Genomic DNA, 144179 nt, shown 5'->3' with positions numbered 1-144179 from the left:
TTCCAGTCCACCGCCCTGAATTTTCATTCCGACGTGAAATACATAACATATTCCTGTCTCAATTTTCGCAGCCGCTGCGAATTCATGCTCTTTTGTGATAAATAAAATGCTCTTATCCTTGAACAATCATAACAATAATGTCAGCTTTATCACCGAAGTAAACCGACTAGATCTGAATCATGAATTAATTTAAAGACGGTTACCTAGTGGTGTATAATTCATACAATAAGTAGTAGAATTCGTTCATGCTTGCTGATGTTAGAGAGAAGAAACCCACACATGGATGGACTGATCCCTTTGCCTGAAATTACCCAAGACTTTCCAAACTGAAATTTCCCATTTTACTCTGGCATCATTCGAGATCGTTAGCAGTCAGAACATCTATCGTCAATATTCACCTATATAGTGAGAATCTGTTCGCCAAACGTTCATTAATAACATAGAGGCTTTACCAGAAAACACTACCTTTTACACGTTGTAAAATGGTAAGACATGCCAGGGTATCTCCAACAGCACCATCTCTCTCTCTATAAATGCTGTCATCCATGTGCTGTATGCTATGAAGGCAGTGTGTTTAGCTGCACATTCAAGACTGACTAAGTTTGGTTTTACGCCGCTTTTAGCAATATTCCAGCAACATCACGGCGGGGGACACCAGAAATAGGCTTCACACATTGTAGCCATGTGGGGATTCGAACCCGGGTCTCCGGCGTGACAAGCCAACGCTTTAACCACTAGGCTACTCCACCGACCCACATTCAAGAAGTGATATGTACACTAAACATATATACCACTAAAAAAAAGTAGGTGATATTCCATTTTCGAGCATACCACTAGCCAATGCCAATGCATATGAGAAAAAGTAACATACATGTATATCCATACAGATGAAACATTTCCAAAGGAATGGAATCAATTGTCACATTTTCCCTTAATTTCTCTTCATCATCCGTTTCCTCCTTGGCTTCATCATTTGCATTTTATCAACTTCAACTTCGACACAATACGTATTTCTCCTTTATTTTTCCCTGCTGTTTCCATGGACTCGAGATAGCCATACTTCATTTTTCATGATCTAGTCTGGGTTTGTTTTGATAAAGTACATATGTTCCATAGGACATTCATACAGATGGCATTCATGGTTCCGTGGTGACAACACCGACTTCGTACATCACCGCACGAGATTAATCAACGCCATCTGTATTCAAGTCACGTGTTGCACGTTAATCTCACTTGCCGCAAAATAGTACATTTACATTCTGCGTTGGGTTGTCATGTTGGGTTCAACTTATTCAGGTGAATGGCGCTGAGATGTTGTCCGTTGAATAGTAAACGTGTCAAATGTCCTATTCACAAACATTTTGGGAAGTATATTCAATGGCCAGAATGGACGTGGGGTTTATTTGTTAGGAATATTGTTCTGTAAAGTCTGTTGGGTGCGAGCAAACCGTTATATCCTTGTCACCAGTATGAATGGCCAGTCCCTCACAGGTAATTGATTATTCAAATCATAGGTGATAGAGTAGAAACACTTCAACAACTTTAAACATTTCGTCACGCTCAAGACCCGCGTTCAATTCCTGGTGTCCCCCGCCGTGCTGTTGCTGGAATATTACTAAAAGCGGCGTAAAACCATACTCACTCACACAGAACAAACTAGACTTGTCAGATCATTCTACCCTTGAGATGGATTCACAGCATGGAGGAGGGTCTGACGTGATACAACTGCAGGTATTCCCTTTTTGATATATTCTCTAGAGCCTGGGAGACAGGCTTGTGAGCAAGGTGCGTGACGACAACGACGAGAACGCAAGTCTGTTATTAGACCCGAAAACAAATGTATTCAAGAAAGCCCATGCAAGTCTAGAATATGTTGAACGTCTGGGTTACCACAGTTTCAGGAAATGAAGAAAGTCTCTGGGCCCCTTTTCATTATCTTTTATGAATATTATATAGGAACCAGGTTTTTTTTTGTTTTGTTTTTGTTTTGTTTTTTTTATGTTTTTTTGTTTTGTTTTGGGGTTGTTGTTTTTTGGTGTGTGTGGTTATTTTTGTTTGTTGTTTTGTTTGGTTTTTTTTGGGTTTTTTGTTGTTGTTTTTTTTGGGGGGGGTCAAATATGTTCATTTCAGAGACTAGACTGACTGACTGAGTTACGACAAGCATGGGTGAAGACCGACTCTAACCTGGATATTCACGGTTGATTACCACGGGAGATATTCCGTAGAGTCTACGTATTCAGTGAGTGAGTGAGTTTAGTTTAGTTTTACGTCGCTTTCAGCAATATTCCAGCAATATCACGGGGCACCAGGAATGGGCTTCACACATTGTACCCATGTCGGGAATCGAACCCGGGTCTTGAGCGTGACGAGCGAACAGTTTAACCGTCAGGCTATCCCACCGCCTTTCAGAGACTAGATGATAGTCAACGAGAACCCATGAATGGCCCAATCTGTCTCACGCAACCTAACTAAGTCACTAGACTAACTGACTTCCGACACCGCCCGAAATATGTCCCAACGTCCGGTGTGCGTGACTTGAGAACTCATGGACATGGGCTGTGTTACATAAACGTGAAGATTCACATTTCACACTTGGTCGAGAGTTGACCCGCCTCTCCAAGTCATCCCTTGAAAACAACCGCCAATTTCCTTCTCTGGACATACACACAGGGTGAACACGTGCACTCGGTCCATCACTCTTGAGATCTGGAAAAAAACGGTGCCTAAAATATGAACATTATATTACAGATATATTTCACCAAGGATCTGATTATCACATTTGAATTGAATTGTTTTCACAAGAGGCCACATTATACGAGCCAAATATTGAACATATCTTTAAACCCCGAACAAAATAAAAATACTAGCTAGTATAGAATCTATACTTTACTGAGAAATTGTTACCCAAATATAATATATGTTGCTAATTTAAGACAGAAAAGGGTAGGTTTTGAACCAATATCTTAATGTTCTACGAATAGCAACTTTACAATTGAACAATAAGTAACTAAACATTGGTTGTAACGGGCTCTTGTCTCACCTCCATCTTTAAATAGGCTCCAAGTGTGGTTTAATCTGAAATCTAAACAACTGATATTCAAGTCACATAATTGCCTGGCAGCTAAACGAAGTTATAATTATGTATACACATGGACAAAAGTATCGCAACACCTATTATTTAGTATGGCAACACGAAGATTTTAGCACCCACCAAGCAATTTATATTCATATGTAAAATATATTTGTTTGAATAATTATTTTGACCAGTCGGGCGCACCATGTTTTGATCTTATAAGTCCACGTGTTGCGATCAAAGGCGATTGGCCAGTTGGCGATTTGGCAGTGTTTGGCAGCTTGATTCCTAAGAGTGAGTGGGTGAGTTAAGCATTACGCCGCTTTTCGCAATATTTCAGCAATATCACGGCGGGGGACACATGAAATGGGCTTCACACATTTTACCGATGTGGGGAATCGAACCCGGGTCTTCGGCTTGACGAACGAATGCTTAACCACTAGACTACCCCACCGCCCCTTGACTCCTAAGAGTTTCTAGGACTTGAGTCCTGCCCCACAACGAAGTGAGTTTGTTCAAAATTGCCTCTGTTCACCCAGCAGAAAATGGGTACCCGGTGGGATAAGTCATGTAACCATTAACCTTCTAGCGCTTCACAGGCAGCTGGGGCTATCTGGGCTGATAATCGGGCGCTTCGAACACGCATTGTGCATGGAGAAATACGCATGATAAATGGAGTATTATTTATTAGTAGTAGTAGTAGTAAATTAACACGTGTTTACGTACTCAACAATACATTCCCAAACTGTAGCACATATTTGGCTGACTTACTGCCATCTAATGAAGTTTTCCCACAACGTGCCCAGCACTATCAATATATTCACACTATATCACACGGTAATGAAGTATTGCTGTGTCAGCAAAAACGCTCATGTCGTTTTGAAGCATGGTTGACTGACGGTATGGCAAGGTCATAATCGGAGCTGAAATTTGTTGATTTAGGAATATTCAAAATATGGATTAATTAAACAAAAAGTGAATTTCAGCTGTCGCGTGTATTTTTTTCTAATAAATTGTCAACATCACCTACACGTGAATATTCAGACTGTAGTTTTATCAAAACTTGACGTCATCATGAATGTTTTGATTTGGGTTGATGTGTTGGGAGCGAGTGTCCAGGTTGAGAGAATGTCCGCTACGTGAAATAGTGTGTTACAGTATTGGGATCTGATGATCTGCCATAGTAGGTTGTACAGTTAGAATATACTGAAGTTTAAGTTTAAGAAACCAACGTAAATGCTGGTTAACTTTGCCAGGGATCCCTGTGACCTTTGGAAAATTGACAAACTTGAAGGCAGTACATTGATCAAGTACTCGCAGTAAAAGGGCTTAAGACTAGACGCCACTGATGAAGACGAGCACAAAGCAAGGGAAGTAACCCTTTCATATGTAAAGAGGTGGGCAACAGCGTTTTAAGAGACAGGAGAGACCTGAAGACGACCTCCTTCAAGGGGGCTTGTCACCATAGCAACGCCAGAAACAATTCATACAATCCACCATATAATGATGACCAACCAGCGGATGAATTGAATATCAGTCGACATTTCCTAGGAGAGAGTACATTCCATTATCTATGGCACATCAGCATTTAAGACACTGCCAGGTCGTGATTATATAGCTCTGTTGGAAGCTGATCCAGAAAGATTTTTGACTATGGACGAAACTTGCCACATCCAGTCTTCATTACAAACAACTATGAAAACAGTGGAAGACTGATGGCCAAAGTGCCCCATAAGCTGGAAAGGTCATCATGGATATCGTGTTCTGTGCCACCTAGGACGTCATCGTGGATAACAATCTTCGAAAACGCCAGACATTAACGCAGCACAATATGTTGCACTTTTCAGGCATGTGTGGGAAGAACGTAAAACTAAGGGACTGTGCAAGTTGAGGCAAACCAGTCATTGTCTTGACTACAACCCACCAGAATGGCTGTGAACGCCTTATTCTCCTGATGTGGCGCTGTCACATTTCCTTCTGTACACCCCAAAACGTAAACGTTTCAGGTGGAACCCATCTTGAGTGTCATAGGGCCTCGTCATTGGCAAGTGTATCTGTGTGAAAGGGAAACGTCATCTTATTCTTTTAGGTCAAGTACTTCGGATATGGTTAATATTAATGAAAATATCTTTCAACATATGCATAAATACATTGTATGAAGTAAGCGCTTCGATTAATATATAATACTAGTATGTCTTAATATTATTATGTCCATTCATTATTGTTCATGTTTCTGATGGGAGCGGGCGGTAATAAGTTACATAACGTGTGACCACTCCATTTCAACACTGAATAAAATATGTTTAATATATGGTTCAGAAACCTATAAGTCAACCCTCGTAGAAAAGTATGCGTAAACGCAAACTTTTGTGTGAAGACAATGAACTCAGGCGTTTTAGTGTATTTGAGGCTGTTATTGTAGACAGGCGCACAGTCGCTGGTCGACATTTCCCTACGCACACCACTAGCTTCGCGATGGACCTTAACTGACATTATCTGGCTGTCAAGGTTATAATAGAAACATGGGTTACTGGATTGACCCCGATGTTTCCAGTAATTAAATTGGTGTGTTTCGATGAAAATGAGACTATATAAAATATTGTGGTCATAAGACTGTCGGAAGAGGGTTTGGTTTTCCTAAAAATCGAACGTATGTTTTAATTTGTAAACGCCTGGTGATCAAAATGTAGCATCGTCTTGTAAAACACCGTTCATGGGTCCATTTTGTGATATTACTCCTTTGGAACATGATATTATGATATTGCGAGTGTAATAAACGCGGCATAAACCTATACTCACTCGAAATGTTGATTAAGAAATATTTTCTTTTGTTGAGAAATTACTCGTCAAATCCAACACCAGAATATTAGATGGAGTACATGCTCAAGGCGACAAGGACAGACTGACAAGGTGTACATATTAACCTGGGTCAAATGAAAAGTGTTGTTGTTTTACAGATTATAGGCACAGATTATGACCATGCTAAATTTATACCGTTTACTTAACTACACCTTTGGCGATAACAGCGGCGGTTGTAACACCTGTCGTGAATAATATCACGTGACGACAGGTGAAGTGAGTGTAAATAAATAACTCAATTTTAAACTTTTATAACGTGTCATACATAAAATATATAATTATTCATTGCTACACACATCATGTTGCTTATTTTAGACTATATATGGTTGTTTACGTATCAGTCCTAAAACGTGTGGGAACACATAGTCTACTCATTTGGGGAGTCGAACTCGGGACTCTGGAGTAACGGGCAAACGATTGAACCACCGGGCTATCCCATCTCATTCGAAACCGGGGACCGAGAATGGAGGAATCTGATAGATCCGCGTTGACCCACTTATTGACGTCATTCTTCCGTTGATGGATCCGCATTGACACACTCATTGACGTAATTCTTCAGTTGGTGGATCCGCATTGACACACTCATTGACGTCATTCGTCAGTTGGTGGATCCGCATTGACACTCATTGACGTCATTCATTGACGACACACTCATTCGTCATTTTTCAGTTGATCGATCCGCATTGACACACTCATTCACGTCATTTTTCAGTTGATGGATCCGCATTGACCCACTAATTTACGTCATTCTTCAGTTGGTGGGTCCGCATTGACACACTCAGTGACGTCATTCGTCAGTTGATGAATCCGAGATGGCCCACTGATTTACATCATACGTCCGTTGACCACAGTAGCCGTATAACTACTGAAATCCTGGTCTAGTTAGCAGCCTCCAATTGCTTCACCGTTAATGATTCATTCATGAATAAAAACATGCTTATGTTTAGAATTAACTATAAATATTCTCAAAGTCTGGCTTTCATCAGGCACACGCTTCTGGTTCGTTGCATTATTCGAGATGCTTTCCTTCCAGTATCTAAATACCGCTATCACGCCATTACCCACTGTGACGTCATAACCACTACCCATCGCGTATATTTCTGCATATATTTGAATTTCCCTAAACGAACGCAAGAGAGTCCCTGGGTACTTACACGGTACGCGCATTCATATATGTGAGTGAGTGAGTTTTAGCTTTACGCCTCTTTTAGAAACATTCCAGCAATATCACAGCGGGGGACACCAGAAATGGGCTTCACACATTGTACCCATGTGGGAAATCGAACCCGGGTCATTGGCGTGACGGGCGAACGCCTTAACCACTAGGCTACCCCACCGCCCTTCGTATATGTGTGAGGGATATTTAATGTTGAGGAGCTGACATAAACACTGAATCGTGTGGATTCTGCGCCTGTTGTGTGTTCCACGTGTATTTTATTACTCATGTAGTTCTACAAGGAAAGATACTATAGCAATAAAACATCTGATAATGCTTTTTCTATCACGGTAATTGTTTACCATGAAGCATGTCTCCCCCTGAAGCCATTTCATGTCCTGTCACGTTATGTTCTGGAGATCTATTTCACGTTCTATTGTCATTTATCATGATCAACACCGGTTAACTCTGGTTAAATCTAATCATCCCTGGTTGCTAGAAGTGCGGTGATCTCAGATGAAATAGGTCACTCAGATTTCAATAATCAAAGGCATGTAGTAACGGTGCGGCAAAAGCTTCAAACAACCGTTATATTTCAGGGATGGGGTGCTGGAAGGGGTTTTCTGTTTTACGTGTCTGTTTTCACTCATTTTCAAGGAAACTACAAATATATGTGCCCATTTTCCCTAACTTCTGAAATCTTCTGACTTCGAATATGACCATCATGAAGAGAATGCGTGATCGAGTTTTAGTTTTACGCCGCTTTTAGTAATACTCCAGCAATATCACGGCGGGGGACACCAGAAATCGGCTTCAAACATTGCACCCATCATGAAGAGAAGACTGTCGTCGAAGTATTCGAAGAGTACAGCGCGCACACACAAACACACAAAAATCGTTCAAACACCTGTTTAACTTCTCAGTGAAGTTTTACTATGTTACGCATTTAATGTTCCAGATAAATCAAGATAAATAAAGATAAGAGAACAGTCTAAAATTCAAACTATGTACACGGACGTTTGAAGATAACAGCGTTCATAGTACCTGCCGAAAACAATGTATATAAACTTCCCACATAATTACATAAAGTGTGTTAACATATGAACACTTTTTAACATGCATTTACTATTATTGTGCATAAGGCCAGACGTAAAAAACTATCAGTCTGGGTTTCTAACATCATCAGACAGAAGTCACACCGTCCACTGCAACATCTGTTATGTAGATCACGTGACGACATGTGCTCTGGGCGTGACCTGACGTGACGTGACAGGTGGTCTGTCAATAACTCACGCTTAATAATGTAAAGCATTTAACGGTAAAGATTAATTCTACTTAAACAGACAAAATGTTACACTAACAGGTACATGGGTATACAATCATTCAGAAATCACGAGAAAGGATTAAATTTGATGAGTGAATTCCCAAAAGGGAAACATTTCTAATTTACATGACTAATTGGATTAAGGGATGCTGACATTAGTCAAAACAATTTCATTAAACTCTGAAACCGTATTATCTGTTCGAATAGAGCTAACTCTAAGTACTCATTGGAGCGATGCTGTTTCTTTTCGTTTCCGAGAAAAACATGGTGTTGAGAAAGCGATAGTCTGCGTCGTCACTTGATTAATCATTAAAAAAGTACACGTTTATTTATTTTTCAGTATGAATGGCAGTATTATGTGTTTACGATTGTTAGATATGTTTGTCGATATGACTCAATTGTACACAGTTGCTCAATCGCTCGCTCGCCTCTTATTAAAGGGTCTCAGATGTTCACCCATATTGTACTAGAGATAGTACGTTTTTACTTACATTACTGCATCACAGAGTAACCTCTCATGCTGAAGATATGTGGTACAGTGAAGTGGTCATTACATTGTCCTTGTTATGTACCTGGTGCTAGATATAAAGCAATACATCATACCATATCATCATACTGAGTGAGTGGGTGACTTTAGTTTTACGCCGCACTCAGCAATATTCCAGCTATATGGCGGCGGTCTTTAAATAATCGAGTCTGGACCAGACAATCCAGTGATCAACAGCATGAGTATCGATCTGCGCAATTGGGATACAATGACATGTGTCAACCAAGTCAGTGAGCCTGACCACCCGAGCCCCGTTAGTCGCCTCTCACGACAGGCATGGGTTACTGAAGATCAATATTCTATCCCGGACCTTCACGTGTCATCGTCAAACTGTATTCAACGTGAAAACAGAAATGTGCACCCACTTATTTTTACATCTACATAGCGTTTGTGGGTGGGGTCACATTTTTAAATATGAGTAAACCTTCAAAATCTGTGATATGTAATCTGCAATATGTTTTATAAACTATGTTTATTGAAGTTATGCAACAGAACGAAGGACGACCTCACCAACAAAACTAATCAACAAGGTAATAGAAGGGCCCATTTCTATACAACATTCTCAATGTGGATTTGTTCTTGTGGACACTTATTTGAAAAACTGAGTGAATCTACACTTACCTTTCAGAAATTGCAAATGAAAAGAAGTTTCAATTTAAGAAAACAAGAACGCATTCTGAAGATTAAACTAACAAATTTTATTCTTTCAAATTAAGCAAAACAAAAGCGTTTCAACATATTACTTTATCGTAACGTGTATGGCATAGAGCTGATGTCTCCTCACCTGTTACATCAGTAGCAATTTAACAATGACCTCCTGTATTTCATGCTTTGGTTAAAATCACTTATAAATTATGTCGTCAGTGATCACAGAAGTATTTTTATTATTGAAATACTGTTTCGTTTTATCTTTTACATCTGATTTCACTTGTCAAACGTCATTATTATAATAGGAGCGTATTGTTATGGGAACTGTATTGACATGGGGAAAAAAAAATATCTAGGAATCATGTCGTTAGGTGCACCAGAAGTATTTAAAAATGACTATCTGATATGTTGTCAGTGATCACATGCGGTCAGCACAAGCTTGACCATATACCTTTGTCAATTTATATAAGTTGAAAGGACGGCAATTTGAAAACAGCAAACAACGAGTCTTTACGCTGCTATTGTTATCTCTGTAATTGAGCTTGAGTGAGTGAGTGGGTTGGGTATTACACCGCTTTTAGCAATATTCCAGCAATATCACGGCGGGGGACACCAGAAATGGGTTTCACACATTGTACCCATGTGGGGAATCGAACCCGGGTCTTCGTGACGAGCGATCGCTTTAACCACTAGGCTACCCCACCGCCCCTTGAGCTTGAGATACTGATGGACACATAATCCTATTTCACACTGAAACTGACAAGACTCTTCACACACACTTACATTAACGCAACATCCTCTATACCCTTCCATGTTACATATTAATGAAGTGGGAATCACGCAACACCGCTCTCCGAAGTAGAAATTTGGCAGACGCCATAAAGAGATCAGGGTCCCGTTCATCAAAGCGTGCGTAGCACTACGGCTGTCGTAAGTCTATGTTAAAGTATGGGAGTTACGATCATCTTAGCGCTACGACTGTCGTAAGTCTATGTTAAAGTATGGGAGTTACGATCATCTTAGCACTACGACTGTCGTAAGTCTATGTTAAAGTATGGGAATGACGATTATCTTAGCGCTACGACTGTCGTAAGTCTATGTTAAAGTATGGGAGTTACGATCATCTTAGCACTACGACTGTCGTAAGTCTATGTTAAAGTATGGGAGTTACGATCATCTTAGCACTACGACTGTCGTAAGTCTATGTTAAAGTATGGGAGTTACGATCATCTTAGCACTACGACTGTCGTAAGTCTATGTTAAAGTATGGGAGTTACGATCATCTTAGCGCTACGACTGTCGTAAGTCTATGTTAAAGTATGGGAGTTACGATCATCTTAGCACTACGACTGTCGTAAGTCTATGTTAAAGTATGGGAGTTACGATGAACTTAGCGCTACAATCGATCTGTGGCACGGGGTCCAAACCACTAACAATGATGTCAGGTGAACCGGAACTGGCTCTTGGGCGAAGGGACCGTACATGAAGCAACACATCACTAAACTTAATGCAATATTTATTTTGAAGATTATGTGGCAGCAGTGCTCTTTCCAAAACAGCATGGCCACCATCCAACCCCAAAGAAAAGTTGAACGGTACTTTCAAGTTCACGCGGCCCATTTCTTTTTTAAACTGGAGACCAGAATATTTCAGATGACACAAATACACATTGGTACACCTCCGGTAGCCCTGTTCCAATTTTTGACACCAGAATAAGTCACATGTCTGTAGGTTTCCTCCGCCGCAAATAGCTACAGAATCGCAGATGCGGCGTTCAAGCAATATCAATTCACTCAATCCATAGGTTTCCCTATCGTCCCGTGTTAATATTATTTGGGTTTGGCTTTGCATTTTACTAGTTTGAGTCAGAAGTAACACGTTTATGCCAGAACCCATGTCAATTTCATTGTTATCAGTATGTGCAACCACGTGTCTCTTTTCTGGAATAGATTTCAGATAATCTGACAAGGTGAAGGTCAAGGCCGTCCAAAATACGCCATTCATTGTCAATATGCTCTTGGTGACATGATCTGACATGAAAAGCGGGAAATGATAACATGTAGGAAACATGCGATTCTACATGTTTATGACATAGTGGTTTGAAGTTTGAAGTATGTGTGGACAGTCCAGATGAGGTAGGCATGATCTGTGATACTTAACGATGCCCAAGCTCCTCACACCGATCGCCCACAGTAGTGTCTTTCAAAACTCATCACTCAAGCTCCGGCACAACGCCATCGGGTGGCGTTCACACAATCACTAACCGGCATAAACTGGCTCCTCTGCTCGTTTGCGCAACAAAAGTAACGCTTTTAGAGATTAGGTGACGGCAACAATATGTTGCACAAATTTTCGTTAGAGTCAACAAGCTGTTATATGGCTTCAACAATAGATCCTAAAAAATAAACAAAGCAAACAACAATATAACTGTCTTCAAAACGTTTTATAGTAAGTTACTAAAAACCCGGTGTGATTCCGGGTACAAAAATAGGTCTCCGGCTATATAGGCTTGTCGTAAGAGGCTAAAGTGAGTGGGGAATCGAACCTGAGTCTTCTACGTGACGAGCAAACGCTTTAACCACAAGCTGCTACCCGAATGCCCCGTAGGAGGCTAAATAAATCATGGTTGATATATAGCATGTCAACGATTCCTAATTACGTGTTGAGTTGTAATGATGTCAGTCACTGGATTGTCTGGTCGTGACTCGATTATATACAACTGTCGTCATATAGTGATATATAGTGCATCAATAGATGGAAAACAAGATGGTCTCTGGTCCATGTTATTTGACTGCCAGAATGTTTTCATAGTTTTGTTTGTTTGTTGTTTAACGCCGAAATCAGCAACCAGACTATCCTGTGACTGATATTATCAACATCGTTCTGTGCCACCCAAGTCAGCGAGCTTGACAAGCCAATCCTGTTAGTCGCCTCTTACGACAAGCATGGGGTGCTGAAGACTTCTAACCCGGACCTTGACGGTTCTTAAGCATCGCATCTGGATACGATGACATGTGTCAACCAAGTCAGCGAGCCTGACCACCCGATCCCGCTAGTTGCCTCTTACGACAAGCATGGGTTGCTGAAAGTTGTCAGTTACCTATATCCATTGTTGCTGTCAATCCCTTCCATACATACCCATTGTATTTTTTGTTAATCCCTAATAATATATACGTGAATGAGTTTAGTTTTACGCCGCACTCAGCAATATCCCAGCTTTATGGGGGCGATCTGTAAATAATCAAGTCTGGACCAGACAATCCAGTGATCAACAGCATGAGCATCGATCTACGCAATTGGAATACAATTACATGTGTCAACCAAGTCAGCAAGCCTGACCACCCGATCCCGTTAGTCGCCTCTTACAAGCATGGGTTACTGAAGATCAATTCTAACCCGGATCTTCACGGGTCAATATTATACATGTGCCCTTGAGGCTGACAAATCTCCATCTTAACGCCAGCAGATCCACGTGTGTGACCACACTGGTGGCACTGCCAGTGACCACTGCCCAACAGACAGTCCTAACAGTAGGTTTCGATTACTACAATTTGTGTGACCTCAGTCAACAGAGGATCTCACACCTACGACAACCGGGATTGATAAGCAGCCGAAATAGAACGTATAAAATGTAATCTTATATATGGCTCTTTGAATGGTAAACATAACAACCATGTCATATAACACAAATGGGAGAGGTCAACATGTGTTTTCCATTGTCTGACAAAGCTGCCATTGTTTCTTTTATTTTTAATACACATGAAAGGACAAAACAGTTAAAAATGATTATACCATTAAACTATCCTTTTACACAAGTTGGGGATATTAACATGGTCTTCATTGTTCATTGTTTGCCCAAACTGCCATTTTACCTTTTCTGAATGCATAGAAATTTGCAGGGACCAAAGAATAGTGTTACTTATCTGATATGTTTAGTTAAGCTGTCTTTACTTAGCCACATTCTATGTTCACGCAACCATAACTATTGCCGGGAGAGCCACATCAGTTTTGGCTATCTGTTTCGGAAATGTGGCTCTTCCGGCCTGTAACCGGTTTCCACTGCATGTATAAACAATAAGCTCTAGGCTTATAACATCAAGCGATATGCAAAACTATCAACATAGTAGCATTATTAACACTACTGACTGACTGAGTTTTGTTTTACGCCGCTTTAAGCAATATTCCAGCAATATCACGGCGGGGGACACCAGAAATGGGCTTCACACATTGTGCCCATGTGGGGAATCGAACCTGGGTCTTCGGCGTGTCGAGCCAACGCTTTAACCACTATGCTTGCCCACCGCCCATGTTATTAACACTTAGTATTTTTTAACATTCATCAACATGCCCCTGCTGCACATCAGAATACCCACGCACTATACATACATACAGTGTTAATTATATCCACTCAACTGTTTTATTCATGACTTAATCACAAAAACCTACATTACCGACGCCGTTGTTGTTAGGCGGGAGGTTGGGCAGGTTGGCGGTTGAAGCTTTCGTTGTCAAGCCGAAGACCCGGGTTCGTGTCCCCATAGAAGTCCAATTTGTGAACCCATTTCTGGTGTCCCTTGCTGTAATTTGGTTGGAATAATGATACAAGCGACGTTAGAACATACTCAGTCCACTCTGTAGGCTGTTGGTCAGACTACCGTGGTCGTAGTCGGTAGACGGAGGCAACTGAGGCGGGGCAAGTCCACAATGAAGAGAGGTCCAGCATTCCATCTGCACGGAACTGACGAAACACCAGATTACTCCACCTATCATTTCTAATTAATCTTGTCACCGTTGTATATTTTGTACCCATTCTGTACAACTGGCTTCCTCCTCCAACATCAATCCCTCCCAGCCTTTGCAGGGGCGGCGGGGTAGCCTAGTGGTTAAAGCGTTCGCTCGTCACGCCGAAGACCAGGGTTCAGTTCCCCAACATGGGTACAATTTATGAAGCCCATTTCCCGCTGTGATATTGCTAGAACATTTCTAAAAGCGGCGTAAAACCCAACTCACTCACTCCACTTACGGTACAGCGATCTCTACCGAACTGTCATATCTTAATAGAATATAGATGTTGTTATCAATAAGGGCATCTTACCTTATCACATGAAAGGGCAAAACAGTTAAACGATCCTATAACACAAAACTGCCATTACGTACTATAAATACGTTTTTGTATTAGTTCCTAAGATTACGATTGTATATACATGTATACACATACAGATGTACAGGTATTTAATCAACAGCATAATAATAAACATTAATAAAAGAGAAAGATGATATCAGGTATATATAGATACATTGGAAAGTCATCTAAGTACTGCAGCCTTTTGATGTTTTTACTTAATGGATCTGGCAGTGGTTAACATTCGGTTTATGTTGACAGTAATTTTGAGTATTTTTCCAATAGTCAGTTAATACATGCAGTAAATATATATCATCTAAAAACGCATCTTTGATGCCATATTTTTCTTTTAAAAATTCTATTGATAATAATCTAGTTTCATCACAAATATTTATGATCTCTTTGTCTGCCCAGTTCTTTATGTAGTTTGATTAATTTTTTAAATTGTGATTAAACCATAATGGTTTGGATAGAATTTTTCATTGATGTTATTTGGGTCAATATAATGGGTTTTTTTGTGAAATGGTTGCTCTACTTTTAGCACATCATGCCAAAAAGGATTTTCAACATCCACTGTTGGTGTCAATGCCTTCCATCCTTTGCAGGTTTTGTAATCCCTTGTATAGTCTCTCTGCAGTGAAAACGTACCGATGAATTTCACTTTAAAAAAAAATGTAAATCAAATAAAGTGAAATTAAGATTGCGAATCTTCATAACTTTACCTTGCCAATTGAACATTACAATCTGAGAATGTTATTCAACTTAGGATAAAAGCTGTTAAACAAACGATCATAGTTTCAAATCGCTATTATTGGTTTTTCATTACAATCGGGTATGCACATTAAATGAAACCCCGAGAACAAGACGGGAAGTCTAAGTTAACGGTCATCACGCACCGCACGTGCATTTGTTTCACTGTTCCAGCTACTGCGCTTACCCCCTTGTAATACAAACCAATAATAGCGATTGTCCACCAGTATGGTGCAATCGCACATATGCTACATGTAGTAAGTTCTCAGTTTCACATAGAAGGGATTGTCAACTATTGAAACCCCTTATTGTGGGCATTGATATATGTTTAAAAAATTATACTTCTCCAACACCCAACTCATTCTCCTGCACTGCCCCCTCAGACTTCTATCTGATCCTCAGAACTAAGACAGCTTCAGTCGAAAACCGACTCGTGGAGATCCGGCTTAGAATTCATCTTCAGTAACCCATGCTTGTCGTAAGAGGCGATTGACGGGATCGGGTGGTCAGGCTCATTGGCTTGGTTGACACATGTCAGGGTATCCCAATTGCGTAGATCGATGCTCATGCTGTTGATCGCTGGATTGTCTGGTCCATATTCGATTATCTACAGACTGCCCCCATATAGCTTGAATATTGCTGAGTGTGGTGTAAAACTAAACTCACTCACTCACCCACTCAGTCGGAAGCCTTTATGTACTGTACGTCATAGCATCTGTTGAGTATAGGAAAAGGACGGTTTATGTTGAAAATTAAACTCTTTAAAGGTGAAGAGTTGTGAACGCTTCCATCAACCCTCACAGATCGTGATCAAATGTGCGGATGAACGTTTAAGTCAAGACAGACAAACGATCTAAGAAAATTCGGCCACAGGCCGTTAATGTAGACTGGTACAAAGTCGATGACCAACATTTACACATACACGCGATGGCTTTAATTCAAATTATCTGACAGTGAAGCTTACAAACAAACAAGGGTTACGGCCTTGACCTCCATATCTCCCAGTAAGTTGTTTTTGTTTGGTTGAAAATGAAACTATCGGACAAACACTGAGGTCATTATGATGTTAGGAGAACCACTGTCTGTATGTGCCTGGAATCTCCAACCTACGTCTCATTGGCATAAAATGATACAGCCGACTAATATACTCTCAAAAAAAAGAAACGCATCATGAAAATAGCAATTTCATGTAGCAATGAATTAAAACGTGATTCATTTTACAAAAGGTTTTGCTCTGTTTATGAGTCCTATGGTGTTTATGTTTTGAAACATCACAACAAACGCACCATCCGTAAAATACCCGTATTTAACAGCATGATTTTCAATTTCGGCGTGTAGTGTCACAGAATACACAATTCACATGCAATGCACGTGAAAGTTGGGGATCAGATAGTCTCAATGATGGGTATAAAAGGTTGATCGCTGTCTGTAGATTATTCACTGTATTTGGAATATTGTTGACGAACGCAAAATGCCACATCTATACCAGGCACGTAAAGCCAACCGTCATATCGCCATTGGTTTGCTTGAAGCTGGCCAGTCTCAACGTGCAGTTGCCCCCGACGCATGAATGTTCACCAAAGCACCATTTCACGGCTCTGGAGAGATATCGCCGGCAGAATGCGGTAGCAGATGCCCCTCGTAGTGGGCGACCACGAGCGACCACTGCGGCGCAGGATCGCTACATCCGGGTACATCACCTGCGTCATCGAACAGCTACGGCAACCAGTACCGCTCGACAAATACCCGGATTGAGGAGGCTTTCTGCACAGACCGTCAGGAACAGGTTGAGAGAGGCTGGTTTACGTGCCAGAAGACCTTATTTTGGCCCTGTGCTTCGACAACAACATCGTCGACATCGAGTTCAATGGTGCACCAACGTTCAGGCCTGGGAACCTACCGAATTGGCGTAGAATCTGGTTCAGTGATGAATCACGATTTCTATTGGAACGACGCGATGGAAGAATGCGGGTGTTCAGACGTCGACGTGAACGTTTCACCGACGCTTGCGTTCCCCAGGTGGACAGATTCGGCTGGGCAAGTGTTATGATGTGGGGGGCCATCACCTGTCGTAGGGAAAGTGCTTTGGTGATGATCCAGGGCAACTGACAGCTCAACGGTACTGTGACGAAATCCTCCCACCAGAGGGAGTTGTTTCATCAGGACAATGCCAGGCCCCACACAGCACGTCACACTAGAGACTTCCTCCAGAACCACAACATCAATGTGCTCCCCTGGCCCTCAAGATCACCGGACTTAAACCCGATCGAACATCTGTGTGATGCCCTGGACAGACGGGTGCGACGCCGTAACCCTCAGCCCCATACACTTCAGCAACTCGCACAGGCACTACAGGCAGAGTGGGCTGCGATTGGGCAACACGAGATTCTGAGACTTATTCGTTCGATGCCTAGGCGATGCCGTGCAGTTCTGGATGCCCACGGTGGTCACACGAGGTATTGACGTCAGCGCCACCACACGTCTCCATGTGACACTCAAACTGGCTTTCCTCGAGTTGGTGCCAAAGACGGATAAGTCTGCATTCCCAGTGTGCAATTTCGCTATATTTCATTGACTCACAAAGCCTACAAGATAAACATAAAAATACAGTTGAAATTCCTAAATGCGTTTCTTTTTTGGGAGAGTATATTTGAAACTGATAACGCAATCCACAAATCACACACACAACATACCAGAGACATCGCACACACACCAGAGAGCGCGCACACGCACACGCACGCACACGGATGTCTTAATTTCAGCGGTGGTAACAATGGGACATTCACATGCCGGTATGGAGCATTGACAGTACCCAGGCGTCTGCGAGGACAGTTGGTATGTAGTGTATCTGTGTCCTGTCCCCGTGAAACTACTGCATGGTATCTGTCTCACTGTGCTAGAATTTGAAAACTTGGACACCCCAGAACCACACACACACACGCCACCCACGCTCTTCAACCCTCTCCCCACTACCCCTAGACTAAGGCTTAGTCTCTGAATATATATAATTTTGATAGTAACAAACAAGCCAATTTATATTGAAAAGGGAGACCAGAGATTCAGAACCTGAGGAAATCTAGACTTGCTTTATTTAGGGCTTTAGCACCGCAGAGAGGGCTTGGCAGTAGGGAAAATAATGTGGTTCAGGGACTGTGAGACAGACTACACTACCCCCAGCTCTACCAGTCCAGTACCAAATACACTATATGATACGTGTTGACAGAGGTACGGTATGTGAATATGCATGAATATTGGATATTCTTTCAGAAATCTGCATAAACCGATAATATTTCATTATTAGTATGATCATGAATATCATCTTTCTTCTCGACTCTTGGAGCAGCCTAGTTTACGTGGAAACTATTTCAGTTTCTCATAAGCAATGTGTGATATTTTTCGACAAATCCCCAGTTTATTTGAAGTAAGATTTACGATCATAATATCGTTTTGTGGAACGAAGTTCTGTTTCATTTTTTTGCAATGGGATGGGAGATATCAGTTTGCACTTATTGTCCATTTTGCACCTGTTGTATATGTTATACCTATTATACATTTTCAAATTGATATTGAAAACCATCGCACTATTTCACGAACCTATCAGCTAGTTCGGCGATGCAGCAAGCCGGGGAACGGTCTTGTGTTTCATGTAGGCCATCAATCACTGGCGGCGTCGGTGTAGTTACTGTAACAGGAACTCTGTCATGTACCATCTAACCCTGGCCTCATCACGAGATGTTTGTTGTTTAACGCCGCACTCAGCAATATTCCAGATGTATCGTGTCGGTCTGTGTAAATAAACGAGTCTGGACCAGACAATCCAGTGATCAACAGAATGACCATCGATCTACTCAATTGAGATAAGATGTGTTTATTACTGATTAAGTGTTTAAATTAGGTGTTATGTTTGTTTGGTGTTTAACGCCGCTCTAAGTATTCCAGCTATATGTCGGCGGTCTGTAAATAATCAAGTCTGGACCAGACAATCCAGTGATCAGCGATCTACTTAACTGGGATACAATGACATGTGTCAACCAAGTCAGCGAACCTGACCCCCCGATCCCGTTAGTCGCCTGTTACGGCAAGCAAAATTAATTTTAACCTGGATCTTCACGGGTCGAAGATTTCAATGAGGATACTGAAGACCTATTATACCCCGGTTCTGAACGTATGTACATCTGTATTTATAACTACGACATTGAAGTGATGTGTTGTTGCTGCCTTTTGTTAAACGCCGCACTCAGCAATATTGCAGCTTTACACGTGAGCGTTAATCAAGGATCACTGAAATCTAATGACATGTTTTAATATTCTGGTGCTAACAGGTGATCACATCCCAGCACTCATGGTGAGTAGTGAGTATGGCTTTACGTCACTTTTAGCAATATTCCAGCAATATCATGGCAAGGGACACTAGAAATGGGCTTCACACATTGCACCCTCGTGGGGAATAGAACTAAGGTTATTATTGACATGGTCCCCTGAGTTAACCTGCTTTAACATGAATACCCCACTCAGACAAAGTATACCGACTCCAAGCCGATCAATCCTATTGTATCCCCTGGTAACCAGCGCCAAGCAGGGTGACAACAAGTTACATTTTTAAGAGGCGTGTCATTGAAACACACAGTTCTAGTATTTAACAAGGCCTTACAAATGTACACATTTTTGGGGGGGGCCGTGCCCCGTTTCACAAAGCTATATTAGCGCTAAGGTTGTCCTGTCTCCCATATTAACCATAGGATTACGATACTCGTAGAACTAAGATCGCTTTGGCAATGGGACACAGTCCAGACATAATGTTCAAATGTGATCCTATACTACCCATCAAAAGTTTAGACTCACCTAAAGCACTCACTATATGTTATGCATAATATATGGTTACATCGAAGATGAATTTCGCCACTAAATTGGGGGGAACCAACTGCAAGCTTTATGCAGATGAATTGTATGAGGATCGTGCACCAAATTGCTAAAAGGCATCTGCAAATATCGTTCATGTGAACAGCTGCGTTTTGATGTAAAGTTTTGTTAAGAATTCGCCAATTTTCACTGATTTTCATCATGCACTGAACTCATGACAATAATCTTTTCAACGTTACGAATTTGTTTTACAATACATTAGTTCATGTGTAAACAGTACCCTTAAACTGAATGGCATAGTTTGCAAAATCAAGTTAAGATCAGTTGACTGAAGTAAGTGGCTACATTTACACTAGTGAGTCTGATGGGTAGTATATATACTCATGCCAATAATGGTTGTCACCCCCTTCAATTTCTTTAATTGGAGAGGGGTGTGGGTGTGGGGTGGTGGGGTGTGAGTGTGTGTGGGGTTGGGGTGGGGAGGGGGTGACAACCATTATTGGCATGAGTATATTTAGCTTCATTTACAACTTTCGACAAATTCTAACTATGGTGTTAGCTAAAGTCGCTTTGTGAAACGGACCATGGTCATTTATCAAGCTTCCTTTTCGTTGTGCAGCCAGCGTAACTTTGAACTAATTTAACCTTAATTCTAACCTTACAGGTTGAGGTAATACAACCCTTAGCTAAAGTCGACACGTGGTCTAGTTGGTGACATATTTGTCCGTACGACATCGTGCCCTGCGAGCGTGGGACGCTACTTATTATATATGTTTATTGAAAGCCAGCAGAGCATCATGCATCAAATGAAGAAGTATTTTGTTATGGAAATATGATTTAGTGTTTTTGAAAATTGTGTATGTAACACCTGTTATCAAATGACAATCTCTGTTGAAACGTTCAGTTACTGATTCTCGTCAATGGTAGGCATGGCAAGAATTTAAAGGGCGGGGAAATAATTATAGGTGAGGTGATATTTCGCTCAGATGACGAAGTGCTTATGCGTGTGTATGTATGGCTGCGTGTGCTAGCCCAGACTTAAGCTAGTTTTATAGTGATAGCTCACTGAGATACCATGCCGCAGTTAGGCATGAATACCCCACTCAGACACATTATACTGACTCAGAGCCGACCAGTCCTTGTTGTACCCATTAATGCCGAGCGCCAGACAGGGAACAACAGGTACCATATTTTAACGTCGTTTGGTATGACGCGGCCAGGGATCGAACCTGCGACCTTCAGCTCAGCGGACGCTCTAACCACTACAGACCCGTGAAGATCCGGGTTAGAATGAGCCTTCAGTAACTCATGCTTGTCGTAAGAGGCGACTAACGGGATCGGGTGGTCAGACTCGCTGACTTGGTTGACACATGCCATCGGTTTCCAATTGCGCAGATCGATGCTCATGCTGTTGACCACTGGATTGTCTGGTACAGACTTGATTATTTACAGACCCCTGCCATATAGCTGGAATATTGCAGAGTGCAGCCGAAAACTAAACTCACTCACTCACTCTAACCACTACACCACGGAGGTGGTCGGAAATATTATGTTGGTCATTAGTCACAATATCAGCTGTACCTACTAACTTCCATTTTAGTGAGTGAGTTTAGTTTTACACCGCTTTTGGCAATATTACAGCAATATCACGGCGGGGGACACCAGAAATGGGCTTCACACATTGCACCAATTTGGGGAATCGAACATGGGTCTTCGGCGTGTCGAGCGAACGCTTTAACCACTAAGCTTCCCCACCACGATTCTAAGCTTCGTAGTTCCAAAAGACGCTATGTGGTGCCACTTCTTGTTTCCCTGCCTGGTGTTAGGCATTGAGGGGATAGAAGAACTAGTCGACTCGGAGTGTCTGGACAGCATATATATGGCAAAATGGCATGGTATCTCAGTAGGATAACGATATAAGTCTAGTATAAACTGCCTAACGAACGAACCCACGCACGCACGCGCACGCACGCACGCACGCACGCACGCACGCACGCACACACACACACACACACACACACACACACGGGCACACCAACACACGTGTCCAGAAGTATAATAATTAAGAACGAGACGGGGGCGGTGGGGTAGCCGAGTGGTTAAAGCGTTCGCCCATCACGCCGAAAACCCGGGTTCGATTCCCCACATGGGAGCAATGTGTGAGGCCCATGCTGGGGTCCATAATGGGACATATGTTATCAATTTACCATAAAGGCCTAAGTCTTATAAATTTTGTAGGACTGTATAATGACATTCTAGTCAAGGGTCTTAGTTATTGGAGGTCACATGAGATTATAAGCACAAGTAGACCGCCTAAATCATGTTTCTGTTTCATTTTGCAATAGTTCATGTTAACACATGTTTATATTGGAGTTGAATATGAATGAACTACTGACAAACAGTAACAATGACTACATACTGCATTGAAGTGCATTCTGTTGAAGCAAACAACACTGACCATGGAAATCATGCCATACTATTACCTTTCTCATTATGTTCGCAAAACTTTGTTTCAACACTCGTTACGACAGTCGTGTTAAGACAACCGTAACCCCATACTTTAACACTGAATTACGACAGTCGTTGTGTTAAGACAATCCTAGCTCCCATACCTTAACATTGAATTACGACAGCTGGTGTGTTAAGACGATCCTAGCTCCCATACCTTAACATTGAATTACGACAGCAAGTGTGTTAAGACGATCCTAGCTCCCATACCTTAACATTGAATTACGACAGCTGGTGTGTTAAGACGATCCTAGCTCCCATACTTTAACATTGAATTACGGCAGCTGGTGTGTTAAGACGATCCTAGCTCCCATACCTTAACATTGAATTACGACAGCTGGTGTGTTAAGACGATCCTAGCTCCCATACCTTAACATTGAATTACGACAGCAAGTGTGTTAAGACGATCCTAGCTCCCATAAGTTAACATTGAATTACGACAGCTGGTGTGTTAAGACGATCCTAGCTCCCATACTTTAACATTGAATTACGGCAGCTGGTGTGTTAAGACGATCCTAGCTCCCATACCTTAACATTGAATTACGGCAGCTGGTGTGTTAAGACGATCCTAGCCCCCATACTTTAACATTGAATTACGACAGCTGGTGTGTTAAGACGATCCTAGCTCCCATACCTTAACATTGAATTACGGCAGCTGGTGTGTTAAGACGATCCTAGCCGCCATACTTTAACATTGAATTACGGCAGCTGGTGTGTTAAGACGATCCTAGCTCCCATACCTTAACATTGAATTACGACAGCCGGTGTGTTAAGACGATCCTAGCTCCCATACCGTAACATTGAATTACGACAGCTGGTGTGTTAAGACGATTGTAGCCCCCATACTTTAACATTGCTTTACGACAGTCGTTGTGTTAAGACGATCGCAACCCCCATACTTTAACATTGCATTACGACAGTCGGTGTGATAAGACTACCGTAACCCCCATACTTTTACACTGAATTACGACATCCATTGTGTGAAGACGATCGTTGCCCCAATACTTTAACATAGTATTACGATAGTCATAGAACTAAGACGATTCAACTCATATACTGTGTTGACTTAAGGTTGTCGCAATCCTAAGACCATCGTAACTCCTATTATTAAAATCGACTGCGACAGTCGGAGGCTAAGATTATCTTTCCGCCCGTACTTTAACAGACTTGCGGTCCTCAAAGCGAGAAGATCCCATCGTAAAATAGGGGTGAACAATCATGGAGTGTTTAAGCAGTCTTAAGTTCAACAACATTGTAAGAAATATAGTAAGACCAGAAATTATTGAGAATTTTAGGAATGTGTTTAATTGGATTTCTAGTATAAAAAACCTTGACCAGATATCAAGTGCTTGGTTTTATTCAAGAGAGACAACTCCGTTAATCCTTTTTCATTAGTTTGTGAAGAGTTATCCCTCTTTGTTTACTTGCTAGCAGACGACATTTTCAGTGATCCTCAGTATGGATGATTTAGAGAAGAGGAAGTTGATCTTAGAGTATTAAAACAAGGACATCAGATCAGCTAAAGTGATTTCAAGTAGAACAGGCATCCCTTTGTCCACTGTTTATCCTGTTTTGAAAAATATTGCAAATGGATATGGCATTGAGCACCAGGGAGGCGCAGGTAGGCCCAGAAAATTGACTGTCGGTGACAGGAGGCGGCTTGGTATTCTTGTTTCTAAAAGCAAACGAAGGAGTTTAGAAACTTAAGGCTGGATATGATTGATAGAGGAACTGTGGCTGTCTGTAAGGAGACAATTAGAACTGAGCTGCATGCAATGGGTTGGCAGAAAAGTCGAGGAATTCCACCACCGATCATGAAACCTGAACAAAAGGAGCGAAGGTTGAACTGGTGCTTACAGCATAGAAATTTTAACTGGGACAATGTGATTTTCTCAGATGAAAGTTCTGTATGCCTGTTTCCTGATACACTGAAATTCTGGACCAAACAAACTGAAAAATATTTGTATCAGCGCCCAAAGTACAGTCAGAAATTTAACGTGTGGGGTGGCACATCTGTGTTAGGGGCACGCCCCTCTGTGTATTTGAAGGGTATATGAACAGTGAGCGGTACACAGATATTCTCGAGGGACATTTACTTCCATCCGCGCACGTGTTCTATGGAAATGTTTGGATTTTCCAGCAGAACAACGACCCAAAACATCGTTCAAAGCATTCACAGGCCTGGTTTCGGACCCAAAATATGACATTATTAGATTGGCCAAGCTATAGCCCTGACCTAAATCCAATAGAAAATGTTTGGGGACTTATGAAGGAAAGTGTCAATAAGGAAAATCTGACAAATATTGCTGAAATGAAAGAAGAGGTGGTCCGATATTGGGACAGCATGGACCACGACTTTCTAACTTCTTTGATCAGTAGTATGCCCCGCCGCATTGAAGCCTGCATTGCTGCCCATGGTGACTTGACAAAATACTAACTGTTCACCTGTCTTTGAATCTGTAGTTATGTTCTGCTAATATTCACATTTAATACGTGAGTAATGAGTGAAATTTAAAAAAAAAAATACAATCTTAAATTCTCAATAATTTCTGGTTGTACTGTACCACAAGTTACTGTTAAAGCTAATAAATTGTCTGCGATGTTCAAAACAATTTCGTACTGAAAGTACTGAAGAAAGATTTTAAAGATTTTACAATTGACATAACCGTTCACAATGGCCGCCATTGACAGGTTGGATATGACAGATAGTAACTTTCATGGAGCATATGGCGGTGTTTGACATTAACAAAGGGACTGCAAAATAATTATTGTCCATACACTCTTATATTCATATTTATCCATGGTTACACAAACACTGTATTTACCAGCGTTTCATCAAGCTCACTTCGTCACTCATGCACACGAAATGTAAATGACAGCATCACTGTGTGACTCACTAAACACCCACCTACAGAATGGCTTCATTAACACTGCGGGCATACATATCCTTGGTTAAGCAGTTGTATCAAGCGTTCATGAAGCGTCAGTTTTAATATTGGTAAGAAGCCAAATATTTAGGTGTGGTCGATTATAACATTTACCTGATTTTTAAACAGTTCTTAAAAATGTTAAGAGGTAGGAACATTAAATTTAAGGAAGAATGTGGATAGAAATAACAACACATGTCTGGGCTGAAATGGCCGATTAATGTTACCTACCTACCTACCTACCTACCCAAACCTACCTACCTACCTTCCCAAACCTACCCAAACATACCTACCTACCTACTTACCTACCTACCCAAACATACCTACCTACCTACCTACCTACCCAAACATACCTACTGACCTATATTAACGCACGCCCGCACACCCACATTCAAGCCCACACCCTCATATCCACACACACACACCCTCCCTCCCTACACACACCCCCCAACACACACACACATACACTCACCCAAACCACACACACACCCTACCTCGAGCTCCCCCACAACACTCACCCAAACTACACACACACACCCTCCTCCCCCCACTCACCCAAACTACACACACACACACACACACACACACACACACACACACACACACACACACACACACACAAACTACACACAAACACACTCCATCTCCCTCTCTCCCCCAACCCCACACACCCACACACTCACCCAAACTACACACTCACAAACGCACGCACGCACGTGCTGACAAGTGTATTAGGGTCGGGCCGAACTGGTATGGAAACGGGCACAACACAACCTCCGCTATACCCAGCCACAACCCTAGTTTGATTCTAAACATGTAGCGACAAGCGGACATGACGTGTATGTCGAGTGGTGTATACATTACAGGTTGAAAACCAGCCGCGCCATTCGACATCATGATGTTTGTAAGCATTACACCACGTGCTTCATGCATGCTAGATAAACACACTGAATGAGTCACTGTCACTGGGATTCTGATCAACAAAGACCTGGGTGACGAGACAAAGAGTATTATAGCCATGGTGTGAATGAAGCGAGGGCACTAGTGTCACTGTGACACTGTTGTGTAAGTGTGGATCACAATAGTGTGACACTGTTATATATAGGTGGTTTAGACAATAGTGTGACAATGTTGTATACGTGGTGCAGACAATAGTGTGACACTGTTGTATACGTGGTGCAGGCACTAGTGTGACACTGTTGTATACGTGGTGCAGGCACTAGTGTGACACTGTTGTATACGTGGTGCAGGCACTAGTGTGACACTGTTGTATACGTGGTGCAGACACTAGTGTGACACTGTTGTATACGTGGTGCAGACACTAGTGTGACACTGTTGTATAAGTGGTGCAGGCACTAGTGTGACACTGTTGTATACGTGGTGCAGGCACTAGTGTGACACTGTTGTATACGTGGTGCAGGCACTAGTGTGACACTGTTGTATACGTGGTGCAGACACTAGTGTGACACTGTTGTATACGTGGTGCAGACACTAGTGTGACACTGTTGTATAAGTGGTGCAGGCACTAGTGTGACACTGTTGTATACGTGGTGCAGACACTAGTGTGACACTGTTGTATACGTGGTGCAGACACTAGTGTGACACTGTTGTATAAGTGGTGCAGACACTAGTGTGACACTGTTGTATACGTGGTGCAGACATTGGCGTGACACTGTTGTATAAGTGGTGCAGACACTAGTGTGACACTGTTGTATACGTGGTGCAGACACTAGTGTGACACTGTTGTATAAGTGGTGCAGACACTAGTGTGACACTGTTGTATACGTGGTGCAGACATTGGCGTGACACTGTTGTATACGTGGTGCAGACACTAGTGTGACACTGTTGTATACGTGGTGCAGACACTAGTGTGACACTGTTGTATACGTGGTGCAGACACTAGTGTGACACTGTTGTATACGTGGTGCAGACAATAGTGTGACACTGTTGTATAAGTGGTGCAGACACTAGTGTGACACTGTTGTATACGTGGTGCAGACATTGGCGTGACACTGTTGTATACGTGGTGCAGACACTAGTGTGACACTGTTGTATACGTGGTGCAGACACTAGTGTGACACTGTTGTATAAGTGGTGCAGACACTAGTGTGACACTGTTGTATACGTGGTACAGACACTAGTGTGACACTGTTGTATACGTGGTGCAGGCAATAGTGTGACACTGTTGTATAAGTGGTGCAGACAATAGTGTGACACTGTTGTATAAGTGGTGCAGACACTAGTGTGACACTGTTGTATAAGTGGTGCAGACATTGGCGTGACACTGTTGTATAAGTGGTGCAGACATTGGCGTGACAATGTTGTATACGTGGTGCAGACAATAGTGTGACACTGTTGTATACATGGTGCAGACACTAGTGTGACACTGTTGTATACGTGGTGCAGACATTGGCGTGACACTGTTGTATAAGTGGTGCAGACATTGGCGTGACACTGTTGTATACGTGGTGCAGACATTGGCGTGACACTGTTGTATAAGTGGTGCAGACATTGGCGTGACACTGTTGTATAAGTGGTGCAGGCAATAGTGTGACACTGTTGTATAAGTGGTGCAGGCAATAGTGTGACACTGTTGTATACGTGGTGCAGGCAATAGTGTGACACTGTTGTATACGTGGTGCAGACAGTGGCGTGACACTGTTGTATAAGTGGTGCAGATTATAGTGTGACACTATTGTATAAGTGGTGCAGGCAATAGTGTGACACTGTTGTATAAGTGGTGCAGACAGTGGCGTGACACTGTTGTATAAGTGGTGCAGATAATAGTGTGACACTGTTGTATACGTGGTGCAGGCAATAGTGTGACACTGTTGTATACGTGGTGCAGACATTGGCGTGACACTGTTGTATACGTGGTGCAGACATTGGCGTGACACTGTTGTATAAGTGGTGCAGACAGTGGCGTGACACTGTTGTATAAGTGGTGCAGATAATAGTGTGACACTGTTGTATACGTGGTGCAGACACTAGTGTGACACTGTTGTATAAGTGGTGCAGGCAATAGTGTGACACTGTTGTATACGTGGTGCAGACATTGGCGTGACACTGTTGTATACGTGGTGCAGGCAATAGTGTGACACTGTTGTATACGTGGTGCAGACATTGGCGTGACACTGTTGTATACGTGGTGCAGGCAATAGTGTGACACTGTTGTATACGTGGTGCAAACACTAGTGTGACACTGTTGTATAAGTGGTGCAGGCAATAGTGTGACACTGTTGTATACGTGGTGCAGACATTGGCGTGACACTGTTGTATACGTGGTGCAGGCAATAGTGTGACACTGTTGTATACGTGGTGCAGGCATTGGCGTGACACTGTTGTATAAGTGGTGCAGACATTGGCGTGACACTGTTGTATAAGTGGTGCAGACAATAGTGTGACACTGTTGTAAACGTGGTGCAGACATTGGCGTGACACTGTTGTATAAGTGGTGCAGACATTGGCGTGACACTGTTGTATACGTGGTGCAGGCAATAGTGTGACACTGTTGTATACGTGGTGCAGGCATTGGCGTGACACTGTTGTATAAGTGGTGCAGACATTGGCGTGACACTGTTGTATAAGTGGTGCAGGCAATAGTGTGACACTGTTGTAAACGTGGTGCAGACATTGGCGTGACACTGTTGTATAAGTGGTGCAGACATTGGCGTGACACTGTTGTATAAGTGGTGCAGGCAATAGTGTGACACTGTTGTATAAGTGGTGCAGACAGTGGCGTGACACTGTTGTATAAGTGGTGCAGACAGTGGCGTGACACTGTTGTATAAGTGGTGCAGACAGTGGCGTGACACTGTTGTATAAGTGGTGCAGATAATAGTGTGACACTACTGTACATATGTGTGGGCAGACAATAGGGTGGCGCCGTATATGTGTATACACCAGTTTGACGGTGTGTGCTTTGTGCTTTTCAAAGTGTTTGCCATTTGTCTTAGGCCAGTTTTCAAATACCATAGTGAAACAAGATGCAGGGTGTCGAGAATGCACAATTTGAAGCAGAAAAACCTTGGCATTTTTGTCACTCGTTAACTCTGGTTACAGTACTGACTCAACATCATGACATATCTTTCTCCTTGAATTCAAAGCAACTCATTCACATAGGTCAAGTATCAAGACATAAAAAGTGGGAGCTAAAACACAAACACGTGAAAAGACACAAACACGTCAATAAATCAGCTGTTTGAGTATCTTACTGTGAAACAAAGACGTGTTGAGAAGCACTCCAGATCCGCTTATACATCTTTACACACTGTCAAAATGTTTAGAATGTCAATACAGATATGTTCAGATCTAAACACGTTCAGTAATGTGTACATCGGATCGGAATGTACATTTGACGTGTATCTTCTAAACACGTTCAGTAATATGCACATCGGGACGCACACTTGACGTACACCTTCTAAACACGTTCAGTAATATGTACATCGGGACGCACATTTGACGTGCACCTTCTAAACTCGTTCAGTAATATGTACATCGGGACGCACATTTGACGTGCACCTTCTAAACTCGTTCAGTATTATGTACATCGGAATGCACATTTGACGTGCACCTTCTAAACTCGTTCAGTATTATGTACATCGGGACGCACATTTGACGTGCACCTTCTAAACTCGTTCAGTAATGTGTACATCGGGACGCACATTTGACGTGCACCTTCTAAACTCGTTCAGTAGTGTGTACATCGGGACGCACATTTGACGTGCACCTTCTAAACTCGTTCAGTATTATGTACATCGGGACGCACATTTGACGTGCACCTTCTAAACTCGTTCAGTAATGTGTACATCGGGACGCACATTTGACGTGCACCTTCTAAACTCGTTCAGTAGTGTGTACATCGGGACGCACATTTGACGTGCACCTTCTAAACTCGTTCAGTATTATGTACATCGGGACGCACATTTGGCGTGCACCTTCTAAACTCGTTCAGTAATGTGTACATCGGGACGCACATTTGACGTGCACCTTCTAAACTCGTTCAGTATTATGTACATCGGGACGCACATTTGACGTGCACCTTCTAAACTCGTTCAGTAATGTGTACATCGGGACGCACATTTGACGTGCACCTTCTAAACTCGTTCAGTAATGTGTACATCGGGACGCACATTTGACGTGCACCTTCTAAACTCGTTCAGTAATGTCCAGGCCTGAGGGGGCGTGTGGGGAATTGAACCCGTAACGAAAACCAAACCAACCCCAAAACCATAAAAACATAAGGAAATATTCTTGATAGGCGGTGGGGTAGCCTAGTGGTTACAACGTTCGCTCGTCACGCCGAAACTACGGGTTCGGTTCCCCACATGGTACAATGGTTGAAACCCATTCCTGGCGTCCCTCGTCGTGATACTGCTGGAATATTGCTAAAGGCGGCGTAAAACTTAACTCACTCACTTACTTACTCAAAGCTCTAGAATAACATAAACAAATTCCACGGGACAAAAAAGCAACAACATATAACAGTGGAAATTATACATATGACCACCGACTTGAAGCGATGACACCAGGTGTTCCCGCACCCGCCACTTACACAATTTGCATAAAAACCTTGTGCTGCCAGTCCAGTCATGTGATCTGAGGTCATACATACGAATCGCTTGCTCACGTGATCTCTAAGACATTCCATCAGTTTCCCTGACACCCTGAATCAAAACGCAATTGTTTATCTGACAGATTTACAGGTAATTGCATCACAGGTGTTCCAGAAAGTTTTTAAAATGGGTTTCTGCTAAAGCAACGACACACTGTTGAGTGTGCGTAAATTTGTTTATGTGAATTTGAACTAATTTGAGGATGATTGTGGAAGACATGTCTCAAAGGTTAAATTGACTGACTATAATTTGCTTTCACGTTTAGTTCTTTTTTCAAGCTGTAGTGAGTGAGTGAGTTTGGTTTTACGCCGCTTCTAGCAATATTCCAGCAACATCACGGCGGGGGACACCAGAAATGAGCTTCACACATTGTACCCATGTGGGGAATTGAATCCAGGTCTTCGGCGTGACGAGCGAACGCTTTAACCACTAGGCTACCCCACCGCCCCTTTTTAACCGTAAGTAGAGATGTGTGCATCATGGAAGAATGTTGATGGTGATGTTTGTTTTTTTGTTGTTTAACGATGCACTCAGCAATATTTCAGTTATCTGTAAATCTTCGAGTCTAGCTCGGCAATCCAGTGACTGACACCATGAGCATCAATTTACGCAACTGGGAACCGATGACATGTGTCAACCAAGTCAGCGGGCCTGATCAACCCAATCATGTTAGTAGCCTCTTAGGACAAGCATGAGTTACTGAAGATCAATTCTACCCCGGGTCTGAACGGTGATGGTTATTCCAACGTATACCGGGCTAGCACTGAGCAGCTGGTATTTATCCCACATAGATACAGTAGTTCTCCGTATGACTGACAGAGCTGGTCAGATAACACGTATATCGTCCAGTTTCATCACTACTGGACCCGGGAGGGTCCGGGTTAGAATATTGATCTTCAGTAACCCATGCTTTAGGGCTGGGACGGGTCCAAACTTCCTACCCGGGTACCTGTTATAACACTAATTGCGAGTTATTCCCCTTCAATAAAAGCAGTTATGGCCGAGATTAAGAGTGGCGTCTGGAAATATTTTGAATACGTCGCATCAGGCACAAAGACAAAATTCACTTTGTGCACAGCGCAGCTAAGTCAGAAAGCAGGGAGTACGTAATCGATGGGGAAACATCTGAACAACAAACATCCCCCGTAACAAACCAGGAGCTACAAACAAATGCCGTTCCAATTTACAGGCAAAGGTGTATTTTTATATATAAAAATTATATAAATAAGTTTTACATTTCATGTTAATATTTTGTATATATTTGAAGGTGTAAATAAAAGTGTATACCATTAAACTAACAAGTATACCGTTGAGATTGACATCCGGTGATCGAGGGAAAAACAAAGCGCCTTTGAGCAGCTCAGCTGAGCTGGATATCGGCGCTATACAAATGTTAGTTTGTATGTATGTATGTATGAAAGTAAACAATGTAATGTAAACATAAAGTTTTCAAAGTAAATACCTCTCTCCCTCTCCCGTATACTCATAATCCAATCACAATAGTCAGACAGACAGATTGCTTATTTACCTCTCACCATATGTACATTAAAATAAATAATAATACATATAAAATATACAGTAAATATTATAAATGGAGTTATGAGAGACGGTTGATATTTAAATATCACAGAGCAATATATGAAAGCATATGAGTAGATAAAATGACAATTGAACTTGACCAAATATATACAAAAATATTAACATGAACTGTTAAACTTATTTATATAAAATTTGGCAGCGTCTTAAAAGGGTTTTAAAGCAGTTTTTGGCACGTACGTTTATAAGATTTTGAGAGCTACATGCTTAGTTGTCGACAGTTGATATCTTGTGCTAGTTTAGTCCACAATCTCAAACATAAGACAACAATCTCGTTGTAGATATATATAATAATTATAAACACATTCAATTAAGTTTTCATTTATTAGTCACGTGTTCAAAGCGGGTCCGGGTAACGTGACGGGTACCCGGGTCCAACTCACTACCCACCCGTCCCGGGTACCCGGGTTACCCGTCCCAGCCCTACCATGCTTGTCGTAAGAGGCGACTTACGGGATCGGGTGGCTCGCTGGCTTGGTTGACACATGTCATCGGTTCCCACTTGCGCAGATCGATGCTCATGCAGTTGATCACTGGATTTTCTGGTCCAGACTCGATTATTTACAGACCGCCGCCATATAGCTGGAATATTGCTGAGTGCGGCGTAAAACTAAACTCACTTACTCACTCATCACTACTGCCATCAGTGATGTTCAGTGTCCACAGTCAGAAAATTATCACCATTAAGTTATCTTTTAGGTCATGTGGAGACTGTTTCGTCATTTATTCGAAAATATACTGTGTCACCGACTTTGGACAGATCCTAGAAATTAACTCCCATTGGTGAAACAACATGTCATCATCAGTGATAATTTATAGTTTTTAATGACATGGTTAGCAATGTTGATAGAAATAGACACAGGCGGGGAAATGTACGGTGGCCCATAAGGGCCAATCCCATGCTTTAGCCATGTTGATTTATCACCGCGTATTATCTGTTTCCTACACGTTGTTTTCCAGATTTTTAAGTGGTGCGTTATAAATATATTACATGAATAGTGAAACATGTATAACATCCGTAGAGTAAAATATTAGCAGCATTTTACCGACACCGCTGAACACTGATAACATCTCTTGAAAACAAAACACAAAAAACGGTTGTTTTGGATTACACCTTCTCAGTAAAGTACAGATTCGAGTACTTTTTTTTAGGTTGAGTCCCATCAAGGATTTGAACCCACACTCTCAGAGTCAGGCACCTAATCGCCAGGACACAAAGTTAGCTATCTAACCCACTCAGCCACCACGGCTTCCACAAAAATGGAGGTCAGACCTCGGTAGATCACAGGAGGATTCGTTTTCCCGTCGTATCGGACGTAGAGGGTAATGTCCTCGTAACTCTCCATTCCTTAAAAATAATGGAGCCGAGGCCCCGGAGGAATGGAGAGTTATGAGGATATTACCCTACTTAAATTACATTCGAAGTATTGGGAATATTGCTGTTATCAAAAATAAATGTCAAAATGACAAAATGAAGGTTTTATTTTTAAACTGGTACACATCGCTCCATTCCTGAAAAGTAATGGAGCGAACAGACAATGGAATGACGTCACAAATGTAATTTAATAACACGTATATACCCGAACCCGCAGGCCTCGTGTTCTTGTGTTTTCTGAGTGAAACTCTGGTCGGTTTTCGGGGTGTCGAACTGGTAGTCTAGACCATGGACTTTGTGTACCCCTCTGACAAGTGACTTTGTGTGCAAGGGAAAAGGTTTAGAAACTAGATGAAGGTTTGGAGTCTACCAATAGTAACCTGCAATGATGGAGTTCTTTAGTTCTTTTTTTAACAGCTCCATACAGTTGTTCTAACGATGCTGGAGAGCCTGTATATACCACTCTTAAAGGCGTCCTCCGGATGACGTCATCATTTGCACAGTGCTTGCTTGACTTTTACTCCCAGAAATACAGTTTATAATTTGTAAGATATATGTCTACAAAATAATATACGACACCCTGAAGGAGCCCAGAACAATTCTTAATGTCATGTTTGGAGATAGTTCTTTCTTCAAGTTGTCTTTGCTCATCACATCAGCCACTGGACCTGCTTCTCCATTTTCACTATTTGAAGCCACCCATACACAGCTGGATGTTTGTCCACTGCAGCCTTAAACAACAAACTGAACGTACCTTCAGTCACTGCAAATAAATGAGTTTAATAGAAATACATATCTGTGTTTAAACTAAAAGGGTTTCACAGTCAAAAGGGATCTGTACCTCAGGAAAATCTAGACTTTTTCATTTAAGGTAGACTAACGCTTAGTCTCTACATATCTATAATTTTGACAGAAACAAATATTTCCTTTTAAACTGAAAAGGAGCCCTAAGTGGCAAGGGGGATTCAGAACCTGGGGAGATCTAGATTTGCTATATTTTGAGCTTTAGCATTGAAGAATGGGTAGGGAGAAGGGAAGTAACCTGGTTCAGGGACACCGAGACAAACTTCATTCAGGGTTTTTGCATTAGAGATGGGGGGAGAGGATCCAGTACGGTTCAGGGACAGTGAGACAGTCTAACCCAGACGGTTCAACAGCATTCCTTACCACGTATAATGTGATCAGTCAGTCAGAAATCATCGATCGGAAGAGATGTCCAATTATTACCAACACATAAGTGGCGGAGAAGCCTGACGTCCACAATAAGCGTCGGACATCTGGACACTGGGGTGAATCTGTATTAACAGAAATGTGTTCGAGAATTCCGACATAGCCTTGCTTCAAGTCTCTTGAAGATAAGTGAGTGCGTGAGTTTAGCTTTATGCCGCTCTCCGCAATATTCCAGCTATATGGCGACGGTCTTTAAATAATCGAGTCTGGACCAGACAATCCAGTGATCAACAGCATGAGCATCGATCTGCGCAATTGGGAACCGATGACATGTGTCAACCAAGTCAGCGAGCCTGACCACCCGATCCCGTTAGTCGCCTCTTACGACAAGCATGGGTTACTGAAGGTTCATTCTAACCCGGACCTTCACGGGTCTTGAAGATGAGTACATGTCTGTACAGGTATTCTGTACATATAATCAGAAATTCTAGATGAGCAGATGGTGGTCTCCTTGAAGAGAGTGAGTATGGTTTTAGCAATATTCCAGCAATATTGCATCGGGGGACACCAGAAATGGGCTTCACACATTGTGCCCATGTGAGAAATTGAACCGGGGTCTTCGACGTAACGAGCGGACGCTTTAACCACTAGGCTACCCCGGCCACCGCCGCTCATCTCCGTGGAGACTTGTGCAAGTCTAGTTCCATAACCAAGACATGAGACGTGAGATTAAGGTGCTATTAATAGTCCACTGGTCAATGGTATCTGGCTGTTCTTCTCGTACCTCGCGGCTATATATATCTAGATGAAGGTGTAGCCTTGGAATGGTGCTGAGTAATGGTGTATCTGATAAGTCTCACAGTTCCTTAACTATATAACATGTTCCCTTTCGTTCACTCTGTCCGTAGTCTAGATTTTAAAAAGATTAAGGTTAGTATGTCCAAGTCTAAATTTTAAAAGATTAAGGTTAGTATCTCCTAATTCCCTGGAGCTCATTTTTTAATTAAAATGGAGTTATTTGTTTTCATAAAAATATACATACGTTTAGAGTGAGTGAGCGAACGAGTGAGTTTAGTTTTACGCCGCACTCAGCAATATTCCAGCTATATGGCGGCGGTCTGTAAATAACCAGACGATCCAGTGATCAACAGCATGAGCATCGATCTGCGCAATTGGGAACCGATGACATGTGTCAACCAAGTCAGCGAGCCTGACCACCCGATCCCGTTAGTTGCCTCTTACGACAAGCATGGGTTACTGAAGATCAATATTCTAACCCGGATGTTCACGGGTCCATACTTTTAGAGACCGATCGTAATGCACAATGACTGTGGAATATGTTAAACTCGTTCAGTAGTGTGTACATCGGGACGCACATTTGACGTGCACCTTCTAAACTCGTTCAGTATTATGTACATCGGGACGCACATTTGGCGTGCACCTTCTAAACTCGTTCAGTAATGTGTACATCGGGACGCACATTTGACGTGCACCTTCTAAACTCGTTCAGTATTATGTACATCGGGACGCACATTTGACGTGCACCTTCTAAACTCGTTCAGTAATGTGTACATCGGGACGCACATTTGACGTGCACCTTCTAAACTCGTTCAGTAATGTGTACATCGGGACGCACATTTGACGTGCACCTTCTAAACTCGTTCAGTAATGTCCAGGCCTGAGGGGGCGTGTGGGGAATTGAACCCGTAACGAAAACCAAACCAACCCCAAAACCATAAAAACATAAGGAAATATTCTTGATAGGCGGTGGGGTAGCCTAGTGGTTACAACGTTCGCTCGTCACGCCGAAACTACGGGTTCGGTTCCCCACATGGTACAATGGTTGAAACCCATTCCTGGCGTCCCTCGTCGTGATACTGCTGGAATATTGCTAAAGGCGGCGTAAAACTTAACTCACTCCTTACTTACTCAAAGCTCTAGAATAACATAAACAAATTCCACGGGACAAAAAGCAACAACATATAACAGTGGAAATTATACATATGACCACCGACTTGAAGCGATGACACCAGGTGTTCCCGCACCCGCCACTTACACAATTTGCATAAAACCTTGTGCTGCCAGTCCAGTCATGTGATCTGAGGTCATACATACGAATCGCTTGCTCACGTGATCTCTAAGACATTCCATCAGTTTCCCTGACACCCTGAATCAAAACGCAATTGTTTATCTGACAGATTTACAGGTAATTGCATCACAGGTGTTCCAGAAAGTTTTTAAAATGGGTTTCTGCTAAAGCAACGACACACTGTTGAGTGTGCGTAAATTTGTTTATGTGAATTTGAACTAATTTGAGGATGATTGTGGAAGACATGTCTCAAAGGTTAAATTGACTGACTATAATTTGCTTTCACGTTTAGTTCTTTTTTCAAGCTGTAGTGAGTGAGTGAGTTTGGTTTTACGCCGCTTCTAGCAATATTCCAGCAACATCACGGCGGGGGACACCAGAAATGAGCTTCACACATTGTACCCATGTGGGGAATTGAATCCAGGTCTTCGGCGTGACGAGCGAACGCTTTAACCACTAGGCTACCCCACCGCCCCTTTTTTAACCGTAAGTAGAGATGTGTGCATCATGGAAGAATGTTGATGGTGATGTTTGTTTTTTTGTTGTTTAACGATGCACTCAGCAATATTTCAGTTATCTGTAAATCTTCGAGTCTAGCTCGGCAATCCAGTGACTGACACCATGAGCATCAATTTACGCAACTGGGAACCGATGACATGTGTCAACCAAGTCAGCGGGCCTGATCAACCCAATCATGTTAGTAGCCTCTTAGGACAAGCATGAGTTACTGAAGATCAATTCTACCCCGGGTCTGAACGGTGATGGTTATTCCAACGTATACCGGGCTAGCACTGAGCAGCTGGTATTTATCCCACATAGATACAGTAGTTCTCCGTATGACTGACAGAGCTGGTCAGATAACACGTATATCGTCCAGTTTCATCACTACTGGACCCGGGAGGGTCCGGGTTAGAATATTGATCTTCAGTAACCCATGCTTTAGGGCTGGGACGGGTCCAAACTTCCTACCCGGGTACCTGTTATAACACTAATTGCGAGTTATTCCCCTTCAATAAAAGCAGTTATGGCCGAGATTAAGAGTGGCGTCTGGAAATATTTTGAATACGTCGCATCAGGCACAAAGACAAAATTCACTTTGTGCACAGCGCAGCTAAGTCAGAAAGCAGGGAGTACGTAATCGATGGGGAAACATCTGAACAACAAACATCCCCCGTAACAAACCAGGAGCTACAAACAAATGCCGTTCCAATTTACAGGCAAAAGGTGTATTTTTATATATAAAAAATTATATAAATAAGTTTTACATTTCATGTTAATATTTTTGTATATATTTGAAGGTGTAAATAAAAAGTGTATACCATTAAACTAACAAGTATACCGTTGAGATTGACATCCGGTGATCGAGGGAAAAACAAAGCGCCTTTGAGCAGCTCAGCTGAGCTGGATATCGGCGCTATACAAATGTTAGTTTGTATGTATGTATGTATGAAAGTAAACAATGTAATGTAAACATAAAGTTTTCAAAGTAAATACCTCTCTCCCTCTCCCGTATACTCATAATCCAATCACAATAGTCAGACAGACAGATTGCTTATTTACCTCTCACCATATGTACATTAAAATAAATAATAATACATATAAAATATACAGTAAATATTATAAATGGAGTTATGAGAGACGGTTGATATTTAAATATCACAGAGCAATATATGAAAGCATATGAGTAGATAAAATGACAATTGAACTTGACCAAATATATACAAAAATATTAACATGAACTGTTAAACTTATTTATATAAAATTTGGCAGCGTCTTAAAAGGGTTTTAAAGCAGTTTTTTGGCACGTACGTTTATAAGATTTTGAGAGCTACATGCTTAGTTGTCGACAGTTGATATCTTGTGCTAGTTTAGTCCACAATCTCAAACATAAGACAACAATCTCGTTGTAGATATATATAATAATTATAAACACATTCAATTAAGTTTTCATTTATTAGTCACGTGTTCAAAGCGGGTCCGGGTAACGTGACGGGTACCCGGGTCCAACTCACTACCCACCCGTCCCGGGTACCCGGGTTACCCGTCCCAGCCCTACCATGCTTGTCGTAAGAGGCGACTTACGGGATCGGGTGGCTCGCTGGCTTGGTTGACACATGTCATCGGTTCCCACTTGCGCAGATCGATGCTCATGCAGTTGATCACTGGATTTTCTGGTCCAGACTCGATTATTTACAGACCGCCGCCATATAGCTGGAATATTGCTGAGTGCGGCGTAAAACTAAACTCACTTACTCACTCATCACTACTGCCATCAGTGATGTTCAGTGTCCACAGTCAGAAAATTATCACCATTAAGTTATCTTTTAGGTCATGTGGAGACTGTTTCGTCATTTATTCGAAAATATACTGTGTCACCGACTTTTGGACAGATCCTAGAAATTAACTCCCATTGGTGAAACAACATGTCATCATCAGTGATAATTTATAGTTTTTAATGACATGGTTAGCAATGTTGATAGAAATAGACACAGGCGGGGAAATGTACGGTGGCCCATAAGGGCCAATCCCATGCTTTAGCCATGTTGATTTATCACCGCGTATTATCTGTTTCCTACACGTTGTTTTCCAGATTTTTAAGTGGTGCGTTATAAATATATTACATGAATAGTGAAACATGTATAACATCCGTAGAGTAAAATATTAGCAGCATTTTACCGACACCGCTGAACACTGATAACATCTCTTGAAAACAAAACACAAAAAAACGGTTGTTTTGGATTACACCTTCTCAGTAAAGTACAGATTCGAGTACTTTTTTTTAGGTTGAGTCCCATCAAGGATTTGAACCCACACTCTCAGAGTCAGGCACCTAATCGCCAGGACACAAAGTTAGCTATCTAACCCACTCAGCCACCACGGCTTCCACAAAAATGGAGGTCAGACCTCGGTAGATCACAGGAGGATTCGTTTTCCCGTCGTATCGGACGTAGAGGGTAATGTCCTCGTAACTCTCCATTCCTTAAAAATAATGGAGCCGAGGCCCCGGAGGAATGGAGAGTTATGAGGATATTACCCTACTTAAATTACATTCGAAGTATTGGGAATATTGCTGTTATCAAAATTAAATGTCAAAATGACAAAATGAAGGTTTTATTTTTAAACTGGTACACATCGCTCCATTCCTGAAAAGTAATGGAGCGAACAGACAATGGAATGACGTCACAAATGTAATTTAATAACACGTATATACCCGAACCCGCAGGCCTCGTGTTCTTGTGTTTTCTGAGTGAAACTCTGGTCGGTTTTCGGGGTGTCGAACTGGTAGTCTAGACCATGGACTTTGTGTACCCCTCTGACAAGTGACTTTGTGTGCAACGGAAAAGGTTTAGAAACTAGATGAAGGTTTGGAGTCTACCAATAGTAACCTGCAATGATGGAGTTCTTTAGTTCTTTTTTTAACAGCTCCATACAGTTGTTCTAACGATGCTGGAGAGCCTGTATATACCACTCTTAAAGGCGTCCTCCGGATGACGTCATCATTTGCACAGTGCTTGCTTGACTTTTACTCCCAGAAATACAGTTTATAATTTGTAAGATATATGTCTACAAAATAATATACGACACCCTGAAGGAGCCCAGAACAATTCTTAATGTCATGTTTGGAGATAGTTCTTTCTTCAAGTTGTCTTTGCTCATCACATCAGCCACTGGACCTGCTTCTCCATTTTCACTATTTGAAGCCACCCATACACAGCTGGATGTTTGTCCACTGCAGCCTTAAACAACAAACTGAACGTACCTTCAGTCACTGCAAATAAATGAGTTTAATAGAAATACATATCTGTGTTTAAACTAAAAGGGTTTCACAGTCAAAAGGGATCTGTACCTCAGGAAAATCTAGACTTTTTCATTTAAGGTAGACTAACGCTTAGTCTCTACATATCTATAATTTTGACAGAAACAAATATTTCCTTTTAAACTGAAAAGGAGCCCTAAGTGGCAAGGGGGATTCAGAACCTGGGGAGATCTAGATTTGCTATATTTTGAGCTTTAGCATTGAAGAATGGGTAGGGAGAAGGGAAGTAACCTGGTTCAGGGACACCGAGACAAACTTCATTCAGGGTTTTTGCATTAGAGATGGGGGGGGAGAGGATCCAGTACGGTTCAGGGACAGTGAGACAGTCTAACCCAGACGGTTCAACAGCATTCCTTACCACGTATAATGTGATCAGTCAGTCAGAAATCATCGATCGGAAGAGATGTCCAATTATTACCAACACATAAGTGGCGGAGAAGCCTGACGTCCACAATAAGCGTCGGACATCTGGACACTGGGGTGAATCTGTATTAACAGAAATGTGTTCGAGAATTCCGACATAGCCTTGCTTCAAGTCTCTTGAAGATAAGTGAGTGCGTGAGTTTAGCTTTATGCCGCTCTCCGCAATATTCCAGCTATATGGCGACGGTCTTTAAATAATCGAGTCTGGACCAGACAATCCAGTGATCAACAGCATGAGCATCGATCTGCGCAATTGGGAACCGATGACATGTGTCAACCAAGTCAGCGAGCCTGACCACCCGATCCCGTTAGTCGCCTCTTACGACAAGCATGGGTTACTGAAGGTTCATTCTAACCCGGACCTTCACGGGTCTTGAAGATGAGTACATGTCTGTACAGGTATTCTGTACATATAATCAGAAATTCTAGATGAGCAGATGGTGGTCTCCCTTGAAGAGTGAGTATGGTTTTAGCAATATTCCAGCAATATTGCATCGGGGGACACCAGAAATGGGCTTCACACATTGTGCCCATGTGAGAAATTGAACCGGGGTCTTCGACGTAACGAGCGGACGCTTTAACCACTAGGCTACCCCGGCCACCGCCGCTCATCTCCGTGGAGACTTGTGCAAGTCTAGTTCCATAACCAAGACATGAGACGTGAGATTAAGGTGCTATTAATAGTCCACTGGTCAATGGTATCTGGCTGTTCTTCTCGTACCTCGCGGCTATATATATCTAGATGAAGGTGTAGCCTTGGAATGGTGCTGAGTAATGGTGTATCTGATAAGTCTCACAGTTCCTTAACTATATAACATGTTCCCTTTCGTTCACTCTGTCCGTAGTCTAGATTTTAAAAAGATTAAGGTTAGTATGTCCAAGTCTAAATTTTAAAAAGATTAAGGTTAGTATCTCCTAATTCCCTGGAGCTCATTTTTAATTAAAATGGAGTTATTTGTTTTCATAAAAATATACATACGTTTAGAGTGAGTGAGCGAACGAGTGAGTTTAGTTTTACGCCGCACTCAGCAATATTCCAGCTATATGGCGGCGGTCTGTAAATAACCAGACGATCCAGTGATCAACAGCATGAGCATCGATCTGCGCAATTGGGAACCGATGACATGTGTCAACCAAGTCAGCGAGCCTGACCACCCGATCCCGTTAGTTGCCTCTTACGACAAGCATGGGTTACTGAAGATCAATATTCTAACCCGGATGTTCACGGGTCCATACTTTTAGAGACCGATCGTAATGCACAATGACTGTGGAATATGTTACGCAAACTCTAAAGAGTGACCATTCTCGATTATCTATCCACCGATTCCACTTGACGTGATAGGTAAAATAGAGTTGAAACCTTCATGAATGGATAACTGGAAATCAGTGATGACTCCATGTGTTCGCGATTTAAAACCGATACGTACATGATAAAATAGGTTGATCTAGCGAGCTGTATTCTTAGAATATGACTCGTCACACCACTAGTATTCTACGGAACGTCCTTCTTGCCATCGTAAAATATATAAGGCCTTCCTTCAAGTTTAAGAGTGTTACTTGCAAGGTCAGGATGATATGCTGAGTGTATTCATTGTATCCTTGTATTGATGTTTCATATAGTTTCATATGTATACCTAAATGTAATAAAGATGCATAATTTCCTAGAAAGTTTTGAAACATTTGTCCATACGTTCGATGTGATCTAGTAATACAAAGGGCATGAATTCAAGTTTACAATTATTCTTCCTTCAATGTCAATGAAAACTGACAGACTGCCATAATAAAAACGGTCAAATGTCTACAATACTAAAAAAGCAATCTGCAACTTAAACCAATCAAAACGCAAAAGAAAGAAAACGAAACAAGAAAGTAAATCTGTAAGGTTGCCGAAAAAATGGAAACACCCCATTTGTCACCACTCTCCCCTTTCCGTAACCTTCACTATTCGGCTTGTCCCGGACAAAAACATACATGTTGGTGACTAATGTCTATCTTCAAGCACGTGGATCGTCAGTTTAGAAACATGACGGGTTTTGTTTTCAGTCTGTCAGTTTCATTAACAGGCACGGATATTGTATTAGCAGATGTGCAGTGTGTTTTGTATTCTGTCAGATCGGAATATCATATTCAGCAGAGATATATTTTATGACAAACATTTATTATAACAAACATCGAAAAAATAGCACACGGGGCAGAATTGTTGTTCCAGCTGTGAGTAGATGTTTGGCTGGACACACCCATTTTGGTATTACTGCTATTTCTTGGATTGGTATGAGCAACATCATTAATTTGTTCAATGTTATATCAATATGTTTAATTGTGCTCATTGCAGTTCTTGCATACTGATTAGCTACACCGGTCAGGTACCATTGGATTCGTTTCCCAAACGAACATATAAATGAAGCCACGCCCACCAAAGCGGACTCCTTTCATCGCAAGGGAATGGCAGGGAATCCTAAAACCAGTCGAGGGAAATCTTTTTCTGCACCTTTTGTATTATCAATCAGAAGACTCTACATCGAAATTCAGAATTTTAATCGTCCAAACCACAATTCGTCCATGAGGTCAGGAAGCACGACGACATGCCGACTCAGTGTGTCACCTTCCCGTCTGTCGAGCCATTTCTGTAATACAGAACCTCTCAATGAATCAAGTCTAGATTTCCCCCACATTCATGGTCTGTTATCATGTGTAACCAAGGTGAGAGGTTGAATCTCCTTAACTGGTTCTCTCAAAATTATGTGTTTTCAGAGACAAACGGTCAGGCTCACTCGCCTGTTTTCCCTATTTGCCCGCCCCATTCTGTAAATCGTAAGAAGATATCGATGAAAGTTATGCACGAAACTACGACAAACCAACCGGCCAAGGAATCCCCCTTTAAGCACTTCGGCCAAGGAATCCCTCAAGAGTAAATATTAATTTTACAAAACTCTTGTATCGACAATTAATACCAGGGTACAGTTACTTGTGATCAATCAGTTGTATGAACTTCATTTAAATGGGTTTCAAATAGCATTTGGCTTGTTCCGGGTTAACACAAGTTGGTCACTATTTTGTCTTTTATTAGGCCAGCGTTCCACAACAAATTCCTTCTGAGTTCATTTCAACCCCCATATTTCCGACTTTGTCTTCCCATTCCCGGGGAACTGGTGTTTGACCAGGAGACAGACCACATTATTGCAACACTATTATTTCAGAGATATGTCAAGCTAAACTCAGCTAATAAGATGTCCGTGAGAATTGCCGACCTCAACAGATTGTTAGTTGTCCAGCAAGCCGGCAGACAGCGGGAAGAGCGCGGACTGACTGACCAGCAGTCAGGACGAACACTGACCAGCCAATCCAGCCCATCTGCTGCCAAAGTGTCGGGTTGACATCGCCACCTACCCTGGTATCGGAGTCTGTGTAAACTGTTCGCCCTACTTCACAGTACGGCTATAACATGTATAGATGCACCCATTGTTTAAGAGTACAAGAGGTGTTAAATTGTTCAATAAGCCACAGAGGCGTGTCTCGCATAGAAAGACATAGGTGTATGGACCCTACCCTATTACTATATAATCATTTTATATATACCACTCACAGTTTGCTAAGGATCACAAAAAATCACAAATTTACTTAAACGTAGATTCATAATTTTGAAATTGTATCCATTTAAAACTGGATAAATAATAATATGTTAACCCCTCTTTAAGCAAACAGCCCTTTTGCAAATCATGGAGCGAGTCAGTGACAAGTACACAACACCTAGGGCCTGTCAACAGCAGGTATGGGATCCACAAGATGAAATGTTACACTGAAACCTACACTGATGTACACTGATCCATGCTTACAATAAGCTTAGATATTTAAATCCAATTTGACTCCCACATTATAGTTTTCTGTTGAATCCATGATTTGATCCTTAACAAAGTGTGAATAGTATAGTAATAGGGTAGAGTCCATACAGCTATATGTCTTTCTAACGCCGTTTTTAAGCGAGACATGCCACCGTCTCGATCATTTGTTCTGTTTCGTTACAAACTGTATTGATACAAATTAGTATAATTAGATAAAGATTAATTAATATCCGGGTCTTTTGGTGTCCTTCGTGACAACACGAAACTATTAGAAACTGACTACTTCAGTAAACCACACTCAGCTGATTCACGTCACGGCTCTGGACTACGTCTGACATGTTTATCAGTCACTTTGTCAGCTTAAATACATGTAGCTGCAAGTGAAGAACAATTGTAGATAATACGCTTCTGTTGTTGAATTTAATTTGCAAAGATTGACTTAATTTTTAAGGTTAATTGGAGCATGAATCGATAAAAGCGAATCCATTGTTTGCACATCGTTTTGCTTTCGTACGTTAATGAACCTAAAAAGTACAGCCAATCTTTCAATGAAATACACGTAATTATTTGTCTCTGAACAGGTTCTGTGCACGTTTCTGTCACGACATAGAGACATTCGCTATATCCTCGCCTTGCATACTGGTTAGTTCGATACTGTTGACAATTATGTAATTTATTCGGTTAAGGAAATGAATTATGCTTGATCTGGGTATGACATAAAGATAGTACGTCTTTTACAAATTCTCTGTATGTTGAAATACGTTTTATGTGTTATGATACTGGTAATTACTGCCAGTACTATTTTTCTAATACTTATATTATTTAAAAAGAAATGTATATTAAAACAAGAATCAACACGCTAAATTTAATATCGAGTGATTGTAGTACCATAAACCATTGTTTGTACCATAAACCACTGTGTGTGCTTAGTCATACATTGAAATTATATTGATCTGATGCGTCATCAATTAAATAATTATTTATAACTTAATTAGACTTTATTATATATCATTACCTTTCCACGTTTATTAAAGGTTTTTAGTTAATCTGTGTATTATCTCACTAATACGAATATGTCTGGCCTACTATCGAATTACCGTAATAACCATTCTAAACAAACTATTTTGTCACTGTTCAGAAATAACTTTCATTCCACTCTTTCAAATATTCGAGTAATTCAATATTATTCTGATATACTTTTTCCTTCTTTCTAACCTTGAATGAATGAATGAATTTGAATGGGGCAGTTAATTCAATACAAGGTCCCGTCTTCTCTTACAACTCCTGAAATATTGAAAGATTGGTTCTATAAGATGCCATGTGAATTACACTAGAAGATTTTGCGCTGACAATTTTATTAGAGCCAATTCATTTTAAAGTGGCGAAGAAATTTTTTGTTAAGTTCAAAAGGTTATACTTCAAAAACTTTCTCTAAAACTTACCAGAATTCGAAAACTTCTCCCTGCTTGAGATTCTTGAGAAGCATTAAGAAGTTGGTGAATATATGGTTTAAGAGTCGTTTTCTTGTAAACTCCATGAATGTCCTTTTTCCTCCTCTCTAACCGGCAGATGGTTATAATCCGCCTTCTTACTTTTTACCGTTCTTTACAACAATTACTGTTCGTGACTTCCCCCTTCATGACAAATGATCTGAGTTCACATAGTGCATGTATGTTTCTAAATGTTATATTTTGTATTCAGAATGTAATTGATTGTTACCGCTTTTGCAGACGTGACTTAATTCATATTTCGTGGTCAGTTTATACCAGCTCTAGTTTGTATCCCCACCATTGTTGCCATTCATTTGATCTCATAACGACCGATAATGCCAGTTAACATTTCTCAATACAGGCAATCGGTGGGTTTGTTCTCTCTAAAATACTGTTCTGAAAAACACATCTATTAAACGTTCGAAGGTTTGTAGTAATGATGACGTGCCTTTACGATGCTAGATTATCACTACTCCTAACCTTATTGCTATTACTTTGTGGTGATATTCATCCCAACCCAGGACCAACGTGTTATACTGATCTTAAAATTATCCATTTAAATGCTTGTAGTTTCAAAGATAAAATTGAACTCATAGGTCTAGAACTGAACGAATATGACGTTATCTGTTTGACAGAAACCTGGCTCCATGAAGGTATTTTAGATAGTAATACTCTTATTCCCGGCTTTCAGTGTCCCTTTAGAAAAGATAGACCTACACGGGGTGGTGGGGTCGCTGTCTACGTCAAGAACACATTCAACGCCAAACCAGTAGAAACTTTAGATAAGATTGGTCTGGAAGCGTTATGGATAGAGCTCCGCTACAAAAGCAGGAAGTATCTAGTGGGTGTATTTTATAGAGCAGACAAAAGTGAGCAGCATTGGAACCTGTTAGACCAATCGATTGGAGATGCAATGGATATGGATTTAGATACAATCATTGTTGGAGATTTCAACATTGATATTTACAGCAAATTAGACGCTAAAATAAACAATCTTATGGTGGCTTACGGTTTGCATCAACTTTTAAACTCACCAACCAGAGTCACCCAAAACAGTAGAACCCTTATTGATTTGATATTTGTTTCTCGTCTCGATATGGTAAAAGAGTCAAATGTTTTAGAACCTTTTTTGTAGCGATCATTGTCCAGTATCCGTAACAATAAAAGAATGTATGAAGTCAACGAAAAAATATCTGAGAAAAGTTTATGATTACACATTGGTAAACAAAGACGATATCTGCTTCCACGTTGATAATACTGATTGGGAAAACGTACTGTCATCACCTGACATAAATGTGAGCACAGGTGCATTTGTGAAAACCTTATCTCATACCTGCGATTCCAATATACCAAACAAAATTGTTACAATAAGATGTAAAGATACTCCCTGGATGAATAATAACATTCGCAAACTCATGCGGAAACGAAATCGACAACATAAAATAGCGAAACAAAAAAATGGTGAAAATGACTGGGCTACTTTTAGATCACTAAGAAATCAAGTGACTTCGGCAGTTAGAAAAGCCAAGAAAGATTATACAACAAAATTAGACACTCAAATAAACAATAATCATAGCACTAAACTATGGTGGCGTTTAGTTAAAAACTATATGAACAGAAAATCTGAAAGTACCTCCTTTCCTCCTATTACCCACAATAACGAAGTCTATCAAGAACCAGAATCAATAGCAAACGTTTTAAATAATTACTTTATTGACCAGGCAACAATCGCTGACCCTAATGAGGATCTTCCAAATATGACCTTAAACAATAATAGTAAATATATGAGGAATTTATATCTTACAAAGCAGGATGTTGAAGATGTTCTATCATCGTTAAACATTACCAAAGCGAGTGGACCAGATGGTATTGGAAACCGCTTCCTACGTTTGGTATCCCCCTCCTTGTCACTAGCATTAACTAACCTCTTTAACAAGTCACTTCAAACATCAGTTTTCCCAGACATATGGAAAGAATCATCAGTCATACCAATCCACAAGAAAGGTAATATTAACGACTGTTCGAACTATAGACCCGTTGCCTTAACATCTTGTTTATCCAAGGTCTTTGAAAAATGTATATTTAAATATGTCTTTAACTTCATGAGAGATAACAATTGCCTCTCAAATTTACAATCTGGATTCATGCCAGGAGATTCAACAGCTTACCAACTCACGCATTTGTATAATTTTATTGCTAAAGCTATAGACAACGGAAAAGAAGTAAGAGCTGTATTCTGCGATATAAGCAAGGCATTTGGTAAAGTTGGCACAAAGGGATTATCCATAAACTAAAATCATGTGGGATAGATGGGAAGTTATTGAATTGGTTTGGAAGTTATTTGCAAAATAGAATGCAAAGAGTAGTTATTCAAGGTTAATTAAAACCGATAATAGCCCCAAGGATCAGTCCTTGGACCTCTTTTATTCTTAATATACATAAACGACATAGTTGATGGAATCGAAAGCAATATACGCCTTTTCGCAGACGACACATCACTCTATGTAATAATCGACGATCCCCATACGAGTGCATTTATTCTTAACTCAGATTTAGACAGAATATCTAAATGGGCGGAAACCTGGCAAGTAAAATTTAATCCAAATAAAACTGAAACTGTCAAATTTTCACACAAAAACAAACCTTCTATGAAACCTCCCCCTCCCGATGAATGGTACCCCTATAAATGAAGTGCAGATCCATAAACACTTAGGCATTATTTTTCAGGAAAACCTCCTTTGGCATTCCCACATTAATGGAATGATAAGGAAAATTAGCCCTATGATTGATTGCCTTCCTAGTTTTAAATATAGACTATCACGCAAAACTCTCGAAACAATGTCTTACCTCTATTTGACTATTGCTGTCATCTCTGGGACAACTGTACAAACGAACAGTCCTTGTCACTAGAACACCTTCACTTGATGCCTTACGCACAATATGCGGTGCAGTTAGAGGTACGAGCCATTCGAAACTATATCATGAGACAAACCTGACTTCATTAGCGAGACGGAGAAAAACTTCTAAATTAACATTATTTTACAAAATTGTAAACCAAATGGATACTGACTATCTTTGTGATCTTGCTCCAGGGAATGTTTCTGATAACAGTAACTACAATCTTAGGAATAATGAAAATTATCAGACTATAAGATGCAAATCTACTAATTATGCCAAATCGTCTTTGCCCGATACAATTAAACTGTGGAATGACCTACCTACAAATGCTACAAACGCTTCCTCTGTTGGACAGTTTAAGAATCTAATCACACCACAAGTTAATACCAACACAATGTTCGATCTAAATTTTGGTAGTCGATTTTGTCAAATAATACACTGCCGCCTTAGATTGGGATGCAGTGACTTACTCGGGGGGGGACGACTCTCCCGATTTGTTCCACATTTCAAATATTTTATTAAGTCAAAGTGTCTAATCACTTGAGTAGGTTGTCATTTTGATCGTTATTGAAGGCATATTGCATGTTGTATATGTGAGCACACTCTTGTACCAATACCCGAGAAGGTCCGGGTTAGAATATTGATCTTCAGCAACCCATGCTTGTCGTAAGAGGCGACTAACGGGATCGGGTGGTCAGGCTCGCTGACTTGGTTGACACATGTCATCGGTTCCGAATTGCAAAGATCGATGCTCATGCTGTTGATCACTGGATTGCTGGTCCAGACTCGATTATTTACAGACCGCCGCCATATAGCTGGAATATTGCTGAGTGCGGCGTAAAACTAAACTCACTCACTCTTGTACCACCATCGCTGGTTTTATGAGAACATACTGAACTGAACTATTAACGAAAAACGCTAACGCATGATTACTCCTCGAATATTTTCCACTATTTGAAGATAGGTCTTCTAGGAATCTTGTTGATTTTGAAACTGAAAATATATTAAAATCGGAGGCAAAATGAACAATATGTAAGAGAGAAGGAACAAGATTGAAACACCCCCTGGGTGCACGCTAGAAGACACATAACACAAATAAATGACAAAGTCTGTTTATGTTATTCTCGAGCTTTGAGTGAGTGAGGGGGTTTAGTTTTACGCCGCTTTTAGAAATATTCCAGCGGGGGACACCAAAACTGACAAAGGAAAGTTTAATATTGTTTTAATACCAACCATGTAGGCGTAACGTATTAAAACTGTGATAAATAAATGAGGCCAATAAATATCCCCAGTTTTGACCACATACTATACATAAGTCCTATAGATATATTGACAGGGCTCAGTCTCCAAAGAAGAATTTTTGTTAATTCAAACTTGACTGTCTTCAGAAAAAGATACTGCGAGAAATGTATCATCAACAGAGTTGCAGTGTAAGTTGAGTAGGTGCTATGATACGTTTAAATGGTTTAAAGTAAAAAACATGGAAGAGGTATCATAAACACTTCATGTGACCTTTCTCAGCCATTCAGAACACAGATTGGATGATAGCCTTTATATCACAAGCATTGCATAGGTAAATATATGCCTTTGTTTGGTCCTATTTGTCCGAAAAAAGTCAGAAAATTGAGACAATTTGTTAGAATTAAATAGACAATATTTTTACGCCAACATAACGTCAGTGACCGCCATCTTGGTTGGCGATCAACTCTGTGACAAGGGAAATTTACAAAACGATCAGTTTCATTTATCAACTGGTATTGTCCTTGTGTGTTACAAAGTGTCCGAGAAGATTAAACACAATGGACAAATGAAATATGTGTCAATATCTGATAATATAATAATAAGGGCAAGCATATGTTCAGACCGAGCGACTGGGAAGACAGTTTGACAGACCCCAAACGTACCCTATGAGAACTGACAATTTTAGTTGTCCTATGTCCTAATTCGGGCAGTAGCATGCTACCTGCTAAATACTTGACAATTGCTAACAGAGGTGACGGACAGACAGTTTGTCAAATAGTGCCTTGAATTTTCTTCAATGAATGTCAAACACAGAACGACTGTCATATTGCAGGTGCAAAACGAAAGAAGCTACATATTGTCTTCTATGAGTCATTCATTTCTATAATAGAATGCAGATCATGAAACGGGCATACCGTATAGTCACTATGCATAATGTAAACACTATTGACATGACCTCGGAACCTTAGAAATGTCAAACAGTTCAAAATAGTTATTCAGTGCGAACAAGTCATTAATATCCAAAATGGATTATAATTTTAAACACCTCGAATTAAGAAACTGTTTGAAAAATCTTCAATAACTAGTGTAATAGGTCATTGTTTACCCAGGTCAGAAGTCAGACTTACTTTCTATAAATAGCTAAGATGCAGACGTTTACACAAGAAATAGTCCCTGAGAACCATCGTTGTTGAGGCGGCCTTCAAATAAGCTGCTTAGAGCTTGTTGGCCAATCCATTCATGACTTGAATATTTTTGTGAATAAGACATCGTTATTGTCACTGAAAATGCACAATGAATCCAGGCAGTGAATAAATATCACCTGGTGACATGAAATACATATACCTGTACAGTAACAGTGCTGACTGACATCTCAGAGCATTCATGGGCGTAAACGGTGTAGTCACACAGAGTGGTAGTTAGGTCATGTCTGAAGGGGGTAGACTAACAACTAGTCTTTGGAATGAACATATTTTACTGAAAAAAGTTCAAAGTAAAAAAATATATAATATAATGAAAAGGAGACCTGAGACTTTCTTCATTTTCATTTTCCTGAAGCTGAGGAAATCTAGACTTGCCACATTTTCTAGACTTGCGTGGGCTTTCTTGGATATATTTGCTTCAGGGTCTGTACGACAGACTATGAAGGGGGCTGCTAGCGCGTTCTTTGACTGGTTGATTCATCAGGGAAGATGCTCCCGCGAAGACGAAGATCAGAACCAGATAATAGTGAGTAAGTGAGTTTAGTTTTACGCCGCACTCAGCAATATTCCAGCTATGTGGCGGCGGTCTGTAAATAATCGAGTCTGGACCAGACAATCCAGTAATCAACAGCATGAGCATCGATCTTTGCAATTGGGAACCGATGACATGTGTCTACCAAGTCAGCGAGCCTGACCACCCGATCCCGTTAGTCGCCTCTTACGACAAGCATAGTCGCCTTTTGTGGCAAGCATGGGTTGCTGAAGATCTATTCTACCCCGGATCTTCACGGGTCAGAACCAGACCATAATAAACGATACGAACATATTATTATTTACTATGATGTTAATTCATGGATCGACAATTGAGGACAAATCGGACATATTTTGAGGAAATAGGGGACTTTTATGACTGAAAATGTTTACTGTATATTCTGATTACTTTTGCTGCTTACAATGAACTTCTGTTTCACTTCTCCCGCAGAAATCACAAATACTCCTGTATATTTCACTCAGGCTTCAAGGCGGAGTGGCACATCACCCAACTGTTGCAGAAAAGGGTCAAGGTCTGTATCTGTCAAGGTGGGTAGAGTGGTCAACATGCCCCCTAGCATGGCATCTGTTGGGGGCAGGTCAGTACTGGTACAGTCTCATCTTGTGCACCTCAGTCCACTCCACCTATGCATCACATGTACCAGGAAATTCAACTTATCTAGCAAATCTCTTCTGCTTATGCTAGGGAGACATACCTGTCCCTTTTCATCAAGCTTTAGAGCAACAAACTCCCAAAGCTGGTTTTATGACTAGCCATCCCTTTGGAGGCTAGGGGATTGATGTTCTGCCACACGAGGGGAACTTCTGTGCCAGGTCCACTCTCCTTGCAGAGGGAATCTGAAGCATGGCTCCTGTCTTAAGAAGATGTTGCGCTTTCTTCATAATGCTTTGCTGGGTCTTGAAGTCAGCTTATAGGATGCTGAAGATGATGATGAAGGTGGTGATGAAGAGGTGATGGACTGCTTCTTGTTGATGGGGGTACCATTCCCTCCCTGAGAATGAGGGGCGTACCCGTATATTAAAGGAAGGTGATGGCGTTGAGAGCGGCTGTTGTACATCGGATTCACAAATCCCAGGCCTAGCTGCTGGCTACTGCCTTCCAAACTCTTCGGAAGGTGGACGAGATCTTTGATGGCCGTACAGGGGCTTTCTTGAAAGCAGCTGGAACAGACTTGTTACCAGAATCTTTACCACTGCCGTGTCCTGTAGGACGGAGGGAGTCAAGTCGAGTTGGGTCCAGCTTCATACGGTGCTTATGATTTCAAAGTCTATCGTGATGCACACTTTGCCCTCTAGACGAGACTGGAGGACATTCTCTGAAGTTTATAAGTCTCAAGATTACTAGTCTCATATGAAAGTGACTTGGGATGTCATCATTTAAGGACGGCACTTCGGGAGAAGTTCCACCAAAACTCCCAATCCCTCTTCATGCGGTGTATGAGACTGTCTCTGTTCCCATAGTTCAGCCACTACAGGACAGACTCGCTTGACTTCTACTTCAAGCTTAGATGGAGGGCAGTCTAATATGTGGCAATAGTCCCGAACCATGTAACCATTTATTAGTAGAGATGAATCTGTGCCTTCATCCTGGTGCTCAGCTTGGACATGCATCTTCAGGTCACCCCATCACACACGGGCAGGACTCATGCTGATCCAGGGGCCTCCAGTCCTTGAGCCCTCTCCCTGAAGTCCAGAGAGTATCACACATCAACATGTTTTATTTTACCATGGCTGGAAAGTATTAGCAGCTGAATGTGGTTGATACAACCATCATCTACAATGTTCATAGGGACAAGGGCCCTGTCAAGGGTGTTCAATTTGACCTCTTTAAGTTCCAAAGTAATCCATAAGCTCAATAGCTGTAACATGCAGAAGCTCCCAAAGCTAGCCTATGTCAGAATTTTAGTAATCTTACTGATATACAAAAAACTGCTTTTATCCTGTCCAATAGCAATATCTGTTTTATAGCTGCCAAAACCTGCCATGTTATTTTAAAAAGGAGAAAACCCGTATTATATAACTTTTAAATATTGTTATTCATAATACATGTACATGCAATTTTTAAAGAATTTTAGTCTCTCATAATTCCGTATGGAATGGCCCTTATGTAAATATATGTTTAATTAGTTTGTATATATGTATAACAGGGGTGAGACTTTAATAAATAATCTGTCTGTCTCTCTGCCCAAATACAATACGGGTATCCATTCTTATCACTCAGGGGCGTCGGGGGTCGGGGGATTGTGGTTAAAGCGTCCAAAGTGGCTTAAAAACGACCTTGAATAGAACCAGACAACCTGTCGGACGTCCCTGTAAGCCCAGTGCATAAGACAGTCCGACAGCTTGGTGTCAAGCTCGACTTTAATGCCAAATGCACAGCAGATGCGCAAGACCCGGTTTGCAGGGATCTATTGATGGTGAGGGAGTGCCTCTCACATGGTTGTAAACTTGACCTGGTAGAGATCACTCAGAATATATAGGTACGTCTCTGACATCCTAGACAGGATTTGTTGTAGCACATCTCGATGCTTATCACCTGAACACAAGATCAGTCTTCATAGCCGACAATGTTGGGCAACACCGTCCACGTGCCGTTGGTTATGTATCACGTCAAATGCGGCAGCAACTCTACCTTAGCCCGGGTCCAGATCTCAATCCCATCAGTGGCGGATCCAGAGAGGGGGTTCAAACACACACACACCCCACACACCCATCCCCCTTGGAAATGACTAAAGACCACATTGAAGTTAATGTTTTGCAATGGCGGAGCCAAGGTGGGGTTCAGGGGGTTCGAACCCCTGAAGACACACCCCTTGAAAATTTCTTGATCCGCCTATGCCCATAAAGCATGTTTGGAACATTATGGGTGGCAGAATACGTCAGAGAGATCCTCCAGTGTAAAATATTAAGGTACTAGAACAAGCCATCCATTAAGAATGGAATGCAACTTTAATGCAACGACGTCAACTTTAACGTCTAATATAGCCCGTCAGGAAAAGGGTCAGGGATGTTGTTGCAGTTGGAGGAGATATATTGACATTGTGCTCGGCTCTTGATACATATTTGATTTCTTGAAGATAGTATGTATGCCAGAATTTTACAAAAATGGCCCTACTGTTAACGTCATGTGACCATAGTTATCAGCACTGCAACATGAGTCAGTGTTTTGCCATGTATGCTTCTCTGAATAAAATATTTACATTTTTCAAGTACTCTTGCGTTTACATTGAGCTCTAACTGTTAAATTGTTTATACAGTCAAATCAATACAAAGTACAGTGTGTTGTGATATTCAAGTCAGTTGTGAAACATGGGTAATCCTTCAAATTAATGTTGGATGTGTTTCACAATTGATCCCCAATGGCCAGTCAACCTACTAAACGTGAGCGTTATGCAGTGACAGCCAAGGAAACGAAAGAAATCTGTCTTTACAAAGGAAAAATTCCCAAAGAATACTTAGATAACTTTAGCAAACATTTTGGACAGTTTTGATGATCATGAACATTTTGGATTTTCCTTGTGGTGCACGAAAACGAAAAATCCGGATATTCAGTTATCCGGACGATTTACGCAAAAACGAATGTGTCCGGGTATCCGAGGTCTCACTGTATTTGATATTCCTTAAGGGTCAATTTATCCAGAGAGTAAGTCAAATTGAGGTTTTTGATAACTTCCTTTGCTATGGTTAATGGTGACATATTGTACTATGAACAAATATGGGGATGGTGCAAAACTTTCTTCCATGTGTATATTTAAATTCTAATGACCCTGATCAAAATTGAACGAGGCATTTGCGCCATTTCAAATTGACTATTTCAAAAAGATTGATCATCCAAACTATTATCAGCAGAAGGTTTCAGTTGCCTTTAATGGGATTATGATTTAATATAAACTAAAAAGTCAGGCGGTGATGGTTATGGCTCAGATTAATAGGCAAAATATAAATTTAATACGTGTTTGAAGACCACCAAGTGCTGTGGTGCAGACACATCAAATGGCCCTTAAACTTTATGTCTGCATAACATTATGTGATCGACTATGGTTTTCCATTTTTAGTAAGACCAACAGTGCATTATCACGTGTGGCTGCAATGCACATGACGTCATTACATGCACCCAATGTTTGTATGATCTGGCGACGCATGAATAAGTAAATGCGTTATGAAAGATGATGTCGGTTTTAAATGCAAATGTGTATTATCATATAATGGGCAGGTTTCCCGCCAAGACAAAGCCAACGAATAAAAACTGAGTTCGTTGGTGTCATATGCCGATAGAGATGAAAATTACAATTACTCTGGGCCATGTGGTCGAATTACTGAATAAACATATCTATCTATCGATCTGTCTGTCTGTCTATCTAAGACACACATATGAAAGGTAGGTACTACTTTACAAACAAACATGGCGCCTCCCTTGTCAGCTGACCAACCGGAACGTCGAGAAACTACTTGGATACTTGTTATCATTAACAAACAAAATACTGAAAATCTGCTTCTTTCCAGGACGTAGCTATGACATATTACGACTTTGGGCAGCTTAATAAATATCATCGCGAAACAATTTTAAAGCAAGGGTCAGCCCTGCCGAGCATGGGGTGTTTCCATATTTCTGTACACCTCCGCGCTTTGAAATATACTGAAAGGCAAAAGAAACGTCGTAATATTGGAAATGACATTTAAGTATCAATGGAGTATTTGAACCTTTTTTTTAAATATACACCAGAAGTCAAGTTTGAGGAAAACATTAATCGTGGTCGTATAGCCTGTTTTGCCCAATAAAGTATTGTTTGAGATTGAGTTTAGAAATATTTTTGATTATAAAATGCACAATGCCACCACCACCAAAAGGCCATCATGAGACTGACAAGAGGTAAGGTGAGCTGGGTTTCTACATTGTGTTTAATATCAATGTACTGCGTGCATGCATGCATGTGGCATATTTTGTTACTGACGGGATTGTGCAAGTTCATAGTGCTATCCAAAAAAGATACAATACCTCAATTTTACATGTATACCACACTAGACACAGTATTTACTCGAAGCCGACCTGTCCATTTTTATGCCCGTAATGTCGACAGGCAGGCTGGGTAACAAAAAGCACCATCTTTTAACGACTTTTGGTATGACGCGGCTGGGGTCGAACCACCGACCTTCAGCTCTCTGGGCAGATTCAGTTCCATTAAGCCACGGAGGCGCTTATATGGCGTGAAATTCATTGTTCTGCAGCTGTGATAATGTTTGCATTTCAGCTCGTGCTCACACACAATCTATCACAGACTGTCTGAAACGTGACATTGGAACAGATGCAGTTAGAAGAGTGTGACTGGTTTTGTTTTCTCAAAGGGTGGTGTGGTAGGCCAGTGGTTAAAGCGTTCGCTCTTGACACCGAAGACCCCGGTTCGATTCCCAACATGGATACAATGTGTGAAGCCCATGCCTGTGTGCCCCGCAAGGTATTGCTGGGATATTGCTGAAAGCGGCGTAAAACTAAACTCACTCACATGTTATATAAACAATAAATCCCTGCTCAACTTCCTTACTGACAATATGTTACAGCGGTAGGTGTCATGTGGCACGTAGTACAAACCGGTTCATGCAGGCAACAGCCGGATATATCAATTGGCAAATTACTGTCACTACCTTCTTCTCGCCCATACAGTCCCCGTACTTCGCGATATCTCGTTACAAAATGGAAATTGTGCAGTCGCCATATACACGTTCCACGACTGTTTCAATATATCGGTGTGAACGATCTACATTGAGATAATTTACCTGATAGAGAGCTATCGGTTTTTTGGTTACAACACAGATGAGTCGAGCTGCAAACCCCAGCAACCGCCCACGCTGGCCTGTGCCTTCACAAATCCTACAATTGATTTTGACGATAAACACAGCCCAATAGCGTTCCATTATTGAATTGCATTCGTCCTTACCGATCGCGGAAACAGTAGCAATAAATTAGGTTAAGGAAGTAGATTCACGATCACGCGGTTAGGTCTTTACCAGAAGGCTTAGTTTGAGGCCAAGGTTCTGCTTGTCGTCTGTTTGTCTATCAAGGTCAGTAACGAAAGGTCATTTGAAGGAGTTGCTTACGATATGAGGGAGCCCATGTGTGTGACTGATTAAATGTTGCTTCTGCGAAGTATGGGAATAGTCATGTCTGTGTATATTGGCAAACCGGGGGTTGATAGCATGAACAACCTGAGCAACCATCAACGTCGACGGTGGTGCAGTCACCTTCTTAACTAAAGTGTTTTGTTTGTTGTTTAACGCCGCCCTCGTTATATGACGGTCATCCGTAAATAATCGAGTTTGGATTAGACAATCCTGTGATCAACAGCATGTGACAACCAGGTCAGCGAGCCTGACCACCCGACCCCGTTTGTCGCCTCTTACGACAAGCTTGGGTTTGCTGAAGATCAATTCTAACACGGATCTTCACAGGGAGACAAGCATGGATTGCTAAAGACCAATTCTAACCCGGATCTTCACGGGGAGACAAGCATGGATTTCTGAAGACCAATTCTAACCCGGATCTTCACGGGGAGACAAGCATGGATTTGCTGAAGACCAATTCTAACCCGGATCTTCACGGGGAGACAAGCATGGATTTGCTAAAGACCAATTCTAACCCTGATCTTCACGGGGAGACAAGCATGGATTGCTAAAGACCAATCCTAACCCTGCTAAAGCATGGATTGCTAAAGACCAATTCTAACCCGGATCTTCACGGGGAGACAAGCAAGGATTGCTAAAGACCAATTCTAACCCTGATCTTCACGGGGAGGCAAGGATGGATTTCTGAAGACCAATTCTAACCCTGATCTTCACGGGGAGACAAGCATGGATTGCTAAAGACCAATTCTAACCCTGATCTTCACGGGGAGACAAGCATGGATTGCTAGAGATCAATTCTAACCCTGATCTTCACAGGGAGACAAGCATGGATTGCTAAAGACCAATTCTAACCCGGATCTTCACGGGGAGACAAGCATGGATTGCTAAAGACCAATTCTAACCCTGACCTTCACAGGGAGACAAGCATGGATTGCTTAAGACTAATTCTAACCCTGATCTTCACTGGGAGACAACAAGCATGGATTGCTAAAGACCAATTCTAACCCTGATCTTCACTGGGAGACAAGCATGGATTGCTAAAGACCAATTCTAACCCTGATCTTCACGGGGAGACAAGCATGGATTGCTAGAGATCAATTCTAACCCTGATCTTCACAGGGAGACAAGCATGGATTGCTAAAGACTAATTCTAACCCTGATCTTCACTGGGGGACGACAACAAGCATGGATTGCTAAAGACCAATTCTAACCCTGATCTTCACTGGGAGACAACAAGCATGGATTGCTAAAGACCAATTCTAACCCTGATCATAACGACTCCTAAATTAAGTGATTGGGCAATATGATTGTACGCTAAATTTAGCAATGTTTGGTTTAAATAATTTCATTTTGGGCAAATCTGAATCAGAAGACAAGCCGTGTATGAAAGTAAACTGCTGGTCTAAAGAAAGTGTACGCTTGAAAATAGTTTTACAAAATACAAAACGTCAAAGGGTTTCTTGGCTGAAAACACTGCAAAAAAATGATAACAGCATCAAATGTGTCCACGCCGAGTTGTCATTTCTGCCTTGGTTTATTTATTGCCAGTTTCAGAATTAGGAGAAGACTTTCCTTTGCTCGTCACGGACTAAAGTGAGTTTAACCGTTTGGCACAATGACGTACACCAATTTAGTCTATTCTTCATCGAATTATCTCAAGTTAATTTGTCATAAACGGAGAACATCTTATGTCTTGTTCAATCAAGGTAGGGGTAGCCTAGAGGTTAAAGTGTTCGTTCGTCACTTCGAAGACCCGAGTTCGATCCCTCACATGGATACGATATGTGAAGCCCATTTCAGTTTCCCCTGCCCTGATATTGCTCAAAGCTGAGCAAAACCGTTCTCACTCCCTCAAACCATTGATTGTGAAATATTGCTGAATTTCTGAATGAAATTTCCAAGAACGACGTCGATAATAAGGGTAGAACCTGATATCACAGTGATCCACGAGTCTGGGACTTCACTATATCGTTTTAAATAGAGCCATTTCGTTGCGTCTTCCGAGTGAGGGACTAGCATATAACCCGTTGATCTGGTAATGGTGATGCGTACATTCCCTTTTTTATGAAACGGAATAAAGCTCCCCAGTAGAATCCCATTGTTTTTAGTTCGAGGATATGACGATCCTGATCCATGATAGGGGTAGGTCAGGATGATGATCCAGTTCAATTCGACGATGACTTCGCGACGTTGGTACACGTTGTTTTGTAAGTGCAGGACGTACAAGGCGTTTTCCGTACCGGGTTCGTCGAATCCTCGCGTGTCCCCGAGATCGGAGAAAGCGATGGTGGCTTGCGGAGTCACGTTTGCAATGACACTCATGATATATATTAGAGAAATTTTAATTGGTTTTCGGATAAATTTTCGGCCGTGCATTTCAAACCCATCAGATGTATGGTATCGTGTAAGAAAAGTTTTCGTGAGCGATATCGTGTTTTCCACGGTGACGTTGACTCCCTGCTGACTGGTGAAGGCATCCACGTCCACCCGTACGTAAACGGAGCAAACGTGGTATTGGTGTTGTTGGGTCCACTGGAGTTTGATGCCTTTGACGATTTCGACGTTACCAACCCCTGGTTCGCCGAGGTAGATGATCAGCGTGGATTGCGGAGGCAGATTTTGCAGGATGTCGACAACGCTGTCGAATTCCGACACTAACTGCAACGTCGCGTTTGACGTCCCGGGTTTACTCGATAGGATGTGAGCTATGGGTTGCGACAGCGTGCTCACGACGACGCTGCGTCGGGAAGTAAGCCACGATCAGCGTTCCATTGTTCACCACTTTTGTGAGGTGGTGGTCTTTGTTTTCCGTGAACAGGTGGGGAGAGTCTAGCGCGATGTTGAGATTCCAGTCGATTCGAGAGGGTACGAACACCCATCGGTTGTTGTTGGTAAAGACGGGCGTGTACGGCGTGAGGTACTTGTACCAGCCGGGCGAATACAAGGGAGACAGCAGAAAACGCGCCACCGACCCGATATGGTCCATGAAAACGTACATCGACAGAGTCGACATCGAAGACAGCGAACCGAACTTGTACTACTTGAAAGACGGGTCGCCGAGACCATTCGTCAGAGAGGAGTTGATGATCGTACCTCACGACACGGTCCCTCACATAGCTTTCTATATAGACAAAGATTTGTCTATGTCTCATTATCAGCATGTGGAGATTGATCGAGGAACGGTTGTTCAGACGTGTCGGGGTGGACGTCCATAAACTCGATATTTACTCAGCCCTGCGTCGAGTCATAAGTCGAGTGAAATTCACCACTCTGTACGATAGTTTAGGTTTCGTGGGCACCGAACGGTTACAACGTCTCATGGATACGTTAGTCGATTATAGCCTGACAACCAGGGAACGCACCGCCCCGTACTCCACCTACTCCGTAGCTTACTTGGACGAGTTTATGGTAGACCCCATCCACAAAGTTGTCACTCAATATTACGGATACCTTGCGTGAACCCCTGGATTACGAGTCAAACGCTCTAACCATCACACTGGCAAGCCGGCTGATAACTCTCGCTATTTTTTTAAGGGGGCTGGGAGGCTAAGTTCCCACAAATAAGCCTCTTAGCCGCATCTGCGGCAGTACCATCATGGTAATACTACTTGTGGAGTACTGCAGCTTTGCGGATCGTTTACCTTTCAACTCCTGGGTAGAGGCCGCCATACAGCTTGAATACAGCTGGAATTATTGCGTCGTTAAATAAGAAACCAACCAATCTGGGAGGGGGACCGGTGTAAAAGATCTCACTAAATATATCTTCCCTTGATGTTCAGCTTCAAACTTTGGTTGGTTGTTGTTTAACGCCGCACTCAGCAATATTCCAACTATATGGCGGTGGTCTGTAAATAATTGAGTCTGGACCAGACAATCCAGTGATCAACAGCATGAGCATCGACCTGCGCAATTAGGAACCGATGGCATGTGTCAACCACATCGTTGTGGTGAGAAAACATATTTTTGGTGGCCTTTCAGTCTGTACAAACATGGCCAACAGTTTGGTTGAGTGGGGACTGCCGCATGAGGTACAAGATGATTTCAGGAATACTGAAAGGTTTAATCTTTTGTTTTTGAAAACGATTTACTCATTACAAAAACAACCAGTAACGAGTATTCAAGGTGTTTTTACACAATAACCAAAAATATATATGAAAATCAGACTTAGGGGGAAACATGAAATTCTTCAAAGTTATTCATCAGAGAAGATGTATATTCAAACTGATGGGTAGATGATGTTTACAGACATTTACAGACGAGTGGAAATGTGCCAGGTCCAGAGCTAATTTGCTTCCCTCAGTGTGGTCTGTCTCCTGTGATAAATAGCAAACAGGTTCATGGTTTCAACAAGTTCTTTAATGCTTCTGATAAATAATGCCAAGATCTTTTGACAGACTTCAATGCACATCTGTAACTTGACACATTTTGACATACAATGTACCTAATTACACTTATGGCTTGAACAAACTCTAGTTACTTTTGTAAACAGCACCTTAGTTGCATTAAGAAAGTAGTATGGTGATATCACTTGATCTCACAAAAACGATATTTCCTCTGGAGCCAGTCTTGACTGATACTTTCATATCAATGAGCCTTTTAGCAGAGCTCTCTATATTATTGACCGCCTCCGTGGTGTAGTGGTTAGAGCGTCCGCCCGGAGAGCGGAAGGTCGCGGGTTCGATCCCCGACCGCGTCATACCAAAAGACGTTCAAATATGGTACTTGTTGGTCCGTGCCTGGCGCTCGGCATTAATGGGTACAACAAGGACTGGTCGGCTCGGAGTCAGTATAATGTGTCTGAGTGGGGTATTCATGCTTCACTGCGGCATGGTATCTCAGTGGGCTAGCACTATAAAACCAGCTTAAGTCTGGGCTAGTACAAGCAGCCACACATACACATACACACGCATGCACGTCGTCATATAAGCGAAATATTCTCAAGCACGACGTAAAACCCAATTTCACCTCACCTCACCTCTATATTATTGCAAGAACTGCAGTGTGATGAAGGTGCCACACACTCGCTAAAAGCATCCACGACCCAGCCCAAGGGAGACAATTCTGCTGTCACCCTCCTGCTCCAAAAACTACCATGCTAAATGTAAATGATCACAATAATATCCAGTTTGTTTTAACTGATAATTCTAATAAATCACCACACAAAATAAAAATAACTACTCAAATTGTACCAAAACCACATTTATCAATATATATAAGATTCTGACGCCACGCTTGTCATAAGAGGCGACTAAGGGGATCGGGTGGTCAGGCTTGCTGACTTGGTCATCGTATCCCAAATGTTTATATGCTCATACTGCTGATCACTGGAATGTCTGGTCCAGACTCAATTATTTACACAGAGTTGGAATATTGCTGAGTGCAGCGTTAAACTAAACTCACTCATGCAGTCCAAAACAAATGAAACATACAAGATGCATGGGCTTGATGTACAGCACTATAGAAGCAGTGTTTTGCTATGAGCTAAATATTAATTTCTGGACTAGAAAACCTGTGACTGAAGGCATGAGCAACTATACATTCCCTCAGGTCATGGTGACCTGCAATCGGTAAGTCTGATCACCTAGTTCCCACTTTAACCACCTCCTACTATGTATTTGGGACTTACAACTGACCTGGGTGCCGTTGTACAAAGCAATCTTAGAGCTAAGGTAACTGTAAGTCCCATACCTTAACATAGACTTACGATAGTCTTAGAGCTAAGGTAACTGTAAGTCCCATACCTTAACATAGACTTACGATAGTCTTAGCGTTAAGGTAACTGTAAGTCCCATACCTTAACATAGACTTACGATAGTCTTAGCGCTAAGGTAACTGTAAGTCCCATACCTTAACATAGACTTACGATAGTCTTAGCGTTAAGGTAACTGTAAGTCCCATACCTTAACATAGACTTACGATAGTCTTAGTGCTAAGGTTGTTTTGTACAACGGCACCCTGAGCTTCTTTTCACAAAGCACTAAGGTGATCGTAAGTCACTAAGGTAACCTTAGTGCAATGTTAAAGAATGGGGGTTGACCTTAGTAAAGGTTGCTTCGTGAAAGGAGCCCCTGGCCTCATTCAACAAAGGATATCAGTTCCATGATTATCAAGCTTGGTGGAACTTACAATCATCTTAGCACTAAGATCCTTATGTAGAACACCTGTGAAGATCCGGGTTAGAATTGGTCTTCAGTAACCCATGCTTGTCGTAAGAGGCTACTAATGGAATCGGGTGGTCAGACTCGGTTTGTACAACAGAGTCTGGACCAGACAATCCAGTGATCAACAGAATGAGCATCAATCTACACAACTGGGATATGATGACATGTTTCAACCATGTCAGCAAACCTGACCACCCGATCCCATCAGTCGCCATTTAGGACAAGCATGGGTTGCTGAAGACCAATTCTAACCCGGATCTTCATGGGTTGATCTTCATGGGTTTTTAACGTTGGAACGATACGCCTTCGGCAGGATGCAGGATACATATGGACCTGTATTGCAAAACATGATACAAACTTGCTTTTCACTTGCTTAACAAAAAACAATCCCTCTGTAGCTTTCCTGCCCAGTTTTCACTTCAGCCTGGCTTGTTACACAAAAACTAAACATGGCAGATTCCCTGATACATGTTGTAATGGACATGAAGAATGAACAGGGAAGATACAATTTGTTGCCACTCTTCTGGTACATTGTGATACATATTGTATCATTGCCTGTCAGTCTTGATACGTATAGTATCCTTTTGTACTGTAGCACCTCTACATGTTTTTGGGAAAGTCAATGTCAGGTTGAAGGTCAAGGTCAGGTCTTGACCTTTGGTGAGAAAAAGCTTGAGATGCTCTTCATTCCAGTCTTGTCGACCTTGCTGAGCTTCTTCTGGGCCACGGTTAGCTTCGTCTCCTGAAACCACACACAATGCTGGTTATACGTTCAGTATTTCATAGTCGGATTGCAAGTTTGATATAAACACCAAGATGACCATGAATCAACCAGCTCTCATTAATGGAAACTGGAATTACCATATTTGCCATGTAGGCATCCAGGCATCTTGAAACTTGGACACAGGAATATGTTTGAATGTAAGAAATTGATTTTAGCTTGGATGCCACTTACTTTGGAGTTTTGTTTTTGGAGGCCATTGGTTTTGCTGTAGTCTTCACTTGGGGCAATGTCTTCTAACTTAACCCTCTGAAACAAATACTTGAGAAATGAGTGTGTGAGTGAGTTGTGTTATAATTGCTTTTAGCAGTATTAATAACACGGGGACAACAGAAATGGGCCTTATAAAGGCAGGGAAGCACAACACTACCACCTCCCCACTTCATTATGACTCCTTTAGGATTCCTTTAGTAAAGTTAATTTGGTGTCTAATCTAATATTGAATACACAAAGTGGTAAATACGATTGATATCACAAATGAAGTATATAGTGGCGGTCTGTAAATAATCGAGTCTGGACCAGACAATCCAGTGATCAACAGCATGAGCATCATACTACACAAGTGGGATACGATGTCATGTGTCAACCAAGTCAGCGAGCCTGACCACCCGATCCCTTTAGTCGCCTCTTAGATCGCTGTCAACCAAACTGGAGCAGCTAATCCTACTTAGTTGATATTGTATATTTCGACTTTGACCAAACCATCCATACCTTGGCTGGTGGTTCCTCTGATGGGCTCTTGACTGGCTCGGGAATGTCTGCAACCCTGCAATGAAAGGAATTATGCATTACAACACTCCTTCCCAACTGAAACTAAGGACTATTTACAAAGTATAAGCACTGAAATGTTTATGTGCTGACAGATTCAACAAGAGTTATGTCCCTTGGTCAACCAATGTACAATAAGATCAATACAATATGGGACATATATTCCTATATGATAACTGTGGTGAAGGAGAGCAGATTAACTAATGATTCTCAATATTGTGAGTATGGTTTAAGTCGCTTTCAGCAATATTCCAGCAATGTCACAGCATGGCAACACCAGAAAAGGGCTTCACGCATTGTACCGATGTGGGGATTGAACCTGGGCCTTTGGTGTGCCGAGCGAACACTTAAACCATTACACTACCACCTGCATTCTGAGTGGACCTATTACACAAATACTGAATGTGATATATTGGTATATGTGTATACATATTTCCTTGTTGTGAGATTAGTTTTACACTGCACTCAGCAGTATATCAGCTATATGTCGGCGGTCTGTAAATAATCGAGTCTGGACCAGACAATCCAGTGATCAACAGCATGAGCATCGATCTGCACAATTGGGAACCGATGGCATGTGTCAACCAAGTCAGCGGGCCTGATCCCGTTAGCCGCCTCTTACGACAAGCATGGGTTACTGAAGATCAATATTCCACCCCGGACCTTCAGGGGTACCTTGTTGTGTAACACAGCAATAAGCAATATTGGGGGTTGTAAATAAATGATCTAGACAATCCAGTGACTAATTTTATGTGTGAGGGAACAATAACACACAATGAACACTGAGTCGGACAATTTAACATGTCTAATTGCATGGGAATCTGTTGTGACCAAGGTAACCCCAAGGAATATCAATACAGTTTCATCTTGGTTCAAGACTTTAAATGTAAGCCCTTTTACAGTCCATTTTCAGGTTGTTTCAATATTTCAGAGCAATCACATAGTAAGTAACAGTTAAAAAAGGAATAGAAATAAACACTGAACTACAAAAAATGTATCTATCCACAATTCCTAATTATAAACATACTGAGATAAACAAATTAAGGATCACAGGAAAATTGAAGCGTTCCTTAGTATTTTCCAGTTTTCATCAGCATAGTGCTATTCAAAGCTGGTGATGAAAACTGGAAAATATTAAAGGAACGCTTCAATTTTTCTGTGATCCCTTATTTGTTTCTCTCAGTATATAACAAGCTTGTATTATTTAAATTGAAAACTTTATTGACGTTACATAGCAAATGTCTGAATTCCAGATTAAATTCCAGATGTTAATTAGCATCATTAATGATCTTCTCTGTCTTGGAACTCAATTACACTCCGGTATGGATGCACTAGGTACAAGATGGCTACCCGCTGACTGGAGTTACTCCCCTTAGTAGTTCTACTCACCTGGGCACTTATCAACATTTAAACCAAGGGACACAGCTTTTTTCTCACACAATACAAGTTATGAGACAATTACAAACCCCCTTAACACTGGTGTATTCTGTATATGCTGGAAAACATAACTATAGTTTACACAATAATATACATCCAGTCGTAAATGTTCGTTTTCATAGGGGTGCCTACAATAATTACCTACAGATTACACTTCTAGCTCTACTTACCCCAGGTAGTCTCTGAGATCATCAGCTATCTGTGGTGGGAGATAGTCGGACACCATGCCGCATGCATACTTGATGTACTGTTCTAAAAGAAGAATTGCCAGAACATACAGGAGTTGACATCAAACAAAATGTCCATAAAGACAGGAACTACTTGCATGCACAGCAGCGTGCTGATCACGGTTCATACACGGTTCATACACGGTTCGTGGGGGCGCGGTGATCGAACTGGCTAAAGCGCCAGGCTAGTGATCCAGCGAGCTGGAGGTGATGGGATCGAGCCCACCTGTGACCGGGTGTAAAAACCTTGGAGTCAACTTTGTGTGCAGACTCTTTCAGTGTTGTCACAACCCCTAGTGTACGGTACACAACCCTGTGCACTTAAAAGAACCCACGAATCCGTTGGTATATGACCAGATGGTGGCCACATGAATACGTGCAAACACCCAGTTGCGGGTACAGCAACGTGCAGTAAACATGGACAAAGTACTGTGACTATGTGTCCCAGTCCACCCAGCTGTAAATGGGTACCTCGTAAGGATGGGAATGCCACAATAACTCGGTGCGCCTAGTGGCTGCAAGAGTTGTATGCTCCCCAGGGAGTTGAGATTCACAATACGACGTGCCGTTGAGATTGACATCCAGTGAACGAGGGAAAAACAAAGCGCCTTTGAGCAGCTGAGCTGGATATCGGCGCTATACAAATGTTAGTATGTATGTATGTAGGTATGTTCGTATAGGTAATACTCTGTTCATTCATGAATGTTGTTCATACTTGGTTTACATTCTCAAATTTGAGTATGAACAAAATAAACCTCCACAAAACATCAACTTCAACACTACACCGTTTAGAATATAGACACTAGGGATGAATATTGGTCAAAAAAACCTCATCAGACCATGATGGAGAAAGATGGAGAATTCAGGGCATGATGGAACATTTCTCAATACAAACGTGTGTGGTTAATGTTTTAACCCCTTTCTACACCTAGCAGTATCATGGAGAATGTTTCATGAACGGACAAACAAATGGATGAATGTTCCATGAATGAATGAATGCATAACAAAAGGGCATGTTCTCTCTCCTACCTTTATCGACGGCTTCCTCCTTCTTGCTGCGGATGAACATAGAGCTGTGGGCGCCTGAGGAGCTGACACTTACATCCTTCTGCTGGAGAACATCAGCCACAATCTCCGTCTGTAACCATGGTAACAGAAAGCAGAATATTACAATCTGATTCATCTTGTGTCTATAGGTCTACATGACAAAGTTCTTGGGCAGCTGCTGACATGATAAGAAGTACAAGGCTCATGCCAGTCTGATTAGTGGCTGCTCTGCAATTGTGAGCGAGTGAGTTGGGTTTTACACCGCTTTTAGCAATATTCCAGCAATATCACGGCAGGGGACATCAGAAATGGGCTTCACACATTGTACCCATGTGGGGAATTGAACCCGGGCCTTCGGCATGACGAACGAACGCTTTAACAACTAGGCTACCCCACCGCCCCTTCTGCAATTGAGACACAACAGTTAGGCCTACTTTCTGTACCAGATGAGTGAGAGACTGAGTTTAGTTTTATGCTGCACTCAGCAATATTCCAGCTATATGGCGCGGCGGTCTGTAAATAATCAAGTCTGGACCAGACAATCCAGTGATCAACAGCATGAGCATCGATCTGCGCAACCGATGACGTGTCAAACAAGCCAGCGAGCCTGACCACCTAATCCCGTTAGTCGCCTCTTACGACAAGTATGGGTTACTGAAGGTTCATTCTAACCCGGACCTTCACGGGTTGTACCAAATGGCCTCTGGTAATGTTAAGGCCAATTTTAATAACTTGCATTTCTCTAACAGATGTCAGTTTCACACAAACATTGGGTGCTGGAAATCTGATTATACAGAAGGTAAAATGATGAGAGGCATACAAAATGAAAAAAACAAAACAAATTCTAACCTTGAGCTTCAACCATGACAAAGTTTTGTCCTTGTCAAACCTGTAGGCTCTGAAGTCATCATCCCCTGTAAACATGTGTTACATATGTCACATAGTTAAAGAGTATATTGTCATGGTGATTTATCATGGACTTGACAAAGTATTGTTGCCATGGCTACAAAAAAAATTAAGAAAACATCTGGCTTTTCTGGTCACATATATCTTCATGAACTTAACCATGATGACAAGTCAATCTCAGTGACTGATATTTTCACTTACAGTACAAAGGCTCGGTGCCTCAGCAAGAAAAAGCCAACAGATAAAACAACATCCATTGGGGTCATTAAGAGAACTGTACAAACGAGGAGTCACCTTTGTCTATAGGTTAGAGTAAAAAATAATCATTCGGGACATTGACAAAATACTGGAACAAATTGTTCTTATGATAGATTTAGAAAATTCAAGCGAAACGAGGGCAACATGTAAATAATCTGACTCTGAGGGTGTGGGTTTGAATCCCGGATGGGACTCAACCCAACAAAAGTACTAGAATCTGTACTTTACTGAGTTGAGTTGAGTTGAGTTGAGTTGAGCTTTACGTCACATCAGCATTATTCCAGCCATATAGTGACGAGAACAAGTTTGCATTAATAAACATTGTAGGTACAGAGTCAAAATGAGTTTTATTTCAAAAACATATATTCATTACATTGTCATTTAATAACAGAAAAAGTCATAGCACTAAATTTAAAGGCAGGCAATTAGTTAGTCACATTACACAGCTACAATTTATGATACAGATCAACTTCCCTCAGGTATTTCACTATCAGATGAGCACTCACGTGGGAGAACAGATTTTTCAGATTTGTTGCATCATAGTGTGAGTCCCTTGCACACGATAAGTCCACACAGTCAAGCAGAATATGCTTGATGGTGAAAGCCTCATCGCAGAGACACACATGGGGGGTCCATCCCCATCTGTTTTCAGCAGATAGTCATGTGTAAACCGACTGTGGCCAATACGACATCGTCGTAAAATTACCTCATCACGTCTTGACTGACAACCCAAGTAGGTATAACCAATTGTTGGCTTCAGTTCATACAGTTTATTTCTTCCTACTTGAGTGTCCCACCTCTTTTGCATGAGGTCCCGAGTATAGCTTTTGATAGTGGGTTTCAAATCACTGTACGGGATCAGTAGTGGAGATAAGATAAGGGCTTGTCAAGAGCTGCTTTAGCTGCAGCATCGGCTTTGTGTTACCTGCTATGCCGACGTGACCCGGCAACCAGCAGAGGACGATGTCACATTGGCCAGTAGAGAGGTCGTTGCAAAGTTCTAAAATTTCCAGAATGATTGGGTGACTTGAAGTAACATTTCGAAGGCAAGATAATGAATCTGTAAGGGTGACCATCTGCCAAGGTTGCGAAGACAGGAGTCGGTAAGGTGCTATGATATTGAATGTAGCTGCAGATATGTGTGGTTGAATTCTGATTCCAAGTGGTGGAACCAGGCTTGGCAGTTTGGGAAACAGGTATTCATAGAGAGGGTTGAAAACACAATTGTATGCTGGATTGGACTCATTTGAACGTAATTTAGTGAGATACTGCAGTGAAGGTTTAATGCGGCGTTGTTCAAGGGAAGGTTCGTTTATCGTTAGCCTCTGCATATAGACTGTCTACCGGAGAGGTCCTAAAAGCTCCAAGGCAGAGCCTTAGGCCTTGGTGGTGGATAGAATCTATATTGTGACAAATCTGCTGTGTAAGATAAAAGTAATTAATCAATCAGCGTGTTATCCGTTAATCCTTTGATCGATGTTTATAATGTTGTGTATTTACTCCAGACACAAGGAATGCCAAATGTGAACTTTTGTTGGGTAATCTAAGTGGTGTTACCACTAATTATACCTGTTATAAATTCATTAACTGACCATCAAGTGAATGATGACAAATAACATGTGTAGGTTTATACCACCTAACACGGGTGCTGTATTGCATGCAATTTTAATTGCATGTGAAAACTTATGGGCCGACACTGTTTTGAGAATACATGTACAAACAGAACTTCATTGTTGCATAAGAAATACATATAAGCATTTGCTGTGTGCTAAAACTGTATGTACCTATTTACCTAAGTAAATTTTTAGATTCTTCTAGCAATGGCAAAGTAGGGTTGTTTAGTTTACGGATTCAAATAAATCAAATGTCAATTTTTTAATATCATACGTAATAGACGTCATATTTTTATATGACATGATTAAATATTGAGGTAAAAAAACACAGAAATGGGATCAACTTGGATCAGTCATTATACCATCCCGGCATTAGAAGACCTGAAAAAGCCCACACTGCTTTGATACTTTATTACAATCAGACATGAACTACCGGGGATATTTTCAAACAACTGCATCTGATGGGCATCCACCCTTCTTAATGTCGCACTGTTTAGGTTGAAGAAATTAACCGTAACCGTGATGAGCGAGGCTGATCATCGTTTTCGCTACCACTAGCGTCTGGCCCAAACAAATAAGGCCTAGCGATACCAAGCAATTTTGACAGAATCATCTATGAAAACAAGTTGTAACTCGGAAACTAGGCAAAGCAGGAGACAAAATTAAATGACAGTAGATTGTGAGAACATATAGCTTTCATTTTTCACAACAGTTGTCACGATTTCAGGTTTATACAAACCTGTAAACAAGATAATTTACCCCCTGAAATGTACATGAATTCTGCATATGACGTCACAGAGATGCCCCGCTCTGATTGGTTGAAATTTCGTTCGGGTTAGAATTGTGCACTGTTGTAAAAAAGGTCGATTTAAGTTAATTAAAGATCGAAATGAGTAGTTTTAATGACAGTGTTTCATTTATAAAGATACCAATTAGTGATTTATGTATTTGTACGCCCCTAGAGTTTATGTGATCTTTAATCCCATTTTGTTGTTTAGTATATTTCTCCTGTTTGCATATCAGTCCATGCAAAAAGCAAGCGTATAAGGGCATTCACAAAGTATAAAAAATAAATGAAGCCATGATCTTAAAAGATAGAGTTATGGGGAGAAATACCTTTGACCTCTGTGATCTGATGCAGTTCACTTAATCCTGAGCATTCATGCAGTCTGTTGCATTCTGGGTAATCCTCATCAATCACAATCTGATCTAACGTCATAAACTTTCCTGACTGAAACAAGGAAAAGCACATTACAGCTAACTTGTTAACACTTCGAGTTACCACTCGAATTTGAGATATTTTTTCAATTTTTCATTATCCAAGAAACTACATCGAAAAGAGAGAAAATAAGTAATCATTCTACATTTACACTTCTCAGGTCTAGTGGTCTACTTGCATCCGAACCTGACGATGTGCCACCCACCTGTCCCTCCTTCACCAGGTATGGCATCACCAAGAACAGCGGATCCACTGTCGTCAACATCAGCATTCCTCCGTCTGAAACACCACCAACACCTCTTGTTTTGTTGTAAAATCCCAGTCAGCGATATTCCAATACTTTCTGCAAGTGACAGTTATTACATATGATGCTAAATGACACTCAGCTATATTCAAGTTATATGACTGGAACTAATCATCTGCACCACACAATCAAGTGATTGATATTGAAAGCAAGTGTATGAAAGGTATTTCAGTTATACAACCACCCAGCAGCTTGATGTGGGATGAAACACATTTACCACCGAACTTTGGTATGGCCAAATCTTGGATGTATACCAAACACCACAGGGTTCTGGTACACCTAAGGGAGGCAACTCCGCACAACCATAAAAAGTGTCTCAGATGATGAGGCCACGAATATGCATTGAATCTATCTCGGTTTTGATGTCTCACCATGCTGAATTGTATCTCCAATAAACCAAGATCTGAATTCCTCTTTATATTGTATGGCTTCATATACATCTCGACCTCCATTGGCAAACAGGAACAAACAGCCAGAATCTGTGATAAAATGGACATAAAAAATGATGAAATACATGCATGACTAAGAGAAAAAGAAAACAAGAAGATCGTGTCATCCATATGCTCCACCAAATGTCCTTATACTCATGGATTGTTAGAAGATATAAGTTGCCCTGATTGGGATTCTTATGAAATGTCAAATGAGCCCCCTCCAAAAATCATGATCAATCTTGATACACCTGTGAATGTATGGAAGTGCTTGTAACTGCATTATTTTAAAAACACCTACCAGATTTGGGATGTCTCAGTTTGCACATAAACGGCCTACTTTCTTCACTGCCATCATCCTCCAACACACAATCTGCAAGTAGATCAATTATGGTTACATTGTCTGGAACATTTACTACAAAGCATTAATAAAGTTAAACTTAAACAATTTATTAATGGCATACTTCCATCATAACAATATTCATCATGCTCATACCATGCCAACATATCATGTGTGCATGCATGTGTGTGCTTGTACTATCCCAGGCCAATGCGAGAGTTTTATATATATTGTGCTAGCCCACTGAGAAGCCACAGTTTAAACATGTTAAACTTAAAGTATGTATACCCCAGGCAGACATTGTGACATATATTGTCATACATGATACTGAGTCGACCAGTCCTTGTTTTAATGCTGAGTGCAATGCAGGGAAACAACAAATACCATCGTTTATGTGTTATGGTACAATGAACCAACAGCCGTCCACTCTCTTGTAAGACACTCTATTCACTAAACAATGGAGCGACTGGGCCTTCTTCAACTGGTACTAGCAGAAGTGTTCAGATATGCTGTTCAAGAATGAGACTATTTTCTTTTCTTCAGTATCAGTGTGTTCATGCTGGATTGGGGGACTCCATGTATGTCTACTTTTGACTTTCAGGTAAACGACATAGCATATACATGTTACTTCTTTGCTTACGTTCAGTGACGGGATCTTGTGGACAAAATTGGAACAGTGACGATAAGTGAATAATACTGAAAGTAAATCAGTACACTAATATCCCCTTGATGCACTAACAATTCCAATCCATAAAATAAATATGTCGTGATATCTTCAAAAGTAACTTCTAACAGACTGTGTCATATACGTCATACCGGACCCGTCAGTCGTATTGAACATCTGTTGCATGTACACACCTTCAACCATCATAACCCATTGTGATTGTGCATCGTTAAGCTTCTTCGATTGAGTTGATGATGATTTGTCTATGCTCGGCTGTTTCGAGGATCGTCTGCTTGGCGGCATGTTTACGTTGTTTCAACCATCAACAATCTCTTCTTCGCAGGATGGCGGGAAAATCTCACGGGTTAAAAATCGGAAGCGATTCAAAACATTAGAGTGACCTCCCCTTCAAAATGGCTGCGCCCATGCTTTCCAAGGGTGAAGCAAAATCAACTTTAGGAGAGACGGTGAAACAGAAGCAAAAGAAAGAAATAAAGAAGCAGAAGAATGTCTTGTTTAATCCCTTTACATACAAATGGCATGTCATCTTCATGTCTTCTTTCAAAATGGTCTTGGATTACTACTTCGTTTCATTTTCAAAAAGTGTAACACGGAGATAGCTTGCTGTTTTAGACAGCAGCTTGTTTTGGACTTTTGGTTTATCATGTGTCTATTTCCAGGGCTAGAATGTAGTTTACCGGGCGCAGCACCGGCCAGCGCCGCGGAGCAATTATCTCACTAAAGCCAGGGAGACTCTGTTGTAGAGTATCCCTGCTATAGCGCTCCCGCTGTCTCGCTTATTGCCTCATGCTCCACTGATCTCTTCTTTAGAGGCAAACAACCCTTTACGATCCTTAGGGTTAGGGTTTGGCACCCTTTACGATACCTAGGGTTTGGGGTTAGGGTTAGGCACCCTTTACGATCCTTAGGGTTAGGGTTAGGCACCCTTTACGATCCTTAGGGTTAGGGTTAGGCACCCTTTACGATACCTAGGGTTTGGGGTTAGGATTAGGCACCCTTTAAAGTGCAGTACTCCCAGTCCCAGAAACACCATGGTCTCACCAGTACAGTCCCAGAAAAAAATGAAAAATGAATGGGAAGGGTGTGGAGCGTCCGCCAATTATGTCACTAATTAACGAAGTCACTAATCCGGCGAAGCGCGTTCGAGCCCCAGCAGCGCTAATTAATCTGAAAAAGTGCGCCCGGTAAAGTGCAGTACTCCCTATTCCAGTTGTAATATTCCAGTTATATGATAGTCTGTGTTTTTCTATTGTATTTAAATGTTTGTTACAGTCCAGTACTCATTTACACGAGAGTGAAATGTTTATGAAACGATATGCAGACAGGGTGCAGTGTCCATTTCATTTCAACATGCAGATTTTCCACATACCTCCTACCTGTTCAATATTACATCATATGTATTTGTTTTTTCAGGCCAGTGATAGACAAATATTTTGAAGGGAGAATCCTGGATGAGCTGCAGAGGTAAAGTGCTGCAATAATTCAGTCAATCAGGGAGATTTGACACGATGTTGTTAAACATAGGATCCGGAGTCATGATGATACCTCAATCGTCTGTAAAGCATTGTGATGCAGTTTTGAAATAGTAAAATCCTACCCAGGCAATATCTGTTTCGAAGATAAAATTGTTTACCTGCCATCAGAGACCATATAATAAAATAATAGAATATTATATGGTCTCTGCTGCCATCGTGACATAGGTGAAACAGTGTTCAACAGCATTGAGTACTAAAAATCTCTTCTCATGCACAGCATTAGGTACAAGGTTTCTGAGCTTGGACCCCGAGAAGGTTTTGTACAGTAGCGCAAAAAATTGTTAGGCGAAAGATGCTGAAGGTCTTCAGCCCGTGAAGATCCGGGTTAGAACTGGTCTTCAGCATTCCATGCTTGTCGTAACAGGCGACTAATGGGATCGGGTGGTCAGACTCACTGACTTGGTTGACACATGTCATCATATCCCAATTGCGTAGATTAATGCTGATACTGGTGATCACCGGATTGTCTGATCCAGACACAATTATTTACAGACCACCATATTGCTCAATGTGGCGTTAAACATGAAACAAACAACACAAATTGAAGGGTTTGATCATCCAGGAGACTTGAAGGCCTGTTAGTATGTCAGATTTCAAAATTCCTGTTGTGGAGTTCACTAAACAGTTTTGTGACTTTATCACTGTTTCAGTGTGCTGAAGTCAATCCCTATCAAAGTTCCCAGAAGACCTGCATCATACTTTAAAGGAAAAAAGCAAACAGAGAATGAACAGCAGCTGTCAGAGGAAAAGAAGAATGCTGAAAACAAGAGACGGAAACTCAGGTACACAGCTGCATGTATTTATTCATCCACTCATCAGGATTCTGTTTAGAACTGGTCCCCAGCAAGAGGTGACTTAATGATTTGCAAGATCAGCCTTAGTGACTTAGTTGAGTGCATGTCATTGTTTGTGTGAATGGTTGGTCATAATATCAATCACTGGATTGCCTGATCCAGGTGTGATTATTTATAAGCTGCAGTCACATATCCTGAATATTGCAGAGTGCAGTGTTAATATATATTCAAACACTTGTTATATCAATGGCATTTTCCTCCTGTGATTTGACAGGAAATAGTGTTGTTAGTTGTAAAGGGAACAAATGTATATTCCGAATTCTGGCACAGATTAAAAAAATTCAGTGTTTTTACTTTTGAGGTAGACAGGTACACAAAATTCTTTGTCTATCCAGTTACTTGTCTGACAAGGTAGAGTACAGAGAACATGGCAAATCCTGAAGCTTGCAGATTTCCTGGAGGATGCACCTTTGTTTTTGTTTAGATTCGGATGAAACACTGAAATAAAAGTTTGTCAAATATTTTCATGGTGTAAAGAGATTTTTGTGTTTTGATCATGTTACTGGAGTGACATTTTTTATACATGTAATTTGTCAGTGTGTCATCAGCAGGGCTGTATTTACTTGTTCTGCTCTTGTTCTTGTTCTGTTGACTCTTAACAATAAGGGGCGGTGGTGTAGCCTAGTAGTGAAGGCATTTGCTTGTCACGTCGATGATCCAGATTCGATTCCCCACATGGGTACAATGTGTGAAGCCCATTTCTGGTGTCTGCCACGATATTGCTTTAATATTGCTAAAAGCGGCGTAAAACCAAACTTACTCACCCTTAACAATAGATGACCCTTGTAATCTTGATCAAATGATTTCAGAAAGTTTATTTCATTAATACTGTCAGCCATGCTGTTTCAACAGATCTCAGATTGTGTGTGGTGTCAGGGAGGTCACACGAGGGTTGGAAAAGGATGACCTTGACCTTATTATAGTTTGCCGATCTACACAACCATCAATCATCACAAAACACCTGATCCCATTGGCTGCCAACCGAGGATGTCCAGCCCTCTGTATCCCAGAATTCAATCCCAAGATTTCTCCGCTGCTTGGGATGACCAGTTTGGTTGCTATGGGGTTTAAGGTGAGACTTGACTGTTAAAAGTGAGGACAAAATTACATTGTACCAGTCTCCATGACACAGGACTGCTTGAATTGTTGTCTGAATTTGTTCAGGAGATTAAAAGGACATACTGGCCATCAGGGTGATGTAAGGGAACAAACCTCGACCTATTTCACTAGCAGAAGAAATATCTAAGCAATTCAGAGTCACACTTTTGAATCTGCAATATATTATATTGATAGGTGTTTCTATGTGTGAGTGGTATTTGGTATGGTAGCTTGAACAGAGTGAGCTCCCTTTGTTTCTGTCTTCTGATGTGGACCATTGATGGGCTCATGGAACAACTCCTTTTTGGGAGATACACATGAAGCTTAGTGTCCATTCAAGAAAGCAACACAACATAACGAGATCTTATCTGATTTTTTTAAAGTTTCATTTTGACAAGGGACAAAAGGTTTTGAGAAAATAACCACTGTTAACTACGCAGAAAGAAAGGATTCTAAGCAATCGTCATTAGTAAGGATCTAGGGAGGGGAGGTCGGGTCCATTGTGTCTAAATGAGATTTGGCCAACCTCCCACCTACACCTCCCTCTCATCTTCATACATTTTAATTTGTTTAAGACAGAATTGACTCACCCTGTTTTCCATCCATGTTTTGCAGAAGGTTACAGCAGGCAGCAAGTCTGAGTTCACTGAGTTCGTCACATACAGCAAGAGTCAGGCTCCTCCCCTCGATAAACCCTGGTTAAACAGATCCCTGGAAGTGAGCTCCAGTGATGATCCGACAACGTTGCTGGAGTCTTCTACAGAAGGTGGAGCTGGTGATGCCTCAACCGTCACAGATGATGTGGCTACAAAAGGAAACAGTGGAGAGAGTCCACAGCACAAAACAGGCCTTGGTTCCCTTCCAGAAGACAGCAGTTTCTCCACTCCTGGGACGTCCAGTGGTCTTGTTTCGCATGGGATGGATTCTGACTCAAGGCTGTTGGAAGATTCAAAGAATGAGACCCAAACTAAACACTCTGCTGATAATAAAACTGGTTTCTTATCTTTGACATTAGACTCCAGCAATGATCAACTTGGACCCCAAACTAAAAACACTGCAGAAAATGTCCAGACTGTTCTTTTGTCTTTGACGCCAGACTCCGACAAAGATCCAGATAAAGATGGAGGTCCATCACAATCTCAGCTTTCAATCTCATCAGAAAAGGATGGGAAATCCATAACTGTAAACACTGCTGATGAAAAGGCAGGGAAAGGTGTACGTCTTGTCTTTCCCGTCAACGGACCTCCACCGTTTGTTCCAAAGAAGGACTATTCACATCTATATGTGTATAAGGGTGGCGAATCCTTTGGTGATAGCTTTATCCCACTTTCAGGCTCGAAGGGCCATAAACGTGTCCTCTCACCACAACGCTCAACGTCCGAGTCCGAGTCTGCGGAGGAGGATGTAGTTGGTGTTCTGGGACTGGAACCGCCAGTTGCAAAGAGACCAAAACATTCCTCAAATATCCACCAATCAGCATCCTATCGACCTGCAGTAGTTCGTACAATGATTCCAAATAAGAATAAGAAAATTAAAAGGAAGAAATAGTTTATAGATATGCTGTACAAAGAATAAAGGTTAATAACCTGCTTGTTGCTATTTATGCAATATGATTTACTGATCAATGAATAAAATCAAATACGAGAATGAATGTGGATGACACAACACACCACTGACTTTGTGTGCTGGTGATTAGGTGCCTGACTCTGAGTGTGTGGGTTCGATTTCGGGATGGGACTCAACCAAAAATGTAGTACAAAGTGTCCTTTCCAGAGAAAGTAATCCCAAATATATCATATATCATTTGACCTTCCTATGTGGCATTGTGTATTCATCGTACAAACATATTTGTAACGCAAGCTTCACGAACAGTAGTTATCAAACCAATATTCTGAATGTGATGCATGTATTGATATTGTAATATACTGAAATATCAGGATGAATTACGGGAAATGTGACGAGGGAATGCTTTAACCACTTGGCTACCATAGCCCGTTAAATAGTTGAAGAATGTTGTGTATGTATTGTGTTTGATAATGAGGATGCTCTGGTCCCTATGTTGGGTGAGGTGAAATTGTGTTAAACAACACGTTTAAGTTCAGTTCACTTGAGACATGCATATGTGTGATTGCGTGGACAAATCTCAACTAATAGCTTCTTTGAGTGGCAAGTTGGAGGTCAGATAGAACAAGTATATATGGATGACAACTTCTTTTATTCTGGAACACGACGTTTCGATACAGGTTCTTTCTTTTTTTCTTTTTTTTTTATTCATGACATATAATATACATTGCTGGTTATGAAAAAAACATATAAACAAAATTATAAGCGTACAATCGCAAATCAAAAGTGCAATATTTTGTACTTTTTTTTTCAGACGGGAGGAGTTTGAAAAGAGAAGGATAGCGGTATAGACACAGGGTGCAGAAAGGTTTTACTCACAAGGGAACAAAGGATTCCATTTCATATGAAATTTTTCATTCATTTCTCCGAAAATATGTTCTTCTAGTTTGAAATGGTATTTTATGAAATATATAAGTTGGTTGATATTTAATTCCGTAAAGTCATATCTTGTTTTGTTAATATATTTCTTGATAATGATAAACAGATGGTTAATAAGGACAGGTGCCTCCGGGTCTCCCAGCAGGAAATGTTCAACATTTATACTTATATTACAGCTAGTTTTGTATCGATACCACTCAACAAATGTTGAGAGAAGGTGTTTTGTTTTTTCACAGAAATAAAATAAATGTTCTAATGTTTCTATTTCTTTGTTGCAGAGGGTACAGGCATTATCATCACTGATACCTATCTTAAACAAAAATGACTTAGTTGTAACTATTCGATGAATCAGTTTTTCCGAAAATTCCTGGCTTTATTTTCTATGGTAATTTTATTTATCAGTGCAAAACAGTCACAAAGATAGTCGTCTGCTAGAGTAATATTAAGTTTGGTTTCCCATTTCCGCTGAAGATTATAGAGAGAGCTTTCTTGACTTTCACATAGCTGAGTATATATCAATTTACAGTCAGCTGAGTTGAGTATTTGTGTGAGAGTATTACACTGAGTGTTTACTGATTCTATCTTTTGATTTGTGTCTCTGATGGCTTTGATCCAGTGTTTGGGTATATATTTAAAAAATCTGAAATAAAGGAGATATGTTTCTTTAAGGTACAATTCTTCTTTAAGCGTATCATAGGACTTGAACTCACCGTTGTTCGAGACAATGTCTTTCATATTTTTCATGCCTTTTTTTATCCATGAGACGAACAACCCAATATCGGAAACAGGTACAAAATTAAGAAGTGGCAAGCACATAAAATCTTCAACACTTTCACTAATTTTAGAATGGATACATGCATAGCATGAAACAACATCTTTCCAAAAATAGTTTTTAATATTTTTAGAGTAGGATTGTATTTTTTCCACTTGAAAGCTGAATAGATTAATGTCACCAAAAGGTGATAATGTCTCAAATGCTAGGTGCTGCCACAACCCCTTTGATGTCAGTAATCTCCTTATCCATTTGATTTTCATGTACTTGCAGAATGATATAACATCGATCATTTTTTAAGCCACCCTTACAGTAGTCGTTTATCAACATTTTCCTTTGGATTTTATCACGCTTCCCACCCCAAATAAACGTAAAAAGTATAGTATTCAAACGTTTGAAAAAGAGTTTAGATGGATTAGGGAGGGCGGTAAACAAGTGTGTAAAAAGGGGGATAATTTGAGTTTTAATTATCGTTATTCTGCCTATCAAAGTTAATGATCTATTTGACCAGGAGAATAATATTTTTCTAATTTTTGAAAACTGCGGTTCGAAATTTAATGTAATCATTTCTTCTAAATTGGTTGAAAAAATTATTCCCAGGATTTTAAATGGTTCTTTGGACCAGCGAAGAGGTATATATGGGCAGAGTTGTTCATTTGTGTCTCGTTTGGACCCTATCCAGACAGCTATAGTTTTATCACAGTTTAAATTTAGACCAGATACTATTGCAAATGTTTTAATAATATGAATTAGCTCTGACAGTCCTTGTTCAGATCCATCTAAAGTGAAATTCATATCGCTCATGAGTGGAAGATGAGATATTCTATATCTTGTATAGTAATACCATTGATATGCTTATTAGATTTAATTGCAATAGCCAATAGTTCGACACATGTTACAAAGAGATATGGCGCTACTGGGTCTCCTTGACGACATCCGCGTCCTAAGGAAAAGAAGTTTGACAACAAACCCGATAAAATTGAGGCACTACAGCTATTACGCTGAAAGAGTTGAATCCAATTTCTAAATAACGGGCCAAAATTAAATACTTCCAGTACCTTGTCAATAAAGTCCCATTCGATAGTATCGAATGCCTTCTCAAAATCTATTGCAACTAAAAGACCAGGTAGTTTATATCCTTCACAATAATTCATTAAGTCATATAATATTCGAGTATTTTCTCCTAGAAATTTATTTTTTAAGAAGCCTGTTTGAGTTTCACTTATTATCTCAGGAAGGACTTCTTTCAGTCGTGAAGCTATGGCCCCAGATGCAATTTTGTAATCTACATTTAGAAGAGTTATAGGTCGCCAATTTTTTAAGTATCGCCTATCACGAGAGTCTTTAGGCAAACACGTTATGATACCTTGTCGTTGAAAGTCTGACAACATTCCAGATTCGTATGCATATGTAATAGATCGCCAGAGAAATACACCTATGTCTTTCCAGAAAATTTTATAAAACTCTGCTGTGAAACCATCCGATCCTTGACTCTTTCGATTCTTCATACTATTTTAGGCTCGTGTACATTCATCTAGCGTAAGTGTATTTTCACAAAATTCGCGTTTATCATTTGATAATTTCTGGTCATAATTTTTCGTATATACATCTAGGTAATCTAGCCAATCTTTTGCGTGTTTACTTGTGTATAAATTGCAATAATATTCTGAACATTCTCTCAATATGTCTTCCTTTTCCGTCAGAATTTCATTTTCTGTTATTATTTATATAGTTTCTCTTTTCTAAGTTCATAAAATATTCAGTATTCTTCTCTCCCTCTTCATACCATTTGGCCTTGCTCCTAAATATGATTCCTTTTATTTTTGCTGTCCTAATAGTTTCGAGTCTTTCTTTTTTTAAACACAATTTTGTATGATCATCACTACTTAATATTTGGGATGAAAAAAAACCCGATACAAGAACCTGTATCAAAACGTCATGCTCCAGAATAAAAGAAGTTGTCATCCATATATACTTGTTCTATAATAATAATGGCCATTAATAGAGCGCCTGTTTCCACACATTTGTGCATGCTGAAAGCACTAATGCATTATTACCCAGGATAACCCAAGCTGCCTGTGAGGTGCTAGAAGTCATATGACTGTTCCCACTGGGTACCCATTCACTGCTGGGTGAACAGAGGCAATTCATGAGCAAACTCACTTGCCTAAGGTGAGACCACATGTGTCATGAGTGATTCGTTGTGGGGCAGGACTGACTCCAGTCATTGTTTAATCTCCATGGTGTGTGCCAGACTGGGTGCCAGACTGGGTGCTTCTGGTTAGCACCAGTTCTACCCGGCTCAGGTGTGGTGAGCAAGAGCTCCCCAAAGGTCAGTCTTATTTGAAAGAAAACAAAAGCATATTTTACTTTTAGATTTATTCACTTGTAAAACTGACAATTTCATTGTCAACATGTTTTAATTCAACACAGCTTTTGATCAAAATGGACACTGTGATAGTCAAACACAAACATTCACTTGGATCATCCAAGCATTTGCCCAAACATAAACTCATGTGAAATAACTAACTTGTTCCAACGACATTACGGCTGCCTTGCTGCCAACGTACATACTCACAAAGCTCCACACATTTACAAACAATTACGATGGGTTCTGCAATGATGACTTTCACATAAAACAGAGAAACAGCTGCCATCACACCTGACTTGATATTTTGCAATGTGAAAGATGCACCAACACATCAGTTCTCAGAAGGTATTAACAGTCAAGATTTGATTTTTTATGACTTCAAACAACCTCAATTATCCAGTGTGTTATATCTTTGTTCTCCGCTGAACCAAAAATGTTATAAACAATGAACAGTTTGGGGGAGACTTAAGACTGCGATAATTGATCACATACTTACATTCATCTATGTGCCACGACTTCTTGTAAAACAAGGCCCAGTAAACACAGTGAGTTTAGTTATACGCCACTTTTAGCAATATTCCAGCAATAGCACGGCCAGTTTTGTTTATTTTTATTTTTTGTCTGTTTATGGCATATTCATCATTAACTATATATTGTACATAAATTTACACTTGCCCTCTCAGTTTTGTATATCATGGAAAGATAAAATCCCTATGTAAAGTATATATATCATGAATGTAAGCCGGTCCACTTTCAACAGAGAATGAATCCTTACATATTGTAAATCAGTAAACCATATTTTATATTTCTTTAACTTAAACATAGTTTGGAAGTATATCAAATACACTGAGCTCATTCAGATAACATCTGTATGTCTAAGGTGAGACTGATACCCACGAGAATACCATGCACCTCTCATGAAAACTGTACCACTATTGGGTAGTGCTGAATAACAGCATATTAGCAAAGCGGTCCAATCATTACCACCATAAGGCCATAGGTGCTGGTTTCTTTATTTCAATATAAACCTTTTAGACAAAAATACTTGATTTTGTCAGAAATTAAAAAATACCTTCCAAAGTGAAACCGTATTGATGAGAAGAGAGTCTTAATCACTAATGTCACAGAGGTGTAACAAAATTGTCAAGTTGTTTTCCTTATTTCATTATGACACGTAATACACAAAACAAATAAATTTATCAGGAATTAAATAAATACCATTAAAAGTGCGTAGGTATGGTTTTAAGCTTGTATTAGCAATATTGTGATAATTACATGAGAAATAGTTAGTTGGGTTTTACGCCGCTTTTAGCAATATTCCATAATATCATGGCGAGGGGCACCAGGCATGGGCATCACACATTGTGCCCATGTTGGGAATCGAACTCAGGTCTTCAGCACGACGTGCGAACACTTCAACCACTAGGCTACCCCACCGCCCCCAAGAAATAGGCTTCATATGCTTTACCCACATGGGTTATCAAACCTAGACCTATTTTATATACATTAATAACAAAAAGCAAAGGTTTTGGACCATGGATATTTTGGGGAAGTGTTCACCCAATTATATATCCCCATATAGGACCATGTTACTTTCTATAGGTGTATACTCATCTTTTCATTTATGTCTTAATGTCAATGTTGAATGTATGCATTAAAGCAACATGCCGAGTTGTCAGAGAAACCCATCACAAAAACGCCTGTTACCATGGTATTAAACAATTTTTAACTCCGCGACTTCCTACCATATCAGAATATCATCAGTGCTTGGATTTTTTTTCACCTGCAAATTGTCCGAATTTTGGCAACCAGCAACCACAACAACAGGAATGGTTAGCTCTTTTCACGCACAAGTATTAACAAACACGCACTGTCACAAAAAACCCAACTACGAATGTGATCGTAAATTTGAAAATCAGATTGGGAAGACTTGTTGTCTGAGTGAGTGAGGGAGTTGGGTTTAATGCCACTTTGAACAGTATTTCTGTAATGAAAGGCCATGGCAAAAAGACTGTATAGCCCATGGCGACAGCTCTTCAGTGACTGTGATGGGTTTATTCTTTACATGAAAGATGAGAGATGATCCCTGGTGAGTTCAGATGTCAGTGAGTGAGTGAACTGGGTTTAAAACCGCTTTATATTCAGTATGCATTGGGAGAAAGTTCAAACTGATGAGCTGTACAACTGGACGTCAGTGGTGAAACTCACACCTTAAATATGGTGCAGGCAAACCATAAAATTCTACTAAATATGGGATTCAAACACGTGACTAAAGGAAACTGATAGAAAATGTCATAAAATCTGACCTTGTTAACACCTAGCACTGACCTTAATGTTCATGCCCACTCAACATCAATTTTCCAGCTTTATCACATCACCCTGTCACTGTACAGGTGGGATACTGGGTTCGAAAGATGACTGGCCCCAACAGAAAACTACTAGCCACGGGACAGCATGCCGGCAGTTATTTCAAATGCTGTATGAGACCACATGAAAGGAATGTCATGAGACTTGCTATCATTCACACTCCTCTTGAAGCACCTCTCTCATCATAACAGCTCTCAAAGCACCCCTTTATTCACATACAGCTCTTTAAGCACCTTCTTCAGTCATACAGTTACTGAAGAACATCTATCTCACACCTCTTGAAGCACCTCTCTCATAACAGCTCTCAAAGCACCCCTTTATTCACATACAGCTCTTTAAGCACCTTCTTCAGTTATACAGTTAATGAAGAACATCTATCTCACACCTCTTGAAGCACCTCTCTCATCATAACAGCTCTCAAAGCACCCCTTTATTCACATACAGCTCTTTAAGCACCTTCTTCAGTCACAGTTACTGAAGAACATCTTTCTATCTCATACACCTCTTAAAAGTACCTCTCTCAGCATAACACAGCTCTTGAAGCACCTCTTTCAGTCACACATAGCTCCTGAAGCACCTCTTTCAGTCACACAGAGCTCTTGAAGCACCTCACATAAGTTTATCACACTTCAGATAGGTAGGGGTGGTACATACTCTGAAACCCTCAAGTTTTGTAATTTGAGATAATTCAGACTGAAACAGTAATTTAAAACAAATCATCATTAGCAATATTAACTGTATCATCTGGATAAAGGTAATCATCTGTTTGTCATGGTGGGATTTGAACCAGGAATTTTGATCTGAGTATGGCACCTTGTCCATATGACCAATATCCATAAATTCTAATTGCAGCGAACAATCGCCAGTTAACAATCCGCAACTCTCGTCACCTCTAGTTACAGTCAACGTAGACAAACATCAGCTGTTTCCCACTTAGTGTCAAAAGTGAGAAACAAGGATCTGCCCAGTTACCAATACTTCACGTTTTCTTTCTAGCCAGTTTTGTAATATTTTTGTTTTCTGTATATATATTGGAAAAACAGTATAAAAATACATGCACAAGTTTGTTAACATTTATATTATCTAACCTAAAATCTACACAAAATATTCACAAAGTTTCCCTTAAAAATGACAGGAAACACTGAAGTGACTGTTCTCTCACATTGTTATCTCCCCTGTATCCATGACTACAAAATGGGAACGTCTGACCATGCTAAGGAATATTTACTTTAGTATATTGAAATAGGATCTGCATGTACAGTAAGTGTCAATGAGTGTCAAACACGTTAGCACCCAATACCTCGCCACAATTGTTCAGCCAATACACAGCCATAATTGAAATGACATTACATGTATCCTAGTTTCAACACGAGCTGGAAGATATTTCAAATAAGAGGACTCGTTGAGAATACTGGATTTATGAGCAAGATCAAGTGATCAGATATAACAAGATATTTCCTTGTTGGACCGACCATCAATGATATCCTGTCTGAAAATACAACCTCTGAATTGGGTCTAGAATGATTTTATTTCTGTACGATTACATTCATTTCACAATAATTACATATGAATTTTATGGCATTACAAGCACTAGCTTGTCAGTCCAAGACCTGACAATATCTGGACTAACTGTTTTTCCTAAAACCTGGCTGTGTTACTGAACCACTAGTAAAGAAAGTGCTGTGACTAACCAGATAGTGTCTACCTGTCCATATAATCCATACAGGTATATTTCACAGGGATAAACTTAGGCAACATTGACAGAATGACTTATATGGCAGTTTAAATGGATTGCTCTGATACTGGCCATAGTGGTGGGACTCGACTGTCTTCAGTGCTATCTGGAGGAACAAGTTCATTCACATCAGGTCGTTAATCTGATTTGATTTGATCAGATACCCCTTTTGATTAGGATTTGATACCCCTCCTCATCAGGATTTTATACCCTCTTCATCATGATTCAATACCCCAAGTTATCATGATTTGATACAACTCCTTATCTGGATTGGATACCCTCTTCATCGGGATTTGATACCTCTAGTTATCAGGATTTGATTCCCCTAGTCATCGGGATTTGATACCCCTCCTTATCAAGATCTGACAAACTATCCATATAGGTAAACCCAGAGCAAAACTGATTGTCCAATCAAAATGAAAGATTTATGTTTTAGTTAGATGTCAAGTTCCATAAAAATTTGTCTTCATTGCCATATTGGCCGCCCTGACAGTGGTAATTGTGATCCATTTGGAAAGATTGTCAATCATTTAGAAAGCTTATGAATTGGAGTAAATGATCAGGGCCCCTATTCTCGAAAGTGTCCCAGCTAAGACAGATCCTAAGTAGTTAAGACAGGAGTTAGGACATCCTACCGTTAGGATAAGCCCCATTCTCGAAACGATCCTATCCCTGTCTTAACTTGTGCTACCTATCCTTGCTAGGATAGCGAGCTCTTCAGTAGGTGAGATAGAAAAACCTTCATTAAGTTGGGGATTCCCCTAAATATTACCCATGATTCGTTCCGTAGATCTAGAAGAAACTTCTTTGATATTTTCATCACATTATAGTAGTTTTAAAGTTTTTGAAAATTCATATTTTGACAAGGCGATAACAATTTATTCAGAATTTTAAAGTCTGCCAAAAAGCAATAAGGATATTAAAGATATGTGCAAACAATATTTTCATTGTATTTGTTTTTTATGAAAATCATGACTTGAACTCTCATTATGCGTCATCTCACAAACTGAAAAAATTACCTAGGAAATAAACAGGAGTTACTTCCCTATCAGGTTGGCCTTTACATTGACATTTCACGCGAATGTGACTGAAAAGAGCAATGTTGTGATCAAAAAGGCCGAGAATAGGTAAGAATTGAACAAATCTCTTTGTAGATCTAAAGAATACGTGCATTGCTTATTGGGAGATTTGTTACTATATCAAGTGTGTCTATTCATTACCGATAAATTGATAATATAAACTAAAAAACTCTTCGTAACTCATCAAAAGCGTGTGCTGTTGTAAATTCAAATGTAATTTTGGCGAGTTATTTTGTTTGACGTCAAAATTGGTGAACAAACAAGAACCACACTATGTTGACTTCCACTAAGATAGACTAAGTTAGGATATCCTAGAGCTAGGATCCTTTCGAGAATAAGGTAGGACACCGATCCTAGACCCTAGGATCAAAGTTAGGATATCCTAGGGCTAGGATCCTTTCGAGAATAGGGGCCCAGGTGCATGACTCATAATACACCTGATAATGTAACAAACTTGAAACTGACTATCATTGTAAACTTAATGATCGCCCACCATTGTAAACTTAATGATCGCCCACCATTGTAAACATAATGATCAAGCCCTTTTGCCATGTGGACATCTGGGACATGGAACTATTTTAATGTCGGGACTGAACCAAAGGTTCAAAGATTGACAAACAAACAGCCTACCGACTGCAAGCACTTGTTTTCCATCTGACCATCTATGTTGCATGTTTCAGTAGGGCTAGCTATCGATACCGATTACTAAATGTCGATAGATATCTTGATAAAATGCCAAAACAATCTGAAAGAAATCAACATATTTCACATCAGCTGTGAAACAGCCCATGTATATAGACCTAACTGTGTATTATGTGAGTAAATTCAAACTTCTTCATCTCAAAAGTTTGTTCTATCCTTATCCTTGCCTCAATTTTCAAATCAATAATTATTACCGGAAAATAAAATTCCCATCAATGATATTTCCGATCATAAATCTCTTTAGCCAACCCTATGTTTCCCTACTTCATACTTCCTGGGTCGCTGATCCGGAAGCAAAACAAATAATCAGTCTTTCTGGCTCATTAATTCATACATGCAAATGTAGCTCTATTATCTAGTTCTGTATTGCTTTGTTATATTTCTCTATCATTACTTTCATAGTATTCCAGTCATATCATGGCATGTCAGCTTGCTGTGAAGTGAAGCAGGTAAGAAGTATTATCAGCACACATCTGGATTCAAACCCTGATCTTAGGATTAACCTAGGACCGCTGTGCCCCCAGTGTCCCCTTAATTCATTATGAGGGGCGTGCAGTTGTAACACAATATGTAGCACAAAACTTCTTCAAACAGAAATCCCTGGTCAAGCATGATTGAAACATATGTCACATATGTGCAGATGTTTGATTGTTTTGGATAGTGAAGACTGGGTTTTCACAGTTCTGGTTTAGCTTAACACAGTTCTGGTTTAATACCAGAAGCTAACAGCCGTTGCATTGAATGTCATGAATTAATCTGTATACAAGTTTTGAGATGGATGAATTGTCATTCTTGTTTATGAAGGAACAACTGGACATGTAATGTTGTTAAGGAGGTGTTTGTTTTGTACACATCACACAGGAAGTGCAGGTCTGAGAACTGAAATAAGTACCAACAGGAATCACAGACAATTTGCAAGACAACTGCAAATCAGAAAAAAATTGCAAACATCTGCAAATCATAGAAAAATGAGCATGACAACTGCAAATAAATGTTCATTTGCAGTTTTTACTTTTACTTGCACATTTTCTTGTCAAAACCAAATGGAGGAGCATGAGATTTCCAAAGTTTTGCTCTCTGGTTGAAAACAACTCAAATATTTTACTGGCTGTTGTCTTGGAAACCAGTATACTTGTCCAAACCTGGGCATCCCTGAATCTAGCAAATTGTCCTCTTGTGAAGTGTTCAGTCTCCTTGCAAAGCATTCAGTTCTCTTGTGAAGCATTCAGTTCTCCTGCGATGCATTCAGTCCTCTTGTAAAGCATTCAGTTTTCTTGCAATGCATTTAGTCCTCTTGTGAAGCATTCAGTTTTCTTGTGAAGCATTCAGTTCTCCTGCGATGCATTCAGTCCTTTTGTGAAGCATTCAGTTCTCCTGTGAAGCATTCAGTTCTCCTGCGATGCATTCAGTCCTTTAGTGAAGCATTCAGTCCTTTTGTGAAGCATTCAGTTCTCCTGCGATGCATTCAGTCCTTTTGTGAAGCATTCAATTCTCCTGTGAAGCATTCAGTCCTTTTGTGAAGCATTCAGTTCTCCTGTGAAGCATTCAGTTCTCCTGCGATGCATTCAGTCCTTTTGTGAAGCATTCAGTCCTTTTGTGAAGCATTCAGTTCTGCGATGCATTCAGTCCTTTTGTGAAGCATTCAGTTCTCCTGCGATACATTCAGTCCTTTTGTGAAGCATTCAGTTCTCCTGTGAAGCATTCAGTCCTATTGTGAAGCATTCAGTCCTCTAACAATGGATTCAGTCCTATTGTGAAGCATTCAGTTCTCCTGTGAAGCATTCAGTCCTCTTGTGAAGCATTCAGTTTTCTTGCGTAGCATTCAGCACTGATTATGATGAAAATGGCAAACAACACAAAAACATTCGATCACATAAATCACATGAGATCCATCCACGAAAGTAAAGAATTCCGAGACTTGCATGTCTTTGCTAAAATATCACAGGTAAATGTTGCTATGGCAACCACAGAATCTGTCACCTTGCATGAGGTACAGTCAAAGAGTTTGATCTGTCTCTCCGTGGTTCCCCTTGCACCATGGTGTCCACAAACTGTTCCAGCATCTTGATTAGCACTTTCTTCTTAAATCTTGCAGCTTCATGTATGACGTCCCTGACCAGCGAGCACCGAGTATCCAAACCTCCCTGCACTGTGTTCAGCAGAGAAAATATACCATCGTAATCTGAAACACAATACAAAATGCCTAAATGAATACTAAGATCATCAAGATCATCATCGATGCTGTACGTTAAAAAATGAGAGCTATTTGTCCATGAGAACACACATCTTTGTAAAGGGATTTGTAAGGGAGTGGTAGGGTAGCCTAGTGGTTAAAGCATTCACTTGTCACACCAGAGACCCTGGTTTGATTCACCACATGGGTGCAATGTGTGAAGCCCAGTTCTAGTGGCCATTGCCATTATGTTGCTGGAATATTGCTAAGACCAGCATGAAAACTCACTCACTTTTTTAAACGAGGGAATGAATAATTTGGAAATGTGCACTGACCAACCATCACAGTTTCTGTACTGTCTACCAAACACCAGATCAAAAGACCTTTTCATAAAACAACAAAATGCTCATATTGGTGGGATGAGGTATTATCATGGTCATAAAGTTGTGTTCTGTTTTTAATGCTGCATTCAACAACATGACAGCGGCCTGGTAAATGATTTTGGGTTTGGATCAGATAATCCAGTGATGTATATTGTGAGCAACCATCATACTGTTGGGGTACAATGATATGCAATCAACCAAGTCACAATCATAGGATCCTGCAATACCCAGGGGATGCAACTCTGCACAGTCAGTCCCAGGACCATTAAGGTCACCTGTGGCCAATGATCAATATCGTTTAAAAATATATAGAGGATATTATATGAGTGCCCATGTCATACTACGTTTACGACACAAGTGCCTAAATGTTGGTATTTCCTGAGCGAGAGCGATGGATATACGATTTTTTAGGCACGAGTGTCGTAAACATAGTATGATATGGGCACAAACATAATGTTCGATTTAATACCGAAGAGGAAATGGAGGAAAATAAACCCAAATATACTTTCAATCATGGGCTGGCTATCCACCGTCACTGTATGTAGAATGCAACATCATAGAGGAAATATAACATCATACCATTGTTCATGACAAAGTGATATTTTGCCCTAGGGCATTGTATATATGAACCCCGATCATATATATGAACCCCGATATTTTCGCCCTCATAGGTAATAAAACCTTTGTACTTGAATCTTTTACCTGTATGTACTCAGACAGCAGTAAGGATATTAAAGGATGCATTAATGTCAAATACAAATGATGATGTCATATACAATAGATGACATCATAGACAATGGATGACATCACAAACAGTGGACGATGTCAGACAGTGGACAATACAATGAATGCCACATGCTTTGAGTAACAGTAACAAGCACTGATTTTTACAAATCTGTAAAACCTTTAACAGCAAAGAAAGAACTATCAATTCACAGCAGGACTGGACCAAGACTCTAACATATGCACATATGATTACAGAAATGTCCAAAACTTACTTTTCCCTGGTCGTTTGACCTCCTTCACCAAGGACATTCGTAGCTTGGAGTTATGGCTGCACACAGCGGCCTCTCGCCGAGAATTACCTATCTTGTTTCCATGGTCAATATTGTTCGTCAGTCTAGCGTCCACATTGTTTGAATGATTGTGGTTCTCGTTCACATGATTGTTTGTTTTTTCAGGACTTGTGACTTTTTCTGGAGAACTGTCATCACTGTCTAGCACTATCTGTAGGGGGCCGTCCTCTGCACATAAAATAACCACATCAATATTCAAACCAACAAAGCTGTTTCAGCAATCACTCCAGTTATGCTGCTATTTATGCACTATAGTCTTCAAAACCCTGTGTTCACAATACCAACCTTTAAACCTAAAAATCTAAACCATAGGTTTTTGGTTTTTTTTGTTGCTGTTGACAATACACTTAATGCTATAACTTTATCTTATGTATTGATGTGCATTAGGTTTCAATCACATGAAAATGGCAACATTTTAGAGTTACTTCCCTTGAATGTTTGTGTTTTAAACCCATCATGGAAATTGCATGGAATGAGGCTACAAAATTGTTTCATCAATCTCTACAAACTCAAAAAAAAGTTATCCATTAATTAATACTTAATCATCATAATACATATGAAAAAAAGAGAACACCTTAATAGAATTCAAATCAACAGAAAAAAATTTATAATAAATTTTGTGCAGTTGATTACAATGTTCATGAGGAGCTCCAGGTAATGAAACTAGCACTGTACTTAGAGACCTCTAACTGTTGCCTAGTAACACAGACACACAAATACTTAAATGGCGGAACAGCTGGTCTACAGTTTAAACATAGTATGCAACAGAACTCTTCCACACATATCTATGAAAGAAGTGCACATATCCATAACACGGAGCAACATTCCAACTAAATGCGGCGGTCTGTAAATAATCGAGTCTGGACCAGACAATCCTGCAATCAGAATCATGGGTATCGATCTACATAATTGGGATACGATAACATGTGTCAACCAAGTCAGTGAGCCTGACCACCTGATCCTGTTGTCGCCTCTTACGACAAGCATGGGTTACTGAAGATCAATATTCTAACCCGGACCTTCATGGGTCTGTATTTTTTAGTTACAAGTGATAGGAGGAACTGGATATGACAGTATCCATGGCCATGGCAACAGCAACGTCAATAGCAAGGTCAACATCAACAATGCGCATATTTATGAAATACATGTCCTGAAACCTTCTGAAAGTTCTACATTATTACCCCAGTTCATGGATCAGAGTGCTATCGATTTTCAGGCTGCTTATAAGCCACAGGAATGTTGACCGTTTTAGCGCCATATCATTCTACCGGGGTACCCATTGCCCACTGGGCAGATAGAGGCATGTTTCAAACAGTCAATTCCATATGGAGACTCCCCATGCACACTGTGGGCCGGACCCAAGTTCCAGAAACTGAGGAGTCAAGCTGCCAGTCATCCATCCAACTACTCTCAACAGCAACCGTTGCTTTACTGCACCTGATTTGCAACTTTAGTTCTGTGTATAAAGTGAAATATTGACGATTCCACTCCAAAATTACTCCAACACTTACCCAGGACATGCTCCTGTGTATCCTCAGAGTCCATCTCCTCTTCTTTCGGACTCTCCGGGACTGGTGATGGGGGTGGTGTAATGAGTTGCCGGACTGACAGTTCCCGTGGCAATGGGCCTGCCTTTCTCTTCTTGGGCCCGGGTGACGGAGGTGGACTTTCTGATGACCGCTTGTTTCGTGTCTGTGTTCCGAACATAGCTTCTTCTGCTTCATCCACCATGAAAGTGTTCTGGTTCTGAAAGAACAAATGAAAAGGTTTTGCTTACTTGTTTTCAAGGTTGAATTCAGCAATATTCCGGGTATATGATGGCAGTCCATTTATTGACATCATTAGCATTGTTCTACATAACATACAGTATAATACGTCTATAACAAACACGCGTTGTTGTTTTTTAACAAATGGATTAACAAATCTCAAAATACATAATACATAAAGGTTAATACCAGCAGTTGAAACTCACTGATTTATTGACTTTAAATGGATTTCCAAACATGTGTAATCTGACTGGCGAACTCTCCAACTCTCGAAGGGCGGGAGGCTGTTTCTTGAGATACTCCTGATAGTTTCCCATCTGGCCCACTGGCACACTGTGCAGATTGTCTGAAGCAGAAACGACAGGCTATTAGCAATACTAATGATTTCATCCAAGAAAAGCAGTCTTGTAAGTTGCTTTATCACTCAAGGCTGGACTACTGCAATTCAGTGTTCTTTGGTCTCCCTCTTGACGAGATCACTCGTCTCAAGTTAGTACAGCATGGTGCAGCTCGTCTTGTGATGAAGAGACGGAAGTACAATCATGTGACTCCCATGCTGCAGCATCTACATTGGCTGCCTATCACGCTCTGGTGCAAATACAAGATTGCAACACTTGTGTTTCGCCATGTTGATGGTTCACTACCACCATACCTGTCCAGAGAGCTCTCTACTTACAAGGCTCCACGAACTCTCCGCTCTTCCAGTGAGAAACTGTTAAAAATCCCAAAGTTCAACTTAAAGTCAGCAGGACAGCGCTCTTTCAAATACAGTGCGCCCTCAGTTTGGAATGCTCTCCCAAATGAACTCTGCAATTCCCCTTCTCTAAGTTCATTCAAGATCGGTTTAAAAACATTCATATTTAAACAAGCTTTCCTTTAATGTGTACTTTTCAGTCCCATTTTTGTAAGAGAAATGCGCAAAGAGCCCTTTCCGAGATTAGCGCTATATAAATGCTATCCATCATCATCATCATCATCTTCATTCACAAATGTTTAATGATAAATCTCTCGTCAACAAATCAGTGGATTTTCATTAAATTCTCTGCTCAGGTACAAGAATTTGTTTCACGTTACCATAACATCCTTCCAGGTACCCATTTCTTGACAAAAGGGCAAAGAGATGCAAATTTTGAGGTGACTGTATTTTAACAATATGAACGATGTGTGTTTGTGTGGGACAACTCACCTTCATCACAGAGTTTTGTGTTGATGTAGGAAGACTGAAGGAAATTTGTTCTCATCCGCGTCACCTGGTCAAGCAGACTTTTCCTTGGAACATCATATGGGTTCCTGAAACACAAAATACAAACTTTTTTACAATCTGGAGGTTATTAATTTTTTTTGTTTATATGACTGCAGGGCTTTTGAGAATGTTAAATGTGTGAGCTCTGCGTGAGTGGGGTGATAGAAGTGGGTGAGGTTTTGAGTGGAGGTGAGGTGGTTGAGGTAGTGAGGTAAAGTGATGAGAGCGAGGTATTGATTGAGGTGAGGTGGTCGAGGCAGTGAGGTGAGGTATCATGTAATGTTGCGACAGCTCTCAGGAATATTCCATGCATATCATGATAGGAGGGCATGAACAATGTGCTTCCAACATTGCGCTTATGTGTGGAAATCGCACCCAGCAACTACGAGGCCTGATCAACCAGGTTGCTATAGTTACCACTCACCTATAGTACTGAGGTTTGATGCCCCAGTCGGGCACGGCAATGCTGAATGTGGTGTATTCCTGCAGGTCTTGTTTCAGCCAGGTTGCTATAGTTACCACTCACCTATAGTACTGAGGTTTGATGCCCCGGTCGGGCACGGCGATGCTGAATGTGGTGTATTCCTGCAGGTCTTGTTTCAGCCAGGTTGCTATAGTTACCACTCACCTATAGTACTGAGGTTTGATGCCCCGGTCGGGAACGGCGATGCTGAATGTGGTGTATTCCTGCAGGTCTTGTTTCAGCCAGGTTGCTATAGTTACCACTCACCCATAGTACTGGCGGTTTGATGCCCCGGTCGTAATACGGCGATGCTGAATGTGGTGTATTCCTGCAGGTCTTGTTTCAGCCAGGTTGCTATAGTTACCACTCACCTATAGTACTGAGGTTTGATGCCCCGGTCGGGCACGGCGATGCTGAATGTGGTGTATTCCTGCAGGTCTTGTTTCAGCCAGGTTGCTATAGTTACCACTCACCTATAGTACTGAGGTTTGATGCCCCGGTCGGGCACGGCGATGCTGAATGTGGTGTATTCCTGCAGGTCCTGTTTCAGCCAGGTTGCTATAGTTACCACTCACCTATAGTACTGAGGTTTGATGCCCCGGTCGGGCACGGCGATGCTGAATGTGGTGTATTCCTGCAGGTCTTGTTTCAGCCAGGTTGCTATAGTTACCACTCACCTATAGTACTGAGGTTTGATGCCCGGTCGGGCACGGCGATGCTGAATGTGGTGTATTCCTGCAGGTCCCGTTTCACCCAGGTTGCTATAGTTACCACTCACCTATAGTGCTGAGGTTTGATGCCCCGGTCGGGCACGGCGATGCTGAATGTGGTGTATTCCTGCAAGTCTTGTTTCAGCCAGGTTGCTATAGTTACCACTCACCTATAGTACTGAGGTTTGATGCCCCAGTCGGGCACGGCAATGCTGAATGTGGTGTATTCCTGCAGGTCTTGTTTCAGCCAGGTTGCTATAGTTACCACTCACCTATAGTACTGAGGTTTGATGCCCCAGTCGGGCACGGCAATGCTGAATGTGGTGTATTCCTGCAGGTCTTGTTTCAGCCAGGTTGCTATAGTTACCACTCACCTATAGTACTGCGGTTTGATGCCCCGGTCGGGTACGGCGATGCTGAATGTGGTGTATTCCTGCAGGTCCTGTTTCAGCCAGGCCATGTTGCCACCCAGGTTCTGCATCAACTGGTTGAAGTCTTTCCTTTGTAGCACTGACGTCTGACTCCTGTAACAGTAGCATCAACATGACCCAATGTCATCTCAATCTCAGCAGAAACTTTTACTTTTTAGGCTTTTATTTCTGGGAAAACTTTCTCAGCTCTCAATCTCCAAAAGCTATGTTTTACAACTCCACCCATGAGAGAGTTCGTTAGTTTGGTTTAATGTTGCTGTCAACAGTATTACAGTTATATTTAGGCACATCAGCTTAATTTGGGAGGTGAGCTCAAGATCTATATCATGCTGACAAACCATGGGTCATGCAACCACACAATAAGCGGATCCTCCAACATCCAAGGGACATAAGTCAAAGATAAAGAAAATATTATTTGTTTTACAATTCAAATTTTAAACTAAAGTTTTCAAGCTGATTGTCAAGAAAGGTTTGTAATCCTACATATAATCATCTGAGCTTGACAAAATATTCAGTTTCCTTTCTTACTTCTCCACAATTAATAATAATAATGAGTCAATTTGTAATGCACTAAAATGCAGAAGGTATGCTCATAGTGCTATAAAATGCGCACCATCAGACTCAGTTAATATGGTTTGGATATTTGTTTCGTGAACACTTCTTGCGGTAAACACATCACCTCGAGCAGACTTTGATTCCTTCATTGTGTTGTGGCTTCTGTCCCACTGACGCAATCAGTCGGTCCATTTCTATCTTGGCCTGTTCGGAGAAAAGACATCCAAGCATAATAACAATGTGTATGTTTATAATGAGCCAAAACTGAAACCTAAAGCATGCAGAAAGTGCTATATTACCCAGTCAATGGATTAGGGTTAATTTGATATTCATTCTCAGCTCCCTTTGAAGTATACAACCAAATCACCCTGTGAGGTGCCAGGTCTCACGACCACTCATCCTACAAGGCAGACACTGATGGATTTCTTTTGTTTGTTAGTTTGTTGTTTAATGCTGCACTCTGCAATATTCCAGTTAAATGGCGGCGGTCTGTAAATATTCCAGTATGGACCAGCCAATCCAGTGATCAACAGCATGAACATCAATCTACACAACTGGGATACAATGAGTCAACCATGTCTGCGAGTCGGACCACCCGATCCTGTCAGTCGCCTCTATTGACAAGCATGGGCTGCTGAAGACCAATTCTAATCCGGATCTCCCATGTCAAAGCAGGTGATGTTTTTTTATTCTTCTTAATATTTCTAGCTTTTAGGCTGTTTACAAGGTCTCTGTTTGACAATGTGATTGTGATTTTTATTTGTCAGAAATGTACAAGTTGTGTGAGATGTACCTGGTTTTTAAGTTTCTTGAGGTAGGTGATGACACTGTAGCTGAGGCAGTTGTCCATGTTGTCAGGGACGAGGTTCGCTGCACCCATTCTGGCCATCGCCCGTCGCAACGGCTACAGAGGAGAACATACATCAGTTACACTCTAGAGTAGTTACGCTGTGATTCAGTCAGGACAGAATCGAAAAAAGACACTTAGACAGCAAAGAAAACAACCAGACACTCAAACACTTGCTTACAATCATTCAATCATGGCCGACTGTCAGTCTGTTTGACGCTATCATGGTCATTTTCGTTTTACTTTAGGTCAGACCAATTTTATTTCTTGTTTTACGGCTTTTTGTCCTCAGAAAACAGAAATAGCCATGATAAAGTTAAACAGACACTCAGCCATGATAAAGTTACACAGACACTCAGCCATGATAAAGTTACACAGACACTCAGCCATGATAAAGTTAGACAGACACTCAGCCATGATAAAGTTAGACAGACACTCAGCCATGATAAAGTAAAACAGACACTCAGCCATGATAAAGTTAAACAGACACTCAGCCATGATAAAGTTAGACAGAAATAACCATGATAAAGTTACACAGACACTCAGCCATGATAAAGTTACACAGACACTCAGCCATGATAAAGTTAAACAGAAATAGCCATGATAAAGTTACACAGACACTCAGCCATGATAAAGTTAGACAGACACTCAGCCATGATAAAGTAAAACAGACACTCAGCCATGATAAAGTTAAACAGACACTCAGCCATGATAAAGTTAGACAGAAATAACCATGATAAAGTTACACAGACACTCAGCCATGATAAAGTTACACAGACACTCAGCCATGATAAAGTTAAACAGAAATAGCCATGATAAAGTTACACAGACACTCAGCCATGATAAAGTTAAACAGAAATAGCCATGATAAAGTTAATAGCCATGATAAAGTAAAACACAGCCATGATAAAGTAAAACAGAAATAGCCATGATAAAGTTAATAGCCATGATAAAGTAAAACACAGCCATGATAAAGTAAAACAGAAATAGCCATGATAAAGTTAATAGCCATGATAAAGTAAAACACAGCCATGATAAAGTAAAACAGAAATAGCCATGATAAAGTTACACAGACACTCAGCCATGATAAAGTTAAACAGAAATAGCCATGATAAAGTTAATAGCCATGATAAAGTAAAACACAGCCATGATAAAGTAAAACAGAAATAGCCATGATAAAGTTAATAGCCATGATAAAGTAAAACACAGCCATGATAAAGTAAAACAGAAATAGCCATGATAAAGTTACACAGAAATAGCCATGATAAAGTTAGACAGACACTCAGCCATGATAAAGTTAAACAGAAATAGCCATGATAAAGTTAATAGCCATGATAAAGTAAAACACAGCCATGATAAAGTAAAACAGAAATAGCCATGATAAAGTTAGACAGACACTCAGCCATGATAAAGTTAAACAGAAATAGCCATGATAAAGTTAATAGCCATGATAAAGTAAAACACAGCCATGATAAAGTAAAACAGAAATAGCCATGATAAAGTTACACAGAAATAGCCATGATAAAGTTAAACAGACACTCAGCCATGATAAAGTAAAACACAACAAGTGTTTGCCACTGATATGGCAATGTCCCCCGCTGCTAAAGAATAGAATATCTATATTTACTACTTTTTATTTTTTGGTCACATTCAAGATGCCTGAAATGACTGGTGTCTGCATAATCACCCAATGTAGGCTGTCAACATACTTGAAAACATTGGGTGCAATGTTTTATGAGATATCACGTTTAAATAAGTTTGAAATGCGGTCATAGTGTCATGGTGACCTTGAAGATAAGATAAAGTTCACCCAAATAAAGTGGTGTCTGCGTAATCCCCCAATGTAGGCTGTCACCGAACTTGAAGACATTGGGTACAACAGTCCATGAGATATCACGTTAACAAGAGTATGAAAAGTGGTCAAAGTGCCGTGGTGACCTTGAAAATAAGGTCAAGGTCACCCAAATCAACTGGTGTCTGCGTAATCACCCAATGTAGGCTGTCACCAAATTTGAAGACATTGGGTACAACAGTTCATGAGATATCGCGTTAACAAGAATCGGGACGTACATACGGACGCCGCTGAATACATAGTCCCCCGTTCCGCATTGCGGCCGGGGACAAATAGCCATGGTAAAGTTAAACAGACACTCAGCCATGATAAAGTTAAACAGAAATACCCATGACAAAGTGAAACAAAAATACCCATGATAAAGTAAAACAAAAATACACATGATAAAGTAAAACAGAAATAGCCCTGATAAAGTTAAACAGACACTCAGCCATGATAAAGTTAAACACAAATAGCCATGATGAAGTAAAACAGACTCTCAGTCATGACGAAGCAATACAGACTCTCAGTCATGATAGAGTAAAACAGACACTCAACCATCATGAAGTAAAACAGACTATCAGCCATGATAAAGCAAAATAGACACTCAACCATGATTAAGTAAAACAGACACTCAACCATCATGAAGTAAAACAGAGGCTCAACCATGACAAATCAAAACAGACACTCAGCCATGATGAAGTAAAACACACTCTCAGCCATGATGAAGCATAACAGACACACTCAGCCATGTGAGACTAAAACAAGCAGACATATCCTTGACTTCTTTAAGAGGCATTCAGAAGTTGATATGACGAAGAGAAGCACTTCTGATGGACAGACAACTTCCTTAGTGCAACTGATGCAACAGTGTTAGCCTCTACAGCGAAACTTCAAATCTATTGCAATAATGAAGATGTCTATCCATAAAAAGTGTTCCTCTTCTAGACACAGCCATGACAGAGTAAAACAGACACTGATCTGGCATTACGTAAAACAAACATTGGCTCTGCATACAGCACAGAGCAAGTACAAGTCAGTAACACTCACCCCTGCATAGTAACCGGGCATAGTCTTGAGGTAGTTCTCAAACTGTTGCCTCCATTTGGGTGTTGGTTTTAACTTGTGGACTTTAAACAGCTCCTCTGTTGATGAAAACACACAACTATTGAAGTATGAACAATTCTGTCTAACACCAGTAACATAGGCGCAGCACAAATATCTGAAATAACAAAGTGAAAACATATCTGGAAAGCACTATTTTGTAAATTTTCAGAAAACAAACACAAAATGTTTATCACTAAAACACTGAGTTAACAGCAAGAGTGAGTGAGTTTAGTTTTACGCCACACTCAGCAATATTCCAGCTATGTAAATAATCGAAACTGGACCAGAAAATCCAGTGATCAACCGCATGATCATCGATGGCATGTCAGCCAAGTCTGCAAGTCTGACCATCCATTTCATTAGTCACTTCTTACGACAAGCTTGGGTTACTGAAGATCAATTCTGACCCGGATCTTCACGGGTCTTGAGAGCAGGGTTTCCTGAACACTACCAAGACTGCTACATTTGTCATGGATTCATAAATACACCCACAAACTGTTATCACTGAAAACAGGATTTCCTGTTCTGTGCACTGGCATTGAAAATGGCCACGCCCATGTTAAGCTGTGAGATTGAGAGTGCCACCAATAAACAGTTTGATGGGTGCAAATATAGGTTTTGAATCATTTCAGTTGGTAAAATTTATCACATTGTCCATTAAATGTTGTGTATTAAATTTAATTTGAATATTTACCATGCCATGGCAGGCAACTGAAGTGCTCTTTCAATTCCTGCATAAGAATTAAGAGACAAAATGATTTTCACGGAGACAAGTACAAACCATCCACTGCAAAATAATGTAAAGATAAACTGCAAACAAGCAGCTGAGAGTGTGAACTGACCCAGTAGAGGCAGCAAGATGGGGTAGTTGTATGGCATGACGAACAGATTGACACAGCTCAGGACACTACTGGCCTTCAGGTAGCCGAACGGATGACAGATATCGCTGTACTTAGCACTGTTACCGATAAACACCTGAAACAAACAACAAACAATTAATTGATATTATTTAAAAGTACTTCATAAATACTAGTTTAGGATTTGGTCCAATTGTACAATGAGCTCTACTTTTAGCAGAGATTTCTAATAAGAAAGTCTCATAAGCTGACTGACTGAGTTTGGGTTTACATCGCTTGTAGCAATATTCGAGCAATATCACGACGGGGACCCAAGAAATGGTCTTCACTCACTGTACTCATGTGGGGAATTGAACCCAGGTCTTCGGCATGAAGAGCGAACACTTTAGCCACAAGGCTACCCCACCGACCAAATCTCAAAATACTATGACTGGTGACTTCGGTGACCAACAAGGGCTAATGGTTACAGAGACCAGACTGGGTGACTGTTTATGGAGATGGACCAGGGTGACAGAGATGACAGAGATTACCCAACTAGGAAGATTGACCAGGTTGTCAAACCAGAGAAACAACCGGGTTGATCAGCCAGGTTGATCAAACAAGAAGACAGCATGGTTCATCAACCAGGAAGACTGACCAGGTTGATCAAACAGGGAGAATGGCCAGGTTGATCAAACAGGGAAAATGACCATGTTGATCAATCAGGGAGACTGACCAGGTTGATCAAACAGGGAGCTGACCAGGTTGATCAACCAGGAAGACTGACCAGGTTGATCAAACAGGGAGAATGGCCAGGTTGATCAAACAGGGAAAATGACCATGTTGATCAATCAGGGAGACTGACCAGGTTGATCAATCAGGGAGACTGACCAGGTTGATCAATCAGGGAAACTGACCAGGTTGATCAAGCAGGGAGACTGACCAGGTTGATCAATCAGGAAGACTGACCAGGTTGATCAATCAGGGAGACTGACCAGGTTGATCAAGCAGGGAGACTGACCAGGTTTATCAATCAGGGAGACTGACCAGGTTGATCAAACGGCAGACTGACCAGGTAGATCAATCAGGGAGTTGACCAGGTTGATCAAACTGGGAGACTGACCAGGTTGATCAAACAGGGAGCTGACCAGGTTGATCAAACAGGGAGCTGACCAGGTTGATCAAACAGGGAGACTGACCAGGTTCATCAACCAGGCAGACTGACCAGGTTGATCAAACAGGGAGACTGACCAGGTTGATCAAACAGGCAGACTGACCAGGTTTATCAATCAGGGAGACTGACCAGGTTGATCGAACAGGGAGACTGACCAAGTTGATCAATCAGGGAGACTGACCAGGTTGATCGAACAGGGAGACTGACCAGGTTGATCAATCAGGAAGACTGACCAGGTTGATCAACCAGGAAGACTGACCAGGTTGATCAATCAGGGAGACTGACCAGGTTGATCAAACAGGGAGAATGGCCAGGTTGATCAAACAGGGAAAATGACCATGTTGATCAATCAGGGAGACTGACCAGGTTGATCAAACAGGGAGCTGACCAGGTTGATCAACCAGGAAGACTGACCAGGTTGATCAAACAGGGAGAATGGCCAGGTTGATCAAACAGGGAAAATGACCAGGTTGATCAATCAGGGAGACTGACCAGGTTGATCAATCAGGGAGACTGACCAGGTTGATCAATCAGGGAAACTGACCAGGTTCATCAAACAGGGAGACTGACCAGGTTGATCAAACAGGCAGACTGACCAGGTTGATCAATCAGGGAGACTGACCAGGTTGATCAAGCAGGGAGACTGACCTGGTTGATCAATCAGGAAGACTGACCAGGTTGATCAATCAGGGAGACTGACCAGGTTGATCAAGCAGGGAGACTGACCAGGTTGATCAAACAAGAAGACTGACCAGGTAGATCAATCAGGGAGTTGACCAGGTTGATCAAACTGGGAGACTGACCAGGTTGATCAAACAGGGAGCTGACCAGGTTGATCAAACAGGGAGCTGACCAGGTTGATCAAACAGGGAGACTGACCAGGTTCATCAACCAGGCAGACTGACCAGGTTCATCAAACAGGGAGACTGACCAGGTTGATCAAACAGGGAGACTGACCAGGTTGATCAAACAGGCAGACTGACCAGGTTGATCAAGCAGGGAGACTGACCAGGTTGAATGACCGGAGAGAACGATCGGGTTGACTGACCGGTGAGAACGATCGGGTTGACTGACCTGCCAGCAGGAGTTTGGCTGCCGTCTCTCCAGGATGTACTGAGTGAGAGGTGATGGTTCCAGCTCATACTTGTCAAAGGGGAGGTTTTCAATGACCATGGGATCACACGGCGAGCAGGAGAAGCGTAACACGGGATGGGCTGACCGGGGAGGCTGTGGAGACAAAACATACACATTCATACATTGTGTCAAATATGAATTGACTTGAATATATATGTGTTATGGACATATAACATTAAAATATTAATAAACAAAGTTCATATCCATGAAACAGATTCACTTAACACGTGCACGGCATTTTTTAAGTTACTATTTCCATAAAAGCAAATACATATTGATGTCAATACGTATAAATAAACATGTTAACAGAGAGGGTATTTAATCATTAACTCATAAAATACTTAGACTGCAAAAGTTCAATAAGGCAGCACAATTTCTACCCATTCAGTAATCAGCCAAACTGGAAACAGTAGTCTGCTGGGGAGATGCATTACATTAATGTCACAAATGTATATGTATGAGAGTGCGGTAAGAACGCTGTGTGCAACATGGTACAAGACAGGCTGCGTTAATCCAAACACTTCCGTTTTTCATCAAAAACGTTCGGATAGTGAAACGTACGGACTACTGAAACAAACCATTGTGTACACCACAACAGTAGAGTTACTTCTATGTCTGGAGTTTGCGATGACAAACAGTTTAATTTTAATGGTGCCAGTTGTGTTAATTACAATCACAAACTAACGACATGCGTCACCTCACTTATCAATTACCATTTAAGTTTACCGATGAAGATCAGCGCTAATCAATGGTGCTCATTCGGTAAGGGAATTATCAGAACCTTTTTGATGTACCCTGGATTAATGAAGCAAAACCAAGTGTAATTAGCTAATCCGTTACCGCTAATTAACGTCCGGGAACCGGAGAGTGAAGCACCGGATTAATGAATCAACAGTTAATGAGTTTACATAGTAAACAAGATTGGTTACAGCTAGCTACCGTTCAGATATTGCAGGAATCGGATTATCTGGGTCCGGACTAATGCGGCCTGACTGTAATGAATAATAGTCCTCAGAGCTACTAGTCACTGACAACAACTACTACCTAATTCTTAACTGTCTTCAGCACAAACTCGTAGCCTTGGATTAGTAGACTATGAGAATTTAAAGATTGGTCTAACCCAGTGAAAATTGAATTTGGTTTTAAGTTTAAGCAACATTCCAGCCACATCTTGACGGGGGACACCAGAAATGGGCTCCACACATTGAACCGTGGGATATCGAACCCAGGTTTTCTGCATGACAACTAAACGTTTTAACCACTAGGCTATCCCACTGCCCCTAACCCATATTGAAACAAGCTGCAAACTCACCAACTGTGGACTACTGACGTCTGGCCAGTATGCCTCAGGGATCGGCCAGTGGCCGACAGAGTACCCCTTCTGAGCTGATCGTGGGACGTAGATGAGCTTGCGGCAGTTGTGCCACGCGGCATTCAGCTGAGACTGCTGCAAGTTCACCTGTTTCTTATCTTCATTTCCATTCTCACGGTCAGAGATGATCTTGTTGGCATCTTGGTTCTCAGTCAGCGCCGGGCCTGGAAGACAATGACACAGTTCTGGTACTACAGACAAATTGACCATTCTCACTTTCACTCTCTGGCTTTATTGGTTAAATTAAGAAATATTCTTTGTGTGAGAGAGTACAGTCCACATAAAGAATATTCAACATGTCAGATTGTTGATGCCTATAACCACAGTCCTTCTTGGCAGAAATGAGAGAAACTGAACTGGAGTTGTCTTTCTTGTTTGGGCGTTCTATTTATTAAAGTGCAAATTGGCACAGTCATAAAAGGCACTGATAATACAGTTCTAGGAATGATGTGCATAAGTTCAAAGATATGAATTAAATAATGCTAAAGTGAAAAGCTTAAATTCAATTTTCATCCTTAATTCTAAATGTCTTTAAGTTTTGTTCACCAATCACGGAAATAACTAATATAACAAGTGTTTGCCACTGATATGGCAATGTGTCCCCTGCTAAAGAATGGAATATCTATATTTACTACTTTTTATTTTTTGGTCACATACAAGATGCCCGAAATGACTGGTATCTTCATAATCACCCAATATAGGCTGTCAACATAATTGAAAACATTGGGTGCAATGTTTTATGAGATATTGCGTTAAAATAAGTTTGAATAGTGGTCAAAGTGTCGTGCTGACCTTGAAGATAAGGTCAAGGTCACCCAAATCGACTGGTGTCTGCATAATCCCCCAATGTAGGCTGTCACCAAATTTGAAGACATTGGGTACAACAGTCCATGAGATATCGCGTTAACAAGAATCGGGATGGACAGACGCCGCTGAATACATAGTCCCCCATTCCACATTACGGCGGGGGCCAATAAGTAAATTCTGCCTGCAGTTTGAAAATTAGAGACCACACCAGGGTAAGGACAATTTTTAAAGAAGTGAATGTAAGGCCATAGACTTCACATGACATTTGTATGCTCTTAATTACATTGAAGAAAAAAGCATTTTGAGAATACCTTTAAGAGTTCCATTTAGTTCTGAGCTGCCATCTGCTTTAACACCTGAAAAGAATTACATTTAAGTGAGATATCTCAGCTGTGTCTGAGGTAAGGGGTCCATAAGGTTATCTGTTGAATGGAGGCAACCCCCAAATCTGTAAGTTGTAACATTAGCGATATGACATGAACCAATCAACTTGCATGCTGACTTTTAAACACTGTCATAAAACATGGATTACACATCCTTTCACTACCTAGATTGCTGAAGATCACTCCTCACCTGGAGTCTACACCAACCAGACACTTTTAACTTTGAAAGACATTTAGGAGTAATGCACAAAAAGGGGGAAATAAGTTAATTTCTGTGATATGAGGTACACAGTGTTTTGGAGTATCTTTTCACACCATCTGGCGGGTGAAATCTAGGAAGCAGATAGCTATGTACCGGTATGTACATCAGGGCTTATGCTGACCTTTCCCTTTTAAGTAACCATTATGATCTTAATGAAGTGAATGAGTTTTGTTTTATGCTGTTTGCAATATTTCAGCAGTATAATAGTTGGAATGGCAGGGTGCCTAACTCGTCGATTTATCTATGATACCAAACACTTTCGGCAGGCAAACTTGAAAAAAAACATGACAAGTTTTTTACATTATACAATGAAATGTTTAATTCAAATTGGGAATATTTACTTGAACATTAACATTTGGGCAAGTCAAGATTAAATCCAGCTAAAATTTTGGATCTAACTAATGAGATATAACTGACACAGCAAATTTCAAGGACGCAAGTACCCTGTATCTTTCACTACTTGTGAAGAGACGTCTGATGATCAAGTAAACCATGGGTCAAGCGCTGCATCTAAAAGTCATCACTTCACTGTTTATATCTCGGTATTTACATGGTGCAGGTGTGACCTACCTTCATTAATTAAAGGTGGTGGATCGTTTCCAATTTTTTCAAAGTTTATCACTACTCCACTTTGAACTTTCTGCACCAGAGATTCTAAAGCTCCATTCAACATCTTCTGAGTGAAGACAGCGTAAGACCGACCTGAAACACGCCAACATAGACATATTGATAGTCTGTTGTTAAACATCACAGTCAACTTATTCCAAATATGTGAACGCAGAAATAATCAAGTCTGGACCAGACAAACCAGTGATGGATATTGTGAGCAAAAATCCATCACAATCAGTCAAGTATAGAGTATTTGTCAAGGACTGCACAAAAATTGAAACTGACCTCCAAATATACCATATAACGAGTGTGCTAGGTTTTACGTTGCTTTTAGCAACATTAACCCATTCAACACCTCAGGCCGAATAATCATCAGAAATGGGCTTCACACGTAGTACCGATGTGGGAAATCGAACCCAGGTCTGTGATGTAACGAGCGAATGCTTTATCCACTGGGCTACCCCACCACCCCAACTTTTATCCGAATAAATGATGCTGCAGCTCACCTCCTGTTACATCACACATGGCGTCTATCGGGTGGGATTCGGCAGGCAGGATAAATGGGAAGGCATTTTCTGGAGGCACACTACCAGGCATTCTCAGAACGATGCTGAATATTCTTTGGTCCCACCGAAACGGTTCCTTTGTCAACTCTGTGCCAGGGACATTGTTATTCATTGGCAGGTTCAACTGGAAGAACAAATACAGTCTTGTCTTAGAACTGAGCATCACTGTTTCACAAATATAGGCCTTTCATTAACTGAAGCACAATTGAGTGAGTGAGTTTAGTTTTACGCTGCACTCAGCAATATTCCAGCTATATGGCGGCGGTGTGTAAATAATCGAGTCTGGACCAGACAATCCAGGGATCAACAGCATGAACATCAATCTACACAATTGGGTGAAGATGACATGTGTCAACCCAGTCAGAAAGCCTGACCACCCGATCCCGTTAATTGCCTCTTACGTGAAGCACAACTGAATAACAACACAAAGTCCTGTGTTTAAGTGAAGCACCATTAAATATCAAATATTGTAGCATCCTAAAATGAAGAAGCATTGAAAAAAATTAAAGTCCTGTCATAAAATAAAACATCAATGAATAAAGACACATAGTCCTGTCCTAAACACCAAATTATCTCCCTTGTGACCGATTCGTACTCTCCACCATCAATTTCCCAGAAGAACCTGTTCATGGTGAAACCACTAACGTTCAACTACTGAAGGACTTTACCTCAGCTTGCACGCCGTTCATGGTTGTGAGGTAGCCTCCATCAGTAATCACGATTATCACAGCTGGCTCCAAGAAGAATGGACTCCGACCCTGCAACACACATTGTTCGCCATCACACACTTGTACCACTCACAGAACAAATCAAAATATAACCACAGATGGAATATAGAAGTGAAACAGCAGACAGGGATCTCAGCTTAAACAAGAAGACAAAGTCATCAATATCCCCCGCAACGGCAAAATAATCTTCATGAATATGTCTACTAGTTATGATTATGTCAAATGTTTTGGAGTGTATACAGCAAAGTGGAAGGAGAGTATTGAAAGGATTTTAAGATCTGCTCCAGAAAGGAGCCCTACTACCAAATTCAGTTGAAGCCGAACTTGTTGCCATGGAAATGCAACAAGATGACATCCTAGTCACAGCCTTAGTCACGTTTCCATGAAAACAGCAAACAAGAAGACAAAGTCATCAATATCCCCCGCAATGGCAAAATACTCTTCATGATTATGTCTACGAGTTATGATTATGTCAAATATTTATGTGTGTATATAGAAAAGTGGAAGGAGAGTATTGAAAGGTTTTGAAAGTTCTGCTCCAGAAAGGAGCACTGTCACCAATTTCATTCTATGTCAAACTTGTTGGCATGGAAATGCCAAAAATATTTTATTCAGAATTCCAAAACTACAAAAAGGCACCAGTACACCACCAGATCTATCTATGTGCCAAGTTTGGTGAAGAAATAGTGAATGGTTTTAGAGTTCTGCTACGGAAAAGAGCACAACCACCAATTTCAGTCTAAGTCAAACTTGTTGGCATGGAAACGCCAAAAATATTTTATTCAGAATTCCAAAACTACCAAAAGGCACAAGTACACCACCAGATCCATGTATGTGCCAAGTTTGGTGAAGAAATATTGAACGGTTTTAGAGATCTGCTCCGGAAAAGACAAATTTGCACGTACCACCAATTCCAGGCTAAGTGAAACTTGTTGCCATGGAAATGCCAAAAATATTTTATTCAGAATTCCAAAACAACCAAAAGGCACCACTACACCACCAGATCTATCTATGTGCCAAGTTTGGTGAAGAAATATTGAACAGTTTTAGAGTTTTGCTCCGGAAAAGAGCACAACCACCAATTTCAGTCTCAGTCGAACTTGTTGCCATGGAAATGCCAAAAGTATTTTATTCAGAATTCCAAAACTATCAAAAGGCACAAGTACACCACCAGATCTATCTATGTGCCAAGTTTGGTGATGAAATAGAGAACCGTTTTAGAGTTCTGCTCCGGAAAAGACAAATGTGCACGGACGGACGGACGGACAGACGGACGGAGGGACGGAGTCCATTTTAATACCCCCCGAAAAACGCGTTGCGGGGGATAAAAATAAAATTCATATCTGGGTCTAACACATCTAGGGATCATGCTTGATATGTGTACCAAGTTTGATGAAGCTAGCATGTACAGTTTGGAAGATCTGCTCCAGACAAGATGACATCCTCATAGTAATAGCTTATGTCAGGTTTCCATGGAAACCGCAAAAAATAAAATTCACATCTTGGTCTAACCCCCAAAAGGCACATCTAGGGATCATGGTTAACATGTGTACCAAGTTGGGTTAAGCTATCACGAATAGTTTAGGAGATATACTTCGGACAAAGTGTGACGGACGCACACACGGACGGATGGAACTCGTTTCTATATCCCCCGCAACTTCGTTGTTGCGGGGGATAAAAAAATAATGCGCTTGAGAAAACCTAGCTCTGTAGTCAGTATAAAAAGTCAGCCAGTTAAAAAACTGTCTAATAACTACCCCAAAGAGTTTCTGCAAGTTTCTGCACTGATGATACACAGTATTCACACAAAGTTTAAACACTAGGTCCAATAAATCTCCAAGGTGTCTACAACTCTTGATAAAATACTGTGAAAATGTAATCCCAATTATATAACAGATGTTACACTTAACCACTTTCTAAACAGCATTGTGTATGCAGCTTTCCGCCATGGGAGCAGGGCCAATTTACACTTGTCAGAGGTACACAAAGTACATGATTAGACTACCAGTTGTCAAACTTCCATTTTTTCAAAGCTTGGTGGCTGAGTGGGTTAGATCACCAACTCTGTGTGCTGGCGATTATGTCTTACTCTGAGTGTGTGGGTTCAAATCCCAGATGGGACTCAATCTGTAGAAATATTAGAATCTGTACTTCACTGAGAAAATGTAATTCCAAATATAACATACCACATTTGACCACTTTCTAAATGTCATTGTGTATTCCCCATTGAGTTGGCTGCCATTAACCAAGTGGAAAGTGGGTGACCTTTGCCCATCTACACATTAAGAAGCCTTGATATGAAGTAGGTTACGTACCTGTCCATATGTATCAATCCCTGACTGCATTCGGTTGATGTTGAGCAGGTCAAACGCATTCTTCAAGGCTGGACCTAGAGTAGACAAGTCTCCAGCCTTCAGATTCTTCAACTCTGATACGAACGTAGCATGGCTCTCCTTCCAACCTGCCTGTGAAACAATAAAGGCTCACTTTAGACTGTTTGTTTGTTTGACTTTAGACTGTTTGTTTGTTTGAATTTAGACTGTTTGTTTGACTTTAGACTGTTTGTTTGTTTGACTTTAGACTGTTTGTTTGACTTTAGACTGTTTGTTTGTTTGACTTTAGACTGTTTGTTTGACTTGACTGTTTGTTTGTTTGACTTAAGACTGTTTGTTTGACTTTAGACTGTTTGTTTGACTTTAGACTGTTTGTTTGTTTGAATTTAGACTGTTTGTTTGACTTTACACTGTTTGTTTGTTTGACTTTACACTGTTTGTTTGACTTTAGACTGTTTGTTTGTTTGACTTTAGACTGTTTGTTTGACTTTAGACTGTTTGTTTGTTTGACTTTAGACTGTTTGTTTGTTTGACTTTAGACTGTTTGTTTGACTTTGGACTGTTTGTTTGACTTTACACTGTTTGTTTGTTTGACTTTAGACTGTTTGTTTGTTTTACTTTAGACTGTTTGTTTGTTTGACTTTAGACTGTTTGTTTGACTTTAGACTCTTTGTTTGTTTGCTTGTTGTTCAATGCCACACTCAGAAATAGTCCAGCTATACAGTGGCAGTCTGTAAATAATTGAGTCTGGACCAGAAATCCAGTGATCAACAGCATGAGCATTGATGTATGCAATTATAGTCTGTTTGCAGTGAAAACGTACCAATGAATTTCACTTTAAACAAAAAAGTAAATCAAATTAAGTGAAATTAAGATTGCGAATCCTCATGATTTTACCTTGCCAAATGAACTTTTAAATCTCAACATTGTATTCCACTTAAGATAAAAGTTGTTTAACAAACGATCATAGATTCAAATCGCTATTATTGGTTTGTATTATCCCATTAGTCACCTCTCACGACAAACATGGGTTTCTGAAGACAAAATCTATATGAAATTCCTAAAATGTATGTTTGGGGTTTACAAAATGTTTCCTTTTTGATTAACGCTGAACTTACGAGTTTGGTCCAGACAATCAAGTGATTGACATCATCAGTGCAATTGGAATGTGATGACATGTGCCAACCTAGTCATCTGAACTTGTTAATCGTTTCATATGTTAGCGTAAGGTTGCTGAAGACCAGTTCTAACCTGGATCTTCACAGGATGATTCACAGAGAGACATACTTATTACAGCATCATTATTTGAAGGCATGTTTGTAACTATTAGTGAACGGTTGTGTATTGGATAAAATCCTGAGCTGCATTATATGATGTTATCTCTATCATAATACATACTATGATATACTCAGTATTAAAATGTTTGAAAGAGATTTTTCAATAACATACATTTTTCATCAATATGCCTGCCAAGGGCTTAGTCAGGAATCCTATAAAACCCGCAGTTAAAGTGACAGACTAATACCTGTTCTCAGAATATGCTGGACTTCAACACATGTTCGAATGCATCATCTGTAATCTGTATATAACAGCCACATTGTGCCACGGATGGTGTATAACTCTGTCCCACTACATTCAGAATGTAAATGAAAAACGTAAGAAAGAGAATCTTTCAGCTATCAACTTTCCCAAAGAATTATTCATTATCTTGATAACACTATTATTTTATCATTTTATGACCTTCAAATGAAGGGATGCTCAATCAAGGACACCATGACTAGTAGCAAGGACACAGCGACTGTTAACAAGGACACCATGACTAGTTTGTTTACTCCAGCTACATGGTGTCCTTGACTAATAACAAAAACACTGACTTACAAGGACACCATGACGCCATAACAAGGACACATTGACTATGAACAAGGACACCATAGCTAATAACAAGGACACCTTGACACCATACCTAATAACAAAGACACCTTCACCACTAACAAAGACACCATAACTAATAACAAGGACACCTTCACCACTAACAAGGACACAATATCTAATAACAAGAACACCTTGACAATTAACAAGGACACCATAACTAATAACAAGGAGTGAGTGAGTTTAGTAGTTTTAGACCGGCCTCTGCAATATTCCAGCTATATGACGGCGGTCTGTAAATAATCGTGTTTGGACCAACCATCCAGTGATCAACAGCATGAGCATCGATCTGCACAATTGGGAACCGATGACATGTGTCAACCAAGCCAGGGAGCCTGACCACCCGATCCTGTTAGTCGCCTCTTATGACAAGCATGGGTTACTGAAGGTACATTCTAACCCGGACCTTCACAGGTATCTAATAACAAGGACACCTTGACCACTAACAAGGACACATCGACCACTAACAAGGACACCTTGACCACTAACAAGGACACCTCGACCACTAACAAGGACACCTCGACCACTAACAAGAACACCATAACTACTAACAAGGACACCTTGACCACTTACGAGGACACCATAACTAATAACAAGGACAATATGACAAACATAACACTATATGTTGACTAGTTTGTTTGTTGGTTAATGCTGCACTTGGCAATATTCCAGCTATATGGTGTCCTTGGACATGGACATGATAACCAATAACATGGATACCATGACCAATAACAAGGATGCCATGACACCATGACCAATAACAAGGATGCCATTACCATAACAAGGATGCCATGACCAATAGCAAGGATGCCATTACCATAACAAGAAGGATGCCATGACACCATGACCAATATCAAGGATGTCATTACCATAACAAGGATGCCATGACACCATGACCAATAGCAAGGATGCCATTACCATAACAAGGATGCCATGACCAATATCAAGGATGCCACGACACCATGACCAATAGCAAGGATGCCATTACCAATAGCAAGGATGCCATGACCATAACAAGGATGCCTTGACACCATGACCAATATCAAGGATGCCATTACCATAACAAGGATACCTTAACCAATAGCAAGGATGCCATTACCATAACAAGGATGCCTTGACACCATGACCAATATCAAGGATGCCATTACCATAACAAGGATGCCATGACCAATATCAAGGATGCCATTACCATAACAAGGATGCCATGACCAACAGCAAGGATGCCATTACCATAACAAGGATGCCATGACCAATATCAAGGATGCCATGACACCATGACCAATATCAAGGATGCCATGACACCATGACCAATATCAAGGATGTCATGACCAATATCAAGGATGCCATGACACCATGACCAATATCAAGGATGCCATGACCAATAACAAGGATGCCATGACACCATGACCAATAACAAGGATGCCATGACACCATGACCAATAACAAGGATGCCATTACTAATAACAAGATCACCCTGATATTGCTGGAATAATGCAGAATAAAATCATAGTCACTCACTCACCCACCCACTAACTAACTAATTGCCAGGTCAGCATTTTTGACCACTGGTGTGATGAAACATCAGGAAAATGTACAAAATGTTTTTTATCATGACTTTTTGACAAAGCAAGTATTTTGATTAATCTCAATTAAAGGAAAGGATAATATTGTTTCTTCCTTTGGTCTACTGACAACCCACAGGGAATCATTAAACCTTGCATAGAACCTAAAGTAGATGCATGTTGTTAAAATTTGCATGCTTGTAAATATGCACTGCTAATTCACATTCTAGTGTCACTTAAAATTATATTCCATGTGTAATGTTTTACAAAATTTATGACACACTGTCAAATGCTTCCTGACTCTTAAACCTCTTGATGATCTCCACATCTGCTTTGAACAAACAGGTGAAATCTTGCTTCACTGGATTAATGGTTGACATCTCTCTGGGAGCCCGTTTAACAACCTGGGACCATTACAATTAAGGTCTTTGAGTGCCTTGGACCCACAATGTAGATGACACAGGTCAATTTCTGAACTTGTCTGAATGTAATCCTTGCTGTGGCTGGTTGAGGACAGGAGTGATATTTTCTTATTCTCTGTATGACCACTCACATTTGGAATTTGTTGGATGAAGTCTAATTTGATTATTTGCTATAATCTTAGCTTGAGCTGCATTGTGTATATATATTCATTCTAAGCTTTGGACAAATTTTATGCTACACATTCAATTAAATTATTTGGTCAATATGACTTTAAAATTGAACAGTTTGACACACCATAAAATTATTATTAGGTGTATATTTGAAATAGGTACAGTGTGACATATCTGTGATATGATGCCATGTATGTGACAGCAGCAGAATTCTTGATGCAATTTTAATTCATTGTTTTAAATCTTTCCGTCACTTTCATATCATATTGCCTTCATAGTGACACGGGTGATTTGAATATGCTAATTAGACCTTGTTGCTTAGCATACCCACAATGCATCGCGTCAGAGGAGCAGGAAAATGGCGGGTGTACAGCTGGAGAATTTACCTCTGCAGTTTGTGCCTGCATTTAGCTTCTCATGGGGAATGGGGTAAAAGAAACGTGGCTTTGTCCACTGGCCCAATGCAGATGTAATCGACCATAACAATTTCAAAGGGAATGTACTGCCTGACACTTGGATTTTACCTTAACATTAGCAGGAGGATCTTCAAATGTCAGTAGCATGTATCGGTCCCATCGGCTATTCGGATCGCGGGATCTTATCTGAATAAAGAGAAAGAAAACATTGATTTAGCGAGGCTGTCACCACATAAGGTCATTCCTTAAAACATCCGATTACCGCGATTTAAGCTGATTTAGTCAGCTTTACCTTCATAAATGTCTCAACTGCTGCTTTAGCGACATCGATAAGGGCTGTTCCCATGTACGTGCGTTGATTCATCGACGCACTAGTGTCAAGTAGAAATAATATGATCGTCATATTTGTTTGATATCGGGGAATGAGGCCTATATCTTCACCAGCCGCATGAAACGGCGGATTTTGTCGGAACCCCCAACAATCCCCCTTCCCTCGAACAATGGCGCACCTCGACTAGCTGCTTTCGACAGCTCGAGCACGCCACGAACACTAACCACGTGACTAGAACGCCATTATATTTTGATTGGTTGATTATTTTGTATATTGGGGTCAATTCGTAAGACTAAAATTCGCCGGTAGAAGAAGCTGCTCTTGTACGTGCAGTAACCACGTATGTAACAGTTTTGCTCTTTAGTATCAGTTTCTTATATTTATTTATGAACGCATGGTATGTCTTGGATGCTGTTAATCTGCCGGTCCTGCATAATTTCCCGTCAAACCGTTGCTTTGGAAAACGGGTCAAAGAAGCCTCCCTCGCGTCGGTACCCCCGCGTTTAGTGAGATTGTTGCATGCGAAATGTGGTTCGGAAGCATTTGAGGGTTGATTCGTAAGAACATATCCACAAAGGTACAAACAACAGAACTTATACGTCTTACAGAAGACTTATGTGCCTATTTAAGGTAGCTTTTTACCAGTAAGGCCCGGATGTCCTCGTATTAAGGTCAATAGTGGCTATTTATAGCGACAGGTGCTCCCTTGTGTTGACAAAACAAGCGATTTAATTTGCAAAGTATCTCCATTATTTTATTTTTTTTGAGTCGAATCAAGCAATGTCATTTCTGTTGAAGACCAGGTTTTTATGCCATAAGATGATGTTTAGCAATTCGACTTCATCCTTTGAATATATCCTACTACAAAGGAGTTGACTTTGTGATATCGTGTGTATTTGTAGACTCAAACCATATGGGTTAGTGTATTCTATTCATACATATGATGTTCAGTGCTCAAGACGGACACTTGCATGAAATTTAAGTAAAATAGAAATACTCTGTTTGAAATGTTCTTGAAGTAAAACAACTTCTTACATGTTTCGTAAGTTTAATTCTTATTTCAACCCAAAAATACACCAAACCTATACAGCATACATGTACAACTATCACAAAGTTTAATTAAATATTAGTATATTATTAAGTTTTTAAATATTTAGAGTTTGCTGATATTTGGATATGTCTATATTAAAAATAAAATTATTTGAACTGTGAGGCTATACTAGAAAGAAAATGTAACTGTCTTTCAGAATGAAATAACAACACTGATGATAATGCATAAGGATGATGGTCCGGCTATAAACTAGTACTTGACCTTGTGATATCTACACCCGTGTCCAACATTGTATGTCACTATGGAAATAACAGGCTTAAACTACATTGTAATACTTGCTGTAGTATCGTCATGTGACATGTCTTCAACATGTCCCAAGGGATGTTTGTGTGCCGAGGGACAGGAGGACCACCTAATGCATGTTACCTGTGAAGGTAGAGACAGTATTCCTCAGATGAAGAATGTTCAGTCCATCAACATGAGTGCAAACAGCATGTCGGTGATACATGGAAAATCTGTGGAAAAAACGTCGACTCTAAAAATGCTTGACTTGAGTTTCAACAACATAAATATGATTGAAATTGGTGCGTTAGGATCTGGTGGTGTTCCAAACCTTGTGATGCTAAATCTTTCTCACAATCATTTAACTTCTGTACCAAAAAACTTGACATCAAGCCTGCAGTATGTCAGACTGAGTTCAAATGACATTGAAATTGTTCATTTGAGTGATTTGTGTCATTTGAAAAGTGCCATTCATGTTTATCTGGAGCATAATAAACTAAGGGAGATAATCCCAGTTGGGCAAGAGGATGAAAACTGTGGTGATGGCTTGGAGAAACTTGAAATCCTGTCATTTCATGACAATTTTATCGAAAAAATAGACAAGACAATGTGGAAATGTGTCAGTGGTGTGACATATTTGTCTTTCGCTAACAACAGAATACAAACACTTAAACAAGATGTATTCAAAGGATTAAGAGGCCTGAAGTATCTTGATTTGACTGGCAATAGAATAAAAACTATTCACTCTAAGACTTTTAAACATTTGTGGGATTTGAAATTTTTATCACTATCTCGGAATTACATTGAAGATATTCCTGATGAACTCCCCATGACAGAATGGTTTGATGTCTCCCACAATAGAATCACAGAAGTGCCTGAAAAAAAGAAAGGATCACTTTATCCACAAGAAGTATTTCTGTTTGGGCAAAACCCTTTGAATTGTGGATGTGAAATGCTTTGGTTAAAGGAATTATTCGACACAAGAGAATACCAACTGAAATTTCTTGATGTAGAAACTGACAAGTTTATCCCAGCATGCTCAACTCCCAGTCATCTCCATGGAGACACGTGGGATGTGCTGGCCAATGAAGCTTTTGGTTGTAATGAGCCTCATTCTGGAACAGCCAATGAAGATGAAGATGACCACTTGTTGTGGAGACTGAAAGATCTTTCAGTCAGAGTTACAGAGATAGGGGATACTTACTTGAAGGTTGAATGGGATTCAGTGAATATTGGAGTGCCGACGAAGGAGAAACATGTTGTTGTGTTTAATATTCATAAGTTTGGTAGAAAGAAACATCGTACATCTATTTCGGTACATCCCCAGGTGGGGAGGTATGTTTTGAAAGCTTTAAGTCCTGCCACAGGGTATGTTATCTGTGTGACAGTTGTGTCTGAGAAACTGCATGAACCAAGGAACTCGTACAGTTCTGATAACTGCCTGGAAATTGTGACAAGGGAGACAACTGTGACTGAGGCGTCTTGGGTGTGGGAGATGCTTGTGAATCCAACATTTTACCTTTCTGTCATAACTTTGTCAGTGTTGGTCCTATATTTTAATGTCTGGTGAAATGAAAGGGCAAATAAAGTTTCATGTTTTTTGGTGGGATGAGGAGTCTATGGTTTTTAAATTACTCCCAACTTTGTCCAAAATGCAGGTGTTATGTTTTCAAAGTAACTTTGCCTGTATTTCAATGTGTGATGGAAGTAAAGGCAACATAATGTTTCTTGGTGGGCGAAAGAGTGTATAGTTTTCAAGTTAACTCCGAACTTTATATGGTGTCCAAAATGCCGAATATACATTTTCAAAGTAACTTTGCCAGGTTTTTTTCTTGTATTTGATGTGTGACAACAGTAAAGCCCAAACAAAATGTTGCTTGTTCTCGGTGTAAAATTAAATCCATTTGTTTAAAGTGTGGTGTATAGAGTGGTGATAATAAATGTCTTTCTTCACGTCATGAATAGATTATGTATGAAATTACTCTTTATTTTCCAACAAATGTATTTGATAAAGGAATGAGTTTGTCATCTGTGACATCTGTGATTACTTAACATGTCTCAACTTTCAACTGGTATATGATGTAATGGGGATGGCTTGATTTGGCAACAGGGATCTATGTAGAGAGTCTGTGAGTAACCATCATTCACACCACAGGAAGGGGACACCAGGATTGGGTTCACTGATAGAAAATTGAACCTTGCACAACTGAATCAGAACCACTTGATCCATTTGGTAACCTTGGATTTTAGTATTTTCATATCAACTGCAACAATATGTATATAGCCATTGATTAGAGTACTCTTGATTTTTGGTGCACAGGTCGGGCCTACTCAGTGAAGCTTTGTAAAACTTTGGGGCAGTGGGGTAGCCAAATGGTTAAAGCGTCTGCTAATCACACTGAAGACCTGGGTTTGATTCCCCACATGGGTACAATGTGTGAAACCCATTTCTGGTGTCCCCTGCTGTGATATTGCTGGAATATTGCTAAAAGCCGTGTAAAAACCATACTTGCACTTGTAAAACTTTGAAAACAGTTCAAACAGGTACTCCACTGGTTCCTGTGGCTGTTATTTTTGTTTGAAGCTGACAAAAGTCTTATGATTACCCATGAATTCCTGCACATTTATTAGCCCAGTTGGGTTTGGTGCTTATTGCTTTTACAGAAATTGTTCATTAATAGTTGCAACTATCAGTATCCATTGAGTGTGAATGGTTTGTCTTGTAATATTATGAACTTTCATTATGGATAACTCTTCCATTGTCATTTTTTTTTATGGAATGCTTGTTGCTTTGTTGTGAATGGAAAATCTGAAGAAATAATGAAATTAATTTTTTGCTGTTATGAATTTGGATTGACTTCTTTTGTCATTTCTTTTCTGTACTTTACCATATTGCTTGATTATTCAAGAATGCTTGTTGCTTTGTTGTGAATGTAAAATCTGAAGAAATAATAAAATTAATTTTTTGCTGTTATGAATTTGGATTGTCATTTCTTTTCTGTACTTTACCATATTGCTTGATTATTCCTGAGTCTGGCGTTGAACAAGAACCAAACTAAAACTTTCAATTTTAGTTTGTGTCTGCATGAAGGCTGATGTACATTTTGAAACTTGTTTGTTACTCTGTAATTTTAATCAGGGACCTTCCAAATCTTGCCTTTTTTAGGAATGTAATTGATTAGATTTCTGTCAATATACTGACGCAAGAGTATGATGATATATTAATGTATGTAATGATTATGACCAATATTAGTCATTCTGTATGTCATTTTTATTTTAGATATCAAGATTTGCAATTATTCAAGTTAATGCTTATTATCATGATAATGAACTAGGCTGATCCAGTATTGTTTAAATTGAATTTTCTGCCTTCCCTGGGTCCTTAAAGGTGGTTTTCTAATCAAATGTATATATTTCCATGGCAACGAATTATTAGTATCTCTATCAAAAGTTCATCAATGCTATGAGATATGGTGACATACATCTATTAATGCGAGAGCTATGATAAGGATCCCACAGTTTAGCCTGAAACACTGCAGTCTTTGCATCTCAATATAATTGGGACATATGTATTGCAAACATTTTGTTATTGTATTTTATGAGGCCACACCCTTTTTAAAGCCTGCTTTACTAATCTGTAGTGTTGGGAATCGGAAACCAAATCCATTATCGATTATCGGAGGACTTATGGTGAACGATTATCAATTGTAATCGAAATGTAAATGTAAAATTTATTCAAAGACCGGTTACAGTAATATTTACCGTAGTGATGGATATGAAACTATGAATACAAGGCACATAGCTTTAAGCTGTTGAGCACGTTTGTTCGTGAATATTCGTTAAATTTAATGGTTAGTTTACTTCGTTCAAGTGTCTTATACTAAAACAACAAAATCCTGATTAATTGAAAATATGTTTTTTTTACAATCAATAATTATTTTTTATCCTTCCTTCGATCAATTTTCGATTATTTTTTATTATCAGAACATCACTACTAATCTGCTGTCTCCAAAAATTTGAAATATGAAAATTATTTTAAAATGTATTTTACTCTATTTGGGGCTATTATGTATGACTAATGATTGAGTGTTGCAGAATACTATTTTCAACAACAAACATTTCTGAAAACATCCTCGCTGTGATATTATATTCACTCACTCACTCATGAAAATAGTCTGTCTTTCTGGTTCTTAAATCGGAGTACTACTCAAGTCTAGAATGATTTAGCAAGTCTAGATTGCTATAGCTGCCGAAATTATTATTTGTTCTGGGCTCCATTTGGATTTATTTTGTATATTTTATTTTTAGATTATAATAATATTATTTCTGACACTGAATGTCAATTTAACTGTAACATTATGGACTTTGAAAACAATCTTTAGTGCTTTTCAATTATTTGGGAGACAGTAAGATCACTTAGATATATTCATCTTAAACCATGTTTGAAAGGCTCACATTTTCTGTACATGCAATAGGTAGGCTCTGTGTACCAGGTTTAAAAAAATGAGATTTCCATAACAACCTGCTTGTTCATGAGATCTGCATTCAAAGGAATGTGACATACATTTTTGCTTTGTGGCTCTATTGTATTGATTGAGGGGGGGGTCATCAGAGGGGGTGTCGTCAGAGGTAGCCCAGTTGACTCAAGGTGTAACAAGTGGTTGTGTAGACTTGAATTTCTTAGGCATACGAAAGAAGTCCTAGGTCCTAATCCACAGAGTGTTAGAGATATTATGACCTATCAGAACTCTATACTATATCAATGGCTTACAAACGACATGGGGCGGTGGGGTAACCTAGTGGTTAAAGTGTTTGCTCGTCACGCCGAAGACCCGGGTTCGATTCCCCACATGGGTACAATGTGTGAAGCCCATTTCTGGTGTCCCCCGCCGTGATATTGCTGGAATATTGCTAAAAAGCGGTGTAAAACCATACTCACTCACTCCAAACGACATAGTGCTACGAATGCTTTATGGATAGGATGCCCGGTTTGTCCAAGTTATGGTTATCAGTTCTATTAAGATTGTTGCTCCATGCACATGCTTGCTGGTTTCACCAATTTGGCCCAGGTATAATCAGGGCTCCAGATAACTTTTGGGGGTGTGGGTGTACTGACACCTCATGTTTTAAGTGGAGGTGTACTGAAAATTTTGAAGGAGTACCGACATATTTTGTTGTGAGCGAGTTGGTGATGTGATTTATAATATTAAACAACTTTTCAGCTGCTAAACTTCATATATGTTAGACATACAAAGGTATTTATGTGCGTACATGAATTGCTTGAAATCTTATATTACGTTGTACTTCATATATCTTTAGGCATACATTACGCCTGTACGCCCCTTATCTATAGCTCTGTATATTTTCATCACTACTGGGCTTTAACATGAGAGCTGATGTGCCACGATAAAACTAAAATGCTGTACAAAGCTGTTGAAACCACACTAAAGTTCCAATCCAGTTGCACAGGGACGGAGAGGTAGCCTAGTGGTTAATGTGTTGCCTTGGCACATCGAAGACCCGGGTTTGATTCCCCTCATGGGTACAGTGTGTGAAGCCCATTTCTGGTGTGCCCTGCCGTGGTATTGCTGGAATATTTCTAAAAAGCGGCGTAAAACCATACTCACTCAATCATTCCAGTTGTACATACTGACCTGGAAATGAATCCACTAAACAGGAGATGTATTGATCTGGTCTTCATGTATTCACACCATGTGTAGTATTGTGCAACAGAAATATTCTTCAGTTGCCGTAATATAACAGGCCCTACCTCCCAGCATGTTATTATCCCCCGCAACGCGTTTTCCCCCGCAACGTATTAAAATGGACTCCGTCCGTCCGTGCACATTTGTCTCTTCCGGAGCAGAACTCTAAAACCATTCACTATTTCTTCACCAAACTTAGCACATAGATAAATCTGGTGGTGTACTGGTGCCTTTTGGTAGTTTTGGAATTCTGAATAAAACGTTTTTGACGTTTCCGTGGCAACAAGTTTGACTTAGCCTGAAATTAGTGGTAGTGCTCTGTTCCGGAGCTGAACTCTAAAACCGTTCAATATTTCTTCACCAAACTTGGCACAGACATAGATCTGGTGGTGTACTGGTGCCTTTTGGTAGTTTTGGAATTCTGAATAAAATATTTTTGGCGTTTCCATGGCAACAAGTTTGACTTAGACTGAAATTGGTGGTTGTGCTCTTTTCCAGAGCAGAACTCCAAAACCGTTCACTATTTCTTCACCAAACTTCGCACATAGATAGGTCTGGTGGTGTACTGGTGCCTTTTGGTAGTCTTGGAATTCTGAATAAAATATTTTTGGCGTTTCCGTGGCAACAAGTTTGACTTAGACTGAAATTGGTGGTTGTGCTCTTTTCCGGAGCAGAACTCTAAAACCGTTCAAAATTTCTTCACGAAGCTTGGCACATAGATTGGTCTGGTGGTGTACTGGTGCCTTTTGGTAGTTTTGGAATTCTGAATAAAACATTTTTGGCGTTTCCATGGCAACAAGTTTGACTTAGCCTGAAATTAGTGGTAGTGCTCTGTTCAGAGCTGAACTCTAAAACCGTTCACTATTTCTTCACCAAACTTGACACATAGATAGATCTGGTGGTGTACTGGTGCCTTTTCGTAGTTTTGGAATTCTGAATAAAATATTTTTGGCGTTGGCGTGGCAACAAGTTTGACTTAGCCTGAAATTGGTGGTTGTGCTCTTTTCCGGAGCAGAACTCTAAAACCGTTCAAAATTTCTTCACCAAACTTGGCACATAGATTGGTCTGGTGGTGTACTGGTGCCTTTTGGTAGTTTTGGAATTCTGAATAAAATATTTTTGGCGTTTCCGTGGCAACAAGTTTGACTAAAACAGAAATTAGTGGTAGTTCACTTTTCCGGAGCAGAACTCTAAAACCGTTCTATGTTTCTTCACCAAACTTGGCACATAGATCTTGTGGTGTACTGGTGCCTTTTGGTAGTTTTGGATTTCTGAATAAAATATTTTTGGCATTTCCATGGCAACAAGTTTGACATAGACTGAAATTGGTGATAGTGCTCCTTTCTGGAGCAGAACTTAAAAACCTTTCAATACTCTCCTTCCACTTTTCTATATACACACCTAAATATTTGACATAAACATAACTCGTAGACATAATCATGAAGAGTATTTTGCCATTGCGGGGGATATTGATGACTTTGTCTTCTTGTTACAGTGGTTACAATAAGCCTGGTCTTTAGTTAATAACGGGAAGGTGAGTTGGTGTTAGGGTAGTCTGTCTCACAGTCCCTGAACCACATTATCTTCCGTACAGCCTACCCCTCCCTGCAATGCTTAAGCCCTAAATGAAGCAAGTCTAGATTCCTTCGGGTTAAATGGGTTTATTTGTTACTATCAAAATTATATATATTCAGAGACTATGCATTAGTCTAGTGTTTGGGGTGTCATATTTTGCTGACCCCCTACCTTCACCTTTTATGTAAAAAGCATTTTTTAATATAATAAATGATCAGTTGTGACCCCCTCTCCCTCAATGTCATACCACCTTTTGTTCTTTGTCACAATACTTTACATCCATGGGTACGATATGTGACGCCCATTTCCGGTGTCCTCCGCCGTCATATTGCTGGAATATTGCTAAAAGCGGCGCAAAAATAAACTCAGTCAATCAATACTTTACATCCACAGCATCTTAGCACCCCCTCTCCCCTTTGTCTCACCAGTGACCAGTGTATATATTTTCAAAGCACTATGTTTAGCCTCCGCCTTTGTCCCTAACTTGATACAACTTCACACTTCACGTACAGTGAGTACTTCCTGCTGTTGTGTATCCGTGAGCTGATAACAGTAACGCCTTGTTCTGTGTATCAGTTGTGTTGTGTTCAGCCTGTCATTAGATGTGGGATAGTTGGTGCTGAAGAATTAACATTTCGCTTCTTTAAGTAAAATATTTTGTGAATTGTTTGATATATGTTTGTTTGTTGTTTACCGCTGCACTCAGCAATATTCCAGCTATATGGCAGCAGTCTGTACATAATCAAGTCTGGACTAGACAACCCAGTGATCAACATCATAAGCTATGGAAAAGAAGCTGGGTTTGATTCCCAGATATGTTTTTTAATATGTTGATAATAGTGGCTTGTAGTTACATGTAAGACACAGACCACAGATTCAGTCAGCATCAAATTTTACTTATATTCATAATTTTACAAGAATAACACTCGTCCACTCAAAAGCATGAATACACAAAAGCAGTTGTACTAAATATATATTACTCTGAATGAGTTGAAGAACACATATTTCGTGTGGCTATAGTTAATCTGTCACGGCTGCGCAAGCTTCCTTTGAATATTACATCGATGCCAGATGTTTCCATGCACCAGGGGGATAACATTACAGTGGATAATAGAAGGGTAAAACTCTAGACTTGCACAAGTCTCTAAGGTAAAAATTAATAGTTTAAATGATCATTTTGTATAAAATAATAAATTACAGATCTAGACATGCCTCTTTGAAAGATAGAATTACTATACATGCATGGGCTCAGCATACAGGACAGCTGTGGTGCAAGGCTAGCATATCCTATACTTGCCAGCTTATCACTGTATTCAGCTTCACTGATTTGTGCGTCAAGCTGAAAGTACACCAGATGGCTTTCATTACTGGAAACATTTAACAAGCTTAATATCTTTACTTTACTTTTCATTTGTGGAATTATGGTGGACTAATTAATTAGTAACGAAATGGTCTATCTGAGTTGATGTAGCACTTCTTGTTTAGCTGAATTAACGACCAGTCACGGTCGACATTATCGTCAATGCTGTAATCAATTGGTTCTGTCATTCATGATCTGGTAAATAATTTACACGTAAATTTGTCTGATAGTTAATGGGAAACAAATGTCAGTTGCAAGCTGTGGTAGGTTTATACAAAAAGGTCCATTGAGTGGCCTGAGTTGGTTTAGGGATTTGCACACAGTGTTCAAGGTATTATCTGTGGGAACTGGGTAGGAATAGGCAACAGTTTCCTGTAACAAATATCTGATGCTTGTTGTGGTACGTGTGTTCAAAAAGGTCCACTGATTGGCTAGAGTCAGAGGAGGGATATGCACAAAGTACTCATGGTATTATCTGGGAGAACTGGGTAGGAATATGAATTCACAATGCCTTCTGGGTAGGAATAGATCCTCAGCATCTTCGTCCTTGGTTTGTCCAGGGTGTTTATCTGTAGTGTGCTCTGTTCCCAGGACCCGTTCCCCACAGTGACTTCTTTTGTAGATAGATTTTGCACACTTCATTTTCACGAGTGTTTCAGTGGTAATTTGATAAACTTTCAGGACAAAAGGTGTGTGTGTGCGTGCGTGCGTGCCCCTGAACCCCTAGTCTGGATCCGCCTATGCTGGCAATTCAAGGATATAGTGAATTTTTAAGAAAATACTTTAAAAAAAAGAAAAGAGATCCACCAATAAATTTACTAGATATGCAAAAAAAGAAGGATGTAGTGAGGTATTGCATACGCTAAGAGGAGAATAGATTAGATAGGGAACAGATATGTCAAGATATCAGCTACTGGTATGTCAGGCCTAATGGTAACTACTGCCAGTATGTTAAGTGTGAAATTTCATTGTTCAAGTTAATTTGAATTTTGGAGAACAAGAGCTTTAAAAACAGTCAGTCTATCAAGGGCACTGAGTGTAAAAATGCTTGAAAATTTGCCATGTAATGCAGTCACTTGCCATACACTAGGATCAACAGATTGTAGAAAAAGTCACCTCTTACAACAAGAACACATTGCTGTTCCGCACATGAATGGATTAAATGTGATAATACCACCTATGCAAATATAGCTAAACAAGCAGAAAAAATGATACAGTAAGCTGTGGTTATTACAGTCAAACAAACCACTAATTTTAGTTTGTTATAATCCTAAGTTCATCATAAGCATCTCAGCTAAATATATAGCATGCTGTTTGTACCAACAAACCGCTCGTTAGATCCATCAATTAATTAAAAGCATGTTTATTATGTGCATAGTTTTTCAAAATTCAAAATTCACTGTTTTACGAAATACGCACTCAAAATCCAAAGGATACAGTTAAAATGTTATCCTGGCTAGCTATTCTCAAAACGTTTGTAGCCCTACGGACTTCTTAAACCCATTCTTAACACATTGGCTATGATCAAAGTTAAGAATTCTTAGGGCTATGAAAGTTTTGAGAATAAGGGCCCTGGAGTCTGGACACCACACTTAGAAATAAATATTATACATTTTAAAACAACATCAGATTTATGCATCATCACAAAAGAGATGACAGACACGTAAAATGACAGACACATCTCCTCGATCTTACAAGACCTCCATTGGCTGCCAGTGAGACAACGTATCCAGTTAAAGATCCTGGTGTTTGTCTTCAAATCGATGCATGGTCTAGCTCCTGAGTACATCAGTGAACTCCTATTCCATCTACACTCCAAGGAGAGATCTCAGGTCAAGATCATCAAGAGCACTTGATGTTCCTATGACCAGGAAAAGACACTATGGGGATAGATCGTTCTCCAAAGCCGGCCCCTGGCTCTGGAACCATCTTCCGCAGCACATTCAGAACATTGTCAATCTCAACCAAAGAACCATATCCATAGAACTCTCCTCGTTGTTAATCTCATCCATAGAACTCTCCTCGTCAATCTCAACCAAAGAACCATAACCAAAGAACCATATCCATAGAACTCTCCTCGTTGTTAATGTCAACCATAGAACCATATCCATAGAACTCTCCTCGTCAATCTCAACCATAGAACCATATCCATAGAACCATATCCATAGAACTCTCCTCGTCAATCTCAACCATAGAACCATGTCCATAGAACACTCCTCGTCAATCTCAACCATAGAACCATGTCCATAGAACTCTCCTCATTGTTAATCTCAACCATAGAACCATATCCATAGAACCATATCCATAGAACTCTCCTCATTGTTAATCTCAACCATAGAACCATATCCATAGAACTCTCCTCGTCAATCTCAACCATAGAACCATATCCATAGAACTCTCCTCAGAACCAATCTAGAACTCTCCTCATAGAACCATAGAACTCTCCCATACCATAGAACCATATCCATAGAACTCTCGTCGTTAATCTCAACCATAGAACCATATCCATAGAACTCTCCTTGTCAATCTCAACCATAGAACCATATCCATAGAACTCTCCTCGTCAATCTCAACCATAGAACCATATCCATAGAACTCTCCTCGTTGTTAATCTCAACCATAGAACCATATCCATAGAACTCTCCTCGTTAATCTCAACCATAGAACCATATCCATAGAACTCTCCTCGTCAATCTCAACCATAGAACCATATCCATAGAACTCTCCTCGACAATCTCAACCATAGAACCATATCCATAGAACTCTCCTCGTCAATCTCAACCATAGAACCATATCCATAGAACTCTCCTCGACAATCTCAACCATAGAACCATATCCATAGAACCATATCCATAGAACTCTCCTCGTCAATCTCAACCATAGAACCATATCCATAGAACTCTCTCCTCACATCTCAACCATAGAACCATATCCATAGAACTCTCCTCGTTAATCTCAACCATAGAACCATATCCATAGAACTCTCCTCAATCTCAACCATAGAACCATATCCATAGAACTCCATATCCATAGAACCATATCCATAGAACTCTCCTCGTCAATCTCAACCATAGAACCATGTCCATAGAACTCTCCTCGTCAATCTCAACCATAGAACCATGTCCATAGAACTCTCCTCATTGTTAATCTCAACCATAGAACCATATCCATAGAACTCTCCTCATTGTTAATCTCAACCATAGAACCATATCCATAGAACTCTCCTCGTTAATCTCAACCATAGAACCATATCCATAGAACTCTCCTCGTTCAATCTCAACCATAGAACCATATCCATAGAACTCTCCTCGTTGTTAATCTCAACCATAGAACCATATCCATAGAACTCTCCTCGTTAATCTCAACCATAGAACCATATCCATAGAACTCTCCTCGTCAATCTCAACCAGTTTAAACGACAACTGAAAACCCACTTGTTCAACGTAGCCTTACCCTTTAGCTCCTTTGAGCAATATTTTGGAACAGGAGCTATACAAATATTAACTTTATTAATTTATTATTATTTATAAAATGCACAGTTTAGGCCATTGAACGTTCAAGTCTGTGACATGGTGATGCTAAAACTGTTGCCATCTCAGTGAAAATAGAAAGACAAACTTTCCAAACAGCAACTGCTTGTAGTCTAATCTCCAGGAGAAATGACCTTCACTGAAATTTGAAGATGGATGAAAAGTATGCTTGTTGTTTGCATGCCTTACCATCTTTCAGAATGCCAGCGAAATGCTTGAATAACCTGGAGGTCATCACTGGAAGTGATACCATCTGAGAAGAATATACAAAAGATTACAGGGACCATTATGTAGTTTGGTCGCGGTAAAGGAGGGGTTTATACATTAATAAGTGCATTTATAATGCGCTAAACTCCATTCACTAGATGAATGCTCAAAGCGTGAACAATTAAATCACAGCACATTATTACCCCGGATAACCCAAGCTGCCTTTGAGGCACTGGAAGGTTAATACTCACCTATCCCACCGGGTACCCATTTTCTGCTGGGTGAAAACTCACTTGCCTAAGGTGAGACCACAAAAATGAAACATACAACTTTATGGATGACAACTTCTTTTTTATTGCGTTGAGCGATGTTTCGATGTAGATTCTTACACCGTTATCAAGATGTAAGAATCTACATTGAAACGTTGCTCTATGCAATAAATAAGAAGTTGTCATCAAGAAAGTCGTATGTTTCATTTTTGAGTCACCAACTTTAAGACTGCCCATCAAACACATGTATCACATGTGCTTCTTTGTGGGGCAGGACTGTAGTCCTAAAAACTCTCAGGAGTCAAGCTGGCAAACATGGTCACCCATCCAAGGACTTTCCGTGCGCAATATTGCTTAACTTCAACTGAGTTGTGACTTAGCTGTATGCACAGAACCACATACCACCACATTACTTACAGATAGGTCCAGAAGTTGGTTTGGCTATGCTTCTTTGAGTAGGGGATTGATACAGGGAATTTGCAATTCTTCATTTGGATATATTCTTTTGTATTTTTGTAATAGACATCTTTGAGTGTTTGCCTCTTTTGTGACCAAATTGTACTGGTGTTGATTATGGCCCTAACTCAACTGAACAAATTTTGTTTTAGACTGATGATCTCTCTTGACAAGATGGATCCTACGAAAGTGTGGCGGATACTGGTGGTTGTGCGTCTGCTCAGCGTCTTTTTGCCGCAGTCTGGGTATCTCCACCCTGATGAGTTCTTCCAGACCACAGAAGTTGTTGCAGGTACGTACAGAAGTGAAGTGTGTGGGGTAATTGTTACAAGCCTCTAGACCGATGAGTTACTCCTACTAGACTGGTAACACATGTTATATTTGGGATTACACGTTCCTGGTAAAGTACAGAATCTATTACTTTTGTTGGGTTGAGTCCCGTCCAGGATTTGATCCCACACTCTCAGAGTCAGGCACCTAATCACCAGCACACAAAGTCGGCCATAGGCTGGTGATTAGGTGCCTGACTCTGAGAGTGTGGGCTCAAATCACGGATGAGACTCAACCCAACAATTGATTCAAAGGACATGTCAGGTGATATCCTTGACGTCCAACTGTCACTCACTATAATGCTGTGTCTCTCCGTTACAGGTGATATCCTTGACATCCAACTGTCACTCACTATAATGCTGTGTCTCTCCGTTACAGGTGATATCCTTGACGTCCAACTGTCACTCACTATAATGCTGTGTCTCTCCGTTACAGGTGATATCCTTGACGTCCAACTGTCACTATAATGCTGTGTCTCTCCGTTACAGGTGATATCCTTGACGTCCAACTGTCACTCACTATAATGCTGTGTCTCTCCGTTACAGGTGATATCCTTGACGTCAAACTGTCACTCACTATAATGCTGTGTCTCTCCGTTACAGGTGATATCCTTGACATCCAACTGTCACTCACTATAATGCTATGTCTAACCGTTACAGGTGATATCCTTGACGTCCAACTGTCACTCACTATAATGCTATGTCTCATCGTTACAGGTGATATCCTTGACGCCCAACTGTCACTCACTCACTATAATGCTATGTCTCTTCGTTACAGGTGATATCCTTGCCCAACGTCCAACTGTCACTCACTATAATGCTATGTCTCTCGTTACAGGTGATATCCTTGACGTCCAACTGTCACTCACTATAATGCTATGTCTCTTCGTTACAGGTGATATCCTTGACGTCCAACTGTCACTCACTATAATGCTATGTCTCTTCGTTACAGGTGATATCCTTGACATCCAACTGTCACTCACTATAATGCTATGTCTCTCAGTTACAGGTGATATCCTTGACGTCCAACTGTCACTCACTATAATGCTATGTCTCTTCGTTACAGGTGATATCCTTGACGTCCAACTGTCACTCACTATAATGCTGTGTCTCTCCGTTACAGGTGATATCCTTGACATCCAACTGTCACTCACTATAATGCTATGTCTCTCAGTTACAGGTGATATCCTTGACGTCCAACTGTCACTCACTATAATGCTATGTCTCTCAGTTACAGGTGATATCCTTGACGTCCAACTGTCACTCTGACTATAATACTGTCTCTCTCCGTTACAGGTGATGTCCTTGATGTCCAGCATCACAGAACCTGGGAGTTCACATGGGAAAATCCAATCCGCACTATCCTGCTCCCCTATGCTGCTTATGGACCGGTCCTGTTCTTGTTGCGTCTGCTGAATCTTGCCACGCCCTGTCTGGTGTTGGTGCTGCCAAGACTCGTCATCTCAATCGCTGGCATCATCGTCGACAGCTGCACCTTTGACTTATGCCGCAAGTACAACAGCGGCTACACCAGCGGCTACACCAGCATGCTGCTTTACGCAACATCCTACGTAGCATGGACATACATGACCCACACCTTCTCAAACTCCATCGAAACCATTCTGTTTTCCATCTTATTGGTTATGACAAGCGGAGCTTGTTCTACAATGTTGAAACAGAGAAGGGGAAGTCAGTGTTCATGGTGTGAAACTGCTCTCATTGCTGCCATCTTGACTGTTGGGATGTTCAACAGACCCACATTCCTCATCTTTGCATTTGTGCCTGTTACTCACTGGTTGTGGAATGCTGTTGCTTCTGAAAGAAAGTTTTCTGATAGGATCAATCATTTTGTTAGTCAATTATCAATCATGTCCATTGTTTGTGTCATGATTTCAGTTGTTTTTGTAGTTGTTGATACATTGTATTTCAGGTACGAATCTGTCCGACATATCCCGAAAGATCTCGAGAATTGTGTGTTCAGTGACAAGAAGATTGAGTGTCTCAGGGATATGTACACTACGTACAAGCGGTCAATAGTTATCTCCGCTTACAACTTCCTAGTGTACAATTCCGATTCAAGCAACTTGAGTCACCATGGCAACCATCCCTTCTACTTCCACACACTGGTCAGTCTGCCATTGTTGTTTGGGCCGATGGTGATCTTTGTGTTGTGGCGACTTCTCAAAAACATGTTGAATGTAATGCTCGGTGGATCTCTCAAAGTCAACAGCGACTTTCATCTTGATGATATCTACCTCGTGTCCTGTTTTGCTTTCCCACTTGTCGTGTTTTCATGCATATCTCATCAAGAACCCAGGTTTCTGCTGCCACTGTTTCCATTAGGAGTTGTCATAGCAACGAAAACAATGACATCGTTCAAGATGAAGAAGTTGATTTTTATGAAGTTCTGTGTGGTCAATTTGCTGGGTCTCCTAGTATTTGGGTTTCTGCATCAAGGAGGGATTGTGCCCGGGATCTCACACCTCCAGAAGAAGATCGCCTCTAATAAAGGTGATAGTCACGTGGTGTTTTATCACACCTACATGCCGCCAGAACATCTGTTCCTCCACCCAGAAGAGTCGGAATCAAAACTGTACATCTATGATCTCGGAGGAGCATCCTTTGAGAAGCTTGAGAAGAGGATGGAAAGCATCAGAGTCACTGCTGCTGGCAAAGGCGAAAGGAGTGGAATTTGGATCGTGGCACCTAAAACAGTTGTAGCAGACGTGAAAAAGCTGAGTATCAAATATGGCACCGTAGACAAATATTGGCATCTAAGTATGGAAGATCCACCCAGAATGGTAGAGTGGTTCAAACGCGAGCTGTCGTTTTCTGAGATTGTAGGTGACTTTAAGCTCGTTGTGGCAGAAGTGAAGTCATGGAAGCTGTTCAAAGATGGCGACCAGACTAAGAAGAAGAGTTCCCGTTGATCACGTCTGTACTTCATTACCATCAACACTTCATCCCTTCCATTGGAACACTTCCCATTTGTTTACAGCATCTGTTTATCATCAACGGGAAGGTTATTTGGGTATTACACAATCTACATCTTTTTAGTTAGTTTATGAAAATGACTAATAAAAATCAGAATATAAATAAATAATTAAAATGAGTTTGAAACCTGTCTGCATTACAATTAGGTGAAATTAAAAACACAGAAGATTTTTTACAGCTGATTTAGTAAAAATATTGATATTGAGAATTAAAAAACAAGAAATATTATTTTACAGTTACACTTAAATGATGGGGTAGCTATGAGATTGTTTTTTTGTATTAGACCAGTATTCGTCGACAGGTTGTTCTAAGTAGGTTTTCAACCATATTCAAATTTAGGCCAAATTTTGCATTAATCAAATAATAAAAGATGAATGGTTTTATTTTGTGTTTAATAGAAGAGTTCTGTTCTGATGGGACACTGAAATCACATATGTCCATTTACTGAACAATTATTCCATTAGGATTTGACTATTCTGTGTCAATGTTTTTGTGACTGAATAGTGTTGCATGAATAAATCAGAAAGTATTTTTTTGTCTTTTGCAGATAAAAGAACATTTGTTAAACAAATATAACTTTAAATATGAAACTTTATTTGTGAAACCATGGTTACAGAATGGAGTTTGTGTTATTTCCATGCATATTTGATTCATTAAGTGAATAATATATAAAGGTCATCCACAGTTATCAAACATATTGTCTAATGGTTAGGCAAATCAGGCCAGCTCTTGAAGTGTGAAGCCTCTCAGTGATTTCATTTTCATCAATAACCATTTTCTCAGGTTTGGCATGATTTAGAAAAATGAGTGGCACCTATCAGACGCTCAAAGAGTTAATAACAGTGTTCGCGAATAGTGTCTGACCCTCTGACAAATCCGGCAGATTCGCCAACGGTCTGATAGAAGTCTACAACCCACCTGCCCCAGTGTCCGACTGTATATTTCACAATGACTTTGACTGAAGTTGTTATATGTGACATGTGACACTTGTTTGCTGTTTATTTTATCTTAATTTTTCTTATGTTTGTTAATAATTTCAATGCCAATTATAAGAAATGTTAAATATGAAATGTGTGTTTAATTTTATTCCATGGGTCCTGTGAATTTTCAGTGGGTCAGACAGACATCTTAAACTTACAGGACCCAATGTCCTGTTTCTTTGAAACACCATTCGTGAACACTGGTTAATAACATTTCCTTAAGTCATTTGCTTAGAGCTATCATGCTATCTATGGAATATGAAGCATTACAGGATTGGGGAAAGAGGGGGTGGTTGTATGGCCGGACCTCACAAAGCCGTCAGGCAGCTAATGACATATAGCATGGTATATTGACATGGTATATTGACATGGTATATTGACATGGTATATTGACATGGTATATTGATATGGTATATTTACATGGTATATCAGAACCATGACATGCTGGCAGCTGTTAGAGATGGGTTGTTTATTATAGAGGTGGGGAATCTAGAATCGGGGGTGTCACCAACAAATATGACAATCTCTAGGGGAGGGTTAGAAAAAATAATACACCTATTTGTTGAGGGTCATGAAAAAGTGAACTTTTGCTTTTTGTCTTTTACAGGAAGTTTGAGAAAAATGGTTTATGAGGACAAAAACATGACAAGCATTACAGAGGGAAACTATTTTCAGTACCAGTACATTAAAGTTTTTAAAAAAACTATGGACACCTCCTTCCCTTGTATCCTCCACATCAAATTCCCTCCTGGTAGTATATAGATTAGACGGATGTCCTGTCAGAGGTCTGTCTGCTGTGAGAATTATTTGTTGTGTGGGAGACGGTATCCAACTAATCAGGTCAAGTACTGCTGACATCATAACTCAGTTTACATCACAAAGGATCAGAGTGGCTATATTTAGCATACCGTCATTCAGACTAATGCACAGTCTATGATGATGAGAGAGTCCATGTTATTTTCTATATTATCTAACACTGGAAATCAGGGATGGAGGTGGGGAGGTACCAGATTTTTTGTTTAGCAGCAAAATGTGAATATATAACTATAATGTCACAACCTACTGTTGTCGGTGATTAAAAATATGCTTTTTTACACCTGTTTGTGAAAGGTTTTTAATTAATTTATTTTTTAAAGCAACAGCCCAACATCAACTGTGACATATTTTTTTTTTAATTATTTTTTTTTTTATTGCCATGAGCCTTGTGGCACATCTACAATATTGTCAATTAAAAGTATTCTAAATAATCCATTCTTCAGTGATAAGAATGAAGTTTACTATCCATCAAATGAACATTATAATGTAGTTTATAGCAGGAACAGTGTCTAAAAATACCAAATTAGAGATAAATGTCCAGTCAAGTATATTGTGTTGAATTTAGTGGATGATACGGATCATACTGCCCCTGTAGGATATGACTGTTTCACCGCGGCTCAAAGTATTCATGAATTATGCCACTCCACTGCCACATGTGTAAGGGTGTAGCAGATAGCATAAGCTATGCTCAGTGATTCACTGCTGTATTATTACACATACCAGAGATGATGTTGTGAAGCTGCTTGATACACAGTCTGGGTTAGGTAATATTTAGGCAGGACTAATGATGTTTGTGTTTTGGCAAAGGATCCAAATATAGATCAATTTGTAGTTCTTTCATAAAGATACATTAATGTTTATTTTTGTATTTAAAAAATAGTAAAAACTTTTTATAAACTTTTACGATGTACTACTGGCCTAGCTGTGCAAGACAGTATAATTTGTCAGGCAGAGTAGTTTCCCTTAGGTTTACAGAGTTCGGTCCCTTAGGCAGTTGTGATCAAACTGATAGTGGGTTTGAATCCCAAATATCCCTGATGTTGTTTCTAGATTTGCGATCATGATACTCATGCATTTATTTATTTTTCCAAAGTGGTATTTGTTTTCTTCACACATCGACGGTCGTGCATTTACTGATGTGTTGTTTCAGATCAAGTACGCTCACACTCACTATAAACTTCATATTAAATATAATTTATGTCGACCACAGTTATGATAATCATCAGTCTACGTAAGCTTAGGCTCAGTATTATTCGTTACACTGCTATACTGAGTCAAACCTAGTAGAAGGTCGCGCCACCTAACCTTTTGGACTGACCAATCAGAACACAGCTTACCAAATCGCGAAAGTTAACATTCGCACATACCGTTTGAACCTTTACCTCAAAAACTCCAACGATTCCGAATGCTATTTTCCAACGATTTCCAAATGATCGCTACGAGTGACACTGATACACGCAATGAGTAAACAGTTGCTGAAAATAGCGTTTTTGTCAATATTCAAGGATGTCATCTTGCGAAAATATAAGCAAATAGTAACCATGTGATTAGAAACCCATAAGCGTATATACTGCAGGTCAAATATCTGTGTTTTATGCTGATTTTCGTTTGTTTATAGATCAGTGTTGGCGACCAGGGAGGAGAAAATAAAAACAAACATTTTGTAAGTCCCGCCGAACCATAACAAGTAGTCTTTGTCTGATTGGTTAAATCCGGTCAGCCATCTCCCGTTTGATTGGACGGTCATAGGTCGCTCAAAGGTTAGCGGACGTGACCTTCTACAAGGTTTTGTTATACTCAGCATAGCAGTATAAACAAATAATACTGAGTCTAAGTTTACTCTGACTGGATAATCATCAACTTAAAATGAACACAACTCACAGGATGTTCAAAGAACATGACCATACCACTGAATCTGTTCTTAGCTTCCTGGGGAGTATACATAATCAGTGGTAGCCAGTAATTAGTGGCGGTTATAGGGTTGTTTAGAGGTATTATACTGAAGTCAGTAGTTCAGGCAGATGGAGAGCAATGTTAGCGATAATGCGCTGTAGACAGCGACGATATTCATGTAACTGGTGCTATTTGAACGCATTTTTACCATAATCATAATAATTTAGAATTGTGGGCTTTTTCATGTTATTTATTGCATTCAACATTTACTCTTGAATAACGCTCTTACTAGGTTGTGTATTTCATGTTGCTATGAATATGTCGGAGGAATTCTTTTAGTTTAGAAAACGTTGATGGAAATGGAAATTATCAGTAGATAAAACTATTGTTTCCAAACAGTACACCTATCATATCTCCAGATTTGGATGTAGACAAACACTTTGTGGCAAGGGATATTGGTTGTCACAGTTCTTTGATAGCTTCAGGACTGGGGTCTTGTGGAAGGTGTGAGGATCTACCACCATGAATCAAATCATATTTTCCCTCCTTGTTAGGGGATGATGAAAACACGGGTTTGATTCCTAACGTGGTATGTGTGGCACCCATTCTTGGAGTGTCCCACTGTGGATGCTAAAATCAAGTCAGTTTCACTTTACTGACCAAGGTGGTCTCAGGTTCTGAAATCACTCTATAGAGTTGTGATCCTAGCTGTGCTAACATTTGAACCCATTTTGTTTGTATGTTTTTCCCATATCAAGCTGGCATGTCCATGTTGGCATTGAGCAAAAGTCACTGACTTATCACTCTTAGAGTGAAGAGTACAGGCGAAGTTCACACACAGTTCTCTCCCTTGCTGCTAATGTGTCTGTTGAGCAGAATATGAGAACCTGTAAGTTTTTTGTTTCTTGTATTGTATCAGATGAATCAGTAGAAAGTGTTTTATTAAATTTGTTTAAGTAAATAATTTGTTTTTCTTTGAAACAATGTCAAATCAATTTGCCTTTGTTCTTTGTATGTTGAAATATAGACTGATAGTTATGTGTTGGGGCTTTGGTGAAACAAACACAAAAACATTGTAACATATATTTTTTTATTTCTTTACAAAAATAACATACAATGTTACATAAATACATGTTTTGATTACAGCAATGAACACCAAGACTGCGGCGTGTCGATCCCTCATGTGTGTAAAATACAACTGGTAAATGGATATAAGGAAATAACTTTGTATGCATTATATTTTTATATTTTATATTTTGTAATTACCCCCAAGTAGAAATATATTAGCAAAGAAGTGACCACACAAGACAATTTCTTTTCACACTGGACATATTTTGACACAAACCCAAATCTGCAAAATGCTGTTCCTAAACTTTTTTCATGAGTATAGTTCACGTGTTGTGTTGTAATGCAATGTTGGTTGTGACAAACTTTAAATATAGATGAGTCAGGACTGGTAATTTATTATCTAGGGGTAAGGAGAAAGGAATTACTTCTAAGAATGGGAGACGTAAAAATGTTACACAATATAGGGTGAGGAGGATTTCAGCAAAATGTGACACATAGTGATGAGACAAATACCTCGTGCCGCTAAAATCTCTAATTTTTGTAATAAATTACCAGTCCCTTGTAGTTTCAATAGTTGTGATCATGTGCACGAATTTGGTTTGCTTCGTCTTGACACTTTTAGTTTGAGTTTCTGTGAATGTTTGATGTATCATGAAACTGTTTATTATCAGTACACCCAACACTGTCCGACATGACACTAGGGCTGCAACGATTCACCCACACCTCGATTCGATTCGTTTCATATTGGATCCTCTATTCAATCATTTTTTATTTGATTCTTCATAGAAGTAAAAAACATCAGCTTTTATTTAACTCTCGGGGTGTTCAGCGTGAAATCCATCGTCAATTTGCCGATGTCTACTAACAACAATTCTCATTCGATACTTAGCCCGGCGTCAACCAATCACGTTTCGCCCGATTTCAGTGCTCGAAACTGCTCGAGTTGAGTCAAAATTATGTTCTGGCTGTGTGGAAATAATTTAAATAGGTTTTCAAATGTCGAATCGAAATAGTGATAATGGTTATGGAAAATCGAAAATTAAGGTGTCAGATTCGATTTTAGATGAAGCAAACCGAATCGTTGCGGCCCTACATGACACAGTTTATACTTAATGTACTGCTTATGCTAGTGCTTAGTATGTAGATCACTTTATATTAAAGAACAATCACAAAATAAAGGTATACAATCAATCTCACATTGTTTGTTATATACTATCTGACAACGGTGTCAAATCAGACTGTTTTGTTTTCACTTTAGCCCAGTGGGTAAGGTGTAACTCATCAGTCCTGGTTTGATCCCCCAGATGGGTACAATGTGTGTAGCCTCTTCCTGATATATTCCTGTACATAGCTTAAATGTCAACTTACTCACTCTGATAAACAACCAACATTTACATGTACATATTTCTTAGCCTTATTTCAACCCAAATAGTTTCTTCAAAGGTGTTGAGTAGTATAACAAATGTGTAGCAAATGTTGAGTGGTATAGACCAGCCAGAGAGTTACAAGGAATGACAGACAACGTGTTCTGAATGATTACGCTGGACCCATTCAACCATGGGCTGAGGGTAATAGCCAGTGTATGAAATAAGCCAAAACCCAGCCAGACATCAGAGTGGGCGGGTAACTTCAAAATGTTACCAGCCCAAAATGGATTTAACCAGACCAGACAATCCAAAGACAATAACTCAATTTTTAGTTACAATGAAAAATTAAAGATATGGTGAATTTACTCAGATGTATGGAACATGATATCAAAACATTTTACCTGACCATCGGGCTGGCGAGCTGTAAATGTAGACCGTCCGTCAGAAATCTAACCCGTCTTGGGCGGTCGGACAGGCCTTATTTCATACACTGTAATAGCTATTCACTATTACACAGTCAAACACTGTTGGGTTGAACTTACAGTTATCTCAAAGTATAAGCTTCACCTCTGTGTATTTCCCGCATAGGGATCACTATGTGGTTGTGTTGAACCACCGACAGATTGGGCTAGAGTTGATGTCAAGCAACCATGTTTGTCGTAAGAGGCAACAATGACGATTGGGTGGTCAGGCTGATGACTTGGGTGATTGTATATCTTCATATCTCATTTGTTGTTTAATGCCGCACTCCGCAATATCCCAGCTATATGTGGCAGTATGTAAATAATCAAGTCTGGTCCAGACAATACAGTGATCAACAGCATGAACATTGATCTACACAACTGGGATGACGTGTCTGACCATCCAATCCCGTTAGTCACCTCTTATGACAAGCATGGGTTACTGAAAACCAATCCTAACCCGGATCTTCATGGGTTCTTCATTAGTAAACGATGTGTGTGTTGATTATTTACATGCTACCTTGAGAAGCATAAAGCAACAAATATTTAAAATTAAAGAAAAGAATGGAATCTGAACCAGACATCACTTGATGTCTCAAATAAACAGTGAAGTTTCATTGGTCAACTGTCCTTGAGATTCCACTGAACATTACAATTCCTCCATGTGTAGTTCACCAACACTGACATCAAAGTGTGGCCATCACCAATGGCCGTCCATGTTGCTGGACTGTGAGACAATAAATGGCAGATCAGGTATTTGTAAATAAAGATATAAAATCAATAATAATGTTTAATAAATATAAACTTAGTAAATATGACTCCAACTACCTTTGCCAATACAGTTAATCATTCATGATATTAGATATATGGTAGTGATATGGTGTTTTATATGACACTTGGTTCATGAGGGGGGGGAAGTGGAATAAAATTAAAATTTTGTACTGAGTCACTTTGTTGATAACTGATATTGTCGATAATACATGTATAAGCAAACTTGGCCATTAGGGCAGGGGAAGTAACTCTGTTAGACAGCATCCAAAATACCTTTGTTTTAATTAATCTGTTAACTTCTTTACCTTGAACTCACAACTTTTCAGATCTCACTTTAAAAATAAAATGTTTCTACAATTTTATGTTATTTTAGCCTTCACTTCTATTCTCACCCTTTAGGAAGGAGAAGTGTAAACCAAACAATTAAAGTGTAAACCAATCAATTAAAGTGTAAACCAAACAATCAATGTTTGACCACAATATGTAGTGAGGAGGATAGTATTTGCAGCATGGTGTGCTGGGAAAACTATAAACTTAATAACTGTTGATACTGCCACCCATATTCTGAAACCATACATGAGACATATTTTCTTAAAATATCGCTTAAATATGAATTAACAGTTCAAAAATAACTCAATTTTAGAGTTTTATGTTGCCATATATGGTACTGTAAAATGACAGCTGAAGTTTGGAGTATTGAGTTAATAAAGAAACAAAACCCAAGTCACCTACACCCAGCTACATTACAAGTGACCTAAAACTTTATAAGTACAGTGAAACAATCCAATAAGCTTTGCTGCATTTTGCAATGGATTTTTGACAAAACTATCAGCTTGTATCAATGCAATATTTATATAAATGCAATGTTCAGATGAACTTTGAAGAAGAAATAAAACATAAATTCAAGCTTGACCACATTTCTAACAGCATTTTGTAGGTGTAAACAGTATCAACATCGATGCCTTCACTGCCTGTGGATACAACACTGCATCAGCAGTAGTTACCTCCCTTGACGAGTAGAATGGACATTTAAAACACTTCAGCTGCCTTTACACAT

The 144179-nt window shown here is 40.3% G+C and overlaps 5 protein-coding genes and 3 long non-coding RNA genes across 11 annotated transcripts; 5 read left to right on the top strand and 3 right to left on the bottom strand.

The window, feature by feature from the left end:
• Positions 1–39846: 39846 nt before the first annotated feature.
• On the bottom strand, positions 39847–75741 carry LOC124277288 (ribonuclease H2 subunit B-like). 2 transcript variants are annotated; one of them, XM_046712943.1, is made up of 13 exons: positions 75547–75741; positions 74650–74721; positions 74292–74399; positions 73822–73895; positions 73514–73628; positions 70470–70534; positions 69603–69711; positions 68517–68598; positions 66853–66907; positions 66316–66390; positions 65970–66102; positions 41808–41820; positions 39847–39867 (listed from the first exon to the last, which is right to left on the bottom strand). In XM_046712943.1, the coding sequence occupies exons 1-11, from the start codon at positions 75653–75655 to the stop codon at positions 66004–66006; spliced, it is 963 nt and encodes a 320-aa protein (XP_046568899.1). In that variant the 5' UTR covers positions 75656–75741; the 3' UTR covers positions 39847–39867; positions 41808–41820; positions 65970–66003. The 2 variants fall into 2 exon arrangements, with proteins under 2 accessions (XP_046568899.1, XP_046568898.1); XM_046712942.1 differs by lacking the exons at positions 39847–39867; positions 41808–41820 and having other exon boundaries at positions 65535–66102.
• LOC124277291 lies at positions 71830–74334 on the top strand. The gene is made up of 2 exons (XR_006898787.1): positions 71830–71887; positions 73777–74334. It is a non-coding gene; the product is annotated as an uncharacterized LOC124277291 (long non-coding RNA).
• On the top strand, positions 75728–80450 carry LOC124277287. Its single transcript, XM_046712941.1, has 5 exons — positions 75728–75890; positions 76787–76837; positions 77559–77690; positions 78615–78834; positions 79476–80450. The coding sequence occupies exons 1-5, from the start codon at positions 75766–75768 to the stop codon at positions 80406–80408; spliced, it is 1461 nt and encodes a 486-aa protein (XP_046568897.1). The 5' UTR covers positions 75728–75765; the 3' UTR covers positions 80409–80450.
• A 4048-nt stretch (positions 80451–84498) lies between these two features.
• LOC124277289 lies at positions 84499–89418 on the bottom strand. 2 transcript variants are annotated; one of them, XR_006898786.1, is made up of 2 exons: positions 87388–89418; positions 84499–87269 (listed from the first exon to the last, which is right to left on the bottom strand). It is a non-coding gene; the product is annotated as an uncharacterized LOC124277289 (long non-coding RNA). The 2 variants fall into 2 exon arrangements; XR_006898785.1 differs by having other exon boundaries at positions 84499–87159.
• A 1792-nt stretch (positions 89419–91210) lies between these two features.
• LOC124277284 (integrator complex subunit 6-like) lies at positions 91211–118209 on the bottom strand. The gene is made up of 19 exons (XM_046712936.1): positions 117970–118209; positions 117786–117863; positions 113160–113309; positions 110785–110874; positions 110057–110240; positions 109512–109643; positions 108608–108652; positions 107430–107653; positions 106058–106210; positions 103816–103948; positions 102917–103011; positions 99982–100092; positions 99313–99392; positions 98577–98726; positions 96973–97076; positions 95993–96132; positions 95532–95766; positions 93943–94188; positions 91211–92570 (listed from the first exon to the last, which is right to left on the bottom strand). The coding sequence occupies exons 1-19, from the start codon at positions 118078–118080 to the stop codon at positions 92365–92367; spliced, it is 2667 nt and encodes an 888-aa protein (XP_046568892.1). The 5' UTR covers positions 118081–118209; the 3' UTR covers positions 91211–92364.
• On the top strand, positions 117623–122184 carry LOC124277286 (SLIT and NTRK-like protein 2). 2 transcript variants are annotated; one of them, XM_046712940.1, is made up of 2 exons: positions 117623–117690; positions 119256–122184. In XM_046712940.1, exon 2 carries the CDS (start codon positions 119361–119363, stop codon positions 120909–120911), a length of 1551 nt encoding a protein of 516 aa, XP_046568896.1. In that variant the 5' UTR covers positions 117623–117690; positions 119256–119360; the 3' UTR covers positions 120912–122184. The 2 variants fall into 2 exon arrangements, with proteins under 2 accessions (XP_046568896.1, XP_046568895.1); XM_046712939.1 differs by lacking the exon at positions 117623–117690 and adding an exon at positions 118375–118585.
• Positions 118261–136101, top strand: LOC124277285 (GPI mannosyltransferase 4-like). Its single transcript, XM_046712938.1, has 3 exons — positions 118261–118348; positions 132596–132735; positions 134069–136101. The coding sequence occupies exons 2-3, from the start codon at positions 132600–132602 to the stop codon at positions 135700–135702; spliced, it is 1770 nt and encodes a 589-aa protein (XP_046568894.1). The 5' UTR covers positions 118261–118348; positions 132596–132599; the 3' UTR covers positions 135703–136101.
• Positions 136102–136955: 854 nt separating this feature from the next.
• LOC124277292 lies at positions 136956–138432 on the top strand. Its single transcript, XR_006898788.1, has 2 exons — positions 136956–137810; positions 137857–138432. It is a non-coding gene; the product is annotated as an uncharacterized LOC124277292 (long non-coding RNA).
• Positions 138433–144179: the final 5747 nt, after the last annotated feature.

The sequence above is a fragment of the Haliotis rubra genome, unplaced genomic scaffold, assembly GCF_003918875.1.
Source record: "Haliotis rubra isolate DU_JTF1 unplaced genomic scaffold, ASM391887v1 Scf22, whole genome shotgun sequence".
Lineage (NCBI taxonomy): Eukaryota > Metazoa > Mollusca > Gastropoda > Lepetellida > Haliotidae > Haliotis > Haliotis rubra.
The sequence above is the reverse complement of the archived record's forward strand: the minus strand, read 5'-3'. Positions and strand labels throughout refer to the sequence as shown.

Excerpts from the sequence above, each read along its gene's own strand:
- LOC124277288 (XM_046712943.1), bottom strand. The coding sequence starts at position 75,655 with ATGCCGCCAAGCAGACGATCCTCGAAACAGCCGAGCATAGACAAATCA. Across the intron at positions 73,896-74,291 it reads TGGAGATACAATTCAGCATG|ACGGAGGAATGCTGATGTTG; the intron begins GTGAGACATCAA and ends GTGGTGTTTCAG. Across the intron at positions 66,391-66,852 it reads CAGAGGAACCACCAGCCAAG|AGGGTTAAGTTAGAAGACAT; the intron begins GTATGGATGGTT and ends TATTTGTTTCAG.
- LOC124277287 (XM_046712941.1), top strand. The coding sequence starts at position 75,766 with ATGGCTGCGCCCATGCTTTCCAAGGGTGAAGCAAAATCAACTTTAGGA. Across the intron at positions 75,891-76,786 it reads AATCCCTTTACATACAAATG|GCCAGTGATAGACAAATATT; the intron begins GCATGTCATCTT and ends TTGTTTTTTCAG. Across the intron at positions 76,838-77,558 it reads ATCCTGGATGAGCTGCAGAG|TGTGCTGAAGTCAATCCCTA; the intron begins GTAAAGTGCTGC and ends TCACTGTTTCAG.
- LOC124277284 (XM_046712936.1), bottom strand. The coding sequence starts at position 118,080 with ATGACGATCATATTATTTCTACTTGACACTAGTGCGTCGATGAATCAA. Across the intron at positions 99,393-99,981 it reads TCAAGAAACTTAAAAACCAG|GCCAAGATAGAAATGGACCG; the intron begins GTACATCTCACA and ends TTCTCCGAACAG. Across the intron at positions 98,727-99,312 it reads GGAATCAAAGTCTGCTCGAG|GAGTCAGACGTCAGTGCTAC; the intron begins GTGATGTGTTTA and ends CTACTGTTACAG.
- LOC124277286 (XM_046712940.1), top strand. The coding sequence starts at position 119,361 with ATGGAAATAACAGGCTTAAACTACATTGTAATACTTGCTGTAGTATCG.
- LOC124277285 (XM_046712938.1), top strand. The coding sequence starts at position 132,600 with ATGATCTCTCTTGACAAGATGGATCCTACGAAAGTGTGGCGGATACTG. Across the intron at positions 132,736-134,068 it reads GACCACAGAAGTTGTTGCAG|GTGATGTCCTTGATGTCCAG; the intron begins GTACGTACAGAA and ends TCTCCGTTACAG.